We start from the raw sequence: 129061 nt of genomic DNA, 5'->3' as shown, positions 1-129061 counted from the left end.
CAGTGTGGATGTGGGGGGGGGAGCAACTCCTGCAAAGTGTCCCCTAACCTTCTTACACATGTCATGATACAGAGACAAAAACCTAAGCAAAAGGTAATTGTAGTGGTAAATATTTGAAAATGGTGATAGATTCTAGGCACCAGGCTAGGGCTGGCACTCTCTGTCCCTGGCGCGGTGGCCCTCTTGGCTAATCTCTGCCCCCAGCAGTCTCTCCCTGCAGACTCTGCTCACATTCCCAGCATCCACCCCCTGTAGTTGTAAGCACAATTCCCAGTAGCCTGACAAAATAAAAAGTCTAGAAGCTTGTAATTTATCAATCAGATTTATATCAGTAACTCCTCCACAAAACATCCATACAATAAACTCAGAGCCAATTGATATGATTCAAACTGCCCACCTAGATAAGACAGATTATCCATCCATTATAAGATATTCATAACTGCCTGTGGCTGTTTAAAGCCACACAGGGGTGGATCATCTTCTTCCTCCCCATTTTCCCATCTTCCCCTTCTTCTCCTCTCTCTGCCTTTCCAAAACTCTGCCCCTGCCTATCTTTTTCACTGCCCAATCACAGGCCTTCCCTTATCTTGTGCCCACCCTCATCTGCATATAGACATCAACCCCAGGCAATAGTGGTGTATGGCAGCAAAAATCCACAAACACCCTGGGTGTATAGAGAAGCAGGGAAGAAAATTCTGCCTGTCAGAATCAAGGAGGATATTACAAATGATTGAAAAGAGTTGTTTTTTCAAGTGGGGTATTGGTCACTATTCTAGTTTCTGTGAAAAAATATATGATGGTTGATGTGTGTGCCATGTACACACACAAAGACACAGACAGACACAGACAGAGACACACATGAACAGACACAGATGTATACGCAGACACATACACACAGACACACACAGACACACACACAGAGATACACACAGATACACACACATACACAGAGACTCACACACAGACACACATAGATACACACACAGACACATACAGGCACACACAGACATACGGACACACAAACACACACAAATATGCACACACACACAAACATAGACATACACAGACACACGCAGTAAGTAAATTTGCAATAAGACTTTGATAAAACATGAGCTCAAAGATATTTTATCATTTATTTATTTACTTAAAAGATTTATTTTATTTACATGAGCACACTGTAGCTGTCTTCAGCCACACCAAAAAGAGGGCATCAGATCCCATTCCAGATAGTTGTGAGCCATCATGTGGTTGCTGGGATTTGAACTCAGGACCTCTGGAAGAGCAGTCAGTGCTCTTAGTCAGACCCCTAGTTTATTTAATTTTGAGACACAACCACTCTGTGTGTCTCAGGCTGGCTTTGACTTTATGATCTGAGATCTGACCACCGCAGCCCCTTGAACACCTGGGTTGCAGCCATGTGACAGTCATGTGTCATCATGCCTGGCCTACAAGCCATTTATAATTCTGAGTATTATTTGTTTAGATCAGAGATGCACAGGAGTTTCTTAAAGGAAAGATGAGAAACTGCTCAGACATGGGGGACCATGATTTTTTTCTGCCATGTCTGTAGGAGACCAATGTGATGGCTTCCTTCCAATTTTGTGGGATGGATAAAATGTCTGTTTTGGGGGCTAGAGAGATGGCTCAGTGGTTAAGAGCACTGACTGCTCTTCCAGAGGTCCTGAGTTCAAATCCTAGCAACCCGATGGCAGCCCACAACCATCTGTAAAGAGATCTGATGCCCTCTTCTGGTGTGTCTGAAGACAGCTATAGGGTACTTATATATGGTAAGTAAATTAAATTAAAAAAAAAAATGTCTGTTTCAAGGCCCCTGTCCCTGTGACAAATGGATAAAAATGTCTGTTTCGAGGCCCTGTCCTTGTGGACACTGGGACTGGATTCTGTTTACTTCCACACTACATTGGATATAGTCTCACAACTTTTGTTGTTTGTTGGTTTTTGAGACAGGGTCTCACATGTAGATCAGGCTGGCCTCAAACTCATGACAACCCTCTCCACAGTGAATTCTGGGAGCACAGGTGTGACTGCATATACCCAGATTCAACTGCTTTAAATAAACATGTTTAGGACTCAGGCAGTGGCTCAATTGCTCCTCTGCGTTCACCCCCCAGCCCCAGGCAGCCTAGCCATCTAGAAAAGTTCTAGGTCAGTGAGAGACTGTTTTTAAAGGGGTGGGGCTGCCTAAGGACTGGTGCCCACAGTTAACACTTTAATATGAACGCTACCGTTTGCTCGAGGGCTACCCAAACCATGAAAGAGGCGGGGTTTGGCCCATTCCCTGGTTTTGTTCCACACAGTAAAAGTTTGCAGACTCCTGGGTTTGGGGTTTAAAACCACGGCGCTTCTGGTGGTAAAACACAGCAGTCTGGGTAACTAAGGGCATGAATAGGGAGCCACTGGTGACCACATTCAAATCACTGCAAAGCTTGGGTTCTTCTGCTGATAACAGAGGCCTGGAGCCAGTGAAAAGGAGAAATAGAGGAAACGAGCCAGACAGAAGCAGAGGTTGGCTCAGCATCTCTAGCTGACGGGAGGGGTGTAGTATGGAAAAAAGAAAAAGCGTCTTTAGGGTCCTATGAGGGCTTTGTAATGTTGTAGGTCATGTGTTTAAACATTTGGTCCCCAGCTGGTAGTGTTGAAATCTGGGGACCTAGCAGGAGGAAGTGCATGGTAGAGGCAGGCTCTTGGGGTCCAACTGTCAGCTTCCTGGTCATTGGATGCTACCCGAACAGGAAACCCCACATCCTGGTACCCTGCACGCAGCTTCTTCCATCACTGTGGCGGACTGACACTGTGAGCCAGGATAACCCTTTCTCCTGGACGCTGGCTCTGCCAAGCGTTGTGTTGTAAAGTGAGACGTTTCTAAAACAGACTTAGAGCATCGGAAGGATCCTGCTGCGGCGATCCCGTGCACAAGCCAGGGCCATCTGGGGCTTCAACCTCATCGAATCGGCCTCTAGGCAAGCCCGTGGGGGAGTTTTCTAGAGTAAGGGTTGATGTAAGAGTTCTGGGTAGGCTAAGAAAGCAGGCTGAGCAAGCCGCAAGGAACAAGCCAATGAGCAGCGTTCCGTCCTGTTCCCGCCCTGCCTTCCTCAGTGAGAGCCTGCTGTGATTGGTCCGTGCAAGCATAGTGTTCTTCCCAGGCTGCTTTGGGTCTTGGTGTCACAGCAACAGAAAGCAAAGCCAGGTCCGCTGATTCCCACCCCAGCCTTTCAGGAGTCCTCAAAGCACTAGACAAGGGACCTGCAGGCTAACAGGCTAAGTACTGAGGCCCACAGCACACGGCTTTGTAAGGGAAGATGTCCTGTTGTTTGAGTGGCAACGGAAATCCCTCAGGGTTCCCAGGTGTCTGACGCCTCCATCCACGTTGCAGGGCCTGAATGGAACTTGAGGGGTGCAGAGTGACATGTTTTAAATGTCACCAGAGAGACGTTTACTCTATAGCAGACAAGAGGTGACTTCTACTACTCATTTCCCCCTTTTCCCATGTGTATGTGGTGTGGCATGCATTTGTGTGAGCCTACAGGGATGTGGGCAGACATGCACATACGTGTGCATGCATTCGGAAGGTTTATGGGGAATTCTCCTGCATCACACTTCCACCTAATTCATCAAAGCAGGTTCTCTTAATCAAGCCCAGAGCTCGCCGATTAAGGCGAGTCTTACTAGCCAGCTCTATGTGCAGAGTGCTTATCTTATCCTTCCAAGGTTGGAGTTACAGCTGGCCCCAAGTCCACCGACACTCTCTGTGGGTTCTGGGGATCCACATTCTGTCCTCACGCTTCAACCATGGAGCCTTCTCTCAGTCCCTAGAACCCAACTTCTTCATGATTCTTTTCACTTAGCGGAACCCCAAGGGGGTGAATCCTGCTGATGTCCTCGTTCTCAGAGGGATCACCTCCTTAGTCTGTTTCTGCACCCAACAAACCTCTTCTCCAGCTCCGGGAACAAATGCCGTCAATCTAACGACTCTCTCTGTGGAACCGAAGAGAAAGCTGGAGCAGAAAAAATTCCTTTACTGCTTACAGAGAGCTTTGCTCACACTGACACTGGCCACAGAGAATCCCGCAGTGGTGTTCCCTGTGTCTGGCTTCCCCACCACCTACAACAGGCATGCATACATTCAGTCTCTTAGCTGTCATCTAACACATGTCAATCTCTAACACACACACAGAGAGAGAGAGAGAGAGAGAGAGACAGAGAGACAGAGAGACAGAGAGACAGAGAGATAGGGACAGAGAAACAGAGACAGAGAGACACAGAGAGACAGAGACAGACAGAGACACAGAGAGGCAGAGACAGACAGAAACACAAAGAAAGACAGAGACAGAGAGAGAGAGACAGAGAGACAGAGATAGAGAGACAGAGAGACAGAAACAGATAGAGACACAGAGAAAGAGACAGAGGTAGAGAGAGACAGAGAGGCGGAGGCAGACTCATGACACATGTGCATACTCTTCCCTGTCCCTTCAGGAATGGGGTGGCACACCAGGCAGCCAAGACATGGATCTCTAGCCCAAGGAGTGCAATAAGCTGTTGGTTCGCACTTTCTGACCTCCAGCAGATAACACCCCTTCCTTCTCTGGACCTCATGGGTTCTGCTGAAAGTGTTTGGATGAGCGCTAAGCCCAGGAGGAAAATGACCGAAGCACGCTGGATGAGGGTTGGCTGCTGGACCTGACTGTGGGGCACGGTGGAGGCACGCCCAGGGAACTCAGAGCCTCTGCCCTCCACCACTGTGTGTGCCTCTGAGCAGAGGTGTCCCCGCCACTACCAAACCTCTGGGTCTTAGAAAGTTCTGTTGGGACGTTGGCACAGAAGCCATCTCAGTGACCTGCTAATGCTGACTTGGAAGCATGTGCTGCCTGCAGTGAACATCACCTGTCCAGATTGACCTGAGTTATTAGAGGGGACACTGGGACCTTGGGGTGTCATGGTGTTTGTTACTGCTCTGGGGACAAGAAGTCACGTGATCAGCCCGCTACTGTTGACAAAGGGATGGAGTAATTCGTGACATGGTGATCACCAGACCTGCTTTCCGAGCCATGGGAAGGGTTGGCTGTATTTGGTTCATCCTCTGTGTAGATGCGCCCCTCCCCCTCGCTCTCCCCCTCGCCTAAGAAATCCCCTTCTCAAGAGCCTCTGCTGGGGGCCTGGGAACGTAGCTTTGGTGCTGAGTGTTGGCCCAGCAGGAACTCAGTCTGAGGCCCATCTGTGGAACTATAGAAAGCAGGCGTGGTGTGTGCCTACAACCTAGGAGCTGGAAGCACAGAGAGTGAGAGAGAGAGAGAGAGAGAGAGAGAGAGAGAGAGAGAGAGAGAGAGAGAGAGGAAGGGAGAGAGAGAGATCAGATGTTCAAGGACAAGTCTCAAGCTGAGTTGGAGGCCATCCTGGGATACAGACACCTGTCCTAAGACACAAAAACCAACCATTTCCACCTCAGAAATGGGCTTAAAGCATGCACAGGGATGAGGTCTGGGGCACATGTCATCTCTGGTGGTCCCACTGCTCACGTGGGACAACAGGGTAAGATCTCTTTAGAGTTTTCAGGAAGTCAGGGGATCTACCAGAGTCCACTTTCAACTAGTCCTTTCTCCACAAGTCTCTGGAAACCCACCTGCTCCAGGTCCCTCCAGAAAAAAACAAAACCCGAGGCTGAGACTTCGCTGTCAGGCTGGAGCTGAGCATCTACCGCCATTTTATGTTCCCTGTAACACATGTCTGTAGTTGGAAGATTTGGAGAGAACTTGGGGCTGGAGAGATGGATCAGCCAGTAAATGCCGGACTCACAACCAGGAATCTAAAGAGCGGAAGTTGGGTCTAGCCGTGTCGCTCTGCTTCTGTGGAAGGCCGCATGCTGCTCTGCACACGGGGAGGGAGAGGTCACGTGTCAGCAGGCGGCTGGAGGAAGCTCTCTATACCAGCCCTCAGGATAACTGGTCCACTTTCAAGGGCATTACATGAACCCCGTCAGGTCCCCACCACCTCTCATCATGGTTGCTTTGGAACCAGGTCTCACATGCAGTTTGAGAAAGCAACCATGTTCAAACCACAGCAGTCAGTGAGCCTTTTATCTGCTTTCCCTGATGGATGCTACCTCATGCTGCTCCTGGCGTGGCGCCTTATCTACAGGGACTTCCAAAAAGGATGGATGCTCTGGAGTCTCCAACCCATTGCTTGCTTCTTATACATCCCTGGTAAACAGGCATCAACCAGACAGGACCTGACTCTGTCCTGGCCCGAGACACTGTATTTGTTTTGTTTGGTTTTAGTTTGGTTTGTTTTTCTTTTTTTTTTCTTTAGCACTGGGTTGCTCTGGCCTGGTAGGTTGGCACTGAGTGTCCGGGCTGTGCTTTAGTTTCTGCACATCCTCCCATGACAGCAGCAACCTACAAGGTTTGAGATCAGCCATTTACCCCACAGGAGGGGAGGTAGAGAACTCAGAGACGGCACAAGCCAGTTGGGAAGCTCATGGGCTGTGAGTCTGTGGAATGCTTTGTCTGCAGAGCTTGTAGGCCAGGGCTCAGGTCTGAACAGCCTCAGACTCTGTGGCCGAGTCCACTGTAAACTTTCTCACAAATGGACGTCACAGGCCAAACCCGGGTTTGTCAAGGAAGATACAACCCAAAACTGAGGCCACTTGAGTCTACGAAGCTCATTGTAAGTCTGAGGTGGCCCAAATCCACCCTAAGACTGCACCATAACTTTGGAGAAAAATCCTAAATACCCCAAGTGCATGCTAGGAGCAACCAAGTCATGGCTGCCAAGTAGGCAAGCAAAGAGCTCTATGCCGAGTATAAGAGAGAAGCTGGGGAGTCATCTAAAATCCTGGGGCCACCACCTCCCTTTTAGGATTTTTTAAATCAACAAACACATCTTCTAGACAGGAAACAATGCTAGGCTTCCTGGAGAAAGTTCAAGAAACATGTCTAAGCACAGATGTTGGCAATGCGGGGCTGTGACAACTGCTACGAAGCCACTGGCCACACGGCGATTTCAATCTGACTTTTAGTCTATTAGTAGGACTTGGATGAGGCTCGGCGGAGAATACTTGTCTACCAGTGGGAGGCCCTGGGTTCAGTCTCTCTGTAGCTCAGTGATGGTGATGTTGGGAATGATAGTGGTGGTAATGATGATGGTGACAAAACCTTGGCTAGGCTGAGTAGCACTTGCCTAGCAAGCATGAAGACTTAGGTTCAAACCCAGAAACGTTGGGGCTATGAATAGAGCTCAGCTGGTAGACTGTCTGCCTAGCATGCTCTAAGCTCTGGGTCTCATCCCCACCACCACATCACTACGATGCGTTCGAGCACTCGTAGCCACACAGAGGTCTGGGAAGGTGCCAATTGGATAAAGGTGTTCTACTGCATTACACTAGACAGACATCTGCCCAAGTCACCGTGAAGTGCGGCAGCCAGTTCTCCAGCCTCATCAAGCAAGGGTGTGGCCATACATAAAATTCCTGAGAATATAGCCCACACAGAAGCTCATCTTCTGGTCATCAGAATGGAGATGCTACAGGCTGGCACTCCTGAAGACTGCTCTCCACAGACTCATGGCCTCAGACCTTGGGTCCCTTCTCTTATCCCAGCCACACAAGCCCTGCGGCTTCGGCTTCTGTTTGTTTTACACTTTGACGTAATGTGTGAGAGCCACTGCCACCTGGGTCATCAGTGCCATCTGTCACCTCCCCTGAGAAGACTGAAAAACTATAAGAACCCAAATACAGGCCAGAGAAGCCTGTCATCTTCTGAAGGTGAAAGAATATTCTGGCAGCATAAAAGACCCACAGCCAGAGGTGAGCTTAGTCCTGGACATCTCTTCTGACTGACTATCTATCATCTATCTATCTATCTATCTATCTATCTATCTATCTATCTATCTATCATCCATTTTAAACTTGAGGACAGTTGTATTGAGTTTCAAAGAAAAACCAGAGGGCAGGCTGAATCTCAGCTGCTGTCTGGAGGAAGAGAATTGTGAAAGCAGCCGCATCACAGAAGCTGGGGTGCAGGGCAGAGGTACGTAGTGGGGGCAGGGGGCAGGGGATCAGTACATAGAAAAAGGGGAGAAATCCCAGAGTGTCCGGGACAGCACAGTATGTAAAAGAAGGGAAAAGGTACAAGGAGGAGGAGGAAGAGGAGGAGGAGGAGGAGGAGTAGGAGGAGGACGAGGACGAGGAGGACGAGAAGGAGGAGGACGAGGAGGAGGAGGAGGAGGAGGAGGAGGACGAGGTAGCTTGGGCTTTTCTGAGGGCAAGGAATGTGAGTAGGCTGTGGCCCTGGAAGTCACCCTGCCTAACTCTAGGAAACAAGTTGGGTTCACAGTCAGATGTGCACTCACTCCTGTGTGGAGCACAAACTGTTGGCCTCAGACAAGCTGCAAACAGGAGGGCGACTGTCGAGAGCTGAGGGAGCTTGGGAGAGATGGGAAAGGTGGTGACAGTGTCGACTGGCCACATTGGAGGCAAAAGACTTTTCTAGCCCATTTTAAATAGTGCACAGTGTGTCTATGTATCAAGTCGTTCCAAGGTACCCACCTCATCCATATGTGTGACAGCTGTTTCTCATGATCTATCAGCGAAAAAACAGGATTTGAGCCAGTGTCACCCTGTGCTCCAGGCTTCCCTAGAACTTGTAATCCCCCTGCCTTAGCTTCTGAAGTGCTGGGACATAGCAGCCACCGCCACACCTGCCCTGGAGTGTGATGTAATAATTAATAATAACAGAAGAGATTGCCACTCACTATTTGATTAATCTCGAGAGCCTGGAAATTGCCAAATTACAGCTCAGTTCTGTTAGGAAACTAAAATTGACTTTGGTGGGGTGGGGGCTCGGTTTATACCCAGTTTATTTTAATCTTTTCTTATTTAAAAATTATTTTATTTATTTACATTTCAGCCATTGACCCCTCCGTCCACCCACAGTTCTTCCCCCCAAAGAGGGCACCTCCCCTCCCTTCCCTCTAAAACTGACCTTAGAGAGCTACTGCAGCATGAGTCCTGTGAGCGTTTTAAGACATAATTAGGCCCACCTCTGCAGGGATGTCAAGACTCTGACCGATTTCCTCCAGCACAGCCCTGTTTTAAAAGGTCCCCAATCTTTTCTGAAGGTAGCTCACAGCATAATTACATTTCGTTCAAGTTGCTTCAGCAGAAAATGCAATTGAGAACTTATCTTGGGGTAGAGATACTGTCTTCCTGCTTTTAAGGGAGCTGCCCATGATATCATGAGCTTAGAGTGCGCAGAACAAAGAGAGGAAAGCCGGTCACTTCCGACCGACCGCGTGGGAGCCACGGATTTGCCTCACTTTCTCTGTTCCGAGCTCTTGACTTCACAAACTGAGCGCTTTCAAGAAAAGAAAAACAGAGCCTGCCATTTCCTTCAAAGACGGAGTCCAGCTCTGGAAAGACAAGGAGAGGTGGGAGGGGACTCGGGTTCAGATGACTAAGCAGGGATCTGACCTTTTCTGCTGAAGGGACGGAGTCCAATTAGGGGCATGTATGAACACACGACATTACCTCAACCAAGAGAAAGGGAAAAGCTCCCTCGGTGCTAACAATGAACTTAAGAGAAAACGTGTTAACTAATCTATGAAGAATTTGCCAATTGGGTGAGTTGCCTCCCTGACCTGAGCTCCCAAGCTTCCGTCCTTAGAACTTGACCTCTGACCCAGTGCTGCTGGGCCCTGAGAACATTGGGTGAGTGCTGGTCAGCTGAGGGGGCATCGCCCTAATTTTTCTCCCGGGTCTCCTTTCTGTCATGCAGTTTGTACACAGATAAAGTCTCCTTGTTTTATTTAATTCATTTATTGTGTGTGTGCGTGTGTGCCCGTGCCACAGTGTGCGTGTGGAGGTCAAATGTCATCTTCCACCACGTGGGTTCCAGAGATGGTAAAGTGCCCTCACCCACGGAGCCATCTCTTTGGCCCTGGGATAACTTTTTATGAACAATGAGTCTGGAAGAAAAAATTAAAGATGTATTGTGTTATGTCTTTGAAGGAGGTAACTGTGACAGCTGTGTAGTGATACACACACCATGACTATTATGGGATAGCTGTGTGGGTGCAGCCTGGGGCCAGCGCACAGGTTCCTGCCCCTCGGGGATGGACAAAGTCCCTGGAGGCTCTTCCTAGCTGGCTCTTCCCATGATTCATGTCCTAAAGCGCTTTGCCGGGTTCTGTTCCAAATGAAGTCAGCCCCCTGTAGCAGAACCATCAGGGGCAGCCTCTGTCTTGGAGCAGAGCTTCCCCCATCGCCTGGGAGCAGAGAGAGGCACTTTTCCCATAGTGGTATTGTCCTGGGAGAGGGCTGAAATCAGTCCCCGGTCTTTCCACTCTTCCTGTTTGTTTGTGATCTGTGCTCCAAGGGAGCTTGCCTGAGGATGGCGGAAACCTCGGGACTTAGCCCAAATCCTGGAGGTGTGGATGGGTTATGCAGTGAGTCCTGGTTTCTCAGCCATGCCCATCCAGCGTAGGGTTTCCATGACTCGGAGCTACATGGGTTTCCAGTTGCCTGCCCTTTGCAGCATGAAACTGGAGCCCTAGAATGGGGTCTGGGGAGAGGGAATCTGTCTTCCTGGTTGCAGCTGCCCACAGTGACAGGGAGCTAGGAGAAGGTCATCAGTCCCAAGCCACAGGCTGACCCTGTTCCTCGTGAGATCAGTAGGCTTTTTTCTTGGGAATGTTTTCCCATTGATTTCACACCCTCAGGGCAATTTCCAGTGACTTTTAAGTGGTGCTTTGTGTAGTTTCGAACAGTTCTGTAAATAATTGCTTCAGAGCAGAGTGTGGAGGCCGTGTGATGCCTCTGCCTGGGTCTCTTCAACACTGGACACCTAAAAAGATGAACCCTACAACTGCACCTCAGTTACTGAGAATCCCGAGCGTCCTTGGCATATCTTTGCTTACTCCGGAGGCAGGAGCAGAACCAGAGCCCACAAGTTTGGAACTGATTGGGTAACATGTCACTTCATATACAAAAATGATGAGATGAACTTTTGGGGCATGGGTCCTGTGGACTCACATCTTCATTAGCCATGGGGTACCTGCCTCTTAACAGCACCTGAGAGCCCTCCATGGCTCCTGCCTGTGTTTCCAGGAGCCCGGTAACAGTTGCATATTATGTGGGCCTATCCCGCAGTGGGGTGTTTGTACCAAAGCAGCATCTTAGAGGTCCTCTGCCCTTGACCACTGACCGGTCTCCCTCTCCCTGCCTCTTGATGCTTTTCAGATGCTTTCTTGTCCCAAGTGGCTCCTCCAGGGACTGTTTCCTCCTCTGGAGCCTCTAAGCCCCTGAAGTTGCCAGAAAGAGGAAGTTCCTGTGGCCTTCTCACTGGGTGGGAATGAGATTCAATGACGTAAGCAAGGCGGGCACTGACAGGTGCTCCGTGCTCCCCAGGAGGCATCACTATCTGCCCAGCAAGATGATCTGCCCAGGAGTTGACACAGGTCTCTGTGTTCACAGCATCCTGGAGGCTTTGGCTAGAGCTACATGCAATTGAGCAGTGACTTGTAAGAGTGTCAGAAGGTGACAAGGAAGAGACTGGTCACAATGGTGTGCACACACGTGGACAGGGAGCTGTCATTGAAGAGCCAGATTAGTGGCCATGGGAGGACAGGGGCAGTACAGAAACCCAGGATGTGTAAGCTGACAGCTGGGTAGCCTCTGTTTACCGTGGGCTAATTGGGAAAGTGGAGCAGGCGGGCTCACAGGCCTTTGCTCAGGAGTGCCAGGCAGCCCCTTCCTTCATGTGGTCTCTGCAGCAAGGACTCAGCAATGGAAGAGTCTGTCTCCTTCTGCCCCTGATTCTTGTCCATCCAGGATCTGACCTTAGAAGATGCTTTGGTTTCATTTCTGTTGCTGTGATAACTTAGAGGAGAAAGGGGCAGCTACAATTCTAGGCTACCAAACTCCATATCAGGAAAGGCGGAGTGGCAGAAACTTGAACCGTCCAGTCACGTCCTCGGCTGAAGAGCTGAGAAACAAGGCTAGCACAGTTCTGAGTGCTTCTGTTGGTGAGTGGCTACTGCCGTCTGCAGCCGCCTTGGCCCACACAGCTCAGTCCTGTATCACCTCAGCTCTGAGAGTGACAGGCACCTCCACTGAGTTTAGAATCGCCTTCTCTTGTCTCTCAAGCCCTCTCACATCCCGCAGTTGGTCCAGGAAATGATGCAGGTACCATGTGAAGAGTTACTAGGAAATGTGGTCCTCTGCCCTGACTGCTTTGGGTGGGATTTGGGGAGCATTTGTTACAGCTATCATCACCCCACTAGGGTGACAAGGACATTGCCGTTGCATTGCAATAAATAGCCCTGGGCTCTAAATCTCATTTTTCTTAAATCCATGTCCCCAAGAAATATTAGAGCATTTACCCCTTCCACTTTATAAGACATGGTGAATAATGCCATTCATTCTTAATCCCTCTTTTCAGCCACTTTTAATATTCTTTTAAAAGAAAGAAAGGGAAACACTGTTGGGACCAAGAACCTCGCACACTTGGACCAAACCCAAAGGTGAACATTTATTTCAGCAAAACTCACTCAAGGTCTTGAAAGTCAAGTGTGAGATGTAAGATGCACCTTGTCAGCCAGGACAATGCCCCTTTCTGCATTTGGACAGCTGGTGACATTATGACAGGCTGGCATGTTTGCCGTTCTAGGAATGTGGCCCTAGAAAGATCAAGGCGAGTGTGCTGGCAGTGGGGCCTCTTGGCTTGCTAGACCCCACCAGGATGTCTCTCTACCATGGGTTCTGCAAAGATCCATTCCATATATACCTCATTACACAGTGGCTCTTCTTGAGACGGGACCAGACTTTGGGCTCCCTCCTCGTCAGCACAAGGGTGTTCTGTCAGTGTTGTCAGCTGTCTCTCTCTCTCTCTCTCTCTCTCTCTCTCTCTCTCTCACACACACACACACACACACACACACACACACACAGTGCTTCCAGCCTCAGGAGGTGTCTGGATGTCATGCTGGGTATTATCATTGTCATGGAGACAAACCATCTGTTCCTCACAAAGGAGATTTTGCCAGAGCTCCAGGAACAGGGATCTCTTCCTCTTGTTGGGTCTTCATCCTATCAAGGTCCTTGAGATATGGGGATGAGAACTAGTAAATTTTACTCAGTTATTCATCCAATAAATGTTTCTTTTACCTGAATAACTCCTTGGAGCATTTTTTTTTTTTTTAATTTGAGCAGTTTCTTATTGTTGCATTAAAAAATTTTTTTTAAAATTTATTTTGGATACTATTTGTCTTAATTTTTTTCCAGCTTCAGGACATTGCACATACTGGCCAAGTGCTTACCTCTGAGCTACAGTCCTGATCTGTGATGATTAGTGCTGTCAATGTGACAAAATCTAAAATAATCTGAAAGGTGGGCCTCTGAGAATGTCCCTGTAGGGATGATATGGATTGTATAAGTTATGGCAGGAAGAGCCATCCACTGAGGGTGGCACCGTTGCTGAGCAGTCATGCATGTGTCTGCACTGATTGCTCTCTTTTGCTGGTTGTGGACATCACGTGACCAGCTGCTGAAGTTCCCATCGCCTTGACCTCCCCACATGGTGGAACTGAGCTACAATAAGCTCTTTCTCCCTTAAGTTGCATTTGTCAGAGTATTTTATCACAAAAAAAAAAAAAAAAAAGAAAAGAAGAATAAAAAGAAAGAAAGAAAGAAAGAAAGAAAGAAAGAAAGAAAGAAAGAAAGAAATTAAGACATGGTCTCTTCTCTTGTGTGAATGGTCAGGCTGTGCTTGGAGTAATGACTTACTACATCAGCACTGCCATAAAAAACTGACCCTGGTGTGAAGGGTCCCAGTTGTTAGGTTCTTACTATGGAGAGGACAGCAAGCCGCTTGCTCTGCCTGCTAGGTTCTGGATAAGGAGTCACAAGGCTGGTGCAGACATTGGCTGCTTCAGAACCCTAAGATACGCCAAGTCAAAAAGAAAAGAAACACAAGACTTCATGTTAGGAGGTGGTCTGCACTGTCTGCCACCTCCAGTGTCACCATCCATGTGACCCATGAGCCACCAGGTTGGTAGACACAGTGTGGCCATGTGCCAGTGGGTCCTTCTGCTGTGGAGGGGCCACACCCCCCTGAGCATTTGGCTCTCAGTGGGGTTTGAAGCAGAAGATGAGAGGGTTGTACTTTGTATGGAGGACCCCTGGGCCCGCTGCTTCTTTCCTCAGAATGAGAAGCAAGGCTTGGGGTGGCGAGTCCTGCTGCTTAAGGGAAGCAAGTGTCACTGTGAGGCCATGGTCACATCTGGTGGCATTGATGCCAGTTTCTAATCAACGTAGTTTCTAAAAGCTCTGCTTAGACCATACGCCTTGACTTACTCTCCTGTGGAATTCTGAGCATGAATCTTCTACACAAACCTGCAAAGGCAGGTTCCCCAGATACTACTGGAGGCTCTAAGAGCAAATGTCATTCAAGGCAAAACATTCCCAGGAAAAACTTCAAATTATAATCATAGTAAGGGGGAACAGATGCAAATTTGGTTTTTACAAAACATAACCAATCAGAATAGCAGAACTACAAAGGGGGCCAGCTACATCTGGCTTTGGGAAGTGGTCTTTTAGGGGCCCTCTCTAAGTAGCTTGGTGAAGTAGCTTGGGAGGCCAAAGCTTCTGGGAGAATCTCAAGATGTGGGGCTCAGCCCCATGGCTTCTCCCAGATGCCCGAGTCTCCTTCCGAGTGGGGTTAGGGACGTCTAGCTAGTTGTATGTCTGAGGATGAAGCCAGGCAGAGCAAGTGGCTTGTTCTCATAACAGATGTGGGATGCTGGCTCGAGGGAAAGGTGGTCTTCAAGCAGTGGGGACCTGTCTGGGGCCAGCTCCTCTTGTTCCTACAGCTCCTTTCAAGGTTATGGTGGTGACCTTGGGTGCTCAGGTGGGAGGGGCAGTGAGTGGGACAGGAAGTCCAGTGCAGGGAACAGTACTGTACTTCCTTCCCGTTATGGGGAGCACGAACAATTTCCTTTTCACTGAGCCAGCATCCTGGAGACCAAGGTCAAAGATAAGTGTGTCTCTAGGACACTTGAAGCTGCAGGGAGCAGCCTGGAGCTTACCTTGTTTGTTGTCAGATCTAGGTGTTAAGGGTTTATAGTGACTTAGGGGGAATAGTGACTTGAAAAAGAGCCAGTATGTCCTGTAGGTGGTACCTGAGCTAAACACAGCTGCACAAACCTGTTGTTGCCAGCCTGTTTGTGTAGAGCATAGCACAGGGACAGCAGGAAGCTGAGCCTGGAGTTGGTGTAGCCATCCCAGGCATAGCTTCTCTGTGCCAAGATCACATCCCCTTATCCTAACCTGTTTTAGTGAAGGAGACTTGAATGCTTAACTGAAGAGTCAAGATGCCAGGTTAGCCCAGCTGGCCACCAACCTGAACCACAGGCCAGGGACACCAACCAGGAGCCACGCTTACCCTTGGGGGCTAGCACAGTCAGATCTGCCAGTGAGTTCAGCCTAGTGCAGCGGTTCTCAGCCTTCCTAATGCTGTGACCCTTTAAAACAGTTCTTCATGTGGTGACTGACCCCCAACCATAACACTATGTCGTTGCTACTTCAGAACTGTAATTTTGCTGTCGTGAATTGTAATGTAAACATCTAATATGCAGGATATTTGGTATACAACCCCCATGAAAGGGTGGTTCAACCCACAGGTTGAGAACCACTGCCCTAGTGTTAACCTAAAGCAGACTCAGAATTCAACACCCATTCACCGAAGGAATGACAAGTCTGCAGCTAGCGGCCTCTAGTGGCCATGACTGTCAAGTTTCACATCAGTGATGGACCAGCTTATCCTGTACAGAGGAAACAGATCTGCTCCAACACATGCACACACACGATAAGGGAGCTAGGAAAGCTATGGTCGGCTGACATCTATGAACTCTGGCGTGCCAATGAAGAAGCCCTTAGATGTGACACAGCTGTCCTCAAATGAGAATGATTCGCACGTTTTCGTTTTAATGTGTATTTATTAAGTTCTAAAGTTGCAAATGACTTATTTCAAAAAGTGAAACTAAAGGAAAACCATGAAAATAGACATTCCCACATCTTTGTTAGAGAGTGTTTTATAGTGTTAGGATTATTTTGCCGAAGGATGGTGGGCTGTGGTTCTGAGAACCTCATCGAGTGCTGACTTCATCTGGGTCGCCACTTTATGTCTTTTACCCCATGAAAATGTCTTTTCAGAGCTGTGTTGTCAGCCCATGGTGAGTTGAGACAGGAGTCATCGTCATTCTCTTCCAGTTTCTGGAAATAAACATGTCTCATTCAGGACAGCACTTCAGGAAAGTAGTTCTTATAGACTGAGAACTGCCCGGGTCACTTCCTGCCACCCCACCCGAACTAGCCAGTGGTGGGACACTGTGGTCCAACGCTGGAGACAGTGTCGGAGCCAGAAAACCCGTCCAGCACTATGTGGACGGCACAGGCCCCGCCCATGGGGTGTGGCCTCACATCTGCTCCACCCCTGCTGCCCAGTGGCTACCTTGAGCTCCTCCTGTCTTCTGTGGTAGAACAGCATCAGCTGCTTGTGCTCCTCATTGCTGATGAGCGGCTCCCGGGCTGGTGCACCCTGCCCTCTCTGCAAAGCCAAAGGCAGAGTCGGCCGGGGCTGAGATACTGGACAGTATCAGGATCACTCTATAACCGCCTCTGCTAACAGCTAAGATGGCAGGCTGCTGAGCCACTGTGGGGTCATGGGCATGACACTGCTGGGGCTCTGGACTTGTGAATGCCATCTCTGTCATGGTCCAGCGCAGACAGGATGATAAGAGCAGCCTGAAAAGCCCTATAACGTGGATGGGCTGCATTCTCAGTACGAGGACATTTCTGTGTGGAAACCTCTTTTTAGGTTGAAACAACATAGAAAAGAAATTTCTACTATAAACTGGGACAAACAGGGCTAAAGTCCACACGGGGTCAGAGGTCACAGGGTAGAGTCCACACGGGGTCAGAGGGATCCACATAGCACTGTCAGGTGAAGCAGAGGCACTCACCTGCTGGATTTTGACAATGATTTTGGTTTTCTCATTTTTCCCCACATAGTCAGAAAGCTTCTTTGTTCTTCTCAGCTCCTTGGCGGCCCACCACAGCTGTGCCTCCGACTCCTGAATGACTTCCAGTGCTGCCTGTGGTAAGCCACAGGAAGTGGCTTGAGGAGTAAAGCCATAGGCACCCTACCCAGCACCCGAAGCCTCGTGGCCTGCTCTCCTCATGCTGCCCTGCACACCTGAGTTCCCGATAGATCCTCTTTGTTTTCAAACTCCATCCTGATAGGATCGTAAGGTGGTAGCCCCATGGGGTAAACAATCATCACTGCACCTCGAAGCTGGTCCAAGGCATCTTTCACCATCTCCATGGTAACAAAGACTCCAGCTTCCACTTGTTTCTGAAAGTGGACCAGCATCACTATCAATTCAATAATCCCCCCGCAGGTCCCCCCAAAGTACCTTGGTGGCCAGAGAAGGAACCAGAGACCCACTGCTTTCTGGGAGGTCACTGTCCATGGGGCTGAGCTGAGGGCTCAGGTCAGACTGTGACACCAGAGTGACTTGCAGTGCTCAGGGCAGACGGCTGGGAGGAGGGAGTGAGAGGTGCAGAGAGGTAGCTTCAGGACAGGTACAGTCCTGGCAGGTGGGAGAGGAAGGGCGGCCAGAGCCTCAGAGTGTTAGGCAAAGGTTACAATCTCCAAGGCGGGGTGAGTACGCTGGGAGCCTGTCTTGCAGTGAGCACAGTATGGGCTGAGTTGGAGGGACATCACCAGAAGGCCCTCAAGAGCACAGAGGGAGGTATATGTAAAGAATGTGGCTAGAGTTTGTCCCAGTTTCCTAGGACACAGCAGAAGCCCTTCGGATCACTAAGTTCTGGGAATGTCCTCTAACTTTTTACAAAGACGCATTTGTGCATATGGTGCTTTGCCTGCCTGCACGTCTGTGCACCGTGTGTGTGGTCGCTGGAGCCTCTGGACTCGGTGTTGAAGACTGTGAGCAGCGAGTGCTTTTAACCACAGCCACCTCTTCACCAATCTGATGAGACAAACTGTCATGTGTGGTGCAGGTACCCGGGACTGGGGTTCTCACCACCCAGCTCCACTGCCTACACAAAGCTCCTTTTCATTGTACCTGAGTTTGCGTCACCAGAAACGGTCCCTGCCTAGCAATGCAGAGGGGCTGGAGTCTTCTTAGGTGACTAGCTCACTGGGTGCTCTCTAGCTGGGGGTCTGAAGTGAATGCAGGAGGTGAAGGGGTCCATGCTAACTGGGTCCCTGGGGTTAGACCAGAACTGATCTCCTGCTGGCACCAAGGAGGCTTTAAACATGGGGTGAGGTGTGGGAAGGAGGCGGCAGCATTTCAGGAGCAGATAGTAGAGGACGACACAGGGAAGGAAGCTCTGAGGGTGACACAGGACTACAGTCTCTGAACTGTGTGACAGACGCTGTGTTCTATGAACAGGGACTAACAGGGGATGCCTATTCCGAGGTACAGAATGCAGAGCACAGGCTGAGGGTAGTGTGAACTCTGTTCTAGAATCCTGACTTCCCCAGCAGGGAAGGAGGATCGGAGTCTGAGGATGAGGATTCTGATAGGACACAGGCTCTGAGGCATGACTGACGCTCTCCCTGGAGGCTCTTTGCTCAAACGTGTCTCGTAAACAGTGGGCCTGAGGCTCTGGAGAGACTCCAGAGACTTCACACTCAGCTTTCCAGGGCAAGGGGCATGGGGATGCATGCCTGTAACCCCAGCACTCAGGAAGCTGAGGCAGGAGGATTGCTATGAGTTCAAGGTCTGTTTGGGCTACATAGCTGAGTATTAGGCTGGCTAAGGCTATATAGGAAGAGTCTCAAATATACTCAATTGAAGAAAATAGATTGGCTAAGAGCTGGGAGAATGTTTAGAAGTACATTTTGTGGGCTAAATCCGGAAGCATGGGAGGGCGGAGTTATGCCAAGCCACGCTCACGTGGGTGGCAATGACTGTCCCAACAGAAATGTGACAGTGAAAATACCAAAGATATATTTGTGTGTGTGTGGGGGGGGGGTGATGAGTGTGTGGTGTGTAGTGTGTTGGGGGAGTGGTGTGTGTGTGTGTGTGTGTGTGTGTGTATGTGTGGTATAGCACATGTAGTAGGACAATTTGTGGAAGTTGGTTCTCTTACTACCTGGTGGGTCTTGAAATCAAACCCAGGTCCTTGAACGTAGGTCATCAGGCGTGGAGCGAGTGCCTTTATTCACCGAGCGCCCAGGTGCTAAAATGTTCCCGAATTCTCTTAATCCAGGGCCATTACCTGCCTTGCAATGGCATTATTCTCCTTCTGTGAAACATGTTTTATATCAACGCTGGACACGACTACCACTGCTCTGCAGTAAACGCCTCCGTCAGCCCTGCATCTGACGTTAGAACCGCCCCAGATTAGCTTTCTAAGTTCTTCAACACAAGAGACTCGGTTCAGGTCAGGTCACACACAGCCCACACTCACACAAGACAACAGAAACCTTTGTCTGCTCGGCAGGAACTGGCAGGGCTGGATAACTGTCACCATCACGGAGGGAAAGCCAGGGCCCTCCTCAAATATGTTTATTTGCTTCGCCACTGGAAAGCAGAGAAAGGAAAGAAAAAAGCAGAAACAGAGGCAACGAAAAGGTGGGGAAGAGAGGAGCAGGGACTGAAGTCGCCGACTGACAGCTAACTGCAACCCAGCCTCAGATTGGCCACTTCAAAGACAGACAGTGACAGAAGCTATGGAGAAGCTGACCTTAGACACTATTGCCTTGGCTTCTTCTACCGTCTTCTTTAACACCTGCTTCATTTTCTCATTTGGAGCTATAAAAATAAAGGGCAGTTGTCAAACATACACCCTTCTTAAAACTCATAATGTCCTTAAACTGGCTTGCCTGAGCCAGGGGGCTTGACACGTGGGGGGTTCCAGTCTGGATCTGACACAGGGACATAAAGAGAACCCATGTACAGATCCCACAGCAAGGGTCTGCCGTGCCTTCATGCTGATTTTTACAGGCTATGACAACAGAACAGGGAAGTCACTGAGCAAAGAGGGCCAGCAAACCGAGCCTCTCAAGCTACAAAGCTGCGCCTCATCTCTGTCAGGGTCTCAAAAGCAGACGTGGGCAGTAAGTGACTGGCTGACTGCACGCCGGAAAAACTTTATGTATGCATGTATGTACACAGGTATGTTTGAGTTGCGGCTGCCCTGGGTACCCAGGATGTCCCAATGCTCCTGAGTGCTAGGATTATGTGTGTACCCTCTTGACCCACAAAACTTTACTTCACCTGACCACTGTCCAAATGTGGCACAGAGCATCAAATCATGACTTCCAAGCTTAAACATAAGCATAGCGGAGACAGAGCCCCCATGCCTAGCGAATGGTACAGTACCCATCCATTTCTGACCTACAGAAATGGCAAATTTAAATGGCACTTCAGTAGGTGTGAGCAGACAGAGCAGGGTCCTCCCCGTGGCTCATCCCGGGCTGGGGTTTTAGCACAGGCATTTCATAGTGCACTATTTCCTGAGTCTTCCGAGAAATGATGAAATTGCATTAGTGAGTGCCCGCGTGCACGTGTGTGCCAGCGTGCACGTGTGAACTGTGGGGAGTTAGCTCTCTCCGTCCATCAAGGAGTATGGGGCCAGACTCAAGTCAGCAGGTTTCTCTGCAAGTGCTATTACCTAAAGCTTTGCCTTCGGGTTTGCGGTGATGTACAAGAGCAAAGGCAGAAGAGAGAAAGCCGGTTACCTTGGCCATTCCTCCGCCCAATGTCATCCTTCCTAAAAACGGATCCCCCGCTGGGCACACACTTCTCCCCCCACTCATCCTTTAGCTTCAGCTCTTCGATCTGCTCATCAGTCAGCCCTTGCATATTCGGGGGGAGAAACACGCCATGCTCTGCCAGCTCCTCCATCTCTGAAAAGCAAGGGAGGGGCAGACAGTCAACTGGAACCACTAACCAGACCCCGCAGCTGCGTACACCCCTGGCTCAGGTGTGGCCCCTCCAGCTCATGATTTTAACATTCATATACCACGAGCCACGTGCCAGAGCTTTCCTCATCCTAGACAAAGCCACTGAGTCATCCTCAGTCAACAGACCCCTCCTCCCAGCTCCCAAGTCTATGCTCTAAGTCACTGTGCTCAGGAGTTACCAGGTCAACACTTAAGACCAAGTCTGTTCACACAGCTTAACGAGTTTCCATTACTATAAATGGGGCTATTCAGATAGTCCCACTTAATGTAGAAAGTGGGTGCAAGGCCTTGTGAAGGGAGCAAGGCCATTGCTCAATCTTCCATCTTCCCAGTGTACAACTCTGTGATCTGAGGCTTGCTGAGAGCTCTGGCCAACATCTTATGAGACCCTTACATGGAGGCTCACTTGGTAAAGTGCTTGCTGTGGAAGTGTGAGGTGCTGACTTGAATCCCAGAACCCGGGTAAGAAGGCCAGGTGTGGTGGAGTGCTCTTAAAACCTTTGTCCTGAGGGTGGAGACCTGGGGACCCCTGGGGAATTGATTGTTGGCCAGCCAGCTGTGCTTCAGGCCAATGAGATATCCCGTCTCAAAAAACAAGGTCACACAACACCCAAGTCACCCCCCCCCCCAAACTTACTCTCCAAACTTTATATGATACTTCATAAAAATCACTGGGAAGGTTTTAAGGCAGCTGTCCAGGTTGGTTTTTGTCAACCTGGCACAAATCTACACATAGCCTGGGAGAGGGAACCTCAACCGAGAAACTGTCTCTCAGATGCCTACAGGAAAGCTGTAGGACAAGGTTGGAGTAATGACTAAAGGGCATGTCAGGCGTTGCCAGCAGTAAACTGCTCTCCTCCGGGGTCTCTGCTTTGGCTTCCTGCCTTGACTGCCCTTCGTGGACTAAAACTGTCAAAATGGAAAACCCCTTTCCTCCCCAAGTTGTTTGTGACCATGGAGTTTTCTTCGTATTTCTTTATTTCTTCTCGTTGTTTGTTTTCTTTCCTCCTCACAGCCATGGAAAGCTACTGGTGTCAGGATCATGGTGTCATGTTGGTTGGGGACCGCCTTGCTGGAGAAGCCACTGAGCGCTCAGCACTGGCTGGAGGAGCTAAAGGTAGAGAGCAGGGATCAGGGCGGACAATGAAGGTTTGCTTGTGAAGGAGGGAAGCCAAGACTCTACCTGGGTCATGTGTGCTGTTTTGTATTAAGAATCTCCAAACAATTCTCCAAACACCTTTCACCCCAGCACTTGGGAGGTAGAGGCAGGCAGATCTCTGAGTTTGAGACCAGTCTGATCTACAGAGTAAGTTCTAGTCAAGGCTAACCCACCACCGCCCCCCTCACTGAGAACTCAGCTGTGAGACCAGAACCACTGACATGAAATCTTTGCCAGGGCTGAGATGAGCTGTGACTAAGAAAATGCCAACATCACCGAGGCAAAAATCTTTTGGGATCCACTTCCTCAGGGTCAGCAGGCAGAAGCTGTTGTCTAGAGGGGGGCCAAAGCTGTCTCTCAGGCCTGCAGCCAAACTTGGCAAAGTGTATGTACCTTCCAGATGGGACTGGTTTTGAGGGCAAGAAGGCTCATGGAGAACAGTGGAGGCTGGGCATAGCAAGAAGCCAGGAGAAGGTGGCTTTGTGAAGGTGAAACGTTCGTCTTAGGGAAACCCCAGGATTGAAAGAATCACGGAGAGAGGCTGAGGCCTGGCATCATGAGGCAGGGTGAGAGGCCCGAAGAGGGGTCAAGAGGCAATCAGTGCCATTGGTAAAGGTGAAGCCTGTGGACATTCCAGCATTTTGGAAATGCCAGTATCATGGGATGACAACCAAGGACAGCAGCAGCTGTGGGCAGAGCCAGCTTCAGCCTGTGAGAAGTGTTCTGTGGGCTCTGGGTGGCAGAGCAGAGTCAAGCAGACAGACCATGAGTCCCATACGTTGGACACTGAGCCTCAGAGTGTTTCCGCCTTCATTCGAATGCAACTATGCTCTGGGTCCTCCCTCTTGGAACAGATTGGGTTTTTTATCTTATAGGAGCCCAGTCATGGACATTGTAGAGAGGTCTGAACTTTGAAAGAGAAAACTTTTAAAGTGGATTTTTAAAGGCCTGTGGAACTTCTGAAAGTTGAAATTGGTTTTATATTGAGATATCAATATTAATTAGGTCTTGGGGTTTAATGTTGATGTATCGATGTTGACAAGGAAGCAATTGCTTGACCTGGCACAAATACAGACATATCCAGGAAGAAGGAACCTCAGCTGAGAAAGTCTGTAGGCAGGGCATTTTCTCAATGATAGTAATGGAAGGACCCAGCACTCTCTGGGCGTTATCACCCCTGGGCAAGTGGTCCTGCATAGTATAAGAAAGCAGGCTGAGCAAGCCACCAGGAGCAGGCCAGAGTGCAGTGCTCCACTCTGTTTCTGCCCAGAACCCACTCACGATGGACCACAACTGTATGACGAAACAATCCCCTTTCTCTCCAAGTTGCCTCTTGTCAATGTTTTATCACAGCGATAGAAAACCTAAGACTATCCCTCAAAACTGAGAAAATGCACTTCGTGGTCAATATTCAAAAGCATGATCTTATACTTTTCCTATCACGTAAGTGTTTAAACCTACACTGGGCTTGCCTTGCCATACTGCCTACTGCTTTCTCCTTTCTTCCTGCCCTTCCTGTGAGACACTAAGAGTTCCTCGAATACTGGGAAGACAGCATATGACCTGCAGCCACACAATACTATGGGATCAGTGGTGTGAGGGATGGATGTTTACGGCCTCTCTCCATTTCCAGACTAAGCACTTGGGAGATAAGGGGCTGGTGTGACCCACCCTTACCTTCCTAAGGTAGATCACACTGGTGCCTGAGTGCCGACTAGCAGTGGCAACTGTGTATCTGTGGGTTCTAAATTCACCCATGCGATTCTTACATGCTGCACCACTGTCTGAATTCATGGAGTCAAAGACCAGGAGGGTTTTTTCCCCCAAAAGGTTTTACTTTTAATATGTAACTTAATATTAAGCCTTCTTTGAAAGCACTTAAGTTTAATTTAAAAAATATAACGGGTCTTAAGGCGTTCTCTATAATGTAAAAATAATTCGCGTTTCCTAGGAGACAGAAAACAACACCAAGGCTCTCCCAGTGAGAACTTTAATGGGCGGTTTCAAAGCCAGGAGACTCAGGGTCGAGGCTCTTAACGTCTCAAATAGGGCATTTACTTTTGTAGCTGCCACTCCACCCTCACCCTTGCTAACTCCCACCGCTCCGCTGGATCTCTCGGCTCCGTCCCGCCACCTTTCGACCCAGTTGGTTCGCACTTCCGGGAAGCCCAAATCGGTGGTAGCTGACTTGCCTGGGTTTCTCCGGTTGTTGGTCTTTCATCCCGGATCAACCCTTACGCTCCTTCCCCACCCCAGGCTAGTGAAAATCACCTCAAATTCTCACAAGCCCGAGCTCTCCCACCGCATCCTCCGTCCTCCCGTTCCGCACCTGAGCACAGCCGGTGCACCTTCAGCCGCCCGTTGTAGACGCGGGTCACCTGCACCGTGAGCTCTTCCAGCTCGGTGCTCCCGGGCGCCTGCAGCAAGAACTGGCTCTCGTCGCCTCTCTTCACGTGCAACACCACCATGGCTGCGCAGGAGGCGCCGCCGAGGCGGCAGGGCGGCAGGCAGGGAACACGAGGCACGAAAGAAATCGGCCTGACCCGCTCGGCCCCGAGACTAACCGCTGCTCCGAGGCGGAACCCGGGAACGCGAGCTCACGCGTCCGCCAGGTGGCTAAAGAAAACGGCGCACGCTGGCGGAAGTGGCTGTTGCCAGGGACAACAGTCAACCACTGAGCCCGCGCCCAGCTAGAACGCGCGCCTGGGAGCCAGAGGCTGTGGAAAAGGTCCCACCCAGTCCGCGGAGGCTGCCGGAGTCCAGAACGGTCGCCGCCTACGGAAGTAGCCGTTGTTCCGGCAACCGAAACCCAAACTAAGCAGCTAGAGGCCTGCGCGGACAGTCTAGGGGACTCGGGAGATGTCTGCTGGAGGAGCATGGCAGCTCAGGGACTGAGAATGAGGGGGAGGGTGGGCACTACAGGAGCGGAGCTGCCGCTAAACTGGTTTCACGCAGGCACTGATCGCTTCCGGAAATCAGAAAGTGGGCAGCTCTGCTGCTGTACACAGCTGATTTAGTTTCACTGTCATCTACTGCCTGTCCCTGGACTGGAGTGCGGCCACAATCTCAGAAAGGGCAAGCAGGCGCAGTGCTGTTCTGACACAGTTGAGTGCTATTTTAGTATTACAAAGAGGAAACAAATGGACCGAAGAAATTCAAATGGAGGAGTAAAGAAATTAACCATATTAAAATAACCTGTGCTTTTAAAGTGCTCTCAAACTCATAGTTTGGCTAAATGGTGAGGTGTTTGTGGTGATGGGTCATTATTTTTTACTTGCTGATGGAAATTCCCGGAAAGAAGCTGTGTTTGTAGTTAATTAAAACTGCAGTGATGTGAAGAGGCTGGGATTCTGCGGGTCCAGAGACTGATTACCTTGTCCCTGTTAGCTTTCGCTCCCGGAACAGCCATTCGTTGCCTTTTTCTTTCTCTAACGTCTAAAACCTATAAATTCCTAACCCAAAAGTTAGGAATGTCGTCAAATATCATCTGGTACCTATAGAAAAACTCCATCTTAATGTATGTGCCTCTGGCATTTCCACCAATGTATTTGAAACTTGCCATGACTTATGACTTTGTCCTATAGAGCTATAAAGCTTTGTGAAACTACTTCCATGGTGGGACATGGAATTGGGGTAGCCTAAGTCCGACATGGTCATCCAAATTTGGCTTCATAATATTCTACCGCTTATTCCGTGCATGTTTTAAGTACTCACACATGCATGCACGCACAGAAAGAAAAAAAAAAATCTTGCCTTTTGAGTAAAGAAGTCAAGCTAGTGGTAAAGACATTTATTTCGTATGACAGCACATTTCACAGGATATGTACAGAATGTATACCAGCGACTTTAATACTGTACTTCTATAAAGTATATAGTTATAAATACTGTATGCCACATAAGCAATAAACCTCTTACATACATATAAACATCAATCTACTAGAGAGAACAGAGACTCACAGAGATTCTTAGTGTCTGTTTTCTGCTTTGACCAAAGCTGGTAAACACACACAATGTTGAGTTCTTTGTAGCAAACATGAACTTGCTTTGTGCATTTCAGCAGCTACCAGACTTCCTGACAAGGTAGAGCTACGGCTCCGCAGACATTACAGTGCTTCATCCTCAAGGGAGTCACTGTTCGGGCTGCAATCCACACTCTGCTTCAATTTCCTAAAATGAATTAGCTTGCTAATGGGGAGTGGGTACCTTACGCACTACTCACACAGATGTTACAGCCACAATCTCAATACATTAATTCACATTTTGAAGCACACTGCTCTAGTAATACTGCAGTTTAAAAGCTACTACTTCTGAAATGATTAGAACCCCAACAAGCACAATATAAAACTCACAAGAGTTATTGCTGACAGCAAGTTACTTACTGTAGCAGAGAGTTACTCTATAAACACAGGATTTTGATGACACTGAGCATTTGCAAAGGTGCTGTCCTGACAGATCTGCTCTACGATAGAAGTGCAATGCAGTCTGCTGTGCTTTTACACGGAGGGGAGGGTAGCCATAACTTCTTTCTAATCACAATACACATCTTTAAAGGGTCATATGGATGTAGGAACTTGGGTGTAAGCATATACTTCTTTTTATAAAGGAGAACATTAAGTCTTAATGGGTAAGAATGAGTCAAATGACAACCAACCAAACAATAGCTTAGGGAGTTTTCCAACTGGCTTACCTAATGATATCAAAATATTATGTTTTTGGGTTTTTTGTTTTTTTCTTTTTTTTTGTAAAAACTCCATTTTTTCCACAAAATTAATAAACGCAAGATCAGTTGCATACTGGCAGTGCAGGAGACAAAATCCACAGCTAATTTGAGGTATAGCCTCTAAAACCTTAAAGCAGCATCATAGATGTGTTATGTAGCCTCTTACATGGGAAAGAACGGACACTAGATATGTTCCTAACTCAGACCACTCAACAGCTGAAAACAAAGCTCCAGGCAATTGGCAAACAGAAAGGTATGGAAGGGAAAGAGCCACGCAGAGAAAAGAGCACACTGACAAGTGTTCCTCCTTGAACCTGGTGGTGTGTGCCTACTGCTCTGAGTATCTGTCCACATGAATGACTATGTCTGTACTGCCAAGTGTAAATGCCCAGAGGACGGCAATGCAGGTGAATCTGAAGGGCTGGGCTGTAGAATAAAAGGGAATGGCAGCTCTGTAAAGGGATCGTTCTGCTCTGGGATGTACAATCAGTGAAGGAATATGAAGCACACCCGGTGGCAGCCATCTTCTTGATAGTGAGCTATTAAGAAAAGGACACTGTCAGAACTGTTAGGTAAAATTTGATCTGAATTATATCAAGACAAGTTTTATAAGTATGTGGATGTACACATGTGTGTTTGTGTGCATACATACAGACATTTTGCCTAAAGTGATGCCTTTCAAAACAATCTCACCAGAACTCTGGAAGCTCTTTGGTAAGTATCCATGAATACCAATCATCAACAGCACAGTGGGCTGGCAGTACTGTTAGCTGCAGTTATGTGAGCTTTACATGATTTTTATGTGATTATCTGAGTAAGGGCTATTTTCTAGAGTAGTTTTAAGCACTTTAAAAAATAGTTCCTGTTCTCTTCAATTCATCTGAAGAGAAAGACCAGAACTCTAGTTAATAAGAGGATGTCTTTGTTATTTCTGATATACACAAATTACAGCTTTATCCACATCCTCCAGTGGTATTTTATATAGATATCAGTGCACTTACTGATTATTTATTGCACATAATGACTAATGCCCCATTCTCTTGGGTCCACCCTGACAAAACAGGAACGAACATCCAAACCACACAAGGAGAAACTCCCTTCCCTCCACATAATTATCTTTCTGTGAAGTCCAGCGTGGGAGATGCCTTAGTTGCCAGGGTTGTGCTGGGTCCTGCAGAGGAGGTCATGCCAGGTGGTAGCAGAGGGACAGGAGGTGGTGGTGGTGGTGGCCTTCTGGCTGGCAACACACAGAAAGAGAGGGTTGTACCTTTACTCCTGTCATCATCAAATGAAGTTGGTGCATTACCCAGTAAGTCTGGATAAGCTGACTTGGACTTTCCTGTTGTAGGAAAGTCATCATCTTCGTCAAAGGTTACCCATCCTTTGGGGTTGCTTGTTTTTACTGTAGACTGGCTCTGTAGATCAAAATTGTCCTCAAAACCATCAAGTAAACTTGAAGGCTTGCTCGTGTTGTGACCGAGAGGCATGAGAGGAGGGAAAGGACTGTTAGGAATGGGCTCTTCTTTGGATAGCCAAGAAGTTGCCTCTGATTCTTGAGACTGAACTCTAAATGGGTTTCCAGGGGCAGCGGTCCTGTCTGTAAAAGGGTTCCTGCTAGGCAGGCTAGGAAACGGGTTTGCACAACTCCCCATACTTTCCTGTGACTTGCTTTGCTCTGGAACTGGAGGCATGGTTGGCATGCAACTTACAGAACTCAAAGAGTTAACTTTACTTTGCGATGCAGAAGGCAACTGAATCAACATCTTTGGGTCTGGGGTTAGAACAGGTGAAATCTGAACAGAAGGCTGAGCCATGGATACAGCAAGCACACTAAGTGAGAGATCTTCAAATGGGTCACTCTTCAATGTGGGCTCTTGTTTGAGACCAGAAACTCCATTTGCTTTTACCTGGAAAAGAATGAACACTGAATGACTCATTTTCTTACTTATTAATACTCCCGCCCCTTCCTATTTTTACTATTTGTTCTTTTTTGAGCAACTACACAAGTTTAAAAACTAAAAAGCACCTTATAGAATATTTGCTTTGGTGGTTTAATAAATAAGGTGAAATCAGTAAAATTATGTTTTTTGAGAATTCATAACTAAATGAATCCATGTTTTTTAAATCTCAAAGAAATGTGATGGAATAATTTCTTCTATTTTTAAAATGGTAAAAAGGAGAATTATAGAAAATGATGAGTTTGCTCACACTCTGTCCTTCTACAGTTTAACACAAACTTAAGAAACTTACAGAATACGAGCATTTGCTAAATATGCATAATAAATTTCCAACACCCATCTATGGGGATATGTTTCATCTATATCCCCTATAGAAATTCAATTTTATGAATAAAAGCTAACTAAATATATTCATAAATTCAAAGCTATAAATAGAATCTTTTCCTTTTTATATTTGGAAAAGTAAATTTTCAAAGCTTTCTTTTACTTTTTAATGATAGTCTGCCCCTGTAGCTTAGCTTACTCACTGAATAAAATAAGTTTCCTTAACTGACTTTCCTTGTCCTGTCAAGTAAGACAGATAAAACCAACGATTATTTAAAGTGGAAGGGGACATTCCATTTTCTCTGAGCACTGCTTCTCTAAAAGAAGAAAAAGAAAGCACGTGTCCTCCGAGGCGCTGGCCATGGGAGGGAAGTTCAGAGTTTAACTTCATGGCCATAAAAAACTCGCACTTCTTCCTAAATCCCTTTGAGGCCGGCACTGGACTGAACAGGGCTCAGATGAAAGCTGACTGCCAGTTACAGCGAGACCCACACTACCATCCTCACCTGAGGATTACCTGTGATCTAAGCTCTATTTGGAAACTTGTGATGGCATCAGTGATGCTTTACAGAGAAAGGGGCTAGAAAGGCTGGCAAGGATTATTCATTTTAATCTAAATTACCAATTCTTTTGTACCAAAAAAAAATCTGGCTTCTAAAATTATCTGAAAAAATATTTCCCCGAAGAAACCTAAGGAAAAAACAATTGGGTTTTCCCATTTATGTAGTTATGTAGTTATGTCATATACAAATAGTTGGTGTTTTTGAAATTATACTTTTTTAGTTTTGTTAATTTTCATAGAAAACAAAGCAAAAATAAAAAATGGAAAGGCATTAGCAAGAACTAACATGATTCCTAAAAACCCAAAGTACTAAGAAAAGAAAGCAGGTATGAGTTCACGATATGGTAATAGAACTTATTAATGTGGGCGAGTAGATTTAAATGGGTGAAGCTTTAGATGTATGAAACCAAAGCCTCATACATCTAATGCTCGGGAGACGGATGGAAAGCACATGGAAGGCTGATAAAAGTCAGGTACCTGTTACCCTGTTGGTTGCTCCTGCTTCGAGAAAAGGAACACAGACATCAAAGGAAAGAGTTAGGAGAATTCCAGACCAAGCCGCAGCCCCAATAAGTCAGTCCTCAGAAAGCTTGTGGCCCTAGGTCACAGGTGGGGCTCAAGTAACACTTGCAGGTGACACTGTCAGTCAGAACACAATTCTGGTCTCCTCGTAACCTTACAATGTACGCTTTAACAGTGTTTATGATGACTAGACAGTTTTGTTATTCTATATCTCAGACCCAGAAGGTTAGAGAAAATGCACACAATTCCACTTTGCAGAAGTACCACCCCACATTCATCATTACAAAGTGTCAGGATCCAGGCATGCTCTGTGTTACCAAAGTTTTCTAAAGGACTTAGAGAATTAATTCCTTACTGTTCATTAGTTGGAAAGTACAACAAGGTAGAAAACTAATTTTTGGTGCTTAAATCTTAAATTATAATCTTTCAATAATTTTACGGTATTTGGAACAATCTAGTGTTCTTAAAAAATTGGACTTTCTAACACTGAAGCTTATTTGTAAACAGTAAAATGTGTAAGTAGTGAACAAACCTTGACAACTTTGAGAAATGTTACATACTTTAGCATCTCACCCCCTTTTCCCTCCTAGTCCTGACCCAGGTTATACATGTGTGGCTAATGTCCTACTGCTGACATACAACAGTGTCATGTTGTGTGTGCTCTGTGAGGACCAAGGATGTTATGTGGCCATGTCTGGCACTGACATGCATTAGTGATGTGTGAAATGAAGCTCAGATGCAGGCTTCTGCTGGGCCCGTCCCTTGCTCTCAGCCCCCTGTGCAGGGTCTGTGGCTGTGCTGTTTGTTCTCCTCCTTCTGGGTTTTAGCTCACAGTGAGATGACTGAGGTTACAAGTCAGAGCAGTGAGCCACTGTCAGGCCATGTAAAGGACACACAGCATATTCCCCAGCTAAAGAGCAGTAGGTGACACAGTGAAGCTGGCTCACATGTCTTTACGCTTTAGATAGGCCAAACATTCAGTCCTGAAACAATATAAACTAAACAACACATAACTCACAGGTAATAATAAAATACTAAACTTGGCACAATTAAAATTCTCACCAATGGTATGTTCGTGAATACCACACACACATACACACACACTCAATGTATAAAAATCTCATTATTAAACTTACAGCTACTTAGGAGAAAATTTCAATTTGTACCATTTTTTTTTAACAGCATAATTAAGCTTAGGGTAGAGAACAGCAGAAAGTGCTTCCTTCCTGTCTCACTCAGCATCACGCTCCTCCTCAGAGGACACTCTAGCCAACATGACCCTACATCAAACATGACCCTACATCACAGTTGACACATAAACAAGACCTGGAAAGGCAGAGTGTCTGGCTGAGCTAGGTGTCAAGTCAACTATAGCTGCCTCAGGCAAAGAGAACTCAGAGCAGACCGCCGTCATTTCTGGTTAGTAGACTGTAGCAAGATTCAATTCAGGGCTGGGGAAATGGCTCAGCTTATTAAAGTGTTTGCCATGTGAGCAAGAAAGCAAGAGAACCAGAATTAAATTCCCAGGATCCAGGTAAAACACTGGGCCTAGTGGTGCAATCTGAGCATAGGGATCCCTGCAGCTCTCTGTAGGCAGACACACCTCCTTTCACCTGCGTGAAAGACTGTCTCAAAACTCTAGGCAGACGGCTCCTGTGGAACAACATCCTCGAGTAACAACAATATCATGAATACACACACAAAATGGGAGGTTGTTCCAAAATAGTCTACCATGCCACCTGTAAACTCTGTGCTGTTGGCTGCTAAGTCTTACCAACTTCGTTTTAGTGAGAAACAGAGATCCAAACAAAGGAAAGGATGGTTGCTTGTTATCTACATGGTCTAACCACAGTGCCATGCAACAGAAGGCTTGCTCCAGAGCCTCCAGTTGTTTCTAGTTGTTTGCCATTTGCTCTTGTTGAAGTTTCTCATAGCGGAGCCCTGTTCTGCTTTCATATTGGTCTATGGATACTTAACGCCATTACAAAGTGGGTGGAGTTGTGTGCCTCTATTCTGAAATGAATGCCTTAAAATGGTGTTGACAGTATGTACACTGACCAGTTTGAAAGACTTCAGCCTTCAGTATAAGATACATCTTCATTGTTGGACAAGAGGAAAAAGAATCGTATACATTTATTCTTTGTAGGGTTTCCTATTAAATATCTTTAGCACTACTTCTTTAACCTAAAAAACAGAGTAACTTAGTTTTCATCATCTGAGAACATTTTACTTTGCCCATTGTTTTGGCTCTCACAAATGTAACAGCCTAGGCAAGCACCAACTGCTAATGGCCTTTGAGTCCTACCTACTTTATTTAGTATTTACTTGCAACAGAGAGGCATGTTTGAAATAGTTTGCCAACTAGGTTGTATACCAATATATCTGCAAAAGATGCAAATTATTACTCATAAATAATGTTCAAAGGCTACAGCCAATGTAGAATATTTCAGATTAAATCTAAAACTTTACACATTAATTTGGCTTTGATGGCATTTTCAAGTATAGAATTTGTGAGCCAGCAGAATGTAAATACAGAACAATTTAGCTTACATGTAGTGATAGTACTATCACAGCCTAACATAAGCAGTGCTGCAGACACGAGGCAGCGGGAACGCCTGTGACTTCAACATGGAACAATGTGACAAAATGAGTGGATGCGCTCTTCTGTGGTCTTCATGTGAGTGGATGAGGATTCTGCTCAGAGCCTAAACCTTCTAAGCTACTGTAATTACTGCAACCTCAGGACCCAGTGGCAGCTCTCAGGAGACACTGAATACTCGCTCTGCAGGCAATCAGCCATCCTGCGAGTGTCTAAACACTGAGCTGCATCACCTCAGCATTAATAAGAGGCCTCCGTTGTTATTGGTCATCTAATTAACTAACTGCCTAAAGCAAACAATGTATTTAAAATGTCACAAATTAGCATGAAGGAACACTTAGACTTCCTAAAGAGCACTCACTGCTCTAGTATCAGGGGAACTGAGAACTGTTTGACTGTTTAGCTCTAGCTAGCTTGGAACTTACTATGTAGACCAGGCTGGCCTTGAACTGGTGATCTACCTTTGCCTCCTAAGCTGAGATTACCTCCTAACCACTCCCATTGTTCTCTGAGATCTTCTTACTTAAGCAACACATATAAACAAACAAACAGTGAAAATCCTCACATAGTCCATAGCATATAATCATTTAAGGCATCAAAGAATACTAAAATCATCTTAAGATGCTATTACTTTCAAGTGGCAAGAATAAAATTTCTTATTCACTCTTACAGATGCTGGTCATTAAAGTAATTGTGCTCCACACTATGCAGTGTGTGCATCTGAGACACTTCCTTCAGTAGTGGCACTTACTTGTAGCTGTGGTGAGGAGTCTGAAGGCAAGTTTTGAGTCGACCTGCTCCGAGGTGGGGGCTGTGGTGGGGTTTCCAAATTCGGCTGTGGGCAGGAGGGAGGCATAGGCGCTGCTATGGGGACAAGTGGGTCCTGTAACTTTTGAGCAGGTGTGGGCAGAGAAGGCTGCAGAGGGAATGCAGCTTGAGGCTTCAGTGGTTCTGGAAGGACAGCAGGACCTAAAGCACCGAGGATTGTCACACATTAGCCGTGCTTTAAACACCATGTTCTTTTCTTGTTAATGGGCAGAGGTATTCTAGTTGTTGCCCTTTTCCATGGCAAACAGCCTCAATTCTAGGGGTACAAGGGAGAGGATCCCCCATTTGTATAAGTTAGGTTTTATGGAAGGTGGAAAAAGAGAGTAAAAGGAGAACCGCAGAGCTGAGTGTGTCCCAGCAGCGCCTACCTTTTGATGCCTCCGAGGGCTTGCTTTGGCTTTCAGGAGTCAGCCTTCCAGCAGATGCCCGAGCCTGGCTCTGAGGGGCACTGATCACTCCAGCACGAGCCGGAATTGTCTACAGATAGAAACATACAGTTAGAGTCTGTGAAGAATACATGCTTTCAGGTCTCACTGATTTCTCTGGTATAATTTCCCACCTTGCCATTTTAATTGTCCTTGATCTGTACTAAACAATGATACTTTCCTTTTTATTGTTGACAGTGTACTGGGTACCAGGCACTTGTAAGTATGATATAAACATTTTTATTTACCCTTCAAAATAACTTCGTATATGACTTTGTCATCTTTAAATTAAGGTGAAGACATGCATACAGAGGACGTAGTATTCAGATATAAGCTCGTGCCTGGTCAGCCTGCAGGCGAAGGGCCTGACCGGGAGCAGTTCTACCTCAAGGAAGAGATGGGTGCTCTGGCAGCATAACAGCGGAGATAACCCTAACATACTAGGAGACTTCGGGCCTGCTGTCAAGACAACTTTTAACCCCACAGAAATCCTGCCTTTCCTTCCCTATCCCTACATCATCAAGGTGCAGGGGCAGTGTGGCAGTGGAGTCAGGAGAAGCAGACTTCCTTTTGTGTGAGACAGAGAGCAACAGTTATCCTGAGGTGCATTCTAACTTACAGAATACAAGTACATGAGAAAAGGACCTTTGGTTTATTCAGCAGACAGCCATAACCTACGTATGGTGATAATTCCAGGTTCTCCACTACTCATGTGTAGTCACCACTATAATGCCCTAAGTTACACTTTTAAAAAATCATTTGTGTGTGTGTGCATGTATTCCTGCATGGCACATGTGTGATGTCAGAGGGAACTGTTGGGTCCCTCCAACCGTCATGGCATGGGTTGTCTGAGCGGTGCAGGCCCTCAGGCTTGCAGGTAAGCATTTTACCCCTGAGCATCTCTATGGTCCTATCTTTTTCTTTCTGGGTGTCTGCTGTAACTCAGAGAAATTTCATTTGAGTGAATAATGGAAAATATTAGTATATAACAGAACATATGATGAGCACACAGAAAGCCTTAGGTTTATAAAGTATTGAAAAGAATACTAAAAGCCTCATTTTTAGTATCTATAGAAACAGTTTAAGTATTCTATTACAATTTTAAGCTAATTAAAGTCCTTAAAAATAAGTTTTGGGGGATAGGGTGACACAGGGTCGCTCTACATAGTCCTGACTGTCCTGGAAACTTACTATGCAGACCATGCAGGCCTCAATCTCAGAGAGACCCACTTGCCCCTGCCTCCTGAGTGCTGGGATTAAAGTTGTATGCTACCACACCTGGCTGGAAAGACAACTTAATATTTCCACTGGTTAAATAGCTTAAATGACAAACAGCTTTTCAAATACATAGCTCTTTATATTTTGCAAGACACCAAGATCATTGTTTAGTGACCAAAATGAAGTACATCATTTTTATCCAAACCAGTTAATGTAGTCATTTACAAGTCTATGAAAAAGGTTGAGTTGAGATGTAGCTTGGAAATGACCAGTTCTCTTATTTTACAGTTGAAGAACTGAAGTCTTGGAGGTTTTTTTTTTTTTTTTTTTTTATTCTCTCCATGGTAACAAATAGACTAGCTGCAGACTGGAACCTAGGACAAACACTTCTTAAATCCCAGGCTAGGTGTTACCTACCGGTCTAGCTGCACCATATCCAGCAGGTCCTGGGCCTGCAAGTCCTGCTTGAGGGGAAGGCTGATTACGCCCTGAAACAAAGGCATCAATCACATTGTGCATTTAAGTATAAGAAAGAGAGTTAAAAAAAAAAAAAAACAAGTAAAAAGAAATAAGAAGCCATGTGCTTCTATTCCCAGTGGCTATTGCATGGTCCAAGTTTTAAGGGGAAGTAACTACATTCAAGTGTTTTTACCTATATTATCTTTCCGTGCTGTTCCTGGGCTTTTGGGTGCTTTGAAACAGAAAGGAAGAAGAATCAATCATGAGTAAGCAGTAAAGCACAGTAAATGGCATCACCAGATTGCTCTGTTCATTGCTCACAGAGACAAAGGAGACAGCAACAAAACAAGCACCACGCTCTGGGTAAAGACAGGAAGTGGAAGATTAGAGACCTGCGTGGGAGACAAAGGGAGTCATGCTAAGGTGACAGTCTTCACAAACCTCTGTCCATGAACCACGAAGACCTGGTCAGACAAATGGCTCCTGAGCCACAGCTCCTTAGAGCTTAGCCTGTCATAAGAGAGGTCTGACTGTGGATAAAGTTATCTTAGGGTGAGGTCTTTCAGATTTCTACAATAGACTATTAGGATCGAGACAGAAGACAGGTATAAACATATTTACAGAAGTGGTACAATATGGTGCAAACTCATTCGGAAGATAGCCTAAGAATGAAGAGATAAAAAAAGTGGAAGACGGGATCAAGTATTATCTAAAGTCTTTCCATTTTGAAAAGAAATTCAAGCACAATGTTCTATTAAATACAACAGCTCAAAAATAATTATAATCTTAAAATGGCACTAGTTTTAGTGGTCTTTTAAGCAAATCTAGTTCAATGTCAAAATCTTAGAAGCATCTTTTATTTAAAAAAAAATCTATAAAATACTAGATCTAGGACCTTAAAGTTATTAATTTATAAAACTTCAGGTTAATCAAGAACATTGTTAAACGTGTGACTTATTCAAGGCATTCTTCTTTCAACAGTAATTTCATAGCCTGAGTACACAGGGCTAGGTATAAACAATACATTCAGGGACATTAAATGGATCACCACTGGAAAACTACACAAAAGAACCACAGAGGGACAAGAGAGAAAAGTACAAGGTTTATAGGGTACTTCTGGTGGGACTTAGTGCACCTTTTAGCACTGGAGGGACTGACACAACAAAACCATGTCTATAACAAGAGACCTTGTTACCTTCCATCTCTCTCCTAGCAACCCCAGGACTGGGAGGGGCTCCAACACCTTTTTAAAAAAAGAACAAAAGCTATATAGTGTTCAGATCCCAAAGCACAGGATAAAAGGCAGACACACAGTTATTCTTGCACGAAGGGCCTTTTATTGTTTAAACCTCTTGGAAGTTATCAATCTAACCAAAGTGACTTTAGTTTAAAACTGACCCCTCCCTTTCCTCAAATCTAGGAACAGAAGCAGAGTGGCAGCTTCCTCTTTATCTGAAATCACCAGCAGGAAGGAGCCCAAATACCATCTAACGTACAGCTTTATATGATCATCTCGGTGCTTCTGTCTACACAACTAATACGTTAGACAGTCAGGAAAATAATCACAAATGAAGCTTCAGTTTCATCCTAGATTTCTATGAGGACACGGATCTCTTCACACTTAGTTTCTGATGTGTTCTCTCAGCTCACTGTCTCTGAGGGTCAATGGCTACAGAATGAGACAGGTTGTACATGAATCATGAAGAGATATTTAAAAATGGAAACAGATTTCTAAATAAGCTACCGGTTTGCTGATATGATACAAGTTTTCACAATTTGATTTCAAAATTTATTTTCTATAGATTGGTTTCCTAGTAAAGCAGTAGAACTCACCCTAAAATAAACAAAAAAATAAAAAAGTGATGTTTCATAGAAGCTACACTGTTCAAATCATTTGGCCATTCTTATTACAAAGTCATCAACTCTCTACATAAGCAGTGTTAGTTGCATAACTGACCCGAGTCTCAGGGACCAACAGTGGCAGGTAGCCAGAACCTCTGAATGCCCAGGAGGTTTGGGAACATGAGCTGGGGCTGCTCAGCAAGCGCGACAGGCTGAGCGGTCAGCTCACCCTGCAGCTGTAAGTGCCAGGACTAAAGCCATGGCTTGAACATGTCAGGTGGGCACAATGGTACATGCTAAGCCTCACATGCAGTTTTCATGTTAACGAAACAAACTACTGTTTAAATAAAAGCATCCAATAGTGAATACATATTACCTCATCGAAAAGAAGAAAAGTTATAGTTTTACATAAACAGATGAGGCAAGAATTTGATGATTTATTCAAAATGCAAAATAAGATATAGTTCATCAGCTATAGAATAACTAAGCTATAATATGGTGATAGGAATATACAAGTTTGGAGTTCTTTTAACATGGAGTATAAATGTTTTGGTGCTTACCAAACAGATTTAAACTGTCTCTAAGTTACAGGGTTAAACTCCAAAATATTATAAGCAGCACTCACACAGGATAGCAAATGTAAATGTTACCTCCAAATTCTTTTCTAGCAGGTGCAGGACTCCTAGCCCCTTACAGTTCATAAGAAATTAGGCAGCAGAAAGGGAATGACATTAAATAAAGAGTTGAAATGTCAAGATCTGCTCTGATAGACAAGAAAGCACACAGCAGGTATGGCTATGTAGGTATCCAGACTTTACACAAAGCTGCTATTCAATGCATACGCTCACAGGAGTGAACACTACATTTAGCTAAGAGAACATTTAAAGAGGTATATAAAAACATTAAACACATGCATGTTCTTCAGTCCTAAAATACATTTTCTAGAAATTAATAAATGTTGTCTTTATAAAGCTACAGATGAGGAATTAAAGAAATTAAACTTACACATCAAAGTAGCGAACCCTAACAAGTGTCTCCTGCGCAAGGCAAGGAGGCAGCCTGGCCCTGCTTGCGAAGCCTGCTCGACAGACATGCGCGTCTGCTGCTCCTCAGAGTTCCTTTTACACAAGCTCAAGAAGTAACACTAGTAATCACACAAACGCACAAATAGAGCCCAGAGGACACAGGTGAAAACATGCACAGTGCATTTAAATGAAACGGAAGAAAACTTTAAGTTAAACAGGCATCCTAAGAGTAGTTGGTTACCTGAAGGTGGAGGTGGTCTCTGTGGTGGGGCAGGACGTGCTGGAGGAGCAACTGGGCGGGGAGGGGGTGGCCTCTTGGGCTCTATGGTCTGGGAAGAATCCTTCTGGGTGGCTGGCTGAGTGTCAACTGGAGAGCCTATGAAAGTGAGCAGGTGAGGTCAGGTGCCAACCGGGTGCTGGTGAGAAGGAATGTACACGTGTAACGAACTGACCCAATTTTCTCCTCTAAAATTTCTGTGCATTACAGAAAGAATAAAATATGTTCAGTAACCAAAGCAGCAGTCTACCACAGAACACCTTCTGGAACCATGGGCACCTGATGACGCTGCCCTGCGCTGACTTTTACTTGGCTGAGGTGCTGAAAGCCAACTTAATGAGAAGGACATTAAGGGACAAAATTTACTGTCTGAGGTAAGTACATAACTTGCTGGCCAGCAAAGAAGAGGGGAAAAGCCCAAGTGTTCTTATCATAGAGCAGAACATCACAAGCTGTAAACACAGACACTCCTGACAACATCAATAGGATTGAGACAAACAATCCAGTGGCAGCAATGACAGTTCTTCTCTACTAAGAGTTCCTGCCAGAAAATCCACCTGTGTACAGGGCACTCAGTACACAGGCTAACCGCTAAAAAATGTGTGCTGGTTAGTTTCTGTCAACTTGATACAGAGTCACTAGGGGGAAAGAAACTTCAACTGAGGAATTGTCTATATCCGACTGGCTTGCAGGCCAATTTCCTCGATTAATGATTGACAGGGCCAGACCCTGTGGGTGGTACTACCCTTAGGCAAGTGGTTCAGGAGGAATAGGAAAGCAGACTGAGTTAGCCATTGGGAGCAAGCCTCTGCATCAGCTCCTGCCTCCAGATTCTTGCCTTGAGCTTCGGGTTTCCCTTAATTATCTATAAACCAAAGAACCCTTCCCTCCCCATGCTAGCTTTGGTCAGTGTGTTAGGGTTTCTATTGCTGTGATGAAACACTATGACCAAAAAGCAAGTTGGGGAGGAAAGGGCTTATCTGGCTTACACACTGCTGTTCATCACTGAAGGAAATTACGGCAGGAACTTGGAGGAGGGGGCTGATGCAGAGGCCACAGAGGAGTTCAGCTTACTGGCTTGCTCCCCCTGGCTTGCTCAGCCTGCTGTCTTATAGAATTCCAGGGCTTCCAGCTCAGAGACAGCACTACCTACAACGAATCACTAATTACAAAAAGTCCCTATGCTGGATCTTATGGCGGCATTTTCTCAACGAAGGTCCCCTCCTTTCAGATGACTCTAGTTTGTGTGTCAAGTTGACATAAGACCAGCCATCACAGTCAGGGTTTATCACAGCAACAGGAAGCAAACAAGGAGACAACAGTTCTCCAAAGCTCAAACAACCTGTCTAGACAAAGTTACACTAAAATTTCAAATAAAACACGCACCCTGTGAACTTAGAGGTCCTGGAGTTCTTGATGGTGCTCGACTAGGTCTGATGGGAAGAGAAGGAGCGGAGTACTCTGGTACTGTGGGTGACTGGCAGGGACTGGTCCGGGGTGAAGAGCTTGGAGAAGTGCCAAGGCCAGAACTTGAGGATGGCTGCAGATGCTGAGGAAGAAGCTCCTCTACTTCAGCACTATAGTCATCAACATCACCTAACAAAAGCAAGGCCCCCAAAGATAGTACCTTTTACACTGTTCGTATTAGGCTTTACAGGTCTAAAAGACAAATTAAATATCAAGACATCAATACACAGGGAATAAGCACACAGGCATGGAAAATATTTGTAAATATAAAAATTGGAGTGAGTACTAATGTTCTTACAGAGAACCTAAGGATGACCATTCCTTCAGCTGCAGCTGCACTTGGAGCTTGCCTGACTGAAAGCTCCATTAGCTGAGCAGCTAACTTTGCCCACGTGTTCTGTGTGTCCACCTCAACTCTCTGCCCAACCCAGGTCCAACTTAATGGTAAACTTGGTCTTGGGCAGCCATATACCCTTAGCCAGAAGTCTCCTATTTCAAGCCTTTTCACTCAACGTAGATCCATTTCTCCCATCAGGTCTCATCTCCACTTACCTAAGGGTTGGAGAGTAGGGTCAGGCTACCCCATGCAGGATTCACAGCCTACAACCCTAGCCTTCCTTCCAAGTCCTATTGTTTTAAGGCTATGTCACCAGGAGTCTATGAGACACCCTCTGTCTCACCTACTTCAGAAATCTCCATCCTCTGTCCTTCCAGGACTAAGCAGAAAGCACTACAGTAAGTGGCCCACCACTTTTCTGCACAGCCCAAAGTCTGAGCGTGCAGGGCAATCTGGAGAGCTCAGTACTTGTCCTCACCGATAGAGCTGCTTCCACCTGTGGACAACACCTCTCCAGCTACATGACCTCGGGGTCCTACCTGCAACACTTCATTCTTTCAGCCCTTCAGCTCCTTCCCTTTATTTCACCAAGATCTAGAGTTTGCTCCCTCATATTTCAGCCCTGTTCAATCTGCTCCCTTCTTTGTTTGGTACCAGACATTCACTATGGCTCTCCTGTTGCCTGTGCATAAGGAACCCTATCAATCATTACCCACACCTCATGTCTCTGCCCCTGCACTTGTCTGTGAGTGTCAATTCCTGAAGTCACATTAGCAATGTTTGTAGTTTCAATCTCCTTTGGGTTTCCCAAGTTGCCTGAAAATTCTAAGATTTCCTGGTTGGTTATTCCTTTCATTTTCTTTTGCCAGACACACTATTTCGAAGCATATAAAGTCCCTGAAAATGGATTGTCCCACTCGGGCAAATGATGTGAATACATAAACTCAGTAAGATAAGTCTTGGGATAGAGCCTCCACCAACTGCCTCCTGTATGTTGGATTCTTACCTTGCAGCTGATGCTGTGGCATGGCAGGGTAGAATGCAAGGGTCCACACATTCCCCTGTCCCCAGAAACCTTGCTGTCATTCTGCCAACCCTTCACAGCATTAGCCTCCTCTGTACCGCCCCTTCCCGCAGCGCTAAGCCCTCTCCAGCCCCTCCCGTCAAAAAGTACCTGGTCTGTAACCCTACTTCTTCATCTCCCACCAGCAGATTTTGGCACCTGGCTTTACCATACTACCAAAATTACTCGTCCAAACGTCGCCAACAGCCTCCCTCTCTGCTCCTACATCAGCCAAGTGTCTGTCCTTATTTTCTCCTTCATCTTTCTGAAGTGAGCTATCATGGGCCATTCCTTTGTGGTTATTCTTTCTTTTCTTGACTTGTGTTTGTGTGTGTGTGTGTGTGTGTGTGTGTGGCTTTCTCTGTGTATCAGATCCATGGCTGTCTTAGACTCACTTTGTAAACCATACTGGCCTCAAACTCACAGAGATTTGCCTGCCTCTGTCTCCTAAGTGCTGGCTACTCTTTTCTTGACTTTAAGAAATAGTTTTATTTTTTTATGTGTATAAGTGTTCTGCTTGCATGCATGTATGTGTAACATGAATATGGTGACTGAAGAGTCCACAATAGTGTCCCAGAACTGGAGCTACAGATTCACCATGTGGGTGTTGGGTCCAGTGCTCTGAAGCACTGAGCCATGTTTCCAGCACCTGGATTTTCCTATTAAACTAAACCCTTCCCATGGACCTTTGAAATCATGAGCTAAAATAAATATACTTTCCATAACCTGTTTCTATAGGGGATTTGGTCTCAACTAGAAATGAACCAACATAGCCTGGCACACAAAGAATACATATTTGTAGATAAGGTGATTATCCTAAAAGATGCTTAACTTAGACGTACTATCTTGCAGTGCTGAGCTAGGTAAGCCTTGTTGGAAAGGCTGCTGATAGAACCAGGGCCCTACCCACATTGATCATTCACTTTATCACAGAACTAAATCTTAATGAAAACTATGCTCACACATGTAACATAAAAGAAAGCAAATGGGACTTTCAAATAATGTTTAAGAAAACTATAATACCGGCACAATTTGTCTCAACCTTTTTACCCCCATGGGTTTAGTTTCATGAGACACCTGGACTCTTTCTAACTTCCTTTAGAATATATCTTCATGTAATTATGAACTCATTGGAACTTCTACCTAATTTTGACACAAACTTGCACACTCAGAATACTAATTCATGCTTTTATCATACAATATAAACTAAAATATGCAATTGTATTTACTATTTAATGACAAGCTACACATAAATTACCAAGTATAATGTAATCAGATAAACATTATATGACAGAAAACAAATCACCATTAATACTGTGTTCAAGGAGAGAAAGAAACTGGGATACTAAGTCATTAGTGCTGGGACAAACTTCTCTGACATGCAAAATAAGTCTGCTCAACATACAAACCTTCCATGTCAAAGTCTGCTGCAACCTCTGCGTCCTCACCAAGCAGGGTGGAGCTTGTTGACGAGGGCAACGTGACACTGATTTTCTCTACACTCATCTCTTCTTCCAAATTTTTGATCCAGTCTGGACTTTTTAAAGTAATTGTTATAGTCCGATTTAATAACTAGTTGATATAAAAAAGATACAGAGAATGTATTACCATGAAAACTATTGTGGGACAAGGGTACCTATGTTACACCATGCCATGGCATCAACTGTTTAGCTGGAGTCTAGTCAAAATACAACCTCCCACCATACTACTATTTTCCATGTGAAGGTTGTTCACATTCTGCCCTTAAGAACTTACAATGTCAAATATAAGAAGTTAGGGTTTCTTTACTCTAACCAGTATCTCTTCCTGGCCAAACATAAGCCACTGATAATCTGCGATGGAATTTTGGTTTGGATCCATACATTAACTGCTCCTGCATTGAAACCATCATGGAAGAGACAGAGGGCCTCGAGCATGCACTTGCTATTGTCTGGTCCTGAGAGCTGCCTCACTGTTTGCTGCTATGCGCTAACCTACGCTTTTAGCATCTCAAATGTCGGGAGAATGTTGTGAGAAGATTATTTTGAGTCTTCTGCCAAAATGAGCTGTTGTGGAACTGGAATGGCTGCACCATGTAAAGCAAGCCCTCAGTTTTTCTTATATATTTAAGTGACTTCTAGATCCAAGGATGACTCAATAAACATCAACATGTAATAATCAAGTTACACTGTGTCTCCTTGCATCCTTTTAAATTCTTCAAAAATGTATTGCTGGGTGAAAGAATTCTTCTTTATCAGGGACATGGAGATGAAATGCACTCTCACTTAAAGTCCACAGCATACAAGAGACATGCTTCCCAGATATAAGCTCTTTCTTACGGTTTCAAGGCTCTTTTGTTTGAAGAGTTCCTGAGTGGGAAGAAGACTAAACTTTTAAACTATTTACAAATGATCTGTATAGACAAGGTCAATGCACCATGCTGACAGTTGGCAATTCTGTGGCTAGATGCCAGCTCAAAGTTTTATTGCTCTCAGGATTTCCTGAAGGCACAGAGGTCCAAATACTTAAAGCATGGCTGTGTGACAGCAACTTTAAAGTCAGAGTCCTTAAGTCCCTTACTTGTTTTATCAAACCCAAGTACTGAAATTAATTCATTATTTACCTATTCATTTCACAGATCATTAAGTCAACAAAAATCTTTTATAAAACTCTCTCTCTACTGTGTGTGTGCGTGTATGTTTCTCTCTCTCTCTCTCTCTCTCTCTCTCTGTGTGTGTGTTTGTGTATGTGTGTGTGTGCGAGAGAGAGAGAGAGAGAGAGAGAGAGAGAGAGAGAGAGAGAGAGAGAGAGAGAGAATCTCTATATGCAGGGTGCTTTGGAGTTTTTTTCTTTGAAATGGGATAATAAATGGGACAATACTGAAAGACATAGGGTTAAATTAATAATTCTAACAAAATCAACATTAGAGGTTTAGAAATGTATAATTTCCAAAAGGGTCAATTAAATATTTTCTTTCATTTTTGTTAATTTGACATGAATATATTAGTACTGCATTAAAAACAAACAAACAAATAAAACTCAGGCAATATACACATGCAAATATTCTTCTTTAAGGAGGCAGATGTGACATGACAAGAGAAGGCTGGTAAACTCCTGAGGGAGTTGCTCTCTGTTGGAGAAATGGAGCCTAGGACTCAGTCTAGTGTATCTATGGACCATACAACTAGCAATGCAGATTTCATTAAAAATGATTCATAAAAACTGACAGATGCAACATTTCACAGAGACAAAATTACACCAGGTCACCTGTGTAAGTTCCCCATCAGTGACATTTCTAATCACATTCTAGAAGCATCTCCAGCAGTTAAATTTGAAAATGCTGCAATGTGGTGTGTTTGCTATCTGAGGAAACTATGTATCCATGCTGGAAAAGGGCACTAGACATCAAAGTCTCTCCTCTGTCACTTATGAGTAACTCCCTGGGAAAGTAAGGGTCTTCTGCTCCTTCTGAGTTCTTGCCCAGTGCTCTTGTAAATAATGCATGCTCTCCACTTGGTAGCAATATAGAAAAGCTGGAATATCTAATTTTAATTAAAATTTTATAATAATTTGTATTAAATATCATAGAAATCAAATTAGGCAGGAAACATATTTTCCTTTTCATTTCTATCAGTGGTTAATATCTATAAAGGGAAAGTAAAATAACCTTAAGTTAGGCAGAAAACTATTTTAAATAAAAATAATAAGAAACACTTATGCAGTTCACGGTCTTTGATTTTTTTTAACTGAAAATACATCTAGACATTCAAGTTGCTTGTCTGTAAAAATATAATCCTAAGACATATTTCCAGTGGTTTAGGATCACCAAATCTACCTTACCTCTTTACCATTTAGGCTCAGAACATTCAAGGCAGAGCTTCCCTCCAAAAATGTAACCCACATTTTATCTTCTACGAATCTTTAAGAGAAAGAAGAAACAATGAATAGGAACATACTTAACTTCTCTGACACAACCAGCTCAATCTGTAGCCACTGGTTTTCGAATGAACAGTTGGGGCCCAAAAGAGAACAGGGTGGGCACTGGGCGGGTTCTCCGGCGTCACTGTTCTTAGCACACAGCAGTTACTTCACTCTGTGCATTAGGAGACCCTAGTGAGTTAAAACCCACACATCCCTTCTCCTTTCCCTGCCTCTCTCCCTTATACAGTTTGAAGTCTTCTAGCTCAATGCCGTAGCTTACATTTGTTCCCAAAGCTACAGATGTTTCTGGTGCTCTGACATTTTTATGCTTGGCAACATTTACTGTTATCTGTAAATGTGGGAGACTTTACCGTGTACTTTCTAAAGCCTTCATTTCTTAAGCCTTTTAGAAACAAATGGATCAGTATTGCCAGGGCATACATGTGAAGGTCAGAGGACAACTCGTTAGAGTTGGCTCTCTCCTTCCTCTTTCACATGGGTCCCAAGTATGGAACTGAGACAGTGCCTTTGTGCACTGAGCCATCTCTTAAGCTCAGGTTTTAGAAGAATTTGAAGATTTAAAATAGAATGCTCTCTAAATCCTGTCTTGCAAGATAGCAGGTGAAAACCTGCAGTCAAAAAGGCTGGTGGGGATGCTCCTGCCTCCGTGGCCCGGTCTGCTAGTGCATCAAAAAAAGGGTAACCCTAAGATTAAAAAGCCCAATCCACTGTGTATTCCAGAAAGCCCTTGTACAAAAGGAAATACTCAGCTGCCAAGACCAAGGTTGAAAAGAAGAAAAAGAAGACTTCCTTGCTACTGTCATAAAAACAGTTGGTGGGGACAAGAATGGTGGAACCTGGGTGGTGAAGCTTCGAAAATGCCTAGGTATTATCCTACTGACGATGTGCCGTGGAAGCTACTGAGCCTCGGCAAGAAGCCCTTCAGTCAGCACGTGAGTCAGCACATGAGAGTTGTTCTAGCACCACTCCCAGGACTGTTCTAACCATCCTCACTGGAGCCACAGAGGCAAGAGAGTGGTTTTCCTGAAGCAGCTGGGCAGTGGCTTGTTACCTGTGACTGGATCTCTTCACAGGACACACCAGAAGTTTGTCATTGCCCCCTCTACAAAAGTCACTATCAGCGAGGTTAAAATCCCCAAACACCTGACTGACGCTTACTTCAAGAAGAAGCAGCTGCCCGAGCCCAGGCACCAGGAGGGCGAGATCTTTGGCACAGAGATTACAGAGCAGTGAAAGGCTGATCAGAAAACTGTGGACTCTCAGATTTTGCCAAAGATTAAAGCTGTTCCTCAGCTCCAGGGCTACCTGTGATTTCAGTTCTTCCTGACAAACAGGATGTATCCTCACAAACTGGTGTTCTAAATTGCTAACAACTTAATTAAAAGCTTCATATGTTAAAAAAATGCTCTCTAAGATTGGGAGGGGGTAAAAAAAAAATCAAAGGGCCTATAAAAGAAGTCTCTTTTTAAAAATGTGTTCCTCTGCTCCTTGAAAAGACCTGATATGTGTCGGGCATGAATTCCACCTACAGAAATGATCCCATCACCATTCTGTGGATCTGGAGAAGCCACTACAATGACCTTTCCAAATAGATATATCAGAGCCATATCCTAAGTTCTCTGCTCTTCTACCATTTCTACAGTACCGTATCTTATAGAGGTTTGCCTACCAAATACAAATAAAATATCCCAAAGAAGCAAATGAACAACATACAAAGGAATTAAGTAGAATTGTTTTCCCTATGGAATTAAAAGACATACATGATATTCAATTTCCCAAAACAGTTGTACATGTGAGAGAAAACACTGCTAAGACAAGAGGCATGCAGTCCTGCAGAAAGCAGCTGGGTAAGTCAACACAGGGACTGAGACGGGAATAGTTGGTTCCTACTCATCACATTTCTGCTGGCTGGAAATTGAACATTTATCGTTTATAATGACATTTATAATATAAACATCAGATTTCTTAAGCTTAGCGAATTCAACCCCCCCCAGATTGTTTACTTTTTAAATCAGTTATTTATATATTCTCTACGTAGTTCACAGTGGCCTTGAAGTAATTATCCTCCTGCCTCTTGAATCCTAGAATACCGGTGTGCTCCACAGAGCCTTTATTTTTCTCTCCTTAAAACACTAAAATGACCTGGCATAGCTTCCCTCTCACACAAAGCTTGCTCCACTGTAGAGAAATCATGAAGAGGTCATTCCTGAACTCAAACATATCTTTGACTTCAACTGTTCATGTACGCTTTATTATTCACTTTACGTTTTCTAAGCAGAGAATTAATTTCAAAACCCAGGGGCTCTTGAATAACATCCCAAGTATGGCGATATCAGACTTACATGCTGGTCAGTCACAAGGTCAGGCTTTCCAGTGTACAAACGACTACTGATGTGCTCTGAGTCACAAACCACTCACTCACCTTATAAGTATGACTTCGCCAAAGTGTGCAAACTGCTGGAGAAGCTCATCAATCAAAGCATCATCAAAAAAAGTATTTTCTTGTGCAGAAGTTTTGATTGAGACCAGTACTGTGCCATCTGGTGGGCCCTGGACTGCAATAACTTCTTTATAAATTTTTTGTCTCTCTTCAGCCTCAACTTCAAATATATCTATATCAATCAGGGCAACGACGGGCCTTAAAGCAAGGAGGAAGGGAGACACATTAGAAATGTTTCTAAAGGGATTTATTTCAAACAAACTTCAAGCATCATTAGAAAAACCGAGGTTGTTTAAACCTGTGGTCAGAAGTCTTCAGCTCGGCTCGTCCGTAGTGCAGCAAGGTACCAGGAGTCCATGTATAAAGGATTTTACTTTCATCTTGGAAACTAGCATTCAGAAGATCTAAATCTTCAGCTGCAATTAGAATAAAAGAAAATTCAAGAGAGGCCACAGGAGAAGGACAGGCAGGTCACATGGCACATGTAAATGCCACTGCCTTCTAGAACCTTCAGCAGTCTGAGGCTGGAATGCCAGAACTCTGAAAGCAGCATTAGACATCTGTAACCTAGAAATATATTTGGTCAAGTTATTTTATTCTTTACTGGAGAAGATGTTGCTTACTTCTAAAATTACTTAAAGGCCTGGGATCAAACAATGTTTCATAAAAGTTCTATCAAGTGACCAACTGGTCATTCAAAAACCACAATTTCAAGACTGCATTCAGGAGTTTTACAAAATAAATGTTTCTTCACTTTATATGAAATTATATCACTTAAAAAAACAGGCATAAAATGTTTTCAAAATGTTTATTTTATGTTAGATAACCTTTGTATAAAAAGCTTTCATTGCTTAATATTAATTGCTCCTTTCTTCCTTCTCACAAAATTCAGATTAATTTACCTAAATAAGGAAGCCCACTCCTCACCTGATCTGTCGAAAGGCCACTTCCTCCGTCTCCAGAGGACGCGGTCTGTCCAAGCAGGAGTGCGGCACTTCTCACTGGTGTCATAGTCTTCGGAAAACAAGTCATATTTATAGGTTGGAGCAAACGTTACTTTTCCCTCTAAAAATCCTCTAAAGATCTAAAATAAACATACACAGATTTTTTTCAAAACACATAAATGTTTATGTTTTTATTTAAACTTTAAGAATTTTTCTTGATTATTGAGAATCCATTTATGTAATGAAATATGATCATAAATAATCTCTTTTGCCCCCTACAAGGCTTCCCATTCCCTTCAACATCATGTCTTCCTTTTTGATAACTCATTAAATTAACTAGTGCTGTACAAATGTGCACGGGTGTGAGGGCATCCACTATAGCAGTGGCTCCCACCCTCCCTGATGCTATGACCCTTCAGTACAGCTCCTCATGTGCTGACCCCAATATTTTCATGGCTACTTCAAAACAGCAATTTTGTTACTGCTATGAATCCTAATGTAACTATCTGCTACATGACTCCCAAAGGGCCATGACCTGAGGTTGAGAACCAGTATACCAGGACATGGAAAACCTACCAGTGGCCATATCTTAACAACAACAACAACAACAAAAGGTTCTCCCTCGTGCAGTAACTCTCAGTTGCCAATGGCTTCTCCACAGGGGATGGGGCCTGGGGTCATCCAGTCTCTGTACTACAGCTCTGGCTGGTCCTATGTGGTTCTGTGCAGGCAAATGGAGCTGCTAAGTTCATGACCGCCATAGCCGTGCTGTGTCTCGGCACCCCTCATCCTGTTACTCGCACACTCTTTCTGACTCACTGTCTGAGATGTCCCCTGAACCTTGGTGGTGGGGTTAATAGGGACAAGTGATTTAGGGCTCAACACTCCGTCTTCTTCCCAGTGTTCTCGCAGTTCTTACCTCTCCCCTGACAGCTAACGAGACAAGAAGTAGCTTATTTGACCAAGGTTGAGAGCAGCCCACATCTGCCGGTGTCGGGAACAGAGCTGACCAAGATGTATTTTATTTGTGTGTTTGTCTTTGCACATGTGTGCTGGTGTCTGTGGAGGCCAGAATAGGGCTTTGGATCCAGGGTCTTCAGATAGGGCAGTGAGTACCCTTAACCACTGGGCCATCCCTCTGGTCTCATACTTTCATGCTTATGTGCTGGATAACCTCATACAAAATATTTGTCTGTCTAGTAAATATTTCTAACAGAACAGACCAAAATAATAATAATAACCCTCCCAAAACTAAAACCCCACAATGGAAAAATGTGACCTTTCCCCTATCACTTAACCTTGCATTAGTGAACTTTAAAAGCATAAATAAAGAAATCCCCCTGCTTTGAGGGACATTCAGAACTCTGCTCAGAAGCACAGCACTTGCCTGGGAAGCATGTGCACCTAGGTTCAATCAACAGTCTTGCCCAAGCTCAAAAACGAAAGGCTGAAGACAGTGTGAAAGTCTGGGAACGTCTAGCCTGACACACTCTGAAATATCAGAGCTGACAGCCATGACGGTGAAACAGTCACAGAGGTGACTTCAGGCTTGGTGGTCCCAGCTACTGGGCCAGTGGCTCCTACCCCTTCTACTTAATCTTAGATTCCACATTATTATCATTCCTGCAATTATAAGTCTTCTGTTCGACAGTGCATCTTACAAACAAATCAATGTATTTTCTTCCTAGGAAGAATTATAAACTTTTTGTTTCATATTCTCTTACCCTTCCTTTCTTATTTTTTTTTCTTTCATTCTTTTAAAAAAAATCCTGTATGCTTAGCTACAGATATGTATAAACAACTCCCAATAAGTACAGAAATGAAATAAGAAAATATGTTTAATTGTCAAAATTCATACCCTCCTTTTACAACTTTTACTGTGTATATTTATCATTTTATATGTGAGTATGTTGAGTGAAGAGGGCATATATGTGCCACAGGACACATGTGGAGGTCAGAGGACAGCTTTGGGAGTTGGTTCTTCCCTTCTATCTCAATGAGGCAGGATGTATCTTGATTCTACAGTTTTACTCCAGTCTAGCTGGCCCACAACCTTCTGGCAACTGACTGGTTCTTGTGTCAGCTCCTAGCTGCCTAAGGACTGCAGGTGTGTGCCACTGCATCAGGGTTTACCTGGGGCTTTCTGTGTAGATTCTGAAAATCAAACCTGACCTTCAGCATTGCATGGCAAGTGCTTTAGCCCCATTCTCATCTTCCTGGCCCCAAGTCCCCTTCCCCTCCCCTCTCCCTGAGGAAAAAATAAACTTATATTCCTTTTTATTTCAGTGTATCTTTTTACATGCCTATTTGTCTATTGTGTGCCATGGAATGTGCAGGATGCCAGAAGAGGACACTGCATTCCCTGGACTTGGCATTACAGTGGTTGTGAGCTGCTCAGCATGTGGGTGCTGGGAACTGGCCCTGGGTTTTTTGCAAGAGCAGTAAGTGCACTTAACTGCTGACCCATGTTTCCAGCTCTCCAAAATCCCTTCTGTAAGACAATTATCTTCTCAGGATGTATTTACCTGTCCTGCATTTTTCTGATTGATGAGTTGATCTCCAGCTATAAGAGAATCCCAATTTTGCTGTCTTATGAGCTCTTTAACTTCTTCATTAGGAAGATCAATTCGGTAGTTGAAATCACCACACCAAAATACATAGTCATGGGAGAAGAGCATTCTTCCCTGGAAACATGAAACAGCATTTGACGTTCAAAACAACCTGTGTGTCACTGTCTCTGCTTCCTGTCATGGGGGCTTGCGCTGCCAACACTGCGCCTTGAGCCCACTAGAATAAGACAGCAGGCGAGAAGTAGACAAACACTGTTGATGTCTTTAGGGACCGCTTTAAATCTTCAAAACTGCTGACAGAAAACGTAGGATAAACTGAAATACAATGCAAAGGTTTGCCTTCAGGAACAAACAGCAGAAGCTTACCATGGGAAAACTCAATTTTCGTGCTATTTCTACAAAATCCTCATTCCTCTCTTTGACTTGGGACTGCCCTGCAGCAAAGTGGCTGCAGACGAAGCAGAGGCTGGTGGTGTGGAAGAGCATTCGAATTGCAACGGCGCCCTTATTTCCGGTTGCGCCTCCCATCCCAGTTTTCACAGTATCAACTGCAACATCCCTACAAAACAGAAATTACGAATGGAAGAGATGACATCGCTAGGACCTTTCCTGTCATGTAGTGAGAAGAGACACAGTGCGGGTCTGTCACTGACCTGATAAAAGGAGCGTGCTGCGGTCTGATAAAGACAAACAGGCACACACCCACCAACTGCTCCGAAGCCAGAAGAACGTACTTGTTGTCTCTGGAGATGGTCTTCTGCAGTTCCACTGCCCACAGCTTCTGGTTTGTTGTGCTACCAAAGTATTACAGAGGGCATTTTTAAGGAAAGTTTTATACACATTCTTATACATCTGATTTTTTTAAAAAGAAGAACATTTTCATGCAAGCTACTTTTTGTTTATGTTAAAAAGAAAAATGTGCAGCCTAACCAAAATAATAAAGTGTTTCAAAATTTACAACTCATCTAAGAGGAGATATGGGTTTAATGAGAGGGCACACTATGTAAAGGTACCATGGCCAAACCTGACAACTTGAGTCCAATCCTATGAGCCTTGGGGAAGGAGAAAACTGATCCCTGAGGTGATCCTCTGACCTCTGCATGCACACTATTGCCCATGTGTGCCTTCATACACACATGCACCCAAACAGATAATGCTATAAAACCACCAAGACACAGAACAACAGAAGAGGTATGAGTGAAAAGAGACATGGGGGAGTGACTCAGAACTCACACTTTAATGTCAAGCATCACCAGGCTCACGAGAAACATGCACTTCTACATTCCACCTTGTCTCACCCCCACTTACCTTAGTTCATGAACTCCGATTTTATTTAAAAATTACTCTCTCTCTCTCTCTCTCTCTCTCTCTCTCTCTCTCTCTGTGTGTGTGTGTGTGTGTATGTCATGTATGTATAGGTGCCCAAGGAGCCCAGAGACAGGAATTAAAAATCCAAGGAGTTATAGGTTGTGAGCCATCCTATATGGATGCTGGGAACTGAATCCTGGGTCACAGGAAGAGCAGCAAAAGATCTTACCTGCTAAGTTACCTATATATTTTTAGTTTAAGACATTTTTCTTTTAAATAATTATGGAAAAAATGTTAAGAGCCTACAATTGCTTAACTGTAAAGTAAGTCACCACATGCCAATATTTAGCTTCAAAATCTCTCCTTCCCTCCTTGTTATAAACCTGGAATATTTTAGGCCAAATCTAAGTCGTATACCATTTTACTCATAATTACTTTTATGTATTTTAATACAATGGACATTTTTATCTTTACAAAACCCACGATACCATCACCAAATAGTAACCCTTAATATCACCTAAAATTGAGAAACAAGGTCAACTTATTACTTTTGGCAAAGTGGAGCTAACAGACTTCATAGAGTTGCTCATGGCTGTCTTTCAGGGCACAGTGTCAATCAACATCGCCCACTGGAGACAGTGTGCACATCTATTACCTCTCTGTAAAATATTCAGGTAGTACAATTAGGCTTCAGAAAGAACTGATATCAACTATTCAAATTAAACTGTAAAAATATCCAAAGGTTTAACAGACAGGCTCTAAGGAAGTGGTGATCATTATTGGTCTCACTGAAGCCCCCCTGTGAGCTGCCCCCTTCAATGTTCTGAGCACACTTCTCTAATCACCCAGTGGAAGGCCCTGCTATTCTGGGCTGTGAGCTACCTGCTACCTCTCATACACAGTGCACAGTCCTTGAAAGTACTCAAGAGTGTGGTCATTTCAGCTCATGTTGTTGGGAGTTATTTCCTCAGCCTGTTTAGTCTGTTACAAGGAGAATAAGCAACAGTATTTATAATAACAAGACCTGAGGAGCAGGGATGTAGCTCACTTAGCACAGGGCTCGTCTCAGGCACAAAGCCCTGGGCTCAATCCCACCTGTGGATAAAAGTGGGGCTGCGTTCTCATCTGGAACTCAGCACGTGGGAGGCAGAGGCTAAAAACATCAAAAGTTTAAGGTTAGCCCCAACTACATGGCTAGTCTGTGGCCAGTCTGGGTCTTTGTCTGAAAAATAAAACCCTAGAGTCAAAGAAAGAAAGAAGGAAGGAAGAAAGGAAGGAAAGAAAAAAAAACTTGAAATTTTCTTCTTTATTTTTAAAAAGTTATTGTTTACATGGCTGTAGTATGCCAGTCTCTCTCTCTCTCTCTCTCTCTCTCTCTCTCTCTCTCTCTCTCTCTCTCTGTGTGTGTGTGTGTGTGTGTGTGTGTGAGAGAGAGAGAGAGACAGAGAGAGAGAGACAGAGAGAGAGAGAGAGACAGAGAGAGAGAGAGCTTACTGGCCTAAAAGTTGTATTTTCAAGCAAAAGTGAGAATTTTTATAAAGCTTCTATTTAGCTACTGTGATCTTTACTGCTTCCCAATATTTAAAGATTTTGATGAAATACCCATTGATGATATCAAACAAAACAGTACTGAAGATGTGTCAAAAATGAGGAATATCTATGTACCCAGTGAACTTTTCTGAATGACCAGGACAGTGATATAAGAGCACTCCACGGCAAAAGCACAAAAAGCTCGCCATGTTGGAGGCGGTCGGCAGTTACAGCACTGGCTGCTCTTCCAGGGCGAACACATTCTGTCCCCAGCACTCACATGATGGCTCACAACCATCTGTAACTCCAGTCTTATGAGCACCTCATCCCTCTCCTGACCTCTGCACGCAGCGCCTGCATGTGGCTCATTCGCATACACAAGGCCAAAGCACTAACACACAAAGCACAAACCTGTTCTTCAGATTCACTAACAAGCCTTCAGTCCCCACTCTCCACTAATCTTTGAGGTCACCATTCGCTCAGTTTCTACACAGCACCTATCCAAGGAGACATTTTCTAGAAAAGTTATTAAAATATTTTCCAAACTGTGCATTTATCTGGTTTTTCTTCACGCAATCCACTCATGACATTTCAGCACAACATGGAAGTACATGAAGTATATGTAAAAATCTAGGTCTCTTAACGTAAAGTGATCTGTAAAACCCAGAAAGCAATGCCGTGCTTCCCGGTAAGTTCTGACTTAGACGATGGTGCACGTCTGGAGGTCAGAAGAGAACTCTGTAGACCTGCTTTCTCCCTCTCCTTTTTACAGTGACTCAGGTCATCAGGTTTGGAGAAAAAAACATCTTGCCAATATAAAACAATTGTTTATTTTTTACAGTTTTAATTTCTAATATAATATCAATATTTTAAGTTTAGAAAGACTCATACCAAAAATACTGATAACTATTTTTTACAGTTTAAAAAGTTCCTTTTCACATATTTTCTTAATTCCAACATTGTAACAACTCATTTACCTGTCTGCCAGTGCTGTTACCAAGCTAACTCACCTCGCATTCACAATGTTTCCAGCGTTCAGCTCCACCATTTCTTCAAAGCCAATTGCAAATATATCAGTTGGCTTACTCCTCTTATCTACAATTAAGCATCCAAAAATATCTTTAAATATAGCATAGGTCAAATGCAACCTCACCCAATAAGTACAGTCCCAGATCACATAAAAATCCTCTTATGTTTTGAATTTAACCAAATTCATATTAAAAGTAACAATTCATCAGTGAGCTATGTTGCTGTAAGTTTATGTCTGATTAAGGATACTTTGAATATCTTTGAGAACTAAATAAAATCATTTAAAAACAATTGTTGGAGTTTTCACCACTAACAACAGAGAAACAGTCACTTCTTAAAGGCGAAGGTGAATCGTATCTTCAGAATTAAAGGAATTATTCTGAGAAGAGGATGGAGACCCAGAAGATGATATTTACTGGTGAGGATTCAGTGCAAGGGCCACACCTGTGTCTGCTCATCATGATACAGCACGTGATGAAGCAGTTCTTGCTTAGGTAACTTTCCTGACACAGCATGACACACACAACACTGGGAGCCACAATGGAGCTCAGACCCTGCTGTTGCCACACTGGCTGCAGGACCCTTTCTGTGTTTTAGGCTCTTCATCTGGGAAACTGGAATAACAGCCTCAATGTAATGAATGTGCTATGAGAATTAAACATGTAAAAAACCTATGATACTGTTTTTATTATTAATCATTCCGTTACTATCCTTCTTTTCCAACTTGGATTACTATGACTGAAAATGGGCAGATTTTAATAAAATGTCTGAAAAAAATTCCAAAAGCTAATATGCGATTGATTAAAAAGGACTAAAAAAGGAAAATGTCTAACTCAAACAGCTTCCTATACATAGTACCTTCATGTATGATATGAGTTGTAATTACTGCCGTCATGTTGGAAGGTTCTATGGATAGCTTCATGGCAGAGGAACCACAATGAACAACTAAGCTCTATGTTGTTCCTGTTCTTATGTGTATGTGCCCATAGGCTTACGTGTGCCTCATCTGTGACAGCTCAGAGTTTTAGAAGAACAGCAAGCCCTTTATTCTCTGAGCCATCTCTCTAGGCCTCTTTTGCAATCAATTTATTACAATTTCTATAAGACTACTCATGATCCACCCTGGAAAATGGAACATTCTGGGCTTATTATAAAGTACAAATGATCAACTACAAAATAAACTTGAATCATATCTACTTAAGTCAAAACAGAAGTAGTTTCTCTTGTATGTTGGCTGCCTTCAAAGATGTCTCCATCCCAATCTCCTGAGAAAAAAACTGGCCCCAAAATTTTTAAAAAATTTTCTGTTAATTTTGTTTTTGTTTGTTTTGTTTTATGAATCAAAGTTTTATTGTGTAGTCCAGGCTTGGCTAGCAATTAAGAGCAATCCTCCTGCCTCATCTCCGGAGAGATGGGATTATGGATGGAAACCACACCTGGCTCCACCCCTGCTTTTTTTTTTTTCTCCAATTATCTACAAATAAAAAGTGAGGTAAGATTTTTCAGACTTAACCTGAGAAATATTGACTTTCAAACTAATTTAAAAAGCCGAGTTTCTTTTCTAAATTAGTGAAGTGTCACACCGCAGTCAGGACTTTAATTAAACTCCGATATTAAAATCCAACCTTGAAACTCTGGTATGCCAGCTAACTTGGGAGCATCAAGGAGCCAGTCGGTGAGTGTCTGGTTCTTGAATGCTATGCTGCGGAACTGCTTCCCGCCATTCACATTCCACGTTCCAACACACACTCGAATCTTCTTGGGCTTTGAGTATTTGTAGAAGTTCTCACACATGTTCTTTAAGACTTTGGAAGATGCTGATCAAAAACAAGATGCAGGAGAATGTTAGCTGTAGTAAGCCATTTGTAAAAGTGTTTCTCATTAACAGATGGTATCTAGAAAATACAACTGTCATCACAAGCATGAATAAAATGCATGCACAGGCACAAGGAAGAGGTCAGCCCTGAATGCCAAGCCCAGCCAGGGGCATTAACCAACTGAGTTAATGAAATTAAACACTGGACAACAAAACTACTGCAGAATGGCTGTAGAAACATAAAGCATGCAGGAAGAACAGTTCTGATTCAGTGCAATGCTGGTTTATACGTAAAAATTAAAAGCCTTTTTTTTTTTAAAGCAATACAGCGACTGACTTAAAATTTTATTAGGAAGCTGGTAAAAATATAAATTTTATTTCTTCCTAAACAAAAGCACTTACAAACCTCTCGAGCTAAAGTTCAAATTACTGACAGGTAGCTTGATGAACAATGGCTCCCTCACAGAAATGAGCATAGGGAAGATGAGATGCTGCGATGACGTCACTACTGAACGCTTCCCTCAAGTGCTCAGCAGAGACCTGCAGGGTCTGTCTTTCTGTCCTCATCTCCAGCCCTCTGTTCTCTCACTGCTCAGCCACATGCAAAGCTTTCAGCCTGCAGCTCCCAGGGCCTGCAGCGCTCTTCCCTTCCCCCTGCTGCTCTTTACTTCCTTCCTGGCCAGCTGGTGAAGACTGCACTGTGCCCTTCAGCTCCCACTGTCCTCCCTGCTCCGTCTCATACACTCTCATATTCTGACAAATCATCTCACCTACTGTGTTATCACTTTATGATACTGAGAACTAGCAGAGTCCTGAGAACTGGGACTGGGAAAGGTCAGTACCACATTAGTGTCATGACAGTAGTTTTGACTTCTGAGCTGCTGGGGACTGAAGATTATTTGGATAACCACATTTCCATTCTCTTAAAGGCAGATTCCTACATTTCTCAATCTTCCTTTTTGATATGATTACCTAGAGTGGTGACTGGGTGCAAACCAAAGCAAAGTATTCGCTCTGTCCTCAGTACAACTAACTAAAGCTGATTACACCCAGCAGAAAGCCATTCTCTATTATTGTGGACATTACTGGACTTAAAGTCCTTGCCACTGTTACTATGAAGCATTAAAGATCCACTCAGTGTCAAGATGTCAATTCCGTGATCGTACAGTTTAAGGAACTGAGTAAAACAGTAATGCCATGTGAACAAAACCAGGCTGTCACATGTTTCAATTAATAAGGTCAGGTCACTTTACAAATAGAATTAGAAGGTGAAGTATAATCCTAGTTTCTTCTCAACACAACAGCACCTTAATGTGCTTTTAAAAAAATGAGTCTGTTAAGACCACAGATGTCTAAACACTATATCCTTAAGAAATGGTGTTCATTACATAAACCAATGCACAACCAAGTGCTCCTGCCTCACTTTCATTTAAAACAAAACAGCAACAGTTTGTCAGACAAGTCACAATGGTGATCAGGCCAAACATCCTAAGAAGGGGAAGAGAATGTGTTCGTTTGCAGCTAAACTTTGGGCAAGACTTTTGCTTTGTCCTGTTTGCTACAGCTTGACCTTTAAAGACAAGATCATAAACCACAGAGAATGAAGAGACGGAATCCCTATGAATGCACATAGGAAGAGAGGAGCCATGGTCAGTGCTGCCCATGCACCCGCTCGGACTTCTCCAGAGTCAGAAGGTTTCCGATCCTGTTCTAGTGCAGGCCTGCAGTTCTAGAGAACAAGTCATCTGCAAAGTAAGGGAATGAGCCAGCAACCTGTGTGCAAGCAGTGCTGAGTGGGCGTGACCACCGTGGACAGGGTCTGGACCAATGCAAATAGACATGTCCAGACCCCTCAGCCTGTGAAGAGTCAGATCTAATAGTGATAATGTTCAAGGAAATATAGAGTGAAATTTAATCTAACTGAATTATTTTCTATTGGAATATGCCTATGATGCAGAAAGAGAAAGAATCCTGAATAAAGCACTTAACTTCTGCAAACTTAAATTTTTATTTAGAGTAACAATATTAATTTATTCTGCAATATGATAAAATTACACCTGTGTGTGTTCAACATTGACTATAGAAAAATAAAGAAAAGTTTGTTTTTATTTATACATTGATTTTTCTATACTGTACCTGACTGTAATGTCTGTTCAGAAACTATGGATGCATCAAGAAGAAAACAAAGAGTCATTAGAAAAGCAACAAGTTACATTTAAAACTTATTGTGTTACCTTAAAACATCCTGAGATGGCATTATTTCTTTCAAGTTGACAACTTGAATTTGTTTTTTGAAGATATAACACCAAAGACAATAAACAACAATAACTAATACAAACCCGTGTATCTGAGAATATCCTGTACTGACTCAGTGATGTCCACTGCTTCACATGTGAAGGTTCTCCTCTTCTAGAAGCTCATGTGCATGCGTGAGTGTGTGTGTGTGTGTGTGTGTGTGTGTGTGTGTGTGAAAGAGAGTATGAATATAAAAATTTAAGAGGTTGAAGGACACCAAAGATATAGAAAGGTATGTCTTAACACATAACTTTTAATATTCTTTTCTGGGACTCACCAATCAATCACTGCTATCATTTCAGCTATAACAAGACCAGTGCATTCAAAAACCATCAACTACACTATGTAAAACTGCAAATTCCTGTGGCTGTAAAAGTTTCTGGGGAAAGGGGGACTGGGTACCACATATAAAAAGTTCAAAAGTGGCACACCAAAGAAGACAGGAACCTAATTTAAAACTTAGGTACTAGGTATGTTAAATGGTTATGAAATGCATGACTATATAATAGTAAGGCACTATATCTTTAAAAACATATGAAGGTGGCTTGTAGAAATGGGCACCAGAAGGGCACAGCAACTATGAATGGTAGCAAGAGGGCTCTAAGAGAATGGATGGAAGTCGAACATCAGGTGTGGGCGGGTATGGCTCAAACGACATGTGGAACTGTTTAAGGGATGTGCATATGGCTATGCACGGTTTGCATATCCGCACCCATACTGGTTCTGCTGGGTGGTTGTCTGCATTTACCTAATGCTGCTCGTCAGCAAAACCACGCAAAAGCTCATGCAAACTGGCATCATGTTCACAGTATTACCTATCGTATCAGCCACACTGGAACAAGCTGTCTCTGTGTCAGAACAAGCATGGCAGTGGAGCTGACCACGTCTGAGAGGCATGTGACACATGGTGAGATGTGCAGGGAACTAGACGCCTGCCCTTAGCCTGAGCATCTTGCCTCTCCTCTCCCCTCACACACTTACTTTCCATTGTTGATTATTAATGCCTCCACATCAAGTAGGCACGGGCGCAAAGAGGTGACAAAACAGAAATCAGTCAGTCTCTGCTGGAAGCCAGGAAGAAGTCTGAATTCAAAGATGTAGTGAGTATCAGACTTTTTTAGAAAAAGGATTTGAGTAGGTCCCATCCCCCAAGACCACTGATACATTCCGGAGAAGCTGCTTGTAGTGAGCAACCTTCAGTAGCAGGAGAAACCTGCTGATCTATGATCACTGGTATGGCCAGTCTCAAGAGGGTGTTACAGACACAGGAACGTCCTATGTGGACAGCGAGTGCTGGAAGGTTTGGGCCAACAGGAAAGAAGTCCACAGCGCTCTAAAGTTCTAGGGAACTGAAGGCATCTAAGTGAGCTTGTCAGTTATACCTCAACAAAGCTGGCGAGAGGCAGGGAGTCTAATGTATCACATGTACAATGAATGTTGTTTAGTTTCCTCATAATATCGCTTTTATGTATTCACTAACATGAAAAATTTCTTGACATTTAGTAAAAAGACATACAAAAAGGTAAAAAGCCGAGTCAGGGAAAAAGTTACTTTGAAAGCTATACATTTATGACAAATATTAAGATGGATAATAGGGGTTAGTAGCCAATAATAAACACTACTTTCAATCATTGCTATGATTTAAGCGGATTCAAACAATAACAACCAAAGTTAGGATGTGGTTATAAAAACATTTGTGGTGTTCATGAAAATTAACCAATAGGGATACAGGGTCTTCTGAGTGACACTCTGTAGAGCTGAGTTCCTGAAAGCTGGCAAGTGCTGCCCTCTGCCCTATGGCATCCTGCCTGGCATCAGGTTAGTCGCACTTAGACTATATAGTCCCCAAGTCACAATCTATACAAGAAAGTACACATAGTGTTCAGAATTAAACAGCCAGTTTGTGGCTAAGTATCAGAATATTAACATTTGACAAGAGGAAAACTTCTTTGGAGAATACTATTTTATAAAAACCACTTGTACAGAAATTCCTTCCAAAATTACTTAAATCAACTATAGCCTAGAAACTATTCATGTAAATAAGTTTAAATTTACTTTTTGGGGGGAACTTTTAAAGACTATAAATAGATGAAGTAAATAAAATATCAAGTATGCATACCACGCAAACTTCCAGTAGTTAGAAGTGCTCGGGCTTTGTCAGCTAAATCACTGTTTAGAGTATTTCCCAGGAGCAAAACATCAATGGCTTCTTGCTTGGAGCTGTCGAAGAAGTTGTTCTGAATGGTTCTGGTGACAGATCGTGCACCGTCTTTTAACTTTCCAGCCTGTGGTGGAGAAGGAGCATGGGCCCTTGTTTGAAATACTGGTGATTTTGTTCAATGGGTATTTTGCAATTTTAAACTGACTTTTATAAAATTCTAGTATTAAAAAGGTTCAACTAAATATCTTTTAACTGTATAAATATATTGAAAGGCTTTAAAATGTAACTGTTCCCTTACAGTCTGCACAAAGAAAGTGATAAACTAAATGCCACTACTTCATCTAGTAATGTATGGAGCAGTAATATTTCATATCGTGTTTATCTCAATTAAGAAAATGCCTTTCTACATCATAACTTTTAAATGCAAGGATGGGCTGGGTGGGGAAAGTAAGCAGGGCAAAGGATGATATATTGAACTTACAGCTCCTAGAGAATCTTCTAAGTACTCTGATAGTATAAAAGTAAAATCGCACCCCAATAATTTAATGGTAGTGAAAGAAAGAATTGAATCTAAAACCTTGCTAAAAAAAAAATTTGTAATTACATCTCAAATATGATATTTTATATTAGAGATATTATGTTGCCTATACAAATATAAATCACAAAAATAAATACCTATTCCAATAGTGAGAAGGCTGATTACAACTTTAATGAACAGGTATTTCACTTGTCCATATTATCATATAATATTTATTTTGATCCTATAGAGTTTTAACTGTTAAAATTAACTTTGGCTTAGAATGTGTAATTTTTATCCCTTTGAAAAATAACAGTAACTATAGGCTTCTTTTTCAAATAAAGAGCCATTTTTATATGCCACTAAGTGTAATATGGCATTAAATCATTATTTTTTGTCATGAAATAAATAAAATGATGTTATTGAAAAAAGAACACTCACCATTCACATTATCAGGCAATTAATCAAAAGGAGCCGAGAGAAAGGAAAGAAAGCAGTTCGGATGTTAGATTTTTAGCTCAATTCAGACTAGTATATTTAATATTAAGATATAAAGATTTCATATCTATACATTATGTTAAAGATAAGTATACTGAACATATATGCAACTTATGTACATATATTGTCTTAGTCACAGCAGAAACCAAAGGCAGAGGAATATAAAGGAATATTTTAAAGCAACAGTTGGAGAGTCAGAGTTTAATAACAAGAATTATGCTACTTTTAAAGGAGTAAATGAAAGTGAAGCAATTTCAGGCTTTCTACAGACAGCAGTGTTTAGGGAGTGCGATTTCTACAAAGCACTCCCGAGGGATGAGAGGCACCTGCAAGGGAGGCCTGAACACTTGGCTTGCTGAGTAATCCTCATGGGACCTCAGCTGCTAGGCTGCAGCTCCTGAGACCATTAAGATGGCTAACACTTTCTCCTTTTGTTGATGGGTGGTTTTGTTTTGCTTTGTTTTTTAAACTGGGACTTGTCAGACCTGGTACTCTCTATATACTTTATATATACTATATATAAAGGCTGGTCTTGAACCTGTGGCAACCTTTCTGTCTCAACTTCTCCAATGCTGAGATTATAGGTATGAACCACCATACCCAGATAAATGTTCCAACTTTTTTTCCAGAAATAATTTGAGCACTTGAGAGATTTAGGAAAAATTAAACTAAATATAAGTATACAGAATCACAAACATATTCCAAATCCAGCCTCAAATCTTACAACAAAGGCCCAGTACAAAGGAGAAAAGTGACCTGAAAATAACACAGGCAGCTACAAGTGCAGATGAGAGTCAGAACGGCATCCACGCACACCCTGCTATATACTCAGAGCTTCATTTTAAAAGTGAAAAAAGCAGAAAGTAAAAAGTTACTAATTGAGCCCAACTAATCCTGGGCTCACTGTTCTGCTTGTATAAATTGGTGATAGACATATGTCCACCCACTGCTGGTGACACGCCTCCTAAACAGAGGCCAGGTGTCATGTGCAGGGCACAAGGACAAATGAGACAGGAGACTATTAGGACCATGTTGTTTACATCTTATTTAAAAGCAATATAAACAATTTAAAAGTAAGAGAGGTAGACAATATTGAACCATATAAAATAATATAAGAACATATACAGTGGATTATTTTTAAAAGTATATTGACCCCTTGATCCTAACAAATTTTCTATGTTTCATTAATCATCAGAATCTATGACATGTATCAGACAGGACATGAAAGTATAGGGAAACAATCCTAAAAGACACCTGTCTACATAAAAAAAACATTTAGAAGGTCATTTCAAAACTTTGTGCAGAGAGAAGGATGGGCCTCAGTGACGATCTGGCTGTACCTTGGCCTTGCCTTCCAGGGCCCCGGTGCCTGCATATATCTTACTGATTGAATCGCCATTCACAGACCACATGGACCGGAAAACTTCCTGAAAGCGAGTCACCAGCTGAGGCTTCTCAGCCAAGCCCAGGGCCTCCAGCTGTTTAGTTAGCATCTGAAAGAGCAAACAAGGATTTTAAAGGTAAATATAGTAATATATTCATTGTAATGTGACTTTTTACAACTGTAGAATTAAAGTTAAAATTTATAAATATACAACTCTGAAAGTATTAACACTTTATTGGGCTATGTTTACTATCATTTCAATATTTTTAAGGTAAAACTTGTAGTTTTTTTTAAGGTAAAATGGTATTTCAGGAGATCCAAACCAGAACATGGATTTGGAAATTAAAGAAGTAATGTTCCCTCTAATTAATCGTATAGCATTCATTCCAGTTTACCTTGATCACTGAAGAAACTAGCTAAGTCACAACTAACCTATAAAGGAGAGCAAAAATGTGTACGGAGGCTACCTAAACATAAACATGGTCTTCATCTTGGACTCGGTTCTTGAAGCTTGGTCACTAAGGTCACATGAGCAAGAGAAGCAGCTCCTAAGTGTCATAAAGAAGCCCAGAAAACACCAGGGCAGCGTTTATGTCTGCGTCTGCACTGATGGCATGTTTAAAAGAACTGTGGGAACCAAGTGCACATTTCAAAGGCCTTTGGGCGACAAGCCCTCCATCTTGGATGGCAACACAGGCATTGTACAAGCTACTGATGTTGGACTCATGGGCGCATGCCTGTCCCTCTTACTGACTTCATCAGTTGGCCATCCCTGCTCTTTTGCTAAGTTCCTTCACACTTACATTTTCTTCTTTTCTATTAGGTGTGGTAATTGTCTATAATTACAAAATATTTAGAAATGTATTAAGGCCTCTCAGTGGGCTCATTTTATTACTGATTATGCTAGAGTTATTCTGTGTTCACATAGGACATAAAATAGCCAAGGGTCTCCTTTATTGGTTAAATCTGTCCATCTTTAAGAAGCGGGGGAGGGGGAAGCAGAGTCCACTTTACTATTACTTTGGATATCTGTACTTTAGCAGTAGTTTAGTAATTAGTTAACAAATGTAGCCGACAGAGGGGAACACCCTCACATCACCCCTTCCATAGCAATGTCAACAGACACAGACTGGAAATGGCTCTTGATAAGGATGAGCACTCCAGCAGGCATGGGCAGATCCTGTAAACACGGCCAGACCTGAGAGCCAGGGCTGCAGTCAGACCCAGCCATGTGAACTTGTCTGTCACCACTCCCCTTCTTTCACATCCCACATGTCATAGAATATGTCAATGACAGGTTTCAAATAAGATCTAAACAGTAAAACTTACATAAAATGTATCTCTGCCACTGGGAATTTTATACAACTGAATTTTCATTTTTGAGACAGAAGCTGAGCTTCTGTAATTCATTAACTAGTTTACTGGCCAAATTTAAGATCATTAACTAGAGAAAGAAAATCAGTTACTTTCTATCTCTGTTCTTGAAAACTACGTCCTTCCTAATGCAAAGAGAACGCACCACCTCATGACAGGGAAGACCTGGGCGGCTCAGTGCCGCTCCAGGTTACTGAGTAGCTGAGACTCTGTCTGCAGCAGATGACATGGTGAGAAAACACAGACAGAAGTAATGCCCACTCGGACTGAGCTTCAAACTATCAAAAATATAACTCCATAGAAATATACATGTGAAAACAGATCAGTACAAAGTTAAGGTCCACTCCAATATACACACAGGCGTCTGTCCAGAAGGCATGTGAAGGAACAATACAAGGAGACAGTTGAAAGCTCTCAGAGCAGATGAAGGGAACAGTTAAATCATAAGGGGTTTGAGAGTGGTGGGGTGGGGGAAAGGCAAGAAGCAGAAGCAGAGGTCTATAACGAGGCCCTGCGTCATTACTCTGCACATCTGAGACACGGGCTTCACGGGAGCACTCGGGACACACACACCACAGGTAGTGATCTTTACCTCCAAGCCCAGGAATGCCTGCACACTGTTTGTTCTATCCAGACAATCCAAGCAGTTTGTTCGAACTGTACCACTCTGGCACCTGTAACGATTTCAATAAAGTCACACGGCTGGTTTACAACGAGATAAAGTGTGAGGCAGCCACAGAGAGGACAAACTGAATCCCTTCTACTTCCAACATTGTACCATCACCATTTTCAGGCACAAAATAACCGTAAAAATGAAAACAGCATCAACGCACACATAGCATCTATATGTTAATGTCTAACACATGGTTTGCATTGCATATTTACCACACGTTTATTTTAACTAAGCCTGAAGTTAGGACATAAACATACATCAGGTTTATAATCCTACTGTTCTTTCCACAAAAATAACAAGTATTTTGGGAATGATTTTCAAAAAAACAAACAAGTTCTCTTCTGCTGACTGCCCTATTAAGCTGCTCTGACATAAAAACACAAATTGAAAAAAGCCAATAACTTTGATCTTTGTTCTTAAGTTTACTTCAATCTAAAATCTGAACTTAAAACTTTGAACTCTTTTTGTATCCTATATGCAAAAGCTAAGGACGTAAGTTACGCTGATGTAGACAATAAGGAAGAATTTCCTTATTTGCATGCAACGGTCTTTACTAGAGTCGAGAGTGACTGAAGTGTCAACTTTACTAATCGCATGAAATCGGAAGCCAGGTGAGCGGCAGCTCCAATGCTTCCCGGTCACATGACCATGAGCAGATCAAGCCCATGCCTCAGTTTCCTCAGATGCAGAAGCCACTATCATAGATCCTATTTGTTACAATAAAGACACACACACTGCTGTCTCACACTACATTCTAGATGATGGAATATACTATTATTATTTGTTGAAACCTGGAGAAAAAAATTAACTTAAAATAAAGTATTAAAAACATTTTAAAGTTAGAAACTGCAACATAAAAATAATTGAAAGTTCAATGTTAATAATTTATATCAAAGTTCCAATTTAAAGAGAAGAATAGAACCATCAAACCTTTGAACTTCACTGCCATCGAAATAAAAAAATCCATAATCTAGAAATTTGTGGACTTGCGGCTTGAGGACACTGTGTAATTTCTCTGCCTTTCCTCCTTTAACCATTTGATGATAGTCAAAGGACACCATGTGGATGTCAGAAGCGTGCTCAGAGGCTTTCAAATGACTCTGAAAGCAAAACAGCAAATGTCACGCAGGTGGTGGCTGTGGCCTGTTGCTGCAGCACCAGACACACATGTGCATTCCAAGCTGTGGTGGAGGAAGTTGGCTGACATTTTACTAACCAAGAAACTTTCACTGACATTGGCAGCAAGAGGACATTTTTGATACCTAATGGCATTTATTGTATAAAACCCATACACTATCCCAGAGAGACTGGGTGGCAAAATCAATTCCAGTGACCTAATACTTTAGTTTGGTTTAGAAAATGAAATAGTTTCTAGTAACCAGTGTTTTATTGTCATGAACAAATTTAGTAAGCACTTTTACCTTCTAGAGAATCTAAAATAAAGTACCTAAATTTTTAACACAAAGTCTAATCAGAAATTAAAATATTCATCTTTTATGCCCTCATTCAATACCATGTATATTGTTTAAGTTCACCTTTAAAATATGACTCTTAAAAGCGTAAAGTTTAATAATAATTTCCTCACAAGCTTAAAAAATAGTTAATTTTTCTACTCAACTAGGCTCCTAATTTAAACCTTAGAAAATGTTTTCTGTCTATTCTATGTAGCTTATATAACATAATTTACATCAATCCAAAACTGATTACTTATTTTGCCTATACTAGTTTCTAATAGCCTCAGAGAGTTAAAGACATCACCAGGACCTAACTCTTGCTTAGGAGGTGCTCTTCTTGCACCTAGGGGAGCCTGATGTCTTTGTTTTTGTTTCCATGCTAGGTGAGCAGGGGCCAAGAGAAGATAAAGTGGTCATACTCACCTGGAAAGCCTTGCTCAGCATATGCTCACCTTCCTTAGATCCAAGCAGATTTACTACAATTTGTTTACCATATAAGTCCTTAAGTGTTCGGAAATGCCTATTGACAAAAGACAGGAAACAGCATATAGCATTCCCCCAGTGAACAAGACACTCATGAAATTTGCTAGCTTGGATACAAATCCATCCTGCATGGTCTCAAAGACCTGCATTTTAAAGCTCAGTGAGTACAATTCTCTGTCTGACTTATGGATGTCATACTCTCACCCTGGAGCTCTGTGGTCGTCGACTCTAGCTTACTTTTCTTCCCACAGTTTCTATTACCTGAGGTCAATCAGGGTCCAAAAAATGCTAACACTTGTTCTAAATCTTTCCAGAGAGATGTGACACTGTGCATTAATTTTAGTTCAGCACAGTTATAATTCTCCCACTTAAAAAACTATTGAAAATTTCATACAGGCATATAATATAATCAGTTATTCATAAGTTAATCTATCACTGTGTCTATCTCTAAATAAAACTTTAATATATGTATATATGCCCAAGAGAAACGTAAGTGCAAGGTGGCATGGTAATGTCCATCAGTGTTCATGAAGTATGACTGAAAAAAAGCAATTAAAGATTAAAGAAAAGGTAATGATAGCTTCTGTTTATATATAGCAATGCTACACAAAGCAAATACCACACGAACCTCACTGTAGTACTACACAAAATTACCAGTTCTACCTGTCAAAGGCAGGCGCATTGGCTTCAAATCCCCTTGACATTCGAACACGATGGGATCCCACCTTAGGCAAGAAAAGAGATTTAATCATTACCCAAACCACCGTGAGGACAAAAGAAACATCACCACTTGCAATCCAAGTAATTCATTTAGTGAACACAGCAACTGAAAGGCCTGGTCCTCACGGGTGATTTGTTTAGCGTTCCAGGGCCCCTTCCTAGCTGTAAGAAGCAGTCTCTTATAAAACCTATGGCCGGGCATGCTGTAGTGCAGCTGTGACACTTTCCCAAGTAGCCCATCACTAACAATGTCCACGTGTCCTTTTCTCTATGGTAGAGACTCTAGTCATCGCAACTTAGTAAAACACCGAGCACATTAAAGAACAAACCAAACCAAACCAAACCAAACCACTCCTTCCTGGAGCCAGAAAGATAGCTCAGGGGTTAAGAGCACTTGCTCTTCCACAGACCTGATCCTGTAGCTGTAGACTCAGAGAAGGGGAGCCTGGATACAAGCGGTGTGCGCATGTACACCTTTCCTACCCTTCCACCCTCCCAAATACAGAGAAGAAAGTAGTTTCTTCCTGCGGACTCGGATTTTCTAGGCTAATCATTCTGCCTTACCATTATGTTGTCTGACAAGGAAACAAGACAGACAAAGAAAGCTCTGCTGGGCTTCAACTCCACAGTTCAGAACTGCAAACCCAGCCGCAAGAAGCAGAGACAAGAGGACCACAGGCTCCAGACGGCACACCACCATAAACAAATGAACAAACAAATAAAATAAATTCTCCTCTGAGAACCACAAAACATGTAAGAACCATTTCCAATATCGCTAAAGCAAAAGTCCTAGTTTTGTTCCACAGAACAGTTGATCCTTGGCATGGTGTTTTTATTTTTGAAAATCAATTATCTATTTTTATACTTTCTTAAAAACAAATCATATATTTTCTCATTCCATTATTACCTCTTTTTGAACAATGGATGAAATGTTTTAGTACCAAATATACTCACAAACAAAATCCATTCTCAGGAGGCTAAGGCAGGGTAACTGTCATTGCGTTGGAGGCCAGCCTGGGTTATACCAGCCAGGCCTACATTGCAAGATCCTTTCTCAAAACAAAGACAAATCTTTTCTTATTCAAAAGAAAGTTGATTTCAGAGACTATTAAAGTAAACAACTGTGAAAAACAGAATCAGGCATCTCTCCAACTAGTCAACAACAGTCCAGCTAGGTCATAATTTAGGAGAACTCTTAGGGTATCTCAGTGACTCAAAATTTACTGTCTCTATAAAGAAAAGTATGGTTTACAACACCAAAGTTTTCTGAGAACATTAGCCAGCAAGATTCCCAGTGAGGTGAGACCACACAGAACAAGAAGCAAAGTCCAATCCAAGGAGGCTCCTTTAACGTAGCTATTTCAAATCCAACTTTACTAAACAATCAAATACCATGATTCAGAACTTCCTGAAAAAGTACCAGAGAAGCAGTACAATGCAGGGCCTGTAAATCAACCACTGTTCCCCAACAAAAGTTTCAGGACTGTCCTCAAAGCAAGTACTCCAACGATTTGCCAAAGATCACAAAAGCATAAGAAAAGTAAGGCTGGGCTGGCATGCTTTTTCGAAGAGCATCGGGAAGCTACCCTGTGCTTACAACAAGGTCTCAGCACCCAGGAGGCAGAGGTAGGTGGATCTCTTTGAGTTCAAGGCCAGCTTGGTCTACATACACAGGCTCCAGGCCAGTCAGAATTACAGTGAGTCCCTACCTCAAAATCGAAAACGACAAAACAAAATAAAAACCTACCACTTTCCAAAATAACAACAATGACAGCAATAACAAAACTCCTCACACCAGTCAGACTAGTCTTGAGGATAACTAAGAATTTTAGCAAAGCAGAACAAGTACTCATTGCATTGCTAGTCCTTGGCATACCTTAAGTAAACTAACACTGGAAAAATTCAGAGGCCTCCAGTTTCTACAGGGGAAGCAAGGCTGTTTTCAGTATCATTCTCAATACTGAGACCAGGTCTGCTAGAGCACACACAGAGGCCTACAATGAACATGGCTCTTCCCAATATAATCATGTATGAATATATTTCTGGAAATGAGATAAGATATCACATATTACAAAGCAAAGTTCTGGCCACAGACATGTCACTGAACCAGCAATGGGTAACCCGATGTTCTGCTATGTGCCAGGCACTGTTTACACAGTTTTAATTCAGTCTACATATCAATTCCAGGGAGGAGAGAGTATTACCAGCGCTCTTATTCACAGATGAGGAGACTGAGACAGAAAGAGAAATTCAGTCACTTGTGCATCCTTAGAGTACAGGAGAGATGCCCAGGGAGGGAATGATGGTTTCCTGTGGTACTCTTATGGGAGCCAGTAGTTACAGAAGTCTGAACTGATTATGTGACTCTGTCTTTGGCTTCCTGTTTAAACATAGTTCCATATATACCCTGTGGTAACACTGTCAAATGTCACAAACCAATGGGCCTGTCCAATTGTGACTTATGATCTCTAAAATTGTGAGCCAACATAAAAATAAGACTTTTTTCTTTATAAAATTAGCCTAAGTAGAATAAATCACTGCAGTAATACAAGAGCAGCTGATGCAGAACTGAAAGGAAAAATGTCCAAGATGTTCTGCAGAGCCTCACTGTATTACACACAACAGAATGACCAGTAAAACTGAAGAACTGTGTTGAAAATTTGGACAATATAAAATTTTCAAAAGAAAACCACAGTAGCAAGAAAACAACTGGCTGTCAGGCACTTACTTGTAACCCTGGTTGCTCCCAGAACAATGGAACAGATCCTCGGATTTGTATGAAGGAAGAGACGCAGTCATCTAAGTATATAACCTACCAAAAAGAAAAAAAAATCCAAAGAAAAAACTGTTAACTCTGCATTAGGAAAGCAGCTGCTGAAGCCTCTGCGCAGTACCTATATGTGATGACTTCTTGTAAACTGTCCTGATCAAAGCAACAAAATCAGGATACTAAGATTTCCAGTTAATGATAATATTGAACAAGAAAACAAAATGTAAAAATCACGACTTTAAAAAAGAAACTCCTTTTAAATCTCACTTTTATATACATATACTCTCGAATTTATTTTTATTTGTTTCTTAGCCTTTGTTTCCCCCCCAAAACTTAATTTAAGAGCTGAGTTGTCTATCGCCTGAAACTTTATCCACAGCCAAATGATATAACTTTAAAATTTTAGGCAGTACAGAACACATCTATCTTTAAGAACTGAACTTATTTTCACATAAATATTTTGATTTAGCCATCTTGTTCTATAACTGAAGATTTTAAAATTCGCTGTCAAATGTACAGCACTGACTATATAACAGTACTTAATTAGTATTATATACCTGTGTAAGTTTGTTCTAGGATTTCTTAAGGCCAGTAGGTAGTCAAGAACACCCACATTATATGTTCCAAAATGTATTTACAAACTACAGGTAGCTATTACCCAGCATTCCCGTGCCCCTCGCAAGTCCATTACCCTAGTACTTCCTGAGTCTGTCTCACAACACAATAGGAAATGTAAAGCACCATGTCACCTGCTCTGTTTCTACAAAGTTGGCAACATGACCATCGTCATTTGTCCCCCGGACGTTGAACCTTGTACCAGCTCGTTCACAGCTTAGTCTTGAGATGAGGCAAGCTTTTGCCTGTTTGTGGGCAGCATAAATCGTTCTAATCTCTACTCCTCCACACATGAGCCGTAATAACCAGTCATCACAGTTCACACCGTAGTGCTTGAGATGCAAATGCAAAGACTGATTCCTAAAGGAGAAGTGGCGGATTAGGTTACTAAGTACAGAGCGACACAGGATAAATTTTTTAACATTAGTGTATTATTATTAAAAGGCTCCCCAAATAAAGAATACATTTACATTTGCTATCTAAAAGCAAGGTTATAAAATGAAATGCAGATGCCTAATCAGGTGAGCTAGTGAACTAAAAACCTGTGGTAGATCATTTCTAGTGTATAAACTACAGCATACACAGAACTTAGCTTGTTCCAAAAGGGGTTTCTCAAACACAGACTCTTGTATATAAGACTTACATATATATATATATATAAAGAGGCATATATATATAAGGCTATATTTTAATTAAGTTTAAATAGCCAGTACAGTTAGTAGCTGTCATATCACACAATTTAAGGCACAGTGTTTTCTGTCTCTAAAAATGTTTTTTCGGTTTGGTCATGAAGCGCAGGACCTCACGTGTACTATAGTGACTATAGTGACACACCCACAGACACATCTAAACACTGTAGGACTGTAGGGACCACATAAAGGCTGGCTTACAAACTTGAAGAGAAAAACGCTTTATTCAAGCAAAGACACAGCCCAATGGTCAAAACACAAAAGATTAAAACATTTGGTGTCACAATGACTAAATCCTGAATGGGGAGTGGGGCCTACCAAGTCAGTTTTCTCCCCTGCAGTATCAGAAGTCTATCTCTATTGAAACTTTAGTCTTCCACAGAACACATATGAAAGACTGGAATATTCTAGGGAACCCACTAAAAAAGATGTCTTTCAGCAAAGGACTCCATCAGTTCAAAGGTTACTTTTCTATATCACTGTAAGCTCAGAGTCTTAGATGCTGACCTATTTCAAATGGACTTTAAATGTTTTACAATATCCTGACATCTTACAGAGAACAGAAATGTAATGGTGCCCTTTTGAACACAGTAACAAGGACCAAAGCTGCTCTCAGTTAGCAGTCGATAGAGGCCATGTGCACATTTATAGACCAGCTACCATCCAAAACCTTCCTCCTATTACAAGCAGACTGGACCTCAGCTGAGTGGTGTGACCTCCACCAGGGTCATGGGAAGTCCGACGGCCATTACTTACTTAGCGAATACCATGACTCATGCTCTCATACTTCACTAGTATTCACACTGATCTGAGGCAAACCTCAGTTATGACCCAACATGTCCAGAGACCAAGCAAGGGCTGTGTCATGGTGCAGACAGTGATGTGGTTGTTCTCATTCAAATGGAGCTTGGTCTGAGCGTGTGGAGCAGGGGCGTTTCTCTGCTCTGCTGTCAGTTTACACCTCCCTACTGCTGGGGCATTGCTGCATCGTGTATCCCATTTACACTATTGCCAAGCCTTGAGTAGTAGCCGCTTAAACTCTCGAATGATATATAACTATGTAGTTTCTGAATGAAGTATTTGGCAGTCTAGCCACGAAGCTTACTGTATATCTTTCAAAGGAAAAAAGACAAAGCTACGATGATTCTAAAACTTCCATTTTGTTTCTAGGCAAAATTAAACTCAAGTATTTTAATCTCTAGCAAACACAAGTTCTATCTATTGATCCACAGGACAACCCCCCTCAGGCTAAGATCTAAACATGCCCTGATCCCTACCTTTAATTAAACTTTGCAAATGCAATTGCGGCTGTTTGGATTTTCCACTGTGTTGGGAGAGTTCTCTGAGACGGAGACAGGGGTGAGGACAGAAAGGCATGGCAGCTGCCCCAGCACAGCTGGACACGACTGCTTACTTCGAGGGCTTCAGGCTTCCCACTAGAAAAAACCCAGAGGACCAACCAAGGCTTCGCTCTGGAAAGCCTGTCTGTGGATGCTCAACAAGAGTGCATTCTGTCCTACATGTTCTTCATGCTTATGGGAACTAGTGGGATTTCAATGCAGGCTATCAACCCTCTAAAAGAATTACGTACTGACAAAAATATTCATATAGTGTTATGCCAAAATGCCTTTAAAAATCTAAACATGTATCCCTCTTTTTTTTAAAAAATAAAGTTGTAAGAGAGAAAAACAACAAAAAAAAGAGAGAGTACATTGCATCTGCCTTCCTCCCCTGACAGGCAGTGCTCCACAATCCTGTTTATTCTGCCCTCTCTGCTTTGAGTCAAGACTCTTTCACATAAACTAGCAGGTTTGTCTTCTCTCCTCAAGCTCTTTAACTGGGAGCCCTCTGACAGCCAGGGCAAATGTGTCAGACCTGAGTACAACTAAGAACCACACATGACGCTGAGAGAGAGAGAGAGAGAGAGAGAGAGGGAGGACTGCCTCAGAGCAAATGCCTTGATCTGAAGACCAAGACGGTCAAGAGCAGTGTCTTTGGGGCTTCAGCCTTACAATGTGTGTTAATATGGTGAAATATAATTTCTATATGCATTAAAGAAAAGTCACCGCTGATGCAGCCAAAGACAGAAGCACCATAAGTTGAAGCACTGAAATCCAGTCGCCCAGTAAAGCCACACAGCTTCCAGTCTGACTTGTTTTGCTCACCACTTACAATGTAACACTGAAAATAAGGAAGTGCTGCATCGAACGTCGATGCTGTCAGAGACTGACCGCAGAAGTCAGCAGTGAACGAGCGGCCCTACACTACAAGTGCACAGATGCATAGTTCTCGGGTGGAAGCACACTCTGGTCCAGATTGCTTCGTCCCATATGGCAGCTCCATCAAGGTGCCGACATGCTCTGCTGCAGATGCAGGGCAGGAAGGAGTATACACTCTTCCACCATGCCCAACCTTTGTTCTCTCCAGAAACGGTCACCGTAATGCACACCAGGCCCCGACTCTGAGCTATCACATAGTAACTGATTACGAAGGAAGAAAGATAACACAGACGCACCAGAAAAACCTGTTGTCAGTTGTGTGCTCCTGCATGCTTCGGTGTGCGTTCAGACTCAGATCCAGGCTGACTCCAGATGCAGACCACGCAAAATAAAAGTTTCCCGAGTTCAGAACTTTTCGTACTTCTGAAATGCGGTCCTCATCCGAAGCATCAACTCGAAGTGATATAAACTCAGTGGAAGTAACTCGGAAAACTTCAGATTCTTGAATTTTCCCAACGGACATGCATCCAGTGACTAGGACCAGATAATGCAACATGGTATCACCTGCAAAAACCAAAGGTTTTACTGGATAGAACACTACTTTTTCAAGCTTATAGCTTCAAGTCACATAGTTTCTTCTGACGTCTTCCTGCATTTCTATCTTTAAATCTCATATTGTAATATTTTTTTTTTGAGGCAGTCTTTCTGTGTTTCATAAACTGTTTCAGAACTTCTAATCTTCTGGCCTCAGCCTACCAAATGCCGAGATTAGAGGTGAGTACCCATGCTTGGCCATTCTGATTATTCTAAACTTTTTATCAATATGTTTACATCTGTAACTATAGGTTGGCTTCCCCAGGGGAAAATTCCTGTTTAAATACATTCAGCATATGAAGCACTAAAACGTTACTGAGATAATGTCTCATTTACAACGTTATTTCTATACTTAATCCGAGGTTACAAAATATATAAAATGAGAGTTCAGATAAGACAGTGAAGGTCCAAGTTGTAAACGGTTAAGTTTTAAAGTGGCATGTAAACCAGTGAGTGATAGGAACAAGGCCTTGGCAATAATTTATTAAGCAATATGGTTCATGAAAACTTTCATAGACTCTGTGTAGTTCTGTTTTCTTTTTTGTGGCAAAAGGGTAATATTGGGATTCATTCTGTGGCACTAAGTCCTGAACAGCAGGATTTTTAAATTTTTCATGTAATGGCAAAAAATCTTATGAAATTATGAGTTAGCAACACAGGCACTGGCACAGGCAGAACCAGCTCCGAGTCACAGCTCTTTACTTCTCATCCAGACTAAATTGAGTGTGTTAGCATTGACCACCCTGTAACATAATTCCCTATGAAAGGGAATTAAAACATTTATCACATGATTCCTGAAGTCAAGACAGTAAGCGGTACAGCAGTCTTGTGCATGTGGCAGACTGACAACAAGGGTTGTTGTCATTTAACAGGCCAGTGCTGCTCAAAGCAGTCCCTCAATTCTTGGCAGCACGCAGTAAGAACAGTGCCTGAATCATAATGAAAGCCTGCTATATAACTATATCCACAGTTTAGTTTTCTTACTCTTTAAAATGTCATAGACCTCATCAAGGAAGAAAACCACATGTTGTATATTCATGATAACCCAAACTCACTTTCTCACAGACCAGTAAAGCAGGACGAGGTCCAGTCACACCTTCATACACCAACTGCTAACCATCAAAGTTACCCTGAAGACCACGGTAACATTTAGTCAGGGCTAAAGAGCTGGCTCAGTGGTTAAGAGTCCTGCTCTTCCAGAGGACCCAACGCCAATTCCCAGCACCTACATGGTGACTTTCAACTAGCTGTCTGAACTCTAGTCCGAGGGGATATGACACCCTGTTCTTAATTCAGGGGGCTACATGCCCATCTTTCACAGACATACATGACATGCATCAGACATCATACACGTAAAAATAAATGATTTTAAGTTAAAAAAAGAACATTAAATGGCAGACATTTCTGAGTTTAAAACAGGTGCCTTTCCCACAATATACTAGGGGAATCAGTGTGCTTCTTACAAGGACACCTATTCCTTAATATACTGAGAAGAAGAAAAATAATGCTTCCATTTTCTGATGCTGTATTTCAACAGAACACTGTCTTTGGATCCTAAAACTGTTGCAAGTCTATCTAGGAAAGAAACATATATGATTAGGCAATTATTTTTATTGTATGTGTAGGAGTGCTTTCTCTGCATGTATCTATGTACACCACATGTAAACCTGGAGTTATATATGGTTGTGAGCTACTATGTGGGTACTGGGAAGCAAACCTGGGTCCTCTGCAAGAGGACCAAGTACTCTTAACCATGGAGTCAGGGAGCTGCCAGGAAAGGCATAGCCTGTTTTCTCTAGTGGTGTGATCTCTCACATACTGATCACACAACCAGGAACTGACCCCCTCAGTCAAGAGTGGTAGTTGACTAATGTATAGGTTTGAGAAAGGGATAAGGGAGGGAAGGACAGAGATTAAGAGAAAGAGAGAAAGAGAGAGAGAGAGACAGAGAGAGAGAGAGAGAGAAAGAGAGAGAGAGAGAGAGGAAGAGGGGAGGAAGAGAGGGAGAATTTGTTGGGTGAAGAAGTGGGGGTAAATCTGGAAGGAGTTGGGGGATTCAATGATCAAAATACATGACATGTAATTCTTAGTTAATAGATATGTAAAAAGATTATCCTAATGAATGTTTAAAAGGTATATAGTACTTAAGGCTCAAGTACTGGCTCTGAAATGATACGCAGGGAATCTCTCTCATTTCCAGAACTATAGAAACAGAAATGAAAAAGTAGATGAACCACATTGAATAACACACTTACCAAGATTTAATCGTAAAACTCCCAAAAGTCCATATGCATCTAGCACTTTGGCATATGTGCCTTTAATAGCCTCCTTTTCTGCAGATGCTGTTAAAAATAATAATTGAAAAGATTAGAATCTACTTAGTTATAAAGCCAGATTTGAAACAAAATTTCAAAATGTGATATTTTCCCTATCTATCTATCTATCTATCTATCTATCTATCTATCTATCTATCTTCTCTTTTCTCTGTGTTTAGACCAAAGTTACTTGGTTTTACCCTATGTCCCTGGGCTATCTAGTCTCTGGGTCTTGACCACCCAAGCTGTGTCAGGTCTGGGTTTACCTCGTGAAGTGAGCCTTCAGTCAAATCAGTTGTTGGCCAGTTACTCCTGCAAGCTTTGTGCTACCATTACCCTAGCATATCTTATGAGCTGGACACCAATGTGGTTACAGGTTTTGTGGCTGGGTTGGTGTTCACATTACTCTTGATAATGTGCACAATACCATTCTATATCAAGGATGCTGGAACATAGGGATAAAGGTTTTCTGTGGGCACCAGCTCAGTCTCCATGTTTGCTACAGGTGTTCTCTTCAGCAATGGGATCCTAACACCAGTGTATTGTATTAGGTATTTTGTCCACCTAGAACTTTCTTGCTGGAGTTACATAATTCCAACCATCTCAGGAGCCTTCTTGCTGACAGCCTGCTTTACTCACCCTGTTATCCTTGACACCTGGAACAGTAAGTGCCTGAACACAGAAGCTGAAGAAATGGGTAAATGCTGCAAACCGATGCTTGAGCACACAGGCTAACATGGCCGTGGGCAGTCTTTACTGCGTCTCACTTCCTTCACTCAAGAAGATGTAAACTTGCTAAAGAGTTCAAGTCAGACAATTTCCCTAGATCAGGCTACTATGGTTATACTACTGATAAAAAAACAAAACAAAACAAAACAAAAAAACAAAAAACAAGACAACAAAAATATCACGGAGGTTTAAAGAAAACACCTTCCTAGCACTTAGCAGATACACATTTAAAGATATAACAAATAGAAAAAAAAAGAAAAAAAAAAAAAAACCACATCTAGTATTCCAAAGAATTTCAAATAACAGATTCTGAAGTGTGCAATTCAAACTTACCCAATGCCCTTCTTTCTTGCCCTACCTCCCCCAGCTCACTGGCTGGCTAGGCCACGTGTCCCTGTCCTTTCCACGCAGCCTTTGTCCACACCATAGACCCACAGAACCTTTGGCAGGGCTCCTGTATGCTGCTTCAGGAAAGCAAGGAAGCAGATTGCTTGACCTCCCATTTCCTGTCTATCTTCTCTGCTGACAGAGGCTCTTCTCAACCTACGTCTTACCCAAGATTCCTTGCCAACTCCTTGGATCGAAGACTTTTATTTTAAAGCTCTTCCCCAGAGTTCCACTTCCCATCTGCCTCTCTTCATGCTAGCTGCTCAAGCTTCTTCCCTGGAATCTCTCTGGCCAGCTGGTGACTTGTGCTCAGCTAGCTGGCAGCACGGAGGCTAAGTGACTCAACTAACACCATCCTATCCTCTAATGTGCTCATTAAGTGTGGGTCTTTCCCTACCCAGTATGAAACCAGTGTGAGAAAGACTTTTAGCATGAGAGGGTGAATTAGTCCACATTCCCAGCATTATATTGTTCCATGTGTTTACAGAACTTACATCTAATGATCAATTCAAATATAAATTTTACAACAAAAACTGAATTGTTTTCTAAAGGAAACCAGGCTGCCTTCTTTAAAGGCACTTCCTCATTCAGAGTACCTGGGTGGGGCTGGGAGTTGGTCTCAAGGGCAGAGCACCTAACTAACCCTTGCAAGGAGAGAAATTTGTTTTTTAAGTTTTTATACTACATACACAAAAGCAGATGGCCAAAACAACTGTTCAATTTCTAATGGCAGAAAATGTGGTTTGGGTCAAACTATTCTACAGAGTCCCACAGGCTACATGCCATGTGAATTTAAGATACCACTGCTGCCATAGGAATGCAGGAATTACTGATGTATTAGTGTCAGCAGCAATCATCATTAGGTTCAATGACCACAGTCAGCAAGAGTTAGAAACAATGTAATTTATTACTAAGTCATTCTCCTCCCATATAGTCTCTGCACCAAATTTTCATTAAATAAAGATTCCCTCCTAACTCTATTCTTCTCAGTTGTACCACAAATAAATGTTGTCTCTCAGCCAATGGTCACCCTTCTATCGCTGCCATCCAGCTTAAACATGTGAGCACATGCCAAGCCTCTTAATTATGGGTATTTCAGAATTGTCTTCTGAGGGTTCTCTCCTTCCCTAACCCCCCACTCCCTGACTAAAGAAAAGTAGATGAAATTACATTTTCCTTGCCATGAGTTTTTGTTTTCATCTTAAACTATTACCAGCAACTTAAAAATGGTATTGCAGCTAAAGTACTTGTTTATTACCTCTGCAATTATTATGGCACTGACACCAGGCCAGGTGTATATGTGAATTATTTAATTTTCATAATACCCCAAGGACACAGCTACAATTTCCATTTGACATAAGTAAATTGGCTTAGATCAGTTACTAATTGTCTAAGTCTAAGGAGCCAGCATTAGAGAGAAGAGAGCTTTTCTGGGCATGGTGACTCATGCTTTAATCCCAGCACTGGGGAGGCAGAGAGGCAGGTCAACCTGGTTTCCACAGAGTCACAGGCTAGTCCCAGGGGTACAATGTGAGGCCCTAAAAGAACTACCTATTTCCAGCTCTTGTACTTAGAACAGGTTCCACTGTTACATGTTCACTGGGACTGAAAAATGTAGAATAAAGCAGCAAAATAAACAATTAGGTCATTACTCCTGAATATGCTTACAGACTAGAAGTTCCACAAGGAAAGGAGTATTTATATAGTCTCAAAGTCCTCAAAATAATCATGAAGGAGGACAAAAGCCTGTCAGATACGCCTGGTAGAAATTACCTTTTCCAGCTATCAAAGTGAATTCCGACAGTTTAAAGCTGTCAGCTGACTGGAAGAAAACAGCTCAGCTTCTGTAACAGCCCTGCCAAAGGTGAACAACAGCAGAAGCACCACACAGCAAGGCGGGGCAACTGGACCAGGTCCGAGTGTCAGAGAGCAGAGCTCTGGAGCTGAGGAGGTAAGACCTGACTTTTAAACAAGCTATTCAAACCTGAATGGACCTTTTCATCATAAAATGCATGGCTGGAACTCCTGGTAAGAGCTGAACAGGGTCTGAGCATTAGCAATGGCCGAGCCGCTACATGCCTTTATGCAGGAGACTATTAGGAAACGCATAGCTAAGTATCTGGGGACAATAAGGTGTCATGCCAGCGACCTAATCTCAAATAGGTAAGAAAATATCCTTTAAAAAGGAACTTCAACTTTTCTATATTAAAATTGTATCTGTTTAAAATTGTTTCATCTTTCTAAATTTAGATAAATGTCTAAATGGCATTAATAGTATAGATTCTTACAATGCACTATCACCCACTTAAAGCTTTTTTTCCCCACAGTCTCGCTGTGTATCCCAGATCAGTCTTGAGCTCATCCTCTTCGTGCCTCAGCCTGCTGAGAGTTGAGGTGATTCAGCTCAAACACTGCTTTTAAGGGGGGGGGGGAGATTTTATTTTATGAGACCTTGTAAAATATACCAAAAGAGATTATATAAGGAGTAACCATGATCACTGTTCCACTTCCCCGACAATCACATTTTAGGAATAATATAAAAACTTTAAACTATGACGAGATTACCTGAAATAAGACCACATATACCATATCAAGATTATGTGCATGACCTTTAGGTTAAACAGGAGAAAGTCCTTGACAACAGCAAGCACAATCCTTTCTGGTTTCCTTTCCTTCTCACTATCTCTTAGCACCTGGCTTCAGCCAAAATTAGTCATTCTCGTCTACTTGTTCCGCATGCTCTTCTCTTCCTCTGCTCCGTGTCCTCTCCATCTGGAATAGCCACTAGTCATCCTCCTATTTTCAAATATTACCCAGCCTTCAATCTCTTAGCAAAATGCCACTTTCTGGAGTTTTGCCTATATCACTCAAGTAGAAGTAAATCTTTCTATTGTGTATTTCAGTCACTTGTATACTGATAGCAACCAAAGCCAGGCTTCATTTTTTTTCTTACCTCAGTGTGATACCAACTTGACAGACACAGAGTATCCCAGTGGCACTAGGTACTCATTTCTCAGGCAAAACACACCAAGAGCTTTCCCTTCCAGAAAAGAATCTCAACATCCTCATTGCGAAAGATCCCATTCAGCAATCTGCTCAAGTGTGTGAGTGGGGGCAATGTAGGAAGGTGGATGTGGGGAACCCAGGATTGTTAAACAGCTGCCAACCAGGGTGGAAACAGTGAGCTCATGAAGCAGCAGAGGGCAGAGGGAAAGAATGAGTAGCGATCAAGGCCAGGGAGATAGGTGATACTGAGGCACAGCTCACTGTCCTGCCCCAGCATCCACTGTGCTTTCCTGAGAGGAATAAATTGTCTTTTGTGCAGAAGGTTGTCTGTTTTCTTTTCTATTGGTGGCGGTTATTAAATACTCAAGGCACTAGGAAAAACAAACCTCTTTTTACAACTTACTGATTTCTAACCAAAGTGGGTATGATTTCCCAAGAAGCCCATTGCTTTAGGAGTGACTCTGAGTCAATCAAAATTTTCGGTGCTTCAGCTAAGGTACTGGGCCTGTGTCTTTGCAGTTCACGTACTTTAAACACTTAAGCAAAAGCAAATCTTGGCTTCTAAGGTTGACTGCCACCCTATACTAGGGATAAACAGTAGCTCAATCACACAAGTGTTCATTTAAAGGGAACAGCTCTTCCCCCATGCCACAAGTAGCCTGCCACTCATTTGGATGTAAATACTTTCTTATGCTTCAAGCATGGGGTCTCTAAGCATGCATACCCATCTCATGCACAGCTCCTCTGTGTGCACTGCTTTTACATCTGCACTTTAAATGTGCCTTCACATCACTAATATTGACATCTCAAGGCTTTCCAATTCCCACTGCTAGACCACATATATCAATAAGGCCATAGAACAGAGTTTTAAACAAGAGAAGTGCAATACATTTTTATCTTCATGAAAATATCTTTGAGGCAGCAGCACACAATCTGAATGCTAATTATATATTGAGTATTTTTAGAGCCATTGTTAAGTTTTCAGATGTCTTGATGATGACATCATTAGGTTTACTAAATGAACAGAATGTCTTATGGTGCACTCCTGCTTTATCAGCCTTAAGAGACTAAGGCATGAAGCTCTTAAAGAGTCTAAGACATGTAAGACTTTACATCAGAAAAACTACTAATAGCAAAAACTCAGTTCATATATTTTAAAAACACATGCTGAAATATTTATGATGCATAAAATTCACATCTTCATCATAACACTATCATCTAAACAGCAAATAACAAAGCTGGTACGTTATCCTAGACCAAAACATTAAGTCACTTGTGTTAAATTAAAAGGTATTTGAAGGACTAAATTAAATTTAAACTTCTTTAACTTTCAGTGAATTACAATAATTCAAACTAGATAATAAAGCTATTTAAGAAGGCCCTGCTATCCAATGAAAACATTATTGTGGCTCAAACCTTCTATTCTGGGATTAGATTTTACTTCTTCAATTGAGGCAGAAGACCAAGCAAAAATCTGTGGGCCAATAAAGCACAGAACATGGGATCAAAATGCCTGTCCTTCTGGTATTTCTGAAGTCTAAGATAGGAGGATTGTGAGTTTGAGACCGGCAGGGGTAAATAGAAAGTTCCATGCTACATACCACAAACTAAGCTACAGATCAAGATTCAGTCTCAAAAGGGCAGGGGTGGGGGTTGCAAATTAGAACCTTGCTACTAGAATCACAATTTGCCTGTGGTTGCACAGATGGCAATTGTGGTCAGCCCATTTGCATGCAAACAGCATGTTGGTATAGAAGCTCCAGAGAGGCTAGAGATCATGTAGTCCAGGCTTCTCATCTTCAGAAGAAAAGGACTAGCAATTATCTGATTCATCCAAGAACATATGACTAGCTAGCAGTAAAGCCCGTTTCCATTTCATCACACATAAAACAAAAAATTTACAAAGTAAAGATTTTTTGGTAGAATTAAAAAAAATAAAAAGTACACATGAAAGACAGGAAACAAATTATTGTTCTATATAACCTAGACATCCAAATATTAGAAACACTTTCAAAAAATAACTTTTATTCACTCAAAGTATCTGTCTATTACATACCAGGCCCTTGGCAAGAACAGGTTCCTGACAGGACAAATGAAGACCAGTATTATATAACCAAACAAATGCTAAATCCTAACAAACTGCTAGACACGGTCACAATGCCTGGCAATCCGGTTTCTTCAGCACCAGGCTATCGCAGAAGGATCAAAAGTCAAGGCAGGTGTGGACAATACAGTAAGAACCTGTTTCAAGATAAAAATGTAAAAGGACTAGGGTTGTCCAGCTCAGTGGTAGTTTTACACGACTCTCGTCAGAGTCCAGGATACAACAAGTCAGCCCTACTAGAGTCTGAACCACATGTGGATTCCAGTGAAGTCGTCCCCTCCACAATCCAGCTCTGTACCAATCCCAACGACTATGAATCTGACAGCCACACTTCCCATCACATTTTCCAAGACTCATTAAATAAGATAGGTCAAAGACACATTCTCAGTGTTGATCAGAGACAGACAATTAACAAGCACACATGAGCAAGCAGCCAGAGAGCCACTTAATGATAAGACTCATCCTGTCCGTTCAGAGACTGTTAGTCTATACTTCAGGAAAGCAATTCAAAAGACAATGGCAAGACTACAGCTACTGAGAACATGGAAACACACAAACATAATAAATTCTTATCACAAGAACTAGCTTCTCAAAGGAACACATTTTATATATTAAGTTATATAGGAAGACTATACATAGGGAACACTGTTTTAAAGAATACAACATTTAATATACAGGAATGCTAACAGAGAATTACAATAGGAAATATATTTGTTTTTCTTTCCAGTTCTGTATCTCAATTTTAGCCAGCAAAAATAAAACATGGGAGTTCATGCTATAACTCCAGCACTCAAGAAGCTGAGGCAGGAGAATTACCATAATTTATCTCAATGAGTTATAGACCAGACTAGCCTGGACTACAGAGTGTGAGATACCACATCTCAAACAAACCAATACACACACCAGACACAAATTCTTATTAATAACCATTATAAATTCAAATAAGCAAATCAAAATATAATGTGCAGTTTGTCAAGCCACGATTCTTTTCTGTACTCTAGTTACAGGACTATCCCAGTGTGACAGTCACTAACCACCTCCATGTCTCTCCCACTCCTTGGTTTTCTTTCAAAATGGCACTGCTTTAGACCTCACTGCAGCAAACCATCAGAAAGCAAAAGCAACTCCATTTCCCTGGTAGCCTCCACACTGAGCTAAGAGTTTCCAGCTTTTGAATGTGTGGGGAAAGCCTCTTTTTCTTCAGTGGTTCCAGAAAACCCCACCCAAGTGGGTCATTTATTTCCTCTTTCAGTACACGGTGTTGCTCTCACTTGGAGTGCTTCTAAGGAAAAGCCCAAGATCTCTCTTGCTAGTCTTTTTTGTATACATAGATTCCCTTTTCTCTGAGTTGCTTTAAAGATTTTCCTCTGTATCTGTACTGATTTAATAGCCTTTTCATTTTGTATCACAGTGTAATTTTCTTCATGTTTCTTCCACCTGGATGGAGTTCATTTACTTCTTGGATGGGCAGATTGACACTTTGCACCAACTTTGGGAAATTGTCAACTGCCATTTCTTCAGACATTTTCTTCTCTCTTCTTTCCAAATACACATGTATATTAGGCAGCTGTTCCATAATTCACCCATGCAACTGACTTACCCTGGTCCTTTATCCTTCTGTGTATTTCACTTTGGGTAATTTCTATCACTAGGTCTTTGAGCTTACCAACTACTCATTCTGCAGTATTAAATATAAGGTTCCTACCAGTGTATAATATCATTAGATATTATTTTTATTTTGAATAACTGATCCAAGCCATGTTTTTCATGCTGTTAACACATAAAACTTCTTGAACATATGGAATATATTTAAATCAAAGCTGTTTTAATGTCACTTACTAACATTAACATCTGTTTCTACAGACTGACTTTTCTCCTCATTAAGAAATATATTTTTTTCTTCTTTGCATATATACTAGCTTTCAACGTGAATATGGGTTGAACGATATGCATGTATCATGTAAACCTAACTTTTAGTATGTGTGTATGTCCATTCTGATAACAGATCCTTTGGGGTCTTAAACTTTGTTAGGTAAGACTAAAGAAGAATTCAGTTGAGAGCTCCTGTAATGAAGTAGCATCCCCATAAGTATGTAACCTGTCTTATTTTTCAGTATGTGAAAGTCATTTTGTGCATGTCTTTTAGTTGCTGCTGTTACTGTTGTAGAGGAGGGGATCGAGGCCTCACTGTTCATGTTCACATAGGAGAAAAGTAATTCAGACCCTACTGCTTCATCACAGTAAGAAGCAAAAGTCTGCATTCCTGGACTATTTGCATTTCGGGCCAAGAAACAATACTGGACAGATCCATGAACTACCTACGTGTGGTAGCATGCCATCCATGGGACTCTGCTGTTCAGGGAGGGTTGGCAGCGCTCCTTTAATCTGCCCACAGAAAAGTTAAGGAAATGAATGTACTTGGGAACTGCTGATGTGGTCCTACTTGAGGACCTGGGCTGATTTCATTTTAAGTTGGTATTAAAACTATTGTTTATTTTGTATTAAATATGTACATTCCAAATTTTTTATAAAAAGAAAAAACCTTCAGAATCTTAAAATAAACAGAATTAACAAGTCTAAATTTCATTTAGTGCTTTTAAAGTCAACTCTAAAGTCATTTCTTCACTCATTTATGGTTTTTTTGTTTGTTTGTTTTTTGCTTTTGCTTTTTTTAAAAAAAAGGATCCCACAACTTATCTAAAGGGCAACCATTTTGACTGACAGCATTTGGCAACTAAAAGAAAAAAAGCACTGACTGTTACTGCTTATTATTACACTTGGCATCCAAAATTCTACAAGGTAACATTATATATAATTTGGCCCTGTAAAACAGTTGAGTTCTTAATGGATGTAGTTAAAATCTAACCATGCTTCTATATATTAACAGTAATAGCTTATAGGCAAAAATACAAATTTATTAATTCCCTCACTAGAAAACACTGACAACTTTTAACTGAGAACACTTCTATGGGTTTATCTTTCTTTTTTGAGGAGAGACATATTTATAATTTTTTAAGTTTATTTTTATGTGTTTGCATGTTGCACCTGACTACATATCTGTGTGCATGCCTTGTGCCTGTGGAGGACATAAGAGGGTGTTAGATTCCCTGAAACTGTAGTTACATATGGTGGTAAGCTGTAGTGTGGATGCTGGGAACTAAAGCAAGGTCTTCTGGAAGAACAGTCAGCACTCTTAACCCCAGAGTTCCTTGCCTGTCTCCAGCCTCTTCCCTCTCCAGCCCCTTCCCTCTCCAGCCCCTTCCCTCTCCAGCCCCTTCCCTGTCTCCAGCCCCTTCCCTCTCCAGCCCCTTCCCTCTCCAGCCCCTTTCCTGTCTCCAGCCCCTTGCCTCCCTCAAGCCTGATGCCTATCTTTTTGCTCCCCATTTCCTACTCAGAAACGAAGTCATCAGCCCTCAACAGCAGAAACCACAGTGAAAAACAATCAAATGGAAGGGCTGTTGCTGGAAGATTTAATCTTTTAAAGTTGTACTTTCCACATCTGGAAAACATGGATAAAACATAAAACTAACAGAACTGAAAGGAAAAAAGCATGTGACTGCCACATCTCCTGAACTGCAGGAAGAGGTGCCTCAGGGCACTGTAGCCAATTGGAGGTGCAAGGATATTTTGAATTGAAGAAACACCTAAGATTTCAACATATATTGGATACTAGGTAAACTATTAGCCTGAGGTGGTTCAGAGCTCACAACTGCAGTGTGTCCATTCTATGACGCCTGTCTGTGTGATGCTAGGTGTCCAGTAGTCCCTGTGGTAAACAGCAACTCCTAATGAAAATCAGCAGAGAACAGGAGCTGAGGATGGCAACACTCCAGCTGCTTCCAAGGTGTGGAAGCTGTCTGGAACTAAGCACGGACCATTAATAAACAACTGCAGTTATTAATGAAGAAGATACATTAGTCTCTACTTGTTTGCATTACTTTGAGCAGCAGCTAAAGTTATTGGGATTTAAATATTTCTTGTTTAGCTGTAATCTTGGCAGTCAGGGCTAAGGCAGGAGGACTATTGTGAGCTTGATACAGTAAGTCCCAAGATGGCTGGAGCTAGAGTGAGCTCCTTTTGCTAAAACAAAGCCCACGGCTGAGTCTACCGAAGACATAGCAGATACTATGGCCTACAGGCTTTCTAAAACATGAGATCTGAAGGCATCATGGAAAAACTCAAGTTTATAAACATCTTACTTAGTATTTTGATGGCAGAATAAGCTTCTAGCAAATGAACTATAATTTTTCCTCAGACTGTGTAGTTTCATAGAGGCAGGAGGGTTAACATTCTGTGAAGATATCCAGAATGTACTAATGGTTTGAAGTATTATGATTCACAATCCTATAATATAAAGAATAAGTAGAAAGAAAACTCAGATGCATATCTTCAGAGTAAAGCCAGGTCTAGAATTCAGTGTTATGGTTTTGCTATCTACTTACATGTATTTTAAGTATATGACTTGAGCCTGAAAATGACCCAAATTATACTATTTTAAAATGCTGAAAATAATTTAATTTTACCTTTATACTAGCACTTGACATCAAAGGGAGCAAAGGCATCCATTTTAAGAGTTAGCACTACCATCTTAAGAGTTTATAGCACCATCTTGTAATCCTATCTTTTGGGTTTTGCTTACTTGCTTTATTTTTGGTGTTTTCAAAAATGGTTGAATTTAAAACTTCACACACATTAGGTCAGTGCCCTAATCACTGAGCAACACCTCCAAATTTCAACCCTATTTGTGAATTAACAACTCTTTTCAGAGTCATTCTCCAACTCCCCCATGTGACTTTTCTCCTTCCTGTTTTATTTAAGCTACAGTTCTAAAGAGGATTATTTATTTGCTGAAGCATGAGACAGATTTACTACAACACAGACTGTAGCCCACGAGGCTGTAAATTTAAGGCATGCCCATGTAAGAGTTTACTCTATTAAGAGCTGCTCTGGTGCAACCATACCTAGTGCAATTCTTTAAAATACAGAAAATAAATTTCCTAGAAAAACAACAACACGTATCCATTCTGTGCTACGTGTAGGTATACAGGATGAAATGCCATTTACCATGAAGAAAATGCTGCTATCTTCACAGCAGAGAAAGGCCTGGAAAACACAATCTGAAGTGACTAGGCAAGGAAGCATGACAACCCTGGATGACATAATCTCACTCATCTGTGGAGTCTTAAGAAAAGCCAGTGTCACAGAAGTACAGACTAGGATTATAACTGGGAGTGATGCAGAGAGAATTCACCTGTGGATCAAAAGTTAACTCTTAGGAGGAATGAGTTCTGATGCTCTAGTTACACACCAGGTTAACTACAGCCAACAGTAATGTATATTTCAAAATAACTAGGATAGGATTTTGAATGGCTCAAAAACAACTATAAGTTTGAGGTCATGAATATGCTTAATTACTTGATTTGTTCATAACTCCCTATATGCATATATAAAAATACCACATTGTACCCCATTAAACTATACAAGTTATTATATGTCAATAAAAAATTAAAGTAGGCAAGGAATGTAGCTCAGTTCCGTAGCAGAGTATCTGCCTATACGCTGTGTAAAACCTAGGTTCAATCCCTCCATCAATACCAAAAATTCCATTTGTGCGTGTGTGTGCGTGTGTGTGTGTGTGTGTGTGTGTGTGTGTGTGTGCATGTGCACTCTTGAGCATCCTTGTGTGTGTGGTCAGAGGTTCATGGCTCAGGTATTTTTGTTTTTGAGATAGCGTCTGTCAGCCCAGAGCTGGCTGTTTGAGCTGGCCGACAGACCAGTCAGCTCCTGGGGTCTGCCTTTCCCCACCTCATACCCACTCTGAATTTTAGGTGGGTGCTGGAATTCAAAGTTAAGTACGTGTGGTGGCTCAGCAAACACTTTATCCACTGAGCCATATCCTCAGCCCAAAATACCATATTTTGAAACAGACAACTTTGAGCCTATCAACTTTCTAATGTAGGTTAGTCTTTCCCACTTAATAACTATGTGTCCCTCATGAGTAAAATATTGTGTGGAGCCTTAGAGATAGAAACCTGTATCCGTTCCATGTGATATGAAAGCACTGTACTGAGATTATCATGGGGGAATTATCTTTTGGTTCAGCCTGAGGGCTTCAAGAAAATGATTATCCCCATAATACAAATCATTGCATTAAAATTCTGAAAGCATGGTTATTTTAGATAAAACCTATAGGTCAAAAAAAAAAAAGTCATCTGGTAAATCTATACTAGTAAGGCACATGTAAGGTTTGCTCAGTGACTGTCATTCTGATGTAACTATAGGACCCCAAGTATCTGTATTTGTGATGCCTTCCCAGATCATTAGGTTGTGCAGCTTGGGCATAGAAAACTACTGTCTCAGGCTAGGCTCATTGGTTTAGTACTCAGGAGGATTAGGAGGTTAAGGTCATCTTCAGCTATACAGCAGGTTTGAAATTAGCCTAAGGTATGAGAAACACTGTGAGAAAAACAAAAACAAAGACAAAACACCTAAAGCAACCAACCCCAAACATTAAGTAATTAGAAGTCTAATAAGAACATAAGGAAGACTGATCAGTTCCTAGTACTTCAAAAAACAGGCTGAAGAGTTTGAATTCTGTCTTAAGAAAACAGGGACCCACTTTGACCTAATATAAAAATGACGTCAGAGACTGTTTCTTGTAGATTGATAGGTAGCATGCCCTGAGGCTTCCAGGCCTGAAATGGTGTTGAAGAGGATACACCCAGATCATCCTGACAGTCCCTGAGGCAGCAGGCATTTGGAATTCTGCAGGTTGTTTTACTATGCAGGACATCTATCTTGCTAGCACTCCAAACTAAATGCCAAGTTAGTGTGTGTGTGTGTGTGTGTGTGTGTGTGTGTGTGTGTGTGTGTGTGTGTATGTGTGTGTGTGTGTGTGGCAGGATATTTCTATGTAGCCCAGGATAGCCTCAAAGGTTTGATCTTTCTGTTTCTGCCTCCAGTATGCTGGGGTTACAGATGTACAACACAGCACCAGCACCTAACTAATTTTATAAGTGAATTTATATAATACTGTTCTGTATATTTTATGAAAACTAGGATAAGGAGTTTTGTGTGTTTTCACCATAAATTGCAAACGTCTAACACCATTTCAACATTATATAATATATAAATGTACTGAAACATCATAAGTTGTAGCTACATGTTTTTTATATATTGATTAAAAAGTCAAATCAAAATAAATTTAAGTATTGCTGTAGAGCTTATAGAAAAGATAACATATCCAAGAGAATATGTATCCATTTATGTTAGCCCTCCAGAGAGAAGCAGTATTCAAACTTTTGTGCTAATAATTACTTACAATGAAGACAAACAACATGAAGAGACAATTAAGAGAGGGATACAGCTTGGTGGTAGAGTGCTTAACACACAGAACCTGGGTTCAGTTCCCAGCAATGAAAATAGATATACATTGTTAAGATAATATTTTAATGTTACTCCACTTCTTAATTAATGAACCAAATAGATGTTTTGAGTCTTTAAAAAAAACCATTATTTAGCATAAAAACTACTAGAGGTTTTATAAGTATAATTATTTTTAATTTTTTTCTTAACTGACAGCAAAATTCTGAAAACAACAGGTAAAGTCATAATCTGTAAGCTCCACAGTGACTTCCCATTTGTAACTGTGAGTGACCACAATATAAAAATACACTAGAATCTAAATGTATAAATGTATGAAAACATGTTATGGAGACTAACACTGGAGTGTGACATTTTTCATTTTATTAAAACATAAAAAATAAAATATAACATAAAAACCAATTTGGACCGCTGAGGTTCATACTGAATATTAGCTAAGCTTTTTCTTGGGCTGTATCTAGCCCCTTGTCTCTTCCTTTAGACCATATTGCTGGAAACACCAAAAACATAGATATATGTTATCTACTAACATTCGCTTAAGAGTTGCTCATTCTGTCACTATCATTTCCCTATTCTACTAGTTCAGTCAGGCCACACTTGAGCCAACATAAAATCATATGCTGAGGTTTGGGTCTTATGCTCTTATTGAGTCTAAAGAGCAATATCTAAAATATCTAAGGCTTATATTAGTAAATATGTCTTTTAAATGTGATTGTGTATATAGGTGTGTGTGTGTATGTGTCTATGTGTGTGTGTATGTGTATAGGTGTGTGTGTATATGTATATAGGTGTGTGTGGATGTGAATGTATGTGTGTATGTGTGTGTATGTGTGTGTATGTGTCTATGTGTGTGTGTATGTGTATAGGTGTGTGTGTATAGGTGTGTGTATGTGTATAGGTGTGTGTGGATGTGTGTGTGTGTGTGTATGTGTCTATGTGTGTATATGTATGTGTGTGTATGTATAGGTGTGTGTGTGTGTGTGTGTGTATGTGTACAGGTGTGTGTGTGGCGGCCGAGATTGTTAAAGCATCTTCCGTTATTGCTCTCCATATTACTTTTTGAGATAGATTCTTATGCCCAACCCGGAGCTTAAGCACTTGACTACAGCAGCTGAACAGAAAGCCCCAGAGACTTTCTTGTTTCTGCTTCCCTAGTACTGGGATTACAAGCATGTAATGAAGGTTCTGGGGATCAAACTCAGATCCTCACACTCACTAGCAAGCATTTAGCAACTGACCATCTCCTAAGTCCAAACAGCATGTTCCATAAACATAACAGAGGGCTGGGCTGGAGACACAGCTCAGCTGGCAGGGTGCTGGCCTAGCAGGCATGGAGCCCTGAGGTCAGTCCCCAGCACTGCTTATCCCTGGCACAGTAGTGCACACCTGTGATGGAGGCAGGGGGTCTGGAATTCAATAGCATGGCCTATATTATGAAAGCCCCAGCTATAACTATAACAGACTGTTAAGATGATGCTGATAAAGAACAAGTAGCTTCATTAGAAAATATGTTTAAAAAATACTTGAGACAATTCCAAACTGGGGTCATCTGCCCCAGTCTTATACTAAGAATGAAGCATAGGCTACATTAGATGTCTCAGCAGGTACAAAGCTTTTGCCACCAAGCCTGAAGACTTGAGTTCAATCCCTGGTGCCTATATAGGAGGAGGAGGTCCCATAAGCTGCCCTCTGACCTCCACTTGCCCCCCACCTACACACAAATAAATGACTAAATGTTTTAAAAAAAGAAGAAGCACAATGTTAACCGGTCTTTTTATTTTCACCTATCGGCCACAAATTTACCCAAATGTTAATATTTTTTTGTGGTAAAATAGGTAGTCCTTTTCAAATAAAGGCCATTTTTTTTCAATAATATGAAATCAATCACATATGCTGCATGAAATTTTTAGAAGCTGTTTGCAATTCGTATTAAAGATATAAAAGCTTAGGCTGGAGAAGCAGATGTTATAGCACTTGCCTAGTATGACCGAAACCCTGAATCTGACCTACCAATATCACACATGAGCACACAGAACAAACAAACAAATAAATAAATAAAAGGTTTGACGTAAAACGCATAGAAACCTATAACGAATTAATACCATTACTATTAAATCTGACCTTTAATTCCGTGCATTACAGGAAATGCAAGCTGTTTTATTGGGTTAATGTGAAAAGACAAAACTGCAATACCATTTTACAAAAAAATAAACTTCTCGAAGCAGAACAGAAGGAAAGCAAACTCCTATCAGCAAAATCTGAACCTCCCTGTACCACCATCACCCCAATAAAAACCTAACTCTGAGTTTACAGAAAATAAACTTTCACTCAAATTAAGTCAAAGCATAAATCCATAAGATAAAATCGAGTATGAAGGTTTTCAAGATTTTTTTTTTAATAAAGTGTTGAACTTGCGAGTTATAATCAAAACAGTGATCATAATCGGCCGGGTTAAAACACGTGACTTACAGAGCACAGCCACGGCCCCGGACTCGAACATGAGACATTCTTCCTTATGCCTAGTTTCCACTATGAGGCTGAACGGTGGGGGATCCAATTTGTGGTAGATCCGAAATCCTTTGCTGAACGCCATTCTCCTTTCTTCAGAGGCAGCCCTGTGAAAATCAAGCCAATGGACCAGAGGTTTTCTTGTGCTGAAAGGACTGCTAGACATCCTGAGGTCCCTCCCTGACAAGTTTGATGAGGGTGGCGGGGGGTAGAGAAAAAGAAAGCTCAGGGGTAAACAATTTATTCCAAAAGATAAGGCGTCACCAAATTTTTACCAAAAGGCAAAAGGAAATGCTTCCAATTCTCAAGATACGGCAAGGCAAGGCAGGGTTTTAGCACCGTTGGTTCTGGTTTGGATAAGGTGAATTTCCCACTTAATTTATGTTTACCCAAAGGAAAAATCTGGAGCGTATTTTCAGTTGGGGTTGTTTATCAGCTTCCTGCTTCACGATTTGTCACTACTGAAGGGGAACTGATGGGGGAAACTTCAAGCTGATCCTTAAGCGGAAAAGGCAAGGGGATGGGAGGAAAGGTTAATCAGGCTAGTTCAAAGCTCCCGAGGGGGCCAGAGAGGGAAGGGATTATCACACCGCAGACTCTCCAGGGCGGCGGCGAAGGGCAGGGAAAGCCACACAGGTGACCGCCGCCTCCTGCCCAGTCACGAAGCTCACAGTGACGAAGGGATCCCACCGCCACTCAAGGAGTTCCCGGGCAGCCGGAGGAACGGAGGCACCGGGCAGTCCAGCGCCTCCATTACGCACCTCAAGAGATGCCCCGGAGCCTGTGCTGACTGGGTCCTTTCCCGCCCGCTGGGTGACAGCCGCTGTCACCGCAGCCACCCGCCGCCCCGGGGTCTCCTCACAACCCGCTGCCCTCGGCCCTCTGCCGCCTCTCACCGCTTGCGACCCGGCTGCGACCGCAGCCACCGCTCAGGAAGCGTCCACCCGTCCGGCCGGCTGCCGCTGGGTCTAGCCGGGGCCGCTCCCCCAACCCCCCCGCACGCTGCCTCACCTCTTCCTCCGGCTCCTCCTCCGCCTTCTCCCGCAGCCGCCGCCGCTACAGCCGCCCGAAGCGTCACTTCCGCTCCAGCAGGTCCAGCTCTTCCGCATTGCGCCGCTGCCGGGGCGGAAAACCCGCCCCTTGGGATGAAGGGGCGGAGCCGTTTCCGCCCACGCGGGACCGTGCTGCCGAGCCGGGAGCTCGCGGGCCACCCAGTTTCTGCGGCCGCTGCGACCTGGGTCCGTGAAGCTTCAGTCACCCCGGGAGTGGACAGGCGGCACGGCCGGAGGAGCGGGTTGAGGGAGGGTCCAGCCTTCTCGCGTGGAGTCCTCTAGGCTCAGCCCTCCCCGCGGGAGACAGGGAGGGACTGCAGCAAAGAGCTGTGGGGAGCCCGTGTTGATTCGTGCTTGAGTCGGGCATCAGGACCACCCCCTGCCGCCTCCGCGGACCCAACGAGAGAGTGAAAGGCGGGGGACAGTCTGCACCCTGCGCGGGCTGGGTGGTGCCCGAAGAGCTGTCCATGGTGTCTGTCGTCAAGGAGGCAGCAGGAGACTGTTCCCTGACTATTCAGTGTGATCTCAGAGCTCCAGGGGCTCCCTGAGTGTTAGAGTGCTCAATTTAATGTAGTGGAGAGTAGGGAAATCAGCAACCAGGTACTCAAGGCAGTTAAACAAAAACATGGCTGTCACTTACGTACCGATTTGCCAACAGCGGATACCGATACCAATCTATATCCAAAATTTGCATACCGATTTTATAACTAAGGGCATCACACCACTTCATACTATCTTTTGAAATGAGACGTATGCCTTTAATTTGTGTCCAGCAGAATTATTCTGCTTATACTTAAGAGACAAAAATGGAAGGAAACTAGTCAGTAGGGCTTTAGAAAGGAACTGAAAATTCGAGGAACATGTTTCCATTTGCCTTTGCTTTCCCCTAGCCTCTTCCCCTTTTTACTTTCTTCCCAAAAGCACAATTTAAATATGACGTATTGCACAAAACTATTTCCTCTAACGTGCTGTCATGCGACTCAACATTTCTCTATTTTAGAGAAGACAAACCCACCCTGGTTCTAAAATACTAAAAGCAAACTAAACATGAGAGAAGCCACCTCCAGCCAAGGAGATCTTCTCACTTAGTAGTCTCCTTAGAACAACTTTTGCTTTTTGTTGTGGTTACAGTAACCACAAGCTTACAATAATTGCTTGCTTGCTGTGAATTGTAGTTAGTCATTTTCCTCCCAAGACGTGTTCATTTCAGGTAGGAATAGTCCTTTAAAAAAGATTTGAGAGTGGGATTTTTCTTAAGTGTGATGACTGTATAAAAAAAGGGTTCAGGAGAGCTGGCCAATGAATTGTAATACCTTGGAGGTAACTTTTGTTGTTTGAGACAAAGTGTCACAGAGCCCAGGCTGGTGTGCTAACCATACTTGATTTATGTGGTGACAGAACCCAAAGCTTCACGAATACTAGGCAGGCATTCTACAAGTTGAGGGCACACCAGTCCTAGGGATGTACCTTTCTATGACAACCGGAATCACCCCAAGTGGAGCTGTAATCAAATCCCTGTGAGACTACACAATAAACTCTCAAGGTGAGAATTGTGCACTAGGCTCTTTCTAAAGCAAGCATTCTGCCTGTTCTCGGTTTTTTGAACTAGAAAAGTGAAGGTCCAAGCTTCTGTGTTACAATTTTTTTCCCCAAATTAAACTAAAGCAGCCCTGATAAGTCTTAGTTTTCCTAAATCTTTTCAAAACATATTTTTAATTATAAAATAAGCCCAAGATTTGAAAAACATACTAGTGACCTTTGAACATTCCTGACTGTCCTTTTCCTATTTATTACTGTTACAGTGTAGCTGCACATTTTAGCGAATCAGTGTCTCTTATAGTACGCCAACTCAAAACGTTTTTGAGTGGTATAGAGATAGTCTAAAGCTTTGCAGAGAAGCCAATGCCATGCCAACTGAAACTGAGCAATGGTAAGGCTGTTGGAATGCTCACACTCTGATACCTGTACCTAGCAAAGAGGTGACTGGGTGAAGCAGTCTAACCAAGTTTTAGATATCTGGTAGATTGTTGTGGTTATGCAAGAGACTAAATCACAGGTACCCACACAAAGGAGGCAGAGGGGAGGGTGCTCATGTAGCGGCATGAAGGCTAATGATTCTCTAAGTTGAGCTGAGAACCTTTATAAGATACATGATTCTGGTGACAACTATATCCAATTTCTGGCCTTAAGCACTCAAGAGAGTAACTGAGACAATCAACCAGTACGAGAATTCCATCTTTTGTGCTCTTTGCTCATTGAGGGGTGACAACCTTGTGGAGACATGAAGAGCACTTTCTACATGCAGCTCTGTCTTTTATTCACCTTGCATCAGACCCTTAGGGACAGTGTTATTAAAGCCTGTTCCCAAAAGTTAGCACAGGCAGTCAGAGTTTATCTGAAGAATTACTAAAGCCAGATACAGGAAAAATGATTTTATATGGATGGGCTTGGAAACACAGATTAAGGTCCAAATACATATTTGTGTACATATTTATGTTTAATTCAGGAGAATGAGTGCTCTGAAGTTTAATCCCACTTAGGAGCCAACAAAGATTAATAACAAAAAATCCTCATCCAGAATGAGTATGTAGAGACAGCACATACTCCTGCAACACATACAAAATTGATGGGGGAAAGGAGAACATGATGCTGTCTCACCCAAGAACACACTGGTCTGTTAATAACCTTACCGTATGAACCACTGTATGTGTGCTCTGAACTTAAACACCAGCAAAATACAACAAAGGACATATTTAAAAATTAATTTAATGCTTGACTAAAGCTTAATTACATATATATTTATCAAACGATAGTCCTGAATTTCCAAAAAGTTCCTTTTCTGAAAAGCACAGAATCAGAAAGCATTAACCTTAAAACAAGTTTCTCTGAGTATGTACACTGTGGTATAAACATTACAGAAAACCGTGGAGAGTAAACTGTCTGGGCATGTCTAATCAGCAAGGCATGTTCTTTATTGCATATATAACTCACATATGTGGGATTCAAAACAGAATAGACTGTAGAAATTCATCTATCTATAGGCAGGGCAGGGAAGAAAATAACAAGAAAGACAGTCAGGCTGAACTGTGCAGTTAGTTTGTGGCTTATTGTCAAAACTAAACTGACATCCTACCCCAGCTACTGCATATACTGCCTAGAGCTCCTATCAGACCCACAGTTGCCTCCAAGGCTGACTCACAAAATTCCACATTCACACGACAAAGTCTTCTTTCAGTTTTCATTTTAAGGCAGCACAGCCACAGTGACAGTAACACTAGCCAAAGTGGGAGTGAAGACCCTCACCTGCCAGCCCTTCTGCTGCAGCAGTGAGGTACTTCCCTACAACAACTGCTACTGGATGATGTTCTGCTATTAGAAAGCTCCTCTGTAGAAAAACACCGAAAACTTCCAGCATGAAAATCCACAGTGGTAAAATTACACACACACACACACACACACACACACACACACATATGCATAATTACACAATTTACACCAAACACACATCATTTATAGAGGACACTTAACGAAGTCAATTTAATGACCATATAAAATACTTCTGTAAAAAAAATATGACAGGCAATAAGGAAAACATCCATAGACCCCTAGAAATAATCTGAATTTCTTTCATTCTGAAGAAATCACATTTAAGGACACAGTATTAATATAATGTTTTGTATTAAAACAAGAACCAGTATATTACAGTTTAAGAAACTTTACATATATACAAAATTTACACACTGGGAATGGCAGCAAAGCAAACACTTTTTGGTCTCAGATCTATTTTCCTTCAATCAGACACTTGACTTCTTTCACATTGTGGTCACTTGCAACAGACAGAGCATGATCCAAAGCCCGAACACTTGCAAGGAGTTTTACTATCTGTTTTATATTTTCCCTGAAAGAGATAACAAAATTTGCAATATTATATTGAGATAATATTTGTTCTTGATTTTATAACTAACTTAGAAAATCTGCAAAACAACCCTTCCAAGTATATATTTTAAAATATGGAGAAGACATGAAAACTATGGCATGTTTTAAAACATCTGCAGGGCTGGCAAAATGGTTCACTTGTAAAGATGCTTGCCGCCAAACCGAATACAAAGTCAATCTCCAGATCCCACATGGTAGGAGAGAACCAAATCCTGGAAGCTGTCCTGACCACAGTACACGTGTCATGACACATCTGTATGTCACTATCAAAACAGAACCAAATATATGAAAAATATTTTTACTCTGTTATTTATCCACATAAAACAAAACTCATGTTTAAATGACTGACCCGAGGACAGGAAATTCATTTATACACAGAAACAAAACAACTTCATTTAGATAAATGATTTTGGTCAATACAAAGAAATCAGATGATCCCAAGCCCCTTTGGAGCTGTCTCTCTTTCCCAGCCCTATAGTCCCGGTTCTTTTGGAGCACAACTTAACAGAAAATTCTAATTTATTTCATCATCAACCTATGAAGAGCCAGACTTCAACTCCACTAATATTCATCCAATAAAGCCTATTTCTGCTTTCTTTCTCAGCACTGCTGTAAACACACTACCTTAATTTGAAGAAACCCTGAGATGTGAACATCAGCATTCTTGACAGAATGAGTAAGCACACATCTGAGTTTCACTCCAGGGTTACGGACTAATGGGACAACAGGAGCCCCACTGCAGGCTTCTGCAGGGCAGGGAAACAGAAGGCACATTTACCAAGCTCCATGTGCTGCTGCTGTGTGAACCAAGGCTTACAGACAGAGCACTCAGGCTGGCCCTGAGCTCAATTGGAAGCCCAGGCAGACCTTAAGTTTTTGAGTCTCCTGGCTCAGCCTCCTAATGAACTGTGGCTATCTCCTTCCTAAAAATTTTCATGAAAACCAGACCTAAATTGCTCCCAAACCACCATGAAATGGGTTTTAGTCCATAACATGGATCAAGGTATAGAGCCAAGGCTCTATTAAAATAGAACCTCAACTTTAACACGGGACTATTTCAGGGCCGTTCTTTCTAGGTTTTACATTTACATAATGACACCTCAAAGGCCAAGGATCACTGCATCCTAAACCTGTGAATCTATTCAATTCCTCATGAGACAAAAATACAACTATTCACTGCTCTAAGACTTACTTTAAGTCTTTCTTTAAAAGCTTCCAAATTTAATGTATGGGGATGGAAGGGACACAAATAAAAATGTGTATTTGGCAGGTTTGCAACACTAATTAAATGTACAATGAAATGGCACATGAGTAGTATATCCTTACATATACAAATATAATAAAACTTTACAAAATAAAGAAACAAGCTAAAATGACTCCACTGAATTACTTAATATCTGACAACTAAAGAAACTCTAGATTACCATTCCATTAATTACAATAAAGAAACAAATTACCTTGCATTTCTTTTTTCCACATCAGAGCACCCAATACTGTTCCTGTAAATTGTATCTGCTAAATGTACAAGATATCGGCAAAAATTTTCTAACTGAGAAATAGTTCTTTCTCCTTTCAGATTCACAAACCACTGTTTAGGGAAACAGTTGATTACCTATGTAGAACATACAAATACAATAATTAGAACAGAATGAAAATGTCAAAGCTAAAGATATATGATGGTAATGACTTAATACTTTATAAGGAATCTTTAAAAACCTGACTTCTTGTAGTAACTATACCAATATGTCTGATTTTTCACAATGGATCACACACTCAAAAAACAAGTTAATTTGCCAAGTATGTAAATAGACATGAAATGATAACTGTTTGCCTATTTCCTTTCAGTTATCCAATGTGACTTAATCAAACCAAGTTCCCTTGTAAAAATACCTGTATAAATATGGTACTACAGTCTCTTCCTTCCCAAAGGTTTTAGCCCAAAGTAAGAGTAAGAATATCTATACAAGAGATCCAGCACACAGCAAGAGCCTTAACCCAGCCAACAGGGGAGTGTCAAGGCTTAAAAAGTATGAGACTGGTTCCCTCCAGAGAAGACAGTCTACTCTGGTCAGTCATTATCCAAACAGGTAAAAAAAAAGGCTCACTATTAAAAGAACAAAGGGTTACTAAAGGAATAGCTTATCCCAGGGACACAGCACGTATAAAAGGAGCTGAAATATCAAGAAAGAGAGCACTTAACTTAAAGAGGGGACATATTATCAAGCTCTAGAAGTCTTCTAAGGAATAAAACCACACAGAAAAATGAACAGTCTCATCCAAAGATGCAGAACTTGAATCTAATGGAGAGATCTTAGACAAACTCACAACAAGAGGTCATTACAAAATAACTGGCCTGTCACCTTCAAAGGTGTCAGTTGTAAAGATAAAGAAAGAATGAAGCACTACTCGAGATTAAAGGAAGCTATTAAATAAGCTGTTTATTTCTGCAAGTGAACAATATTTTACACAACTGAAAATGCACATTGGGATGGGTGACTAAGGATTAGGGAGCAGTACAGCATCAGTGTGAATGCCCAGATACTAAATGACTCTGGTCTGGACCTGAGGAGTAAAATTCAGGATTGTAGGAAATATATACAAATGTTTGTGGCAGTGAGGCTATGTGTTAAAAGATTTAGTCTGATGAGGTTCCAAAGTTAAAAACAAACAACCTTGTGCTAGGTGAGGTGACTAGAGCCTCCCATCCAGCACTGGGGAGGCAAAGGCAGTGAGATCTGTGAGTTCAAGGCCAGCCTAGGCTATGCAGTGGATTCAACAACAGCCAGAAATACAAAGTAAACCCTGTCTCTGAAAAACCAAAACCCTCACAAACAAAACAAAGTACAACAACAACAACAACAAAAACAAAAACAAAAAAACAACCAAACAAAAAACACCCCTGCTATTAGCAGATTTATGGTAATATAATAATTGTTATGACTATTAATGATTACTACAAATATATATTTAAACTATCAAACTATAAGTAGAAAACCAAACAATATTAAAATTATTTTTGTTTGTTTTTCAAGACAGGATTTCTCTGTGTAACCCTGGCTGTCCTGGAATTTTATATAAACCAGGTTGGCTTTGAACTCAGAGATCTGTCTGCCTCTGCCTTTTAATGCTAGGATTAAAGGCACAAGGCACCCCCCCCTTACTCCATTAAAATTATTCAAGTGAGAGAGAGAAAAAATAGCTATTCTGAACTGTTCAAAACAACCAACTATGAAGAAAACTACTCCTAAAATAAACATTTCACTGATATCTAGAAAAATACCCAAAGAACCACAACTACAGAGAGATATACATTCATGTCCATGTTATTTTATAAAACTCCCCCAGTCTTTAGACAAAGAAGCTGAACTCGCCCTGATCTATAGTACGTGGTACCCAACTTGCTGACCCACCCTGATCTATAGTACGTGGTACTCAACTCACATTTTGGGCTTTTCTGATGCTGTCATCTCCGTATTCTGAGTTCTGAAAAGCCATGAGGATGTATCTGTTTAACAAGCCGTCTATTGATAACTCCTGAAGAGTTTTGTTTGAAAAAATGCCATACCACTGAAGAAAATTTCCCAATAGCTAAAAAGGGGGAAAAAATTGAAATACTGTCAGGTAGTATCAAGCAATTATTATTAAGTACAGAGTAAAATAGTTACATAGTATAACACCACACGAAACACGATGGATGCCTTGTATTAATAAACACTTCTGAACTATCTGAACATTTCTTATAATAAACACTGCTTACGCACAACATGTATAAAAATGAGAGGTGTTGTCATGAAATGAAGTCTCATCCCACCCAACCATAACAATGCCTAGTTTCCCACTTATTTCTCAGTTTAGTAAAGGGCAGCACTCTGTAACCAGCTACTCGGGTCAGAAGCACACAGGTCTGTCTTGATCTTTGCCGAATCCTCTGACTGCACCGCCACTCAACCTGCCCTTCTTTCTCACCACTGCAGCTCCCGCAGTGACTGCCAGTGTGCTGCAGTGCCTTTCCTGAGCACGGTTCCAAAGAGAAACAAGCCTAGACAAGATCTGAGGATCTCCACTCGATTTTCTTAAGGACGATACAAAGCTAGTCTCCTTTAAGAGAAAAACCAACACATGGAGGCTTGAGGGTATGCAGAATTAATTTTCTTAATGAATTCTGTTAAGAGCTATTCAAAGGCAGAGTGCCCTGAACTAGATTCCCGTCTTGTGTTAGCAATGGAATGACACTGCAGGTCAGACTGTGCCTCCCTGACCTATACAAAGAACAACAGTGACAGTGTCTACTTGACAGAGTCATTCTTAGGTCTCAATATAAAGGGTGTGGCACAACACAGAGGTAGCCAAAAAAGTTCCAATTTATTACCTTCCTCAACCTACTTCAACCCATCAGTTCTACACAGCACATAAACTCATCTTAAAAGAGGCTATTTGTTTATGTCCTTTCCATGCTAAAAGTCACCCATGACTCTCATATCACACTCAAGTAACAATTCAAAGCAGGACTGTGTTCAGAGCAAATACTGTTGGAACATGTGGGCACTGAAAGGCCAGAGTGGAAATGAGAGAGGAACAAGGGGATTTAATCCAGGCGTTACATCTAAATGTATTTTTATTTAATTTTACTTTGTGTATATAGATGTTCTGCCTGCATGAATGTCTGTGCACCACATGTGTGTGGTGCCTAAGGAGGCCACACTGGATTCCCTGGAACAGGAATTACAGGCAGCTATGAATCTCCATGTGAATGCCTAGGCTCTCAGTTAAAACATAAAATGTAAAACCTAAAACTATGAAAAAGTTTTAATGTAAAACTAAAAAGTTAAAATGTAAACAGATGTAAATGTAAAACCTAAAACTATGAAACCTGTAGGTACAGGAGAGAAACTTCATGGTTGTCTCTAAGGAAAACACCTGTAAGTATGACTTCTAAAGCAGAGAACCCTAGCAGGAGACAGGCAGTGCTGAGAATCCCGCTCAGGTGCAATCACTGAGTCCAATGGCCAGTGTGCATCGGCATGAGAGCTGCAGCTTCAGCCCCAGCACTGCGGAGGAAGACCACAGGAGCTCATCAGCATCCTGGGCTGCACAGCAAGTCTAAAATGGGCCTGGCCTACACAGGACCTCAATTCAGCAACAACAAAAACCACAGGAACTTTTACCCTTGAAATAAATGAAAAACAAACCAGACAAAAGTTTAAAAATCATCGCTATTATGTTTTCTCCAGAATTTAGAACTCTAAGCACAAGAAGAAAATGGTCAATTTAAAACATGAGCAAAAGACCTGAGAACAAGAGAGGCAAGGTAAGGACATGAATAGGGCTCAACACCACCAGTCAGTTCAGCAAATGGAGAGCACAGAATGCAAAGCCTTCTTCACATGCTGCTGAGGAACACACACCAACAGCCTCTCCTGGTGTCACTCAGTGGGGTGAAATGAGAACGCAGACTGAGAAGATGCTCACCCCATCTTCACTACTCCAGCTGAAAACCATTTCAAGACCTCATAATCAGGAAATGAATTAATCAAAGGAAAACTGAACTCTTACAACTCCCTCAGCAGTAAAAAGCAGCAAACCACTGCTAACAGGAAATGCAAGTCAATGTCAAACACCCCCAAGGAGAAGGGCCAGCCTCACTCAAATGGCTCCCTACTGTAGAAGACCACTAATAAAACCACGGAACACAAACAGGTTGGGGGGTCTTCACAAGTGGGCTAAACTACAAAGGGGAATTTTGGAGTGGCGTGTCTTTTATCTTGATAGTGGTGACAAATGTGCTCCATAAAATGCACATAATTGGTGTGAATGTGTGTAAATCTCTGCAGAGGAGAGAAACACAGAGCTTTCCTCATGATTCTACTGTGTCCCTACTCCTGGCCATCTACCTGCACTTGGCTCCATCTTCGTCGTCACCCGCTCTTTTCTCTGGAGTCTACTTAACTCACTTCCTGGGGAGGAAGAGGATCTCCTCCTGCAACACCAGAGCTGTCCACAGGAGCACCCTGGGGCCCTTTATCATCTGTGGGCTGTCTACTTACAAACTGTGCTGTAAACCTCAGAGAAGGCTTCTGTCCCAGCTATGCTGCAGCACTGACTCTCTCTGGAGGAGCTGGTGCTCTATGGTGCCCTCGCTGCTGGACACACTACTTTGTCTATTCAGTATGCTGTGGCCTATAGTTGAATAGTTTGAGACTGCACGGACCTTACTTTCAAACCTTGCTATCCAAGTATCAAATTGAAATAAACATTTGAAATAATACTTGGTTATAAGATGAAGGTGTGTGTATGTCTCAGATATAAATCTAAGAGTTAATAAGAAACAAAAAATTGTCTCAAAATATAGTACATGAAGTCCAAAAAAATTATGTTTTTAGATGGTCTATGATTAACATACCTTGACAGAAGACCAAAACTGTCGTTGAAAAAATAAATAAGGCCCGGAATTTTTATTTTCTAAGACACTAAAAGAGAAATAAAGCACAATCAAATATTGTACAAGTAAATGCCACTTCATTCCTATCAACAAGAATGTCTACAATAAATAGGATCAGAAAAAGGACTCAGCAGTGTGCAGCTGGAGTGAGGCTCTGGGCAGTGCTTGCTTAGCATTCACCTCAGAAGCAACAGACAGGTGAGGACATAGGGAGAGAGGGAGAGAGAGAAGGGGAGAGGGATAAAAGGAGAGAAGAAGACAGAAAAAAGGAAAAAGGGAGATGCAAAAAAGAGGGGGAAAAGAGAGGAAAGAGTCTGAAGCCCTACGAAAGCAAATAAACCCAAGGAACCAAGCAACAAACTCAATTTTGAGATACTAAGAAAGAACAAAGAACATTATTTGCTGTATTGTGTTCAAAACAATTCCTCCGGTCTCTCTGGGTAATTTTATATTATACAGGCTTAGTTTATATACAGAGCCACCTTTATTTTTCTAGTTTAGACCCTGAAAGCAAACACAAAATGTTACACTTTAAGTCCATATGGCTTGCTTACTTTTTGGGATACAGGGGCATGAATACATCATCATCTAAAGTTCTTCTCATCCTCAATAAAAGTGCTTTAAGGTACACCTACAGAGTTAAAAGAATTATATTTTAATTATGTTAAATATTTAATAATTTTTAATTCTACAAAATTATCTTTCAACAATTAGTAATACAGTAGTTTACCAATTTTAAAATTCCAAATCTATTATATGAAAATTTAAAAATCAACATACTTTATTTCAAAATAAGGTTAGCTGAAATTCAACAATGATCAACGGCTTTCCCAGTCAGCTCAATGAAAGCAGTGATTTACATCTGGGGTTAACTATAAGAGATCTGGCTATTTTAAAATATGCTATTTAAGTCCCAATTATCAGTTATGAACTGATCTAGTGATCTTACTTTCTAGTCTCCCCCAATGTAGTTTTTACTGGTAGTCTGACTGGTAGAACCGGAAGTGGGCTGTGCCACTGAGTAAGCTAATGGCATCTTTCTTCCATTTGTACAACTGAAAACCAGCAGCTTAACTTACACACTTCAGGTTTGTACAGCCCAGGGCACCTAACTAGGAGAATCAGAAGCCTGGTTGACTCAGAATAATAATAATAATTGTTATTATTATAATAATAATGACATTCATTCTCTTCAACTCTGGCTCATTTTCAAAAGAAAAGACAAAACCTTGCCAAGCATAGGAGCTAAAGTACCTGTGTGTTTTTATTTTCTGCATTGACTACTGAAGGATAGCCATTTATTAATTTCAATGTGATTCCAACCATTCTCGAAGTCTGTGTGGTAGAAAAGGGATCCCACATGTTTTCAGCTATCACTATTAAGAAACACAAGACAAGATGTTAAAATGTAGAAAAATGGCAGCTTACTTTTTTAAAAAGATTTATTAAAAATGGATTTATTTCTTGTATACAGCGTTTTGCCTGCATGTATTCGTGCAGGCTAGAAGAGGGCACCAGATCTCATTACATGGCTGTGAGCCACCATGTGGTTGCTGGGAAATGAACTCAGGTCTCTGGAGGAGCAGCCAGTGCTCTTAACCTCAGAGCCATCTCTCCAGCCTTTGTAGCTTACTTATAGTCAGATAGTTAGTTCTTTGGTAATAAATACCAGTATTTATTTTGTGCTTTATAACACAAACTTCAGAATTTGTCCTTTAAAAAGAAAAAAGAGCAGGGCTTAGTGAAGCCCGAGTGTCCTTTAATCAGCAATGTTCACCAAGGCACAGGCACCAGCTTCTGCTTTACAAAATGGCAGCACTGTATCTGACCAGCATTGATCCAGTTAATCAGGATTCAGAGGGAGAAATGTGGAGAAGCAGCAAGAGTCTTAAGTTACTTAATGAAAAGAGATGAGGAGCAGGTTCTTCATCCCAGACCTTAGACAACCAAAATTTCTATTTAAATTTCATTTTTACTTTTTTTAGTTTAAAATAGTTTCCTGTATCAGTAAATTCTAATCTTCAAGAAAATGAGCAAAAGAGATGTGTCTGACTCCCCTAAAATATCTATTCAGTTTGGCATCAAGCAATCTTGAATCTCTGAAACCAATCTATTGATCAATTATTGCTCCCAAGTGTAGGTCCCTGGAAAGAGGCCGTCAAGCCTCAAGTCAATCGGTTTTCTACCCTTCAACATCCTTGGACCAGGTGGTACCACCACTGGTTACGTAATGTCTGAGATAAAGCTGTCACTGGTCGAAGAACACCAAGCACATCTAAGAAGCCAGTGTGCTGAGGTCCCCACACTACCTGTCAGCTTGGGAAGAATGACCTTCTCCACAATGGTGGGCAGCAGAGCAACATCAGCATCATCCTTCTCTTGTTCTCGTTCTTCACAACCATAAAACAGCAGAGACTCAAACCACAGCATATTTTCAAAGTCACGGCATTTTGCCTAAAACATATTACAAACATTACTCAAACAGTTACAATTTCTGAAGGAGTAATTTTTTTAGAAACCTTGTTTAAAACAGATTAGTGTCAGATACAGTTTATCTTAATTGATTATCAACTATGCTGCATCTCCCTCTCTAGATTTTAAGGCATAAGGTGCCCAAATCCTAGGCTACATTGCTTTTGAACAGTGGTAAGAACCACTCACCTCAAGAGGAGTCCAGGTGAGAAGCTGAAGTCTGATGAGAGGGTTGAACAGTTTTGGCAAACAAAGACCAATGTAAGCGTCCTTGTAGGACACGTAGTATTTTGAACGCCATGCTTCAAACTGCGCTTTAATGCAGTCAATTGAATAGAAACTCTCAAGGACATCTTCAAAAACTTTGTTGGACTCTTTCAAAATTCGATCTAGAAAAAAGTTTGCAAATGAACTAAGTTTAAAGCAGCAGAACCCCAGCAGCACAATATGGCCATGCCCACAGAACACAGCAGTTGACTACGCTCATTGGGGAAATGCTCCACAGAGAATGAAGGGTGCTCACTCCCATGCCTCAGAACCCACAGACAGGAGAACTGAACCATCTTCCCGAGTCTTTACGGGTAAAGTGTCATGATGTCTAAGTGAAATACATGCACACACAACGACAAAGAAAAGCAGGAAATTATCAGCATCTTCAGTCTGGACAATGGACCAATGCTGGGCTTCAGCATTCTTTCAAATTTTCCATATGTCCAAAATGTTCAATATAAAAAAGATGGAAGTCAGGTGTGGTGGAGCACACCTGTAAACTCCAGTATTTAGGAAGCAGAGTCAGGAAGACCAGGAGTTTAAGACCATCTTTGAGTAGGTAACATGTTGAAAGCCAGCTTGGGCATAGAATGAGCTGAAACTAGCATAGGCTATGAAACTCTGTTTCAAAAAACCAGAAGTCAGAGAAATTGGGCCTGGCAACACAGGGAAGCTGAGACAAGAGGATCACAAGTTTAAGGCCAATCTGGGAAATTTAGACAAATTGTCTTAAAAAATGTATTTTTAAAAGGCTGACACTAGCTCAGCGGGACTTACATTTAATTCCTAGTACATCAGTAGGGTGGAGTGGGGTGGGAAAGTGATAGCTGAACACGGTTCTCTAATAGACTATTCTCATACGATTCCAAATGAACACAGCCAGTGAGTGGGAGGAAGAGAGCTGACTTAGGGAGCTTTCTAGAAATGTCTAGCATAGACCTGAACCGACTGCTCCTCCTGGTTGAAATTACACACTACTCTCCAGGAGGCTCTTTCCAGGCTGAGTGCTAGCTTGCTACAGCTTTAACTTACAGACCAGACAGCTTCAGTGGAGTGGACCACAGGCTCCAATATAGAGTTCTGTTCCTTTAAATCCAGTTCTGAAGACTAATATCACTATACAAGTATTAATTCAATCTCCAAACAAAGTAACAAAAAATGAAAAACAAAAATCCCAGCATCTCACTTATTGCAGAAGACACAAAAATTCTGACCACTTCCTGATTAAAGAACGCAAGAGCTCTTGCTATGAGCCTGATGCTTGAACTCAGTCCTAGAAAGATTCCATCGTGAAGGAGAGAACCAACTCTCTGAAGTTGCCCTGGACTCTGCAAGCCCATGGTGGAGTGCACACACACCCACAAAAAATAAATAAATAAACGAATGAATGAATGAATGAATGAATGTACATTTTCAAAACTTTTTAGAAAAAAGTAGAAAACTTTAGAAAGTACAGCCATGAAAAGAACACTCTGATGAGTCTCATCTGCAGATACAAGCCTAACCTTTCTCCAGGTTGAAATTAGTGATGTCTGTAGACGTCTCTTCATCATCACTGGAAAGGCCTTCAAGGTGATCTGCCATCTGACCGGTTTGCTCTCTGGCTTGCCTACGGCGCGTCCTAGATAACAAAAATTGATCTGTGAATTTAGATAAGAGTTCCAGTTTCCCAAATAAAAGACAGCAAGCATTTTCAGAATCACCTCCTGGCTTCCCGCTCTGCAATCCGACGTTTTGCATGTTCTTGATAAAGTGCCCGATCACGTCCAAAGGAATCAAGATTTGGTGCCATCAAAGCTTTATCTGTAAAACAACAAATAGTTAAAATTAACAGTCTTCCTTCAACCCTCATGAGGAAAGAATCTGCACAGAACAAGCCATTAATAGACTGCTTGCTAATCCCAACAGCAAGATTCTGCAATGACTGGTCAACTAGACAGGTTTTAGTATAGAACAAATCTTGGAATTATTGAGTGTCCATGAGAAAGTAGAAGAATTAAAACAGTGATTTCTAGAGCAGACAAGTACTGTAGGGCTCCCTGTCTAAATAACCGGGCAGCTGATCCTACTACAATCAAGTGAGGATCTCCATTCCCCATGCAAAGGACAAACTGTGTCATGAAGGAGGGTGAGTGACGGATGAGGACAGCAGAGAGCACGTGCAAGACCTAGCAGCTGTTGCCAAGGCTTTAGTAATTTACACTCTCCTAGCCTATGCAAGTTTCAAATTTATTTAACACTACTCTTAGGGCAGGCAACCCTGGACACTCTGCATCATGAAACCTCTTTTCACACCATACGTCCCTTGCCACCTTTCCTTCTGAAGACTCTGATCATGTTCTACCTAATATCCCAACTCCCTGCTGTTTGGATTCCAGCATCACAGTTTTAGTTTCAGAAGTGGTTCTTGTTATTTCCTTCACAACACCCCACCCTGGGCCTGACCTAGGATGCAGGTCAGCTGGTAGTGCCTGCCTGTGTGCAGGAAGCCCTAGATTCAGTCCCCAGCACACCTAAAAGGGGGACCTCATAAACTATCTTCCTGAAGCTATAAAGCAGCTCTGAGGTCCCCTATTGCCACCAGCATTTGTTACTAGTATTGGCCTTTCTAGTGATTGTTAAGTGCTTGTTCATGTAAAAGACATAAGATTGGGGCAGGAGAGATGGCCCAGCAGTTCAAGGTCTTACAGAAGACCAAAGTGTGGGTCCCAGTACCCACATCGGGGTGCTCACAATAGCCTGTTAACTCAAGCTATGGGGGCCCATGTCTCTGACCTCCAAGGGCACCTGCACTCACTACACACACACACACACACACACACACACACACACACACACACACACACACACACACTCAAATCCATAGAATTTAAAAAACAGAAACAAAACTTTCTTTAAAAGAAAATATGGAAGCTCTCTTCACGTATGTGAGAATTCAGAGGCACTTCCATTACATCACTGATACAAAGACAACTCTTTGGAGACCCCAGATGTCAGCGGCTCTACAAACTTGCTCATGTATGGGGTGAAAGGAACACTGTCTTCTCCAAGTCCCCCACTTCTACTTAAGACATTCTGGAAAATACAGACTAGTTATTGAAAAGCAAAACAAAAACCAAGGAACTGGCAGACGGCATGCATGCACACAACAAATGGTGTCACTTAGAGCTCATGCAGATTTTTTCATGTAGAGTTTTGCTACTGAAGTAAGCAGCAACAACAACAACAACAACAAAAAAAAAAAAAAAAAAATCAAAAAACAAAAAGCAAATAAGCCCTAAATTCTGCTCTGCATATTTCCAACCTACTCTAGAACTCACAATTCATTATTTTTCCCTTAAATAGCTGGCATTAAAATGTCTATGCTAGTGCTTACAAGTTAGATGAGAAATCAAAACAAAATATATGTGTGGTTTTGTTCATTACTTTTAAAATTATACAAAGTAACTGCAGATAAGAGCTTACAATCTAAACAGAGAAACCTGACACTGTTCTCTTTAAAAAGAAACATTGGATTGATTTTCTTTAAATCTCTGTCAACTATATCCCTCAACAATAGTGGGTTTTTTTTTGTTTGTTTTTACTTTTCTTTCAATGCTTTCCTTTTTCAGTCTAATTAACATGCATCATATACTATCACTAATCCCAGGTAACAAGACAGCCTCACACTATGAAGAATAAATTATTAACAGTGAGGACAGTGAATGTGCTACAGAGTCCACACCACTAAGCTTAAAAAGAAATGATTTCCTTTGACGTACAATGGTTACCTGTAGTATGCCCCCACTATCTAGCTCTCTGGATCAAAAGTGATCTGGGAGGGATGCATTAGTCATTTAGGTGTCCCAAAGCCAATGATGTCACTGAAAATTATTTTACAGCAAAACCAGGCCAAAGCCATTCACATGGCTCACAGCTGAATCTGCAGGGTCAGACCTGAGTGTCCCAGTATTTTCTCTTTCTGCTTCTCTCACATCAGACAAACAGGAGGATACTTCCCACGGATACAACAGCTGACGGAAAGACAGACTATGTATGCACTGCTCTAAGGACAGTACAACGCTCCTTTATCAGTCATTTGGAGCAGCTGTGTAACACTCAGGACCTGGATAGGAAGGACCTAGGGAGCGTCTGTATTTTAAATGAGCACACCAGACACATGTGGAGCGTGATGCATATGGAGACTGCCAGCACAGGAACAAGGAAAGGACAAAGAAACCACGAGGAGCCGCACTCGGAAAATCCCACCAGACCGCCCAAGAAAGAATCTGGCATGCAATGAGGGAGGGGGACTCAAAGGCTCTGAGGCGTCTGGCTAAAGAATCTCAACGGCAGGAGCTGAAAAGGTTTCCACTTAATTTGGTGGGTTTTTTCATAATTCATGTCATAAGTAACAATAGAATTCAATTTCTACTATTTTCACAAAACTTCAAGAACTGTATATATACAATATGTAATATACAGCAAACTAGGAAAAAGCACATTTAAAAAGATATACAAAAGCATTTGCTTTACCCAGGGGTGGCAACAATTCCTGATTCTGAAGCTATCATATGTCACACAACACAACCTCCTCCCTGCTCCTTTCCCCGGAACTTCCAGGTCCCTAAACTCAGTGTCTCTTGCTGTGATCAAAACAGTATTTCTACCGTGTCACCTAGAATGCACTTGGGGTGGGGTGGGCTGTCAATTAGGGCCAAAGAGATAGTGGCTTTAGGGTAAGTGCTGGCCATGTGTTTGTATGCTCTAAGGGCTGACTGAAGCACACCCAGGGAAGAGGAGACTGATAGAAGATTAGTACATTATTTAGCTCCTTGGTTAGGTCATACTTTCTTAAACATAACCCAAGTACATGTTACAATTTTTAGATCTACCTAACTTACAAACAAAGAGAAATTTTAAAAGAAAAAGGTCTGTAATTTTCAATTAGGCTGCACTAAGTAAACAAGGTTGTTTAATGAAAAATAAAAACCTTCAAGATGGACTGACTTGAATGGCTTGAAAACTCCGAAGATTCATCTTTAATATCATCTTGTCGTCTTTGGACAAGGCGGGAAGCTCGCTGTTTGTACAGCTGATGTATTGCTGATTCAAGTTCATTAATCAGTGGCACCTGTAAAAATACAACACACTCCGTAACACCAAACTCCTCAGCGGCATACTCATTTGAGGGTTCCATGCTATTTCCGGTTTTCGGAAAAAGTACTCTGTCTATGGACAAAATAAGCAGGAGTCCCCAAGAGCAGAATAGCAAGTCACCCTGTAAGTCAGGAAGCAACACTTCTTGAACCCATGTACAAAGCTAAGTGTCCAGTGCTGGTTAACGAAGCAAAAGTGAACTTAATACATGTAACGCTTCTGTGTTAATAAGAACAAGTAGAGCCGTTGGGCTTTTTCCTTAGAGAAAATATGAGTATTTATACATCTTCCAAGTTTATATTTTAATTTTCCAGCAACATGATCCCCATGGGAAACTTCGTAGGTTTCTCTTTCTGTTTTGAAGATAAAGCCCATGTCACTTCACCTGGTCTAAAACTCACTCTGAGCCCTGGCCTGGAGGCCTCACTGCCTCTTCCTCCTGAGTGCTGCAATGCCAGGCACAGAGCACACTTCGTAAACGTCCTGGTTTAAATGATTGTTGTGTTACCAACTGTCCAATCCTAAGTTGTTCAGCCACTCACTCATCTAATGCACCCTACGATAATATTACACAATTCTGCAACGTTACTGTACATTTTACAACTAAAAAGGTAAATAAAATTTCTAGCTATTGCTAACCAGTCTGAAATCAAACTGAAATTTCTCTCTTCCTAGCAAATGTTTGAATTTTTCTTTATTTTTATAATAAAATCTTCAAATAAATTACCAGCTTTCAAAGTTGACAAAATCTTCCAACTTAATACACTTATCTAGTTTACTAACTACAGAAAGAACAAAATGACCACAGAACATGGCATCTAAATTTTCAAAACCCAGAACATCTTTCTTTATAAATACGTGCTGAACAACCAAATGCTGAAACTTTCACAAAACACAAAGGACTGCTACACATACTCAGGACACCAGCAATTCACGTTTCCTGGTGGTTATTGGTAAATGGAAAAGACAGTAACTACAGTTTGAGAAAACTGGCCCCAGGTGTCACAGACGTAGCTGGGAAATGAAAATGCCTGAGGCAGGCAGCTTCACATTTCTGCAGGACCCACTGCCAGCGTGGCAAGTGTTCACAGAAAGGTCAGGCCGATGGAGGACTCTGTTCTTTAACATGCCACACCAGCGGCAAACATGTCCAAAGTCACTACGTAATCTGAAATGTTTATTTCCCAGTTACCTCTGCTATCACTGTGGCATAGGCTGCTAATCTACATGTAGTAACTTCCTTTTTAAAATCCTACAAGAGTAAATTCAACGGCACTCAAGATGTATCTTTTTAGTCATAGATAAAACATTCCTTACAGTGCTCAAGCCTGTGCTGGCATTGTAAAGAATTATTTGATTTAGGAAGTTGGAGTGTCTTTTTTTAAAGCTCAGAAGACAACTCTGGGAACTAGAGCTTAAAATTCAATTTTAGATCTCTTTCAAAGTTCACAACATTGACTTATCTAAAAAGTCTGCCCTAACAGTTTCTCTAGCCTCTCCAAACTACAAACTATCACTATTAATTTATTTAGAAGCAAATGTAAAATGAAAAACACAACAAGATGACAGGAAGGGAAAGTAAGTTGTGGAAGTTAAAATGACCAACAGACAATTTAAGTTTAAAAATAATTCTAACTTCACAAAGAGGAGAAATAGGAATGCTTAATTTACTCTCAAAGAATATCTCAGCATAACTAAAAATAGCATTCATACCTATCTAATAATCCCTACTTTAAAATGTTTATATTCAAATATCATAAGGATGACAACTCATGACATTTTCAGCAGAAGCATACACAACTGACTGCATGCATGTGAAGATGTAAGCATGAAGTACACATCTCTAAAATACACGACTATCTGCTCCTTTTACTGAAAATTATTCAATATGAAAGGGTTCAGATCTGATACAGTATCTACGTGACTCCATGGCCAACTAGAAGGAGCTGGTAGACTTCTTCAGGAACACGGTATGCAGAAGCAGTACACTAGTGAGTGAGCAACAGAAACGTGCTGTGTCCTATTCCTCTCACCCCAGGGACAGCATAATGCTCTAACTTCATACACTTTGGCATTATACTTGCAACTCTGAGTGCTTACATTTCTAAGTTCTATAAAGCAAAAGCCAAGACACTTACAGAAGCAGGTCCCAGAGACCATCCCACACATACATACAGCACTCTTTCAGGAAAGGACCTTATTCTGTCTGGTGTCTCTGCCATGTAGGTCCTACTTCCAGTCTTGCTCAAACAGCTAAACTCATGCTTCCTTCCTGGCTCCAAGCAACTGACCTGCCACAAGAATATCACAACTGCAGGGGCATCGGGGCACTGGACAATACTTCAAGCCATGCTAAGTGCTAGAGAGGCTATGATGCATGGACCATCCCAGATCTGACTACACACAACTCAACTGAGACCCACCAGAAAGACATGTTTAATTGTACTTCTGTTAACCTTTGGCTTTATTATATTGAAGCAAACATCCAACCACACTTTATATAGATTCTACCAAAACAAAACAAAACATCTAGTTAATGATAAAAAAAAAAGTGCCTTCCTATCCGAGATTCTGAGAAAAGATATTTAAGCAGCACAATTGTAGTATTTAAAGCTAAGGTGAAGAGCACCAACGCTTCTAAACCAGCCCATGAGCTAGACACCTGCCGCTCCTCTAGTTTTATTTACAACGGTGTGTGCAAGCGTGATGTATGGGGTGCTCCTGCCACAGCCTGTGTGTGGAGGGAGAGGACACCTAGGTGGAAGAAGGGTCCACTCTCCTTCTATTTTACAGGGGTGCTTCAACAGCAAGCACCTTTACCTTCTCAGCCATCTTGCCGCTCTTTCTCCCACCTATTAAATTTTAAATTATTACGTTACATATCTGTGCATGACATGTATGGAGTATTATCTTCAAACAAACAAACAAACAAACAGGAAGTTATTTGAGAAGTTAGCATATGCAACTAACTTTAAATATACTCAGAGGAGCTTGTCAACTGTCATACTAGAGCAGTGAACTCGGAAATGTGGAATGTTCAATGAATAAAACATAATGAATGGCTTCTGAAACAAAGGAAGCGTTGGCTTAGGTGAAAACAGAAACACCACCATAAAAAGCAGATCTAACTAGCAAACACTAGTCATGTACAGCACGACTAATAAATGTTTAGAATTCCTAAAAGATAGTATAAAAATGAAATTAGACCCGAGTCATAAAAACACTATTAGGTGAATTCCTTTTATCCTGTCGTCTCAGTGCAAGCCAGTAATAACGTGACACTGAGACAGGACTTGTCAGTCTGAAAACGTGCTCTGAGACGGCTTCTTCTGTTTGTATGAAGCACTGTGCTGCCCTCAACTAATGAAGTAAAGAAAGTGAGACATGACTCCAGCGCTTCTAAAACTGAGTGCATTCTTTTCTGAGAATTACAAGAAGCTCTATGCCAGGCCATCTAGGTCTCCCTATTTTTGCCTTATTCAAAGAGATTATTATTTTTGCATTCTTACCTTTTCACTGAAACACTCAAGCAAGTCTTGGACATACCCTCGCATTTCTTGCAAAAATTTATACCGTTCACCAATACCCCCAGAAGACCCTTCTAATCTCTCAATAGCCCTGGTGGAGTCCACTCGGCTTTGCAGATGTTTTTCATGCTGCTGTCGATTGGTTTTGTGCAATTCTTTCATGGAGTCCAACCTTAAGAACACAAAAGGATAAATATAACACATTTACATCTAAAATTCAATGTTGTCAGGACTCTTGCAATATTATAATGCATTTTAGTTCCATTCCTAGAACATGAAAATATTTGGAATGCATCTTTTGTCTGTACTGCTTTTCTTATAAAAAATAAAAATAAAAATAAATTTTAAAAGGCAGTTTACAGACTTCCAATAGTTATTTGATGAGCTAACCAAATCTCCTGCTTTGCGTTTTCCCCCCATCTCTTGACTACATTTTCAGAGTCCAAGAGGTGGAAACTCAGCACTGTCTTCGACAAGCTCATGGAGTGGCTTTTTAATAACTTTGAGGCTTCCACAGAAGTAATCCAAGAAGGTAGCAGAGCAAAGCGTGAAGTCATCTTCTGTTTAGCTTTTGACGGTGGACCAGTGAGTCTTCTTTGCCGGCAACTCTGCATCTGCTACCCCAGATTACAGGCTGCCTGAGGGACCAGAAAGCTAGCAGACAGGTCTTTAAGAAGTTGATCTGCCCTACCTGTCTTTAAGCTGTTTCTTTACCAAATCAATAGTAACGGGAGCCGTCTCATTACTGGGAGTTTTGAAAGGGACTGTATTATCTGTTTTTTGAGACTTGGCATCTGATGATCCATAGGCTGTGTAACTATAAGGTATGCCATAGGATGCACCATAAGGCATTGTCTGGTAAGGGTTCTGGTAGTACATATTCACTTCAGTGGGCTGACTTGCTTGAACCTGGAAAAGAAAATGGATGTATGAGAAAACTAATTAAAAAAAATAAACACCTTTAAAGTTATGACCAAAAATAAACAGCAAAAATTATACCCAGTTCCCAAATAAGAATTTAGATAATAACTGCAATATTCTTCAAAATCAAATAAACATAGGGTTGTATAAATTCTTAGGTCCTAGTAAAACCACTCATTGTGTTTCTAATGATCTTCAGAAAAACAGTCTCTCGGAGCTTAGAAAGGGAAATAAATTTATGATCCAGGTAACATTTTATCAGGGTAAGTGACTTAGTTTACAACTAGGACTCTTTTAGCTACTCTACAGTTCACTATGGTCTGCTCTCAACGCTATAAATAAAAATGTTCTCAATATACAACTTTCTCCATGTGGCTACAAAACACATTACTGGAACTACCTCGTCAGGTATTTTTTTTATCAATCTCATTTGTATACCTGAGAAATTCATCTTCAAAATTAAAACATCAGCAACAAAAACACAAACATCTGGCTCAAGGTAGAATCCTCAAGCTTCAGCATGTGACAGAATCACCTGGAAAACTTGCTCAGTGAGTGCTGGGCCCCACCCCCACCTTCTCACTCTACTGTGCCTTTGAAATGGGCTTCCAGATCCTGCTGCTGAGGACTAGTTGGAGAAACTGGACACTGGCTCAGCACTCTGATGATAAAGAGCAAACTTGATAAATACATGAGCACACGCCAATTCCAACTGTGACACAGAGTGGCAGAGACTCACTGTGGCCCACTTCCACTTTAACAATCCACTCTCGTGGCCTGTCGTCGTCTTACCTGAGGGATGTTAATTCCCTTTCTAATCTGTTCCTGCTCCCAGCGGCTGAGCTCTTCGTCTTGCTCTCCAGTTACTAAGGCATCATCATCACTTCCCTCAATACCTGAGGCCATAACAAGAGAAATCAGCATCCAACAGCAGGGAGGAGACCCTGAACTGTTCTCAGGAACTGAGCACAAGTCCTGATCTTGCTAACAGGTTCGCTCTGATCTGGTCCGTTCTCCTGCCTTTCCCTGTTTTAATGATGGCACCCTTCTTTAATGCTAAAACAGTATTTAATGCTTCACTTACAATCTTTAGTTTCTTAATTTAAGCTTGACATCAACTCTACAAAGAAAAGCACAAAATGCATGGCTTTAGAATACTTAGTCTTGTAAATGTATGGACAGATGTCCTCAATACTCTCGACCATAAATGTGAGGAGTTCAAGCTGTGGAGCACCCTTGAGCTCGGGCAGAGCAGTGAGCATGGCTGCCAGTGTGGGACGGATCTAATGCAATGCGGTGTGCTTGCTGTCCAGTCAAGTTACCTATCTCCTCAGCGATCTTTTGTCTTTGCGACTTTTCCTTCACAGAAAAAACGATCCGGCGTTTCTCATCATCATCCTCATCGTCACTGGCATCGTTCTCATCCTCCCGAACGAGGCGACCTTTACCAGGCTCACTGTCGTGAGGAGTGAAGTCCCCCAGTTCCCGGGCCAGTTGGCGCTTTTTTCTTGCAGCATGTATAAAAGCTGCATCTGGAATTTCTCCTGTAAACAAATGACCAGAATTATAAAAACTCCAAGTAGCTGGGGTATGAAGCATATTTTCTTAAAAACAGGAAGAAAAAAATAATCCAGGATAGTCTTATCAGCATGGTAGTGAACACTGGCTACTTACTGGTGCCCCTTCCAAATCCCTACATACAACCCAACTAATGAACTGTCGACAGACTGAATCACAACCCAGCCCAGCAAAGACATCTTTAATTGTCTATAAACATTAAGTGGTGGGCTGGAGAGATGGCTCAGTGGTTAGAGCACTGATTGCTCTTCTAGGGGGCCTGAATTTAATTCCCAGTAACCACATGGTGGCTCACAACCACCTGTAGTAGGATTTGATCTCCTCTTCTGGTGTGTCTGAAGACAACTACAGTGAACTCACATACATGAAATAAATAAATAAATCTTTAAAAAAATATATAAGTGGTATTTAATCATAATTTAAATTTGGCCACTTAAAGCGCTGATTTTAAAACTGATTAGCTAATATATAGATTTGCAAACTACTTCCTACAAGAAAATAAAAAAAGAAAATAAGTATGAAAACAAAAAGAACAGCAATTAAGTTGTGGTTTTTTTTTTTTTTTTTTTTTTTTTTTTTTTTGTAGTAGGTGTATAAAGAGTTAGTCTTTATCTGGTAGAGGAGCTGTGGGAGATACAGCCTGCAAGAAAACCTTCAGGACTATGCTGGTTCCTTGAAGCCTATTTGTTTTGATTGAGGAGGGCTTTCAGAGTCAGTTCTGGTCCTGTCACCCACAGCAGGTGGCTCACAACCTCCTGCAGTTCCAGCTCTGGGGAAACCAACACATTCTTCTGCCTCCTGAGAAACCTGCACTTACATGAACTTACCCATACAGGGGTACACACATACACATTAAATTTAAAAGTACTTTTTAAGTAATAAACTTGGGAAAACTGAAAAACTTTTGGTTCTTGTATTTTCTACATTTGCAAATATAGAAGCATGCTTTACAAAGATGTCCTCATTACAGACAGCACTTGAGGGCCAGGACCTAGGTGATCCCTGTGAGCACTCACCTGGGCGCAGCACGTTCAAGGAAGACAGAGCATTGGAGAAGGCACCCCCGGCCTTGGGCTTCTCCTCCTCCTTCTCACTCTCCATGTCCATTTCATCCTCGCCATGCTCACTAATGACAACGCTATCTTCTGGATTTGTGTCCTTAGCATGACATGTTTTGTCCAGAGGCTGGTCACCTGCAGTTTTGAAAAGACCAATTAGAATATATTTAAAATAGAAAGTCATAAACTATCAAGGCGCTTTTAATTAAATATTGAGCTCGATCCACTAAGACTAACATGATTGCTAGTACTTAAAAACCTTAAGCATTAGTAGGAAGTAGCACATTAGGTAAGACTGGGAAAGGGTAATACAGAAAACAGGATAAAATGAACATTTTAGTTAACTTCATGAAAGATTTAGTAAATTTATCAAAAACTCACTAAGTAATCCTGCGCAGGTGTGCAGGACTGTGTGGGTGTGCACATGTGTACAGGTGCCCTCAGAGGCCAGAGCCAATGAATCCCCCAGAGCTGAGGTTAGAGGCTGTTTTAAGTCACCCCATGTAGGTGCTAGAAACTGAGCTCAGGTCCTCCGTAAGAGCAGAAAGGGCTCCAAACTAGTGAGCCACCTCTGCACTCCTGCTTATAGGCTTTTATTTACTGCTGAGCCACCTCTGCACTGCCTGGTCGGACATTTTTATATCATTTTCCACTTTACATTGATGTTCAACTAAACACTACATGCATTTAAGACAGTTTTCTGTTGAGAGCTAAGTATCTGGTGGTGACTGTACAAATCTGACTTTTCACCTATCACCAAGATGAAAAGACCCTAACAATTACATCTACACTGTATGAACCTGACCTTTTCACAATTCAACATTTAGGTATGTACCATGAAGCACAGAAGTGAGACAGAAACAAATTATAGGGTATAGACACTAAGAATATTGACTGGAAGCTCTGGAACAGCCACATTCTAACACGTAGACAGTTTTCAAATTATCAGTTCCAGTCTGAGCTGAAGGCTAATTTAAGAATATATTCCCACTAAGAGTACTTATCTTTGTGATAAACTGTCCTAGGTCTCTATCACAATTAATTTTATTTGTTATTGCTTATTCTAGGAAAAAAAAATCAACTGTTTGACCTTGGCCCTCCGACCTAGATAATGTTCACTGGGTGCAAGGAGTACAATGAAGGAGAAGAGTAAAACTTCCTTCCAAAGGGAAAGATCATCTGTCTCCTCATGGGTCACTTTCCCGTGATGTGAGCACGTCCTCCTCCTTCTCAGACCATGCCCGCTCTACAAAAGCAGCCCTGGGCTAGGAAGATTCAGACCATCCACTTTCTGATTTGTCAGGGTGCTGTTCTTTAAAATATGGCCTTTCCTTGCTAGTCACCAACTTCCCTGTTAACTGCATGCTGAAGCCTAAAGCTTTAAAAATCAGCTTAATCATATGGCTACATGAAGGACCTTTTTACTTGAAAATTTATTTTATTTTTTTTTACATGTGTGATTGCATGGTTCACAGCATACATGGAGAGGTCAAAGGACAACCTTCAGGAGTCAATTCTCTCCTCATTGTAGATTTCTGGGAGCTGAAATAAGGTGGTCAAGCTTGGCAGTGAGCACTTTTATCCACTGAACCAACCTGCCAGCTCCACTCTACCTATAGCCAGATCTGATGTGCTCAGGATGAATGATTGATCCTACAGGTATTTTAATCCTCTTGGGTCACTATTTGCAGTTTATTACTGTGGTAAAATAAAATAAACTTGAAATATACTGTATGAAGATGGCTCAGCAGATAGAAGTGTCTTACAAGCCTGCTGGCCTGAGTCTCATGCCCACTACCCATACGGTAGAAGGCGAGAAGCAGATTCTGCAAGCTGTCCTCTGACCTCCCCTGGAGGCATACATGCACACACAATTCTCCTTTGAGTCTATTCTGTGTTAAATCCACTCACACACTGTGTGACCATCAGCACAGCTCATCCCCACACACAGTCCTATAAGCTGTAAATGGACACTGGTGTGGCAGTCACAGCTTGTGCCCACACTCCTGCCCAGGCCTCTACAGCCCTTGTCCCAGCTGTGATCTTTTGCCTATTTTGTCTTCTGTAACTGGAACCATACTGCATTTGTTGACAATTAACTAGTTGCTTTGGTTTAATGTGCCCCAGATTTATTCAATCCTGGCCTGTGTCAGACTCTCCTTCCCAAGCTTCCGTGCTGTACTGTCCTGAGTCTTCTGGTCTATTCACATACTAACCTCTACCTCTACCCAGGTCCTCTTAGCAACTATTCTAGCTGCTCATTTTGACTGTTCTAAATACCAACTATTACCAAATCAATCATACAATATCTCCTGTTCTCCTTCTTTACCAACAGTGCAGAAATATTCTAGTTTCTTTATATTGTCAACATTTGCTATTTTCTGAGTTTTCCTTTATTTGTAAAAAACAGGCATCTTAATGGGTATAGAGGAGTAAACAACCCTAGTACATTCTCACTTACAAGTTATCTTATGTGTTTGTGTGTATATGTATGTGTGTATGAACATATATGTATTTTTCTTTCAGTACTGTACCTCAAATGTACGTATGTTGAGTTCTAAAAGCATGTAGCTCAGTTATGATTGAGTACAGGAAGCCCTAGGTTTGATCCCCAGGAGCACATGAACTAGGGGCATGGTGGCCCACAGCTGTAAGGAGGCAGAAGCAAGATGATCAAAGCCCAGGCTACCCTGGCCCGTGTGGGCTGAGGCCAGCCTGGCATATGTAAAGGTGGCCCTTGATAAGGCTCCACTGAGCCCTTCAGTTTAATTTAGGAGCCCCAAAAGCCAGGGCTTCATCAATGCTGCTTTTAAGTTAATTCATTTTTGCCTACCTGTACTTACAGGTACAGTTTTAGATGATGTGTTAGCAATGCTTCCAGGACTGTTGCTTTAAGAACAGCAAGGACAACCTATGGTAGCTTCCAACAGAAGTTCTTCCTCTGGGAAAAACACTGAATTCCCTGATGAGTGCAGGAACCCAGTAACGATTTCAAACTGAAGCCCACAGTGAGTGGTAAGAACATGCCCAGGCCTTTCTTAATTTCCCCTCTGCACCCCTGAGGTACTGTACATAGTTAGTTCTCAACAACTCAAGGAGCAGAACAGTTCCCAAGGTGCAGAAACAGTTCTGTTCTCTAAAATACACCTGTCTTCCCTATACCAATGCACAGTTCTCCTTTACCCTGGCACAAAGCTTCAGTTTGTCTGCTGATTTTAACAGCAAGGCATACATGAAGGGTATCAATTTTTCTTAGGAATGGTTCTCAAATAAGCCAGTTTCTGCACCTCCCTCCCTCCCTCCCCCAAGCCTACCAAAAGTGTTTCTCTGTGTAGCCCTGGCTGTCCTGGAACTCTCGTAGACTAGGCTGACCTCAAACTCATCCAGAGTGAGTATGAGTACCACCACTGCCTGGCACCAGCTATCCCTTGCAAACCAGCCACAATTACCCGGGGCCAGGAAAAGTGTCAATCTTACTCAGCTTTCTAGGGCCCTATGGATCAAAGTTGGCCACTAAGTTTCAACTGCTTTAAGACTCCAATCTCTCCTTGAGGAATTCAGGACACCTGTTAACACCAGGTTACAGTTCCAAAAGCTATTTATCATGTCCTGTCTTGGCAAGCCACTATATACTGAAACTCCTTACTACATTTTATGCATCCTTTACAACCTGTCAACAACATGTCTTTCACATTCGAACACTGAACTATGCCCTTCACAAAGAGCTGGTCAAATGGAGTTGCTCCTTGGTGGTATTCCCACATTTCCCCCTATTTTGGGAATTTTAATCATCAACTATCTAGCTTCACATCCCACTTTTCTACAAAGCTGCCCCTTTTCTGAACATGTGTAGTTAACCTTTGACCTACACACTAGACTTTCTGCGACACTTCTGTTGAACATTTACATAACAGTCTCCATTGCTACACTGTAAATTTGAGATATAATAACATTCTTATTCAAGTCATGCCTATAGCTGAGAACCTGGAAAATACTCTTTAAGCTTTTGGGGAAAAAGATCTCTCTGAAACATCTGTATAAGAGTAACTTAAATTATAACAAATGCAAACATTATCCATGTAAAGTAACTGCTTGGAACATTTTAAACTTGGGACTGGTTTATTGTTAGAATGTTTGCCTTCAGCAAAAGAGAAAAAGTGAGGTGAGAGAAAGATTTAAACTTGAGTTTTGAGAGAACAATGTCCCCAGCCTTAGTACCAAATAAGGCTACTGAGTATTGGTATTATCAACATTAACTTCCTACAGACTGGTCAGAGTTATGGCCAATATAGAAATACTACTAGAGGAACTCAAAAGTCTGTCTCTGTGAAATAACAGTACAAAAATCTTAAATAGAAAAATCTGTCTCCATGGCTGCAACAGGAAATCTCTCCTCCCTCTCCATACAACAGTCTCTATATTAGCAAGCATCCAGGAGCAACAATCCATCTTTTTAGTCTGAGAAAAAGGATAGAACAGTATTGCAACCTACTGCGGACACTGGTTAGCAGAATTAGCTCTCAATACATACGCAAAGCACTGTGGGAAAGAGCTCCCATTCGTCACTCATCTGAAGGAATTATCTAATACTTACTGTCAGCTGCTGTGTTGAGTTCTGTCTTGATCTTCGATTTTTCAAGGTCTTCTTTATATTCTTTCTTAAGCAATTTAACTATCTTTTTGCTGTAACTTGATTTCTTTACTTTGAACACTTCTTCATTTTCTTAAGAGAAATGGAATAAAGTCTGTAAGACACAAACTCAGAAAATGTCCCCCTTCCTCATGCCTTCACACTGCTTGCGTTCTCCCAATATATTTTCACACACAAAAATCATTACAAAACTTGACATTTACTTCAATCTATCAGACTCAAAAACTGATATTGCCAGGCTTGGCGGTAAACACCTGGGATCCCAGCACGGGGAGACAGAGGCAGGCAGATCTCTGAATTTGAGATTAGCCTGGTCTACAGAGTGAGTTCCAGAACAGCTTGGGCTGTAACATAGAGGCTCTGTTTCAACAAAACAAAAGCAAACAAAAAAAAGTATCAATTCCAGAAATCAAAAGAAAAATTTAATGAGTAACCAAGGAACTTCAAAATTGTCAATTTTTCGCTTATTTCATCTATCAGGATAAAAAAATGTTCAGAATGTTTCCATAAAATATGAAGTCAAGAAACCTAAAATAATATACCCAAATTACAAGGTTCTGCTATGTCTGAATAACTCTAGTCACAATAAGTTATTTCAAAACTATGCCTAAAGTAAATCATTTTGCACAACTAAGTTTGAGTGACATATCCACTCATCCTTGATCTGAAAATCCAAGTCAAGAACAAAACATCTCAAACAGCCCATGTACCATCAAGACCTGGACTGTACCTCCTTGAAACAAAATATTGGGGAAGCCAAAGATAAATCCCCTAACTTTCTAGAAACACGAAAGCACTTGGAAACCATGACGCAAGGCTTTCAAAACTTATCCCATTTTTTTGTAACATGGTATTGGGGTACAACTAAAATCTAAATCCCCTACACCTTGGTCCCTCTTCTGCTTCAAGAGATAAGGCTACAGCAGACATCTGCTCCGCCCATTTACTTCCACAGAGAAACCGAGACTGGACAGCAGCAAAGGACTGATTGATCAAGGTCACTCAGAACCAGGGCTGCAGCTCCAGATTTGTTCCCAGCCCCGGTTTCTGTCCTCCTCTTTAACAATCCGGCCTTCTTAACCAAGGATGCCTAAACCAAGACGCCAAGTACACAGAGACCTGCAGGGACCTGCGATCAGGCAGTTAACCGAGGAACTCGGTCGCCAAGGCTGGAGACGGGTCTACGGAGCATTGGGCCTTCTCTTCCACTCAGGATGGCTGATCAGAGAGCTCTGACAGCCGGAGGAGGGACCACTTAGGCCGTAGACCCGGCTGGTGGCAGCGCGGGAACGCAACCCCAGGCAGAGCAGAAGGCCAGAGGTGGGGAAAGGGGCGCGGCGCTCGGGCGAGCACAGGCTCCGGGTCCGCGTGGGCCGAGCGGGGGCTCACCTTCCTCCTCGTCCTGGAAGCTAAGCAGGCTGGCCCTGGGCACCTCTTTGTTCTCGCGAGGCCTCTTGCGCTGCTTCAGCCCGTTGCCGGGCTCCGCGCCTCCGGGGATGCCGCCCCCAGCCTCAGAGCCGAGGCCCGGGGTATGCGCGGAGGGCGGCGGCGGCGGCGGCCCCGGGCCCAGGAGCGACTCCCCCGCGGGGGCCCTGTCACCACCGCCGGGGCCCGGCTCTTCGCCCGAGGCCGGCGGCGGCAGCAAAGGCGGCGGCTCCTGCTCCTCATCGCGCTCCCGCTCCTCCTCCTCCGAGTCATTCCGCTTGCGCACATTCACCCGCCGGGCCTTTCGGAACATCCCAGCCGCCGTCACCGCGCTTTCCCAGCCGCTCGCAGACTGAGAGGACGAGGGAGCGCGCAGACCACCGCCGCGCACGCGCAGTCGCGAGAGCTCCAGCCGGGTCGTCGCGGCTCTAGCTATAGCTACGGCGCAACACCGAGTGCGCATGCGCACGCTCCCTCCTCGCGCCCAATACGTGGGCGGAGTCTCTTTGCACTGCCCTCTAGCGGCGCGGGGGACTGTTGGCACGGAACCTTCCGACTCCGGTGTTGTTCCAAAGGTCACAAAGAGGATCATCGAGATGAGAGGAAAGAGTGTAGTCTGTGGTCCCTGAGCAGGTTGCTGCAATGCGTCTTCGGCGCTTACACGAAGCCGTTACGTGTGGAAGCCTCCCACGCAGCGCCTGCAGGGTAAACAGAGGCGGGCGGCGGGAGAGAAGCGAAGGGAGGAGTCAGCTAACCTGGCTTGGGATGCGAAAGTGTATCCCCCGTGGTTATTTCTCCTAATAACGCGAGGTGATCTACAGATCCGTAACTCGATCAGTACTAGCTATTTCTACCAACACAAATACTCGCAAAGGCATTGGCTCCCTTCCATGAGAAAAAGTAGGGTTGGGGCGCACATGTTTAATCCCAACAACACTGGGGAGGTGGAGGCAAGCAATCTCTGAGTTCGGGACCAGCCTGATGGTCCTAAGGAATTCCAGGATGGCCAGGGCTATGCAGGGGAACCCTTAATAGGGAAAACAAAACAAAACAGATACACCTCCCTCAGCCATTTCCAGGACAGCGAAGTGTTTCCGGGTGGCTTGGTTAGAAAGCCAAGTTAGCTAGCAAATATAACTATTCTACGAAGCATAGTGAATTTCTGAAACAAATGGAAGAAAAACTTGTCTTATTTTTTAGATTCTTATCACAGAGGAAAAATCTGAACCTTGGAGGCCTAAGGAGATTGCATGAGGTTGCGCTAACACAGGTTACCCGCAAAGTTGACTTATTATCTTTCCCTCGAGCATATTAAGGTGCGTGGGTAGAAGTGTTTGTGAACTTATTTACATGTATCAAAACCCGCCCCCAAAAAGGACTGAAGAGGTGAATCTGCAGTTTAGAACCAGAGGACTCAGGCCGCAGTCCCAGTACCTACACCCACGGGCCCCTCACAACTCCAGTTGCAGGGAATCTGGCGCCCTCTTCTGGTCTGCATGCCTGTAGTGCCCAGCTGTACGTGTCCTGAATATGAGCTAAAAGCAGGATGTTTTCACCTCATCTGTAAAAAGGGAGACGGATTAAAAACACACAGTTAGGGGCTGGAGAGGTGGCACAGCATTAAGAGCCCTTTGCTGCTCTTGCGGAGACCTGGATTTGGTTTTCAGCACCCAGAATGGCGGCTTACAATTATGACTAACTCCCGCTCTAGGAGATCCTAAAACCCTCTCTGGCTTCCTTGTGTGCCAGGCACACACATAGTTCACATACAAAGTATGTGGACAAATGTACATAAACAACAAAGCACAATTATTAAAATATACAGTTAGTTGAAGTAATCCCAGCACTAGGAGATGGATCAGGAAGGTCGTCTATCCTGTTTGGAGACCAGCCTAAGATACATGAGAACGCCTTTTAAAAACATCCCCAGACCTCAAACTGTGGGGCTTCGTGCCAGCTGAGTACTTTAAAGGAGAACCGAGGCCTCTCTGTAAAACATCACCTGGCTTGCCCCTCTCCATTAAAAACAAATGCAGAGAGAGGCTGCCCCTGTTTGGCCTGAAGATAGAGTTCCCAGAAGGAAACACAATTGTATAAGTCACCCTAGCCCCCAACCCCGGGAATCTCATCAACCAGGGAACGTGAACACTGAAGATGCCTATGGTGTGCCATGGCAGTTGGGTCCCAGGCACCTTTGGGATACTCCAACATGACTCATGTAGCCTAAGAGATGCACCACACGGAGAGATGAGCATTATTCACTGTACATTGTCCGCTTTGCCCAGCCACCCTCCGTGACCATAGTGACCACCCATCTCCCACAGTCCCAACTCCTGTTGTCTCTGTAGCCACATGTGTTCTTAA

At 42.5% G+C, this 129061-nt stretch overlaps 3 protein-coding genes and 1 pseudogene across 8 annotated transcripts; 1 reads left to right on the top strand and 3 right to left on the bottom strand.

Moving 5' to 3' along the window:
- Positions 1 to 16006: 16006 nt before the first annotated feature.
- LOC308423036 (cilia- and flagella-associated protein 298) lies at positions 16007 to 24748 on the bottom strand. Its single transcript, XM_080919658.1, has 7 exons — positions 24497 to 24748; positions 20784 to 20951; positions 19787 to 19854; positions 17265 to 17423; positions 17032 to 17163; positions 16521 to 16616; positions 16007 to 16282 (listed from the first exon to the last, which is right to left on the bottom strand). Exons 1-7 carry the CDS (start codon positions 24633 to 24635, stop codon positions 16172 to 16174), a joined length of 873 nt encoding a protein of 290 aa, XP_080775784.1. The 5' UTR covers positions 24636 to 24748; the 3' UTR covers positions 16007 to 16171.
- Positions 24749 to 25986: 1238 nt separating this feature from the next.
- Positions 25987 to 95187, bottom strand: SYNJ1 (synaptojanin 1). Of its 5 annotated transcripts, none has more exons than XM_080919084.1 (29): positions 95126 to 95187; positions 94191 to 94336; positions 78053 to 78139; positions 75500 to 75767; positions 72430 to 72655; positions 71639 to 71722; positions 68854 to 68915; positions 68131 to 68227; positions 67184 to 67353; positions 66173 to 66254; positions 64163 to 64315; positions 61766 to 61931; positions 57161 to 57352; positions 55517 to 55601; positions 52322 to 52462; positions 52035 to 52227; positions 51624 to 51782; positions 49082 to 49238; positions 48453 to 48570; positions 48137 to 48352; positions 45613 to 45691; positions 43203 to 43365; positions 40313 to 40522; positions 38891 to 39025; positions 35976 to 36014; positions 35741 to 35811; positions 34049 to 34157; positions 33604 to 33821; positions 25987 to 28794 (listed from the first exon to the last, which is right to left on the bottom strand). In XM_080919084.1, exons 2-29 carry the CDS (start codon positions 94312 to 94314, stop codon positions 28000 to 28002), a joined length of 4599 nt encoding a protein of 1532 aa, XP_080775210.1. In that variant the 5' UTR covers positions 94315 to 94336; positions 95126 to 95187; the 3' UTR covers positions 25987 to 27999. The 5 variants fall into 5 exon arrangements, with proteins under 5 accessions (XP_080775210.1, XP_080775211.1, XP_080775212.1 ...); XM_080919085.1 differs by having other exon boundaries at positions 61766 to 61922; XM_080919086.1 differs by lacking the exon at positions 35976 to 36014.
- LOC308422478 (large ribosomal subunit protein eL6-like) lies at positions 46572 to 47076 on the top strand (annotated as a pseudogene). Its single transcript has one exon. The product of its transcript is annotated as a large ribosomal subunit protein eL6-like (transcript).
- A 2853-nt stretch (positions 95188 to 98040) lies between the features above and the next one.
- PAXBP1 (PAX3 and PAX7 binding protein 1) lies at positions 98041 to 127065 on the bottom strand. The gene is made up of 18 exons (XM_080919589.1): positions 126662 to 127065; positions 125216 to 125344; positions 120580 to 120756; positions 119308 to 119529; positions 118778 to 118881; positions 117756 to 117973; positions 117047 to 117236; positions 113388 to 113511; positions 110102 to 110201; positions 109904 to 110019; positions 108318 to 108517; positions 107966 to 108110; positions 106911 to 107032; positions 106211 to 106287; positions 105618 to 105684; positions 102659 to 102805; positions 100675 to 100829; positions 98041 to 99179 (listed from the first exon to the last, which is right to left on the bottom strand). Exons 1-18 carry the CDS (start codon positions 127008 to 127010, stop codon positions 99062 to 99064), a joined length of 2760 nt encoding a protein of 919 aa, XP_080775715.1. The 5' UTR covers positions 127011 to 127065; the 3' UTR covers positions 98041 to 99061.
- Positions 127066 to 129061: the final 1996 nt, after the last annotated feature.

This window comes from Micromys minutus (genome assembly GCF_963924665.1).
Source record: "Micromys minutus genome assembly, chromosome: 7".
Classification (NCBI taxonomy): Eukaryota; Metazoa; Chordata; class Mammalia; order Rodentia; family Muridae; genus Micromys; species Micromys minutus.
Note: the sequence above shows the minus strand (reverse complement) of the source record. Positions and strands in the feature narration are given on the sequence as shown.

Bases quoted from the DNA above. Each gene is read 5' to 3' on its own strand.
- SYNJ1 (XM_080919084.1), bottom strand. From the start codon at position 94,314: ATGGCGTTCAGCAAAGGATTTCGGATCTACCACAAATTGGATCCCCCA. The intron at 52,463-55,516 runs GTGAGTTAGCTT...ATACTTTGGTAG, and splicing joins GGAAACATTGTGAATGCGAG to CACAACAAACCAGAAGCTGT. The intron at 45,692-48,136 runs GTGAGTGAGTGG...TTTCTCTTAAAG, and splicing joins GGCGAAGTCATACTTATAAG to ATTCGTAGAAGATAAAATGT.
- PAXBP1 (XM_080919589.1), bottom strand. From the start codon at position 127,010: ATGTTCCGAAAGGCCCGGCGGGTGAATGTGCGCAAGCGGAATGACTCG. The intron at 107,033-107,965 runs GTAGTGTGGGGA...GTTTCTTAATAG, and splicing joins CATTCTTCCCAAGCTGACAG to TGATAGCTGAAAACATGTGG. The intron at 102,806-105,617 runs GTATGTTAATCA...CCCCCTTTTTAG, and splicing joins AGTTTTGGTCTTCTGTCAAG to CTATTGGGAAATTTTCTTCA.
- LOC308423036 (XM_080919658.1), bottom strand. From the start codon at position 24,635: ATGGTGGTGTTGCACGTGAAGAGAGGCGACGAGAGCCAGTTCTTGCTG. The intron at 19,855-20,783 runs GTAACCGGCTTT...TTATTTTTATAG, and splicing joins TGGGCGGAGGAATGGCCAAG to CTCCAAATGAGAAAATGAAG. The intron at 17,164-17,264 runs GTGTGCAGGGCA...GGCTTACCACAG, and splicing joins AGGATCTATCGGGAACTCAG to GCAGCACTGGAAGTCATTCA.